We start from the raw sequence: 144,179 nt of genomic DNA on the forward strand, positions 1-144,179 counted from the left end.
CGATGCAACTCTAAAAAAGTAGCACACTTAAATAGGTAACTAACTTAGCTCTTAATATGCTTTAATATTATTAAGGAAGTTATTCCAGAATATACATTTCATATGTCTTCAGTGAGGGCCAGATTTGAACCATATCATACTATATATAACTCTAGCCAAGTACAGTAGGGAGGATTAGATTTGCTTTGGTTACTCATTTCTCTCTCAGAAACATTTTTTAGCCCTCTCTCAATAATATGATTGAATCAATGGCATTTTGCTAAAAGTCTGGGCAACTGGTCTTGTTATCACTTGTATTAGTAAAAGAAAGACTATTTCACTTTCAGCATAATTCAACAATGTTGCCCAATTCCAGTCTTTTAGAACATTATCCATTTCAGTCAAAATGAATTACCTCTTAAAAAACAACTTTGTTTTCCACATCCGTGACCAAGCTCACAGGTCTCACACCTATTTTTCTAATACTTCAAAATATACTTTGTAGGTGAACTCTTCTATAAAGGTCTACACAAAGTGTGTAACAATTAAGCCATTCTTTCTTTTTGTAATTAACCCTTAAATATCTCTTATTATAAGCCCCATAAAGGCAGACAATCTGCTATCTGTTTCTTCATCCATATGTTAATACCCAATGCTTGATAATGCTGAGTAAAAGCAAAACTATTTATTTATGATAAAATATTTCATATTTTATTTGCATAACTTATTCCTCTTTTCATTGGATCTTTTTCTCATTCTTGATTTTAAGAAATGAATGCATATTTGTTCAGTTATATTAGCCCAAATATAGGCTAATAAAGTCTAAATATAAGCACAACCTGTTCCCTGAAAGCTTTGTATTCAAAGCTAACTTTAGGTTACATGGCAAAATTAACTTTATAGATGTGGTTAGATTATAACTACAGAGATGAGAAGGATATTTTAGATTAATCAGATTGGCCCAAATCTAACTACATGGACCCTTAAACATAGAAGCATTTTCCCAGCCAGAGTCAGAGACACTTGGTGGGAAAAGAGGCAGGCTCGATTGGAAGTATGAGAAGGACTTGACCTGCCATTCCTGGCTTTGAAGATAAGGAAGGTCATGTGACAGGGAATGTACACAGCCTCTAGCAACTAAGAATGATCCCACATCTAGAACCGATAAATGAATAGACAGTGCAACTGCATGAATCTGGATTCTGCAAACAGTCTGAGTAAGCCCAATGTGAGTTATCCTTCAGAACCTCTAGACAAGGACCCAGCTGTGCTGACAACTTGATTCTAGCTTTGTGAAGCCAAGTGATCCTGCTAGAGTCTCCCCTACATAACTGTAAGATCATAAATTTCGCTTGTTTTAAGACTGAATTAGTGGTCATTTTCTTGGCAGCAATAGAAGATTAATGCTCCTAACCTAACAAACTGCTCTATCATAGCATTTGGTCTCTGACTCAGCCTAGTCCTAAATTTGTTACTCAGTGATTTAGACTACATTCCCTCTGGTTTGGTTTGGTTGGTTGGTTTGTTTGTTTTTATGGTTCCTTTTCTTGTTCCAAGTGTACCCAAGTATGATTCACATTTCTATTCCAAGCGATAATCCTGGTAGTCACTTTTTCACTCTAGGGAAGATTTGGGGAAGTATAATTTTATAACTGCATACACTGTTAATCATACCTGCAAATTTAAGTGCTGGGATACTCACTAGATTGGTCACATTTCCAAATAAAATCTCTCATTGGAGTATTCCACAGACCAAAGAGATAGACCTGGGCTGGGAGCCAATGCTGGGAGTCCAGCCAGCACTAGATATCCATAAGGAGTCTGGACTGTGGCCATAATCAAAAGAATCAGGCAGAATACCAGCATATTGCAAGTAGGCACAGTCTATTGTAAGCTTCCTTTCTGCCCTGAAACTCAAGGAAATGGAGTCAATTGTGATTTTGTCTTTTTCATTGAACACATATATTATGTCAACTAATGAGGGTTGTGTCTTCTTCATCTTCAAAAATGTCCTTTTTACTCGTTCTTTCTCCTTCTCCTCCTCTTCTCTTATCTTCTGAATATTATGCAAATAAACAGCATCCAGTAGAAGTAACACCAGCTTGAGTGTGGTTAGTAGGGTAATAATATGGGTATAATAATTTATAGTGTTAATTTGAACATTTCATCTAAAATGTTATATGGTGTACTTGAGTATAATATTGTTATGTTACAGAATTACATGCTTATGATTTGTAATAAAAGATTTTGTAATACGAAAGGTGCATTATTTGTGCTGGACCCTGTATATATATATTCAAACATCGGTGCATGCAGGATTGTTTTACATGTTCATGATTCAGACATTTTTTACCTTTATAAACATTTTGATGAGAGGAGATTATGTTCATTTTCTAAATCTGGAGGGAAAAACAGGATACAATCATGCATTACTTAACAGTGGAAATGGGTTATGAGAAATCTACCATTAGTTGATTTCCTTGTTGGACGAGCATCACGGAGTGAGTGTACCAGCCAAAACCTAAATCATTCAGCCTACTATACAGCACAGAGTTTAGCCTGTCCTAATTTATATGTTATCATTTTGGTTTTAAATTTCATTGTAATTAACAATAATCCCAACTTTAGTTTAAAGGTTTATTACTCCAATTGCTTTAAATTTTAGTAGCTATTTCTCATACTTATTTCATATGTTTTAACATTCATCACTGTTTTTAGATGTTTTTCTCCTTCACAAATAAATATTATATACTTCTGAAATTATAAACAGTTTTCAATTTACAACTATTACAAACCTTTTACCTTTAGAATGTAGGCATTTTGAAGGTAGCTTCTTTTTCAGTCTAGATCTAGAAACATAGGAAATAAAAAGGAAATTTTATTTTTATTTTTAATATAGTTTATTAATTATGTTATTACAGTTGTCCCATTTTTCTCCATTTGCTCCCCTCTGCCCTGTACCCCCATTCCCTCCACCAATCCCTATGCCTTAGTTCATGTCCTTGGGTTATGCATATAAGTTTTTAGGCTTCTCCTTTCCTATAACTATTCTTAACATTCTTCTGTTTGTTTTGTACCTACCAATTATGCTTCTGAATCCCTGAAACTTTCCTTCCTTTCTCACCCTCCCCCCTTACAGCTGATAACCTTACAAATGTTCTCCATATCTATGATTCTGTAAAAGCTGCAAGAGAAAAGTGGAGAGTTACCTACAAAGGAGTTCCCATAGACTATTAGCTGATTTCTCAAAAGAAACCTTACAGGCAAGAAAGACTGGAAAGAAGCATTCAAAGTCATGAAAGACAAGTACCTACTACACCCAAGATTGCTCTGTCCAGTGAAGCTATCATTTAGAATGGAAGGGCAGATAAAGTGCTTCCCAGATAAGATAAAGCAAAAAAAGTTCATCATCACCAAACCATTATTACATGAAATGTTAAAGGGACTTATTTAACAAAAAGAAGATCCAGACTATAAAACATTAAAATATCAACCAATTCACAACTGTCAAGAACTGAATAAAAAAAAATTCAAACTAAGCAAACAAGCAGAACACGAACAGAATTATTCCATGTTTTTGATTGCCAGATACGATTCACTTGCATTAGTTTTAGTTGTTCTAATAAAATGGGGCTTCATTTAAGAGGTATTCCACTGAAAAAATACCTCAACAATCCCACGTTCAAGTCAGCCTTTAAGTGGTTCTGAAAGTATTTTAATTTGCTATTTAATGTTTACAATTGGATTATCAGGAAAAAAATTGTAGACTACAATACATCATATAAATATAACAAGTGAACTTCAGGCCATAAATACACAGAAGGAAATAAATACTCAAGTTACATAAACTATTTAAAATAGAAAATAGAAGGTCTATCTTTCTTTTAATTCCACAATGGCCACTGTTGACTCCCTTAAAGAATTATTTTTCTTGGGCTTTTGTAGTATTTCACCCTCCTGATGAATATCATTCTTAATTTAATCATCTAATCCTCTGATCCTGCTTTCAGTTTATTCTAAATGGGGTCATTCTCTTTTTTTTTTCTTTTGTACTCATTTTTTAAAAACACCTTACACGGAAGCTAAAACTTTTTATTGACATTTTCTTCTTTCTTGGAAACTGTCAAATAGTCATTAAATCATCAATATTATTTCTTTAAAATATATGTCATACTGTCCCATAGTCCCAGTTGTCATAGTTTAGTCTTTTGGGCCGTCCTAAGTCATTCCTGAAACCTTACCTAGATTCGTGTCACCCACATGAGACAACCTGCCTGCATGGTCTTCATACTCTGGTACATCTTCAGACTCCTGAATATCAATTTTCATAAGCATTGTTTGAATTATTACAACTCTCTTCTCAATAGCCTTTGCTGGCTCTCTTTTTTTCCTACTAACAAATCAAAACTATATTGCTCTAGTTTACAAAAGTACCTACAGTCTTAAAGTCCCAGTCTTTTCTTTTAGAACATTCTCCAGTTCAGTCAAAATGAATTACCACTTACAAAACAACTTTGTTTTCTACATCCATGGCTGAGCTCACAGGTCTCACATTTGTTTTTCTATACTTCAAAATACACTTTGTATGTGAACTCTTCCATAAAGGTCTATACAAAATGTGTAACAATTATGCCATTCTTTCTTGCTATAATTAACCCTAGCACATCTCATTATAAACCCCTTAAGGGCAGACAATCTGCTACCTATATACTCTTCTTTCCTCCATAATGTTAATACTCAATGTTCAATAATGCTGGGTAAAGGCAGAATTTTTTATTTATGATAAAATATTCCATATTTTACTTGCATAGCTTGAAAAGTATAAAATTATATTGCCCAGTTTATAAACACTAACAACAGAAAAAAGAATGGTGGCATTAACCTTCCTCAACTGTTTTAGAGCTGAATTATATCTATTTTCCTGAAAGTTTCCCTCTTTGAATAATATGTGCTTGTCTCCATGTGATTGGGACAATATAATAATTAGCATTTGAAAATTCTGCACTGAGACTTGGAGTCTCAAACATGCACTGAAGTAATTTATAAGGCATTTGATAAGGTGAACTGATGATTAGATGTAGGTTAAGTCCCAGCATAAACTTTCTCAAATTGTTCCACTAAATTCAAGGTGCTGATTGAGAGAGGATTAAGTGGTGTTCAAGAACTACTTTATAATCTGTAGGGTAACACAAGAGCTATTTTATTCCTTTATCCTACTTTTAAAAGATATTTTAAGCAAGAAGTAGCTCACATATCTATTTTATATTTTTTCCCTTTGAGCTTTCACTAAATTTAGGCATCGTATGCACCCACAGTAATCTGGTTATTTAAGACTAATGGGTTTTTATCAGGAATTAAAGTAATAAGTAGCTCTCAGTGTGTATGTTACACAAAGACTACTTCTATTCTTAGAAAAAATTTGTTATAAAATTATTTTTTATTAACTGAAATATTTACCTTTAATGGATAATTGTATAAAAATGAGGCTCTTCAACATAGCTTAATTAATGTAAAAATCAAGGTACATAATCACAGGATTATGCCCTAATATTTTAGTTAAAAATGGCATAAAGCCCTTCAAAATCAGCCCGTGCTAACTTCTTCAAATGAATTTTCTGCTAGTTTTCCTTCATCTCTTAAGGATTACTAAACTACTCTCTCTCTCTGTGTAACACATTGTCTTATACCTTGTTTGCCCTTTCATAACCTCCAAAGTGTGCATGCACTATTTTCCCCTACATGCTTTGCCTAAAATGTCTTTAATTCCTTTTTCTATTCATGAGACATTTTTATAATTGTTGCCTAAATACTGTGAGAGTTCTTCACTACACTAAATTCTTGAAGAAATTATATAAGTTCTGTAAGACAATATATAGACCTTATATTATCCATCTTTGACAATCTAGAATATGATATTTGTTTTTTGACACAGAATGTTTTAGTTACCTAAGTGATTTCATGTGAATTGCCTTTTATTTTTGTTTAATTTCTAGAAACAGTAGATAGTACTCTAACTCCACAGTCTGAATGTTTATATTTAATGTTATCCCTTGTTTTGGGTGCATTTTCATATAGCTTTACTTTTCTTATGAGAGACACAATTTTTCTCTATAGGGAGTCTGGAAAATTAAGAGATGACAATTTAATGCATAAGAGGGATTTTTGTCTTTTTTCCTTTAAAAAAAAATGTATGTGTAGTATCCTTTCCTACCCTTTTCTTCAATCTACTTTAATGTGTCCTTTTAAAGGAATTTTTAAACAGATAAAATATTAATTAGTGCAAACACAAGAAACAATTTTCTTCTAGTTTCTTTTTTTTCAGCCGGATTGTGTTCCTCCTTAATTCTTTGCAATTCATTCCTGAAATTTGAGGTCCTGTGTTAAATATAATTGGTTTATACATCCATCAGCATAGTGCCTGTTACATTGCAGACATTGAATAAATTTAAACATTAAGTAAATGAATGAATGAATGAACTATTGATAAATATCAATTTAAGCTGTGAGAATTTTCTCAAATGCAGTTGAGGAAACAGAAATAAGGAATGCAAGTTTTTTGTTATACATTCACAAAGTTTGACTACTGTATCAAAGTCCTTAATAAAAAAAGAAACCACATAGTAGTTTGAATGGGAAAAAGTTTAATATAAAAGTGTTTTTACTATAGAAAGGAATAAATATAATGACCAGTAAGAAGCAAAGAGAAGTATAAAGGGCATAGGAATGGTGGGTATAAACAGCAGCCATTGATCCTAAAGCTGACACACAGCATGGAGGAGTGACACTAAATGACAGACAAGCCACTGTGGGATCGCACTGGTGGAACTTGCTGGACACTCACTCTCCAAATGCTGAGAAGAGCTGTTCATGGACAGGTGTGTCATTGAGATGAAAAGGCATTTGTGCAGGGAGGCTGTTGGAGTGGGATTTTAGGAGGAGAAACTCTGACCCCTCGGTGCTACTAGCTGCCATTACTGCAGGCGTCTGGCACTAGAGAAGCTGTGTGCACTGCCAAAGCTGGGTTCTGGGATGTCACACACCTCGCAGGAGCCTGGCACTAGGGCAACTGATGCACTATTAAAAGCCTGACTCTCAGAAGCTGTCTGTGCTGCAGAAAGAAACCTGGCTCTCAGGAACCTGCCTATGTTTCAGATGCCTCAGCACAAGAAAGTCGCCCATACGACAGAAGCTGGAGAAAACATTATTGTATTGGGTTGGCAAAAGGTCTGTTTAGTTTTTTCTATAAATTAAAAGACACATTTTTCATTTTCACCAAAAACTATATTGATTTGGATATTTTGAGTATGTCATATATCTCCCACGTGGTAGAATGTTGACTGTTCTCAGTTCCCCATGTCTCAATTTGATCACTATCAACTTTAACTGGTCTACATGACCATGGAGCATCATCCAGCAAGAAATCTCCAGCAGGAAACTTCACTTTTGACATATTTGATCGGCCGCAGCACCTTCTCCAAACACTGCACAATTTTTTTTTTGCCTTTCAGTTGATTTTTTTACCTTTCTAAAAATTATAAAGCATACTATGCCAAAAATGTTGCATATTTTCTCCCATCTTCAATATTAAATGGCTACGCAAAAATTCACCAATTTCGATAAACTTATTTTTAATGTACACTGATATGACAGCTGTCACGATACAATCTAACAAAGTTGTCTTGAATGAAGTCAACGACAACTAAGCATTACTAGAGCTATCTTACAGAAAAAAAATGAACTTTTTGACCAATCCAATAGTAATACACGTGAACAAAAATGAAAAACCCCCCCTCCTTGCCATGCTTCTGTAGTGCTTTTTAATGCTAAACACCGATATCATGCTACTTGGCAAAGGACAAATATTAATAGAACCAAGCTCCATTTTCGTAAAGTAGGCAATGAAGGGTAAATTTGGAGCTGAGAGGCAATCATTTGATAACGGGAACCCTTATGAAAGAGAAAGTACATGAAAGGAAGAAATAAAGCAGGGAGAAAGTTAGAGACCAATAATTAGAAACATGATGTTTACTGTATAGGAAGCACAGAGCTTAAGAACAAAGAAACAAATAACATAAGAAATGAAGGTAATTGACATGAGATGGAAAACAAATGACAAATCATGAATGTAAGAGCAAGTGAAAATACCATGAATGAAATTTTAAAAGTTATATACATTTATATTGCATTTGTATTGTTATAATAAGTGATTTTCTACTAAGAGAATTGTTTTTTCATTGTTCTGTACTTATAGTCTTCTGAAAATAATGTTATTGAACTATGTTTTAAATTTTAAGAATAATTTTGAGATGGTACCTCATGACACCAATATAAACTATCTCTATAATCATTTAAACATTTTAAATATATTTATTATATGCCTGTTTAGCAGATAAAGATTACAGCCAACAGCTTTAGGAATATTCAATAGTAATTTGGTTTTATTACACCTAGACAGTATTGACAATGCATTAATATAATTAGTTAAGTGGCTAAATAATCAGGAGTATTAGATCTTAAATATTAGGTCTCATTTCTCTGAAATATGTGAAGAACTACCTACTGGTAAAAATATTTTTCTTTATTATAGACAAATACCACAAGTATTTTAATAGGAATCAGGTATTATTGAATTTTGAATTCAATAAGCATTTATTCATAAAGCAAAATTACAGGCCCCATAACTTGGAAGGATAATATTCTCTAAGAATTTAACAGGCAGGGTTGTAAAATTTATTAAGATTTCCCTTCAACCATGTTTAAGATATGCCTTAAATAAGTAACTAATCCTGACAATGCTCTTTAACACAGTTTATACCATCTACAAAATTGATGTACTTCCTATTATTTAAGTGAGAAAGGCTAGCACATCTAATTTTAATCTCGATGATTTTTATTTCCATTGTGCTTTTTTCTTCTTATCACATATTATTTTCAACTGGATCTCAGTAGCAAATGAGAACACATCAAGGGCATCCACATGAAAAAAATAATTAAATAAGCATTTTAATTGTGTAACATTGGTATTTAAACGATATAAGTATTTGAAAACATAAAAATAGGTATATTTACAAATCACTAGTGGTGGTTAAAACGTGATAGAGGTAGTACAGAAATTTCACTAATAAAGTAATAATGTAATTATGTAATAAACTAATGAAAGGATTTTTTATTGTTAGCTAGTAACTGTAGAGTGTGTTGAGAACAATGTTAGATGATTAAAATAATTCACAAACAACAAATAGTTAATTAAAATGTAAAATAACATTTTGCTTTGAACATTTTATACGTGCATAAATCACAAGTAAAAGTATTTAGAATAATACAGTACAATAAATAAGAAGGTAATAGTAAAGCTAAAAAGGTTATAGTCAAGTTTCTGCATTATGTTGTTTAGATAGATTGACAAAAAATAAAATAAGGAGGGATCTCAGATGGGACAGAAACCTGATTTGCTACCAATAGTGATGGAATATTCTCTCCAGGCCATAATCTCCACTGACTACAGAAATATAATTTTGTTGAAGCAGGACACTGTTGTTTTTGTCTTTACCTGACAACAAAATGTGAGCAATGCTTTTGTCACCACTGTAAATTGGGCTGCCCCAATTACGAATCCATGGTCATTTTCTGTTTGTGGGAAAACTAATGCAGTCCATTATTGAAATGTATTACTTGAAATGTTCCAACATATGTATCCTGTGATTATTTGCCTTCTACATGTTAGTACTCAAGCAGCAGTCATTTTGCATTTTATTCTTTTAGTGCTCCTTCTGATTTTGTGCTTAGAATTATGGTAAAGTATTCATCAATCAAATTGGCATTGCTTTTAGTCACATTTTGGGGGGGGAATGGTTGAATTTAATCAGCAAATGCACACTTCAATCCTGTATATGTAACTGTAGAACCCATTGCAGTTTTAATAGCTAACTTCAGAGGTTTTCCAAAGACTATAATTATTTATACAAGTGCATTTCCGTGTTCTTGCCTATTAACACTTGAAAAGAAGGATGCACAAGGATCTTCCAGAAGTTTACTATGCCAATACTTGTCCAGCTGCTACTTAGAGCTGTCCTCAAATAGTAAACTACTTCACTACAGCTGCCAATTGGATTTCTCTTTAGCTAAAGGCACAGAATGTAGAAAATCTATATCTAAAACTTTGGCAGAAGCTTAGCTATTTATCATTTGAGTGAGGATCAAGCAGACTAGGTGTACTGTTTATTTTAATGAAGCCAATATTGAGAAAGGAGTTTAGAATAACAACATAAAGTGTTATTCACTTACTTTACCCCTTATTTGCAGTTGCAAGGAGGTTTAGACTCCCTAGCTCATGAAATAGCCTCGGCTTTAATTCATTTTCACAAATACTCAGAAGAGAGAATGAATCCATTACTATTTAAGTATTACTTACACTATATTGTACTTGTTTGCTTTTTAATATGAAGCTTTCTTTAAGAAAAAGGATTTACCATATATTGTGAGTTATACTATGCCTAGAACCTCAAGATAGAAAAAAACACATTTTATTCTGAGGGAAAAATGATTGAAGTTCATAGTCAATCTAAACAGACTTTGTATTTGAATGTGGAAACAGTATATAGCAGTGATCTGGAAGATAATTTCAAAGTCTCTTACTTTCTTTCATATATAGAATGTTTTGTAATGAATCTGGATTTTCCAAGTGTGTCTGAGCTGGGCTATTACGGATGAGGTGAAAGGTATGGTTATGCTTCAAGGTGACAAGCAATAATGACAATTAAGAGGACTAGTTTGACTCTGAAACAACACGTGGCAGGAGTAATGGCCAGAATACACATGATCAAAAGGGATGACATTTTGTTGAAGACAGATAGATGCTACTTCGCTACCCAGGACCCTGTCATGCTTCTCACTCCTAACATTTGGGAATGTCTAGCAATGACTATTCCACTGTTTTGTTTATTATGTTTTTAAATATATAAGGGAGCATGTCAACATTTTATCGAACTGGTAAAAATAGTATAAAAGATATATTTTCTCCCAGTTAACTCAAGTTCAATTATTTCTTTGGTATTTCCACAATAGTAAGGACATTTGACTCGATGTCTGAAGGTCAGCGATTCTGAAAACACATTTGACAAGGAAGAAAATTTATCCTTTATCTACCATTGAGGTTGATATTAGCACTCCGTTCTAAACACCACCAAAGCTTAATGTCTAGTGAGAAAAAAAATCAATAAATACTAAAGTTTTTTTAACTACCATATTAACATAACTTTTTCATAGTGCAGAGACACTGAAGATAGATATTCATTGCAGAAACCATTCTGTATTAAAGGAAATAGTTTCATGAGAAAAGTAGAACACATAATAAAAATCCATTGGAAGTTGTTATCAAAATATGGTAAAGGATTTTTCTAATCCAGAGCTTCTGCACTATCCATCTTTTTCCCTGATATGTTCTATCCCAAAGAAATACTTTATTTCATTTGGTTAAATATTGTATTTAGTTTACTTTTCTGTTCAAATTTACCTTCTTAAAGAAGCCTCTCCTGATTAAAATATATCGTTCCATTCAATAATCCTGTCCTGCTTGTTTCCCTCTTGGCACTTTTACCATCACTTAGATGTTCCCACCCTTTTTCAGTGACACTCACATTTAAACTCACACCTGCTCTATTCTGTCTTCCCAACGCTGGAATGAAAGCTTGATGTCCTCTACAGCTCTTCCTGCTTCACTATGTCTAGAACAGTGCCTGGCAGAGCAGTTCCACCCACTATTTGCTGAATGATTATCTATCTATGTACCAACCACCTGCTTCATGAGAAAGTGAATTACATCCTTTTAATGTATGGGATGCATGACATAACCAGTACTGAGGCTCTGCACTTGACTGCAAAGTGCTGTCTTCGCATGTTTATCAACATATACATTAATCTTCTGTTATCAGTGTTCCTAGGTTACATATTGTTTCATTATTTACTTTTTCCTTCTGGCTGTTTTTAAGATTTTTCTTTTTATCATTGATTTTGAGAAATTTAGTTATAATGTATCAGTGCAATTTTCTTTTTGTTGTAAGTACTTAGATTTTGTTGAGCTCTGAATCCATGGGAACATATTTTCTATTAATTTTTAAAATCTGGTACATGATTTAATTAAAAAATTTCCTCCATTCTCTTTTGGGGACCAATTAAATGTTCATTAGGATCTGTAACATTATCCTACATTTCAATGCGTCTCTGGTCACTGTTTTTCACTTTGTCTCATTTTTATAGTGTCTATTGGCTAACCTGTGGTTAATCCCTTTTGTGTATTTCTCATTTATACATTATAGTTTTCATCTATTAAAATTTGTTTTTTTTAACTTTCACTTATCTACTTAACTATTTGAATAGATGGAATTTGTTCATAACAATTGTTTTGATGTACCTGCTAATTCAAGACCTGATTCATTTTAGTTGGTTTGACTGATTCACTGGCATTCTCATGGTAGGTTTTGTGTTCCTATTTCTTTGTGTGCCTGGTAATTTTTAATTCATGCCACACAACACATATTTGGCTTTGTTCTGTGTTAGATAATTTTATATTCCTTCAAAATTATATTAAGCAGTAAATGTATAGGAAAACAATTTGGTCCTTTTTTATCTTGATTTTAAGATTTAAAAAAAAATTGAGGACATGGGCAGTGCTCGGTCTGGAACTAATTAAGCAAGACCCTTTTGAGTGTTCCACTTAAGCTTCATTGATTATTGTTATGGTTGGTGGGAATAAGTACCATACTTTTCACAAACTCCATGTGTGAAAGCAGGGCACTGTTCCATCTAATCTTGTTGAGTGCATATTTCTTGCCCCAAGTATTTCCCTCCTGTGCACTTACACATTTTCATCTGAAAATTCATAGCTACAGCAAATCTCTGAGATTCTACCTGTATTCTCACTCTTCACTGATAATCTTTCCTTCAAACCTCAACATCTTTTATCCCCTAGAATAACAGTTCAACCAAGGGAGGCTGAGGGGTGGTCCCTCAGTCTGCCCTTTCTAAACTATGGCCTGTAATTCCTATAAAGCACTAAACTTGGACAGTGGTAAGATAATATTTTCTTTTTTAAAAAAATGTTATTAATTATGCAATTATTGTAGTCCCAATTTTCCCCTTTTACATCCCTCTACCCCATGCCCACATTTCCTTCAGCAAACCCCCCTTAGTTCATGTCCATGAGTCATGCATGTAAGTTCTTTGACTTCTCCATTTCCTATACTATTCCTAACATCCCCTTGTCTATTTTGTACCTCCCAGCTGATAACCCTCCCAGTGATCTCTGTATGTATGATTCTGTTCCTGTTCTTGTTCACTTAATTTGCTTTTTAAGACTCAGTTGTTGATAGTTGTGAATTTGTTGCCATTTTAATATTCATAGTTTTGATCTTTTTTTTTAATAAGTCCCTTTAATATTTCATGTAATAATGGTTTGGTGACTATGAACTTTTTTTGCTTTATCTTGTCTGGGAAGCACTTTATCTGCCCTTCCATTCTAAAAAATAGCTTTGCGGGATAGAGTATTCTAGGTTGTAGGTCCTTGCTTTTCATTACTTTGAATGCTTCTTGCCAGTCCCTTCTTGCCTGCTAAGTTTACTTTAAGAAATCAGCTGACAGTCTTATGGGAACTCTTTTGTAGGTAACTCTCTGCTTTTCTCTTGTTTTAAGATTCTCTCTTTATGTTTAACTTTTGGTACTTTAATTACGGTGTCTCTTGGTGTGGTCCTCTTTGGGGCCACTTGTTTGGTACTCTCTGTGCTTCCTGAACTTGTGTGTCTATTACCTTTACCAAATTAGAGAAGTTTTCTTTCATTATTTTTTTCAAATAAACTTTCAATGTCTTCTCTGCTTCTTCTCCTTCTGGCATCCTTATGATTTGGATGTTGGTATGTTTGGAGATGTTCCAGAAGCACCTTATTCTATCTTCATTTTTTTAAATTCTGTGTTGTGTTTCTAGTTTAATGCTTATTTCTTCCTTATGTTCCAAATCATTGATTTAAATCCTGCCTTCATCCCATCCACTGTTCGTTCCTTGTAGATTTCTTTTTTTATTACAGTTAGTATAATCTTCATTTCTTTTTGTGTCTTTTTTATTTTGTTGCCTTACTTGATGAGTTCTTTGAGGACCTTGATCATTAGTGTTTTGAACTCTGCATCTGATAGATTGGTTATCTCCATTGCATTTAGCTCTTTTTTGGGATTTTGTTTTGTTCTTTCATTTGGGTCATATTTCTTTGTCTCCTCAATTCAGCAGCTTCTTTGTGTTTGTTTCTCTGAATTATGTAGAGTACTTTGACTCCCTGTGTGGCCTATTGTAGAAAAGGCACCTGTAAATTGTGTGGGGTGGAAGCTTAGGTGACTGCAAGGTGAGTTTTGAGGCTCTGTGTAGGGGGAGGGCTTGGAGAGAGGACAGTGTCACTGCCTGGCTTCTGGAGGTTTGCCTGGCACTCACCCTGTGCAACAGCACCCTTCCAGCTGTTGCCCTGGTGCTGAATCCCAAAGGGGGTGGGTCTGCATAAGTTTTAAGTCCATGTGTGCAGGCCCTTTAAGCAGAATCTCCTGAAAATCCATCAGTTTCTTTTGCTTCCCTAAACCCCCCTGGTTTTTACAGCCAGAAGTTAATGGGGATTTATATTCCTGATGATGGAACACTGGGCTGTGTTGTTTGGCCTGGGGCTGGGATCACTTGCTCCCAAGGTGTCCCATATAGGAATGTTGGACTATTTGTTCCTCTGCCACTTTTCTGTACCACACCACATCTCTGTGTCTCTCCACACATCTCTTCATCTCCATCCCTCCTACCAGGCTGTGTGAATGCGGCTTCTTTAAATCCTTGGTGGTTGGACTTCCATACAGCTTGATTTTCTGATGGCCTGGGTGTTATTTGTTTGGAGGCCTAGTTGTAATTCTTTCCGTGGTTGCATGAGGAAGTGAAGTGTGTTTACCTAAACCTCCATCTTGACCAGAAGTCTCAGCTTTTCTTTATATCTTGTGATTATTACCTTTTGTTTAATAAGGTATTTTGAAATTTGTTATTTCAATTATTTCATCTGTCTGTTGATCATTTTAAGTGTGAGGGCAAATCTGGTCCTCACTATTATTACTCCATCTTGCCCTGAGAACTTTAGCTGACTTGACTTTCCTGGATGCTTTTCTGAATTAAGGAAGGCTACTAGGTTTTGATTCCTCCTGCAATGAACTTGTAAACTTTTTTCATGTAGTTTTCTGGAGCAATATGAGTGTAATTGTCAGGGATCTTCAGAGAGAAGTTTACTTTAAGGGATTGGCTCATGAATTTTGGAGGCTTGGTAAATCCAAAATCTTCAGAGTAGTTTGGCAGACTGGAGAACCAGGGAAGAGTTGTAGCTTGTGTCTAAGAGGGCTAATTGGGAGAATTTCTTCATGCTCAAGGAAGGTCAACGTGTGTTATATTAAGGCATTTTACTCATTGTTATTAGTCCTTCACATGTTATGGAGAGTAATCTGTTCTATTCACGCCTGCCAATTTAAATGTCAATCTCAACCAAAAATAAACAAACAAACAAAAAAAGAAAACCTTAATGGAAACAACCAGAATAATGTTTGGCTAAATATCTGGGAAACGTGGTTGAGCCAAGTTGACACTTAAAATGAATAATATGATTTTCTTTCCATCTCTCAGAGATCATTGTATTTTGCTGTCTATTGTCCAAGTGCATTAGATTTTTGAGAGCCATTGTAAAATATATTTTGTGTGACATTTTTAATGGAAAAAAATCTGGTCTTTATAACTTCATCTATGTGGAAATGGAAAATTCTGACTGTGCGTGTTTTACCAACTCAATTTCCTGTTTCACAAAATTGAAGACTTAATTTGATGAATACGTATAAAGGAATCCATGTGTAAATTCAGGGTTTTTTTTTTAATTTAGAAGTTTTTTATTAGACTACTCAGTCACGACTGCATTTTTACAGGATACGTTATTCAAATTTTAAAATGTCTATGTGTTGATTTATGTGGAAGGGAACAATTTATAAACTACATATTATTTTTTTTACATGTTACCTGTATGTTAATTAAGTTATTATGCAAATTTGCAAGTAAATATTATATAAAGTCAATCATAATTTTTTGTGTCAATGTATAATTTTGTACTTTGTAGTAATGCATAAAATGTTTCATTTTATTAGAGAAAAACCTAACTAAGTACATATACAATTAGCTATATTTAGAGAACTGGTATCAAATCTACAAATGTAGCTTTTGGTTAGATTGGAACCTCCTTGCCCCACCTCCCTATTAGAAATATGTAATTTTAAAAGTCATAGCTATAAAAGAAACAGACAAATTACCAGTAAAGCTAAAATTATCTGCAGCCTCATTTGAGGAAAAGAGGAGTGAATCGGATAATATTACATCAAAACAAATCACTGATCCAAATATAGAAGTTGTAATGAATGTAATTTCCCTTTCTTTAAGTAAATCTCCATCAATAGTCTCTTCCCTTTATTTTTCAGCTAAGTATTGCTTCCAAAATTAATGTATCTTTCAGAGAAAATCATTCCATTTTTTAATATAAAAGAGCAGTATTGTAAGTCTACCATATGGTTTTATAACAAGACTGCATTTCAATACTTTATCTTTGCTCATAAAACCATATATGTGACAGAGCGTAAATAATGCAGATTAATTTTAATGCATACTTACATGTATAATGGCTCTTTGAATAAAAGTTAAGGACAAATTAGTGCATTCAAACATAAAAATATTAACATACCACAATACCATTACTAATTTTAGCTTCGTCCATGTTATTTTTTTAAGATTATTATATGTATGAAGTTTCCATTTTGTTTTTCATTCTTAATCCACTTAAAAATAAAATAGTTATTTAAAATCTCTGGAGAATAACATCTATTTTGGATAGAACAAATTCAAACTTCATTACCAATACTTATCATGATGGCTATGAGGGTCTCATCACAGATTACATCACTATCATCGATTTCATCAGGCAGAGAAATTGTTATCACAGGGGATGATGCGAAGAACAAAACAAGATGATCTGAAATAGAGAATTTTTTTTCTGGGGTAAAGTTAGTGAGACATTTTAAAAGAATATCCATTATTTCACAGCTTCTCATATGCATCATTTAATTTCATCACCATAGAACCTCATCAAGTTGTCATTTTTCTCATAATAATACTCTAATTTGAAATCAGACATTTGACTCTGAAATCTATGCTTCTGTCACTGCTACATAGAGCCAAGTTGACTGATATTTCCATGCACCCTGTGGTTGTGAACTATTTTAATTATTTGAAAGAAGATTTTTATTCTACTCTGGATCCTAGTTTTTCGTTAAAGGGTTTGGACATGACATGCAATTAAAGAAGTTTTAGTTCTTGTTTTTTGAAAAATTTTATTTATTTATATTTAGAGAGAGGGGAAGAAGGAGAAAGAGAGGGAAGGAAAGATCAATGTGTGGTTGCCTCTCGCGCATCCCCTACTGGGGACCTGGCCTGCAACCCAGGCATGTGCCCTGACTGAGAATCAAACCAGTAACCCTTTGATTCACAGGCCAGCTCTCAATTCGCTGAGCCACACCAGCCAGGTGATTAAAGAAGGGTTATAATACAACACTGACTCAACTTCATCTTGACTAATTTTTATAATACTTTCCTAAAAACACTGTCAAAGTGCCACATATGATGAAACAATAGCAGTAGTTGCAATAAAAATTTACATATTTTTATTTGAATTAATTTCTATCTGAATTAATTAATTAATACATTATTTTGAAATAAAGAGTCTTAAAAGCTTGCTCCAGTCTCTCTTTGTCTCAGAATATTGACTTTCTTTGGTCTTTGGTTCTCCCTTTGTCAAGTTCTTTTTCTTTTTCTTTTAATTATCCGTAGAATGAAAATAACATTTAAAAATTTTATTATTATTTTATGTATTTACTCATATTTTTAATTCTTAGTTTTAATTATGACAGCAAATCAGATGAATGCTTTGTTTTTCACGCACTAAAATATTCTTAAATTCATCCATAAGTTGCAGGTACATCAAACATGTTTCTTATTCATTCATCCTGTTATTAATTATGTAAGAAAGAGGTAAAAGACAACTGTGATGGGACATTCTGAGCTGAAGGTAATTAGACTACAAAGGATGATTATTGACCTGAAAGGCTGGGTCTTCTTTCTCCGCCTGGCAAAGGCTAAAGGTGCAATTAAAAACAGGTCATTGTAGCTCTAAACTGACAGTGGCGGAGAAATTAACAGTGTTGGGGATAAGGAGTGGGTATTAGAAAGAGAGACAAGCTCCTAATTTCAGAGGCTTCCCCTTGACTTCTAGGCATCAATTAAATTGTATACCTCTTCCTCTTTGGCAAAACTGGTCAGCCAAACCATTCATATTTTAGGCTTTTTAAGAATTTTATTATATCATTAATGGTGTTCTCTTTACAGGAAGTAAGGCTTACAAATCGTGCAATGTTGTACACATTTCTCTAACTTTCTAGACTTAAAGACAAAGACTTATTATAAAGTTATAGTAATTAGGGCAATGTGGTATTGGTGAATTTACAAATAGAGCAATGAAACAGAATATATAGAACAGAAATTGGCCCACGTAAATATAGTTCACTGATCTTTGACAAAAGAGCAAAGACAACACCATAATAATCTCTCCAACAAATGGTGCTGAAATAACTGTACATCTTCATGAATAAAAAAAATCTGGACTCAGACATTATACCCTTCACAAGATTTAAATCAAAATGGATATCACTGACCTACATGTAAATGCAAAACTGTAAAGTGACTAAATGATAACACAGACACTGGGTATGGTGATATTATTTTAGATGCAACATCGAAGACAAAATCCATTAAAGAAATAATTGATAAACTAGATTTTAAAGAGATTATAAATTTTTCTGATTCAAAGAAAGAGAAGACAATCCACAGACTGGGAGAAAATATTTGTATTTGCAAAAGACATAACATTAGCTAAAGGCCTTTTTGTCAAAATATACAACAAATTCTTGAAACTCAATCATTAGAAATCAAAAATCATGATTAAAAAGTGAAACAAACACTTTAACAGACATCTCACTAAATTAAAAATAAGCATGTGAAAATATGATCCACATCATATGTCATCAAGCAAATGCAAATTAAAATAACAATAAGATGCCACTGCACATTTATTATGATGGCCAAAATCTAGAAATTGACAATACCAAATGCTGCAAGGATGTGGAGCAACAAGAACTCTCATACATTGCTGCTGAGAATGCAAAATGATATAGACACTTTAGGTGGTTTCCAGCAAAACTAAACATAATTTTACCATGTAATCGAGCATATGTGCTTCTTGGTATTTACCCAAAGGAACTGAAATCTTATGCGTGTGCAAAAACCTGCACATGTGTGTATATATACATATATATATATCTTTATAGCATCTTTATTCATAATTGTCAAAACTTTGTAGATATCAGATGATCTTTAGTAAGTCAATGAGTAAAGTATGTTACGTCCAGAGAATGGAATATTATTTAGAAATAAATATAAAAAAAGCTACAGGACTTGAATAAACACTTATCCAGAGAAGACACAGAGATGATGATTAGACGTTAGAAAAGATATTCAACATCACTTATTATCAGAGAAATGCAAATTAAAACCACAATGAGGTATCACCTCATAACTGTCAGAATAGCTTCCATCAATAAATCAATAAACAAGTGCTGACAAGGATGTGGAGAAAGGAGAACCCATTTGCACTTCTGGTGGGGATGTAGATTGATACAACCACTGTGGAAAGCAGTATGGAGTTTCCTCAAAAAATTAAAAATGGAAGTCTTTTTTAACCCAGTGATTCCACTTCTAGGAATTTATCAAAAAAACAAAACAAAACTGTGACACTAATTCAAAAGAAATATGCACCTCTTTTTTCATTGCAGCATTATTTACAATTGCCAATATTTGGAAGCAGCCCAAGCATCCATTGATAGATAAGTAAATAAAACAGCTATGGTACATTTACACAATTGCAATACTACTCAGCCATAAAAAAAAAAAAAAAAAGAAAGAAATGGCATGGCTGGACCTGGAGAATATTATGCTAAGTGAAATAAGCCAATTAGAAAAAGATAAATGCTATGGGTTTTCACTCATGTTTGGAATCTAATGAAGAAACTGAACTAACAAGCAAACTAACAAACAGAATAAAGACAGGCTCAAGAGAGCAGGCTGACAGCTCTATCAAGGGGTGGTTGGCAGGTGGAGGGATTGAGCCAAAAATAAAAGAACTCTTGGACACAAACAACAGTATGGTGATTGACAGAGGAAGGGGGAGAGTGGAGGTGGAAGAGGGCATAAAGAGAGAAATGGTAATGGAGAAAATACAATAAAAATAAACTGTTAAACAAAAAAATAAAACAGCTATCAAGGCATGAACAAACATTAAAAATGCATATAACTAAGTGAAAGAAGCCATTCTAAGAAAGCTACATAGTGTACAATTCCAACCATATGACATTGTGGAGAAGCCAAAACTGTAGAGATAATACAAGAACTCAGGGGTTGTCGGTGTGGGACTTGGAGGAAATGAACAAGCAGAGTACAGATAATTTTTAGGGCAGTGAAATACTTTGTACAATACTATATGATGGGTACCTGTCATTATATATTTGTCCAAACCCATAGATTGTACGACACTGAGAATGAGCCCTAAGCTAAAATATAAATTTTGGATGATTATGAGGTATCAGTGTGGTTTATCCTTGGGGGGAAAAGGGCCATTCTGGTGCGTAATGTTGATGATGGAAAAGGCCATACATGTGTGGGAGCAGGAAGTCTCTATACTTCATTTTTATTCTTATTCTAAATATAAAACTATTCCGAAAACATAATTTTTTCAAACATGCCATTTTAATAATTACTTCTTTTAAAAAGGTGTATCGATTACTTCTCTAAGTCCACATTATTCATCTTTGTCTTATGAAAATGATGAAAATTTCATGAGGTTGCATCATTAATATGAGTGTACAATTCTTTGGGTACAAATCTGTTTTAATCTGCTTCACATTTTAACTGAGTAGAAGCTAAAAAGTCAGATGAGATGAAAAAAACATTTTTGACTATATAATTTAAGATCTGTGAATTCCTAACAAAAATGACCAGATTATATATGAATTAATTGACATACATAATCAAATTTGAGAATGTATTCTTTAAAATATTTGATAAATTACATTTAATTATTATTTGTCATGACCCTAGAAGTTAATATCTCTCTCACACAATTAGGATTTTTTCTTCTTTATTTAATATGGATATCTTTTGAGCCCTGAACTAGAATTTGAAGATTGTGATTTGTGGAAAAATGAATAACAAATTATTAAATTTATGTTGATCTGCAACCATGGAAATGCCATATTGTGGGAACATGAATTGCAGGCAGCCAAAACACAGCAAAGGCCACAAAGCAATTTTTGGGAAAGAGTGGTCAGGTGTATGGACCCTGACTATAAACTAAAACAAATGTCAGAGGACTTATACTTATAACTGCAAACATTTCAATGTCCTGAATGATGGTAAGGCCAGCAGTGATTCAGAGGAACTGGTAATGATAGATTAAGGAAGAAATATCTCGTTTGGATATCTGCATTAGAATGAATAGAGAGATTTCCAAAACCCTTCTTCAAATGTTGCTTTGGAGAAGTATAGAGCAATTATATTTTTATGGCATGATGAGAGCAGTTATGGAAAGGCAACTTGTTTTGTTGGCCAACTTTTATACAATCAATCAGATCGATTGTGTGACAGTCCAAATCAGTCATTACAATGGGTAAAAACAGTGAATCGACTCAGCTCTACAATCCAATGTTTGGGTCATGCAGGCATGAACTATGTTTATACGCCTGAAGCAAATGGATGAAGGAGCAGTAGTGAGGTCGATAAGTGTTGTTGGCCCAGTCATTGATCTATTTAAAATCCCTATAACATCCAAACTGAGACCCTGTGGATCAGTCATTGGGACAGCCAATCACAAACTGTTCCAGTAATTAAACCATAATGCTGTGGCATCTATGAGAGCATAATGGTGAGTAGATTTTGAAAGAGCTTTCAGTTTTTTCCCATATTAACTAATTATTAACAATTATTTAGTGGTGTCAATACCCCTTCTTTCAAATCTGGTAAATATTTATCTGTAACCCTAATTGATATTAAAACCTAATAATCTATGAGTAAAACACTATACTATTATACCTAAAAATAGAAGGCATGCCCTATATTGGAAAAGTTGGTACATCTAATTATAGTCTCCTAACCTGCTATGCTATTTCTTTGCTAAACAAAACATGTTTGGACACCTATAAAAATCATATATTTAGTTTATTTTTATTTACTTTGTTTGTTTTTTAAATATATTTCCTACTCATTTTCTAGGTTGTTTCCAAAACTCTATATTTTTAATTTTTTTGTCCACTGTTTTCTTATGTGTTCTACTGTATCTCTTTTTCCTAAAATTTTAAAACATCTATCAGATTCACAAACATGTTCTCTCTTTATGGTATATTATAATGAATATTAGAGGAGTTGAAGAAGACTATCCTCTTTCAGGTCATATGTTATTGTTTCCTAACAAAATTATTTTTTATGTTTAATGCAGCAGGTGATTTTATATGTACAGATATATCTGTCTTTACTAGAATTTCAAAGTTATTCTTTAATAGCAAATAAACTCTTCTCTTGTATGATTGCAAATTAGTTATGCTTCAAACTTCACATGTTTTGAAGAAAATAAATAAAAATTATATAGATAGTTATATATGTATATACGTGTGTGTGTATATAACAACACTGAAGGTCACCGGTAAGCCTAATGAATTTAATTTATCTATTTATTCAATAGGTGCCACTCAACAGCCACAATATTTCTAGGCTCTATTTTACGGCCCAGAGGTAGAGAAGAAAATAAAACAAAGGAAACCCTTGCCTTCATGGTATTAAAGTTTGTGGGAGAGACAATGAATAAACAAATAAACAATAAAATACATGATATCATATCAGATCTTCTCTCTGATGCTGTGAGATGTGTTCGGATGCACAAATGAGGTGAGAAAGAACCATAAAAAACAACGCACGCAGAGTTAATTAGGGCTTTAGGTCAGAAAAGTACTTGTCGTGTCCACAGGCAGGAGACAAAAATGATCACATTTGATGATCTTGGAAAGATAACCAAGAATAAATTACATAAGGCTTTGTGAGACATGGAAGAATTTTATATGTTGATCCAAATGTTATATGTATTGATCAGGTATTGCTAGAATAATTGTGGGTAACGAATCACCACATAATCAGATGCATGCAAAAACTAGCATGTAAGTTTCACTTCTATATCTGAAGGTTGGCTAGAGTTCACCTGGGCTGCTTGGCTGTGGTCCCACATTGGGGGCTGGGTCCAGTATACCCAGTGTAATCTCTGCCTCATATTATTACATTTATATTTCCTACTCTAGACCTTCCTTTGTGTAAATGTAAATTATTTAAGTGCTTATTTTCCTCTGTATACCCCTGGATGAATGCTATCTTGAAACAAAGGTAGTACTTGAATTTTTCACTATAACATTTGTGACTAAGACAAGGTGTGAAGCTAAGGAGGTACTTAATATGTATATACAGATTGGCTTTATTTTGCAGAGGATAATGGAGAGGTTCTGGAATTAAAGCCATTATGAGGTGGATAGATAATCCTGATATATTTGTGTACAATTTTCCACTCTTCAAATATGTTGATCAACTTTATTAAAAATAGAAACATTTCTTGTGCTTGTCTTGTGTAAACCTATCACACACACAGAGCGAGTCAATACGTAAGGTCCCCGAGCTCTTTGCAGGTGTCACCCTTTACACTAGGAATTGGCAAACTTCTCTATAAAATGCCAGATAGTAAATATTTTATTCTTTGTTGTTAGGACTAAGAAACTCTGTGGTGTAGCATGAAAGCATCCACAGAAAATACATAAGCAAATGAGTGTGACTATATTTCAATAAAACTTGATTTACAAAAACAGGCCAGATGTGTTCCATGGATGTGAGATTGTGACCTGTGATCTGGGGACACAGGCATCACTTGTTTCCATGTTACCCCTATTTACCTCTGCAGCCTCTTCTCCATCTCAAAAGGGTATCGCATCATGCAGATGTTAAATGAGCTCACAGATGTCTGTTTCATAGGTTTTCTTGCAGCCTCGTGGTGTTATTTCTTCTCTGGTTGCTGCTTTATGTCTGCCACGATACCTCTCCTGTTGTGGCCAGAGCCCATGTTAAGGGCATCAGCGCCTTGGCCGAGAGTGACATATCACAACACTCACCTGGCTTGAATCCTCACACCATCAATGCAGTGCTGTTCTTAGAACCCTTAATGTATTAATCTATACTGTATTCTACACACAAATGGGGAAAGTGTCCCTTTTTTGACAGCATTATGTGATTCTTAGGGCAGTATTGTTTATGCTACAGTGTCTCAAAGTTTTCAGCCAGCAAAGGGACTTCTCAGTTTCTTCTTTCAGCACCTGGTGTAGTAACTAGGCTTGGGCAGAGGTAAGAGTGTAAGCCAATGCAAAATCATAAATAAACAAACAAACACATGTCCTTTTATTCCTCTTCAGCCAGTTTGTTAGATGTGCTCAGAGACTGGGTGATATACCTGGGAGAAAGTACAAGGTAGATGGTGTTGGTGTTTGCTATTGAAAGATCAACTCATGAATTATAAAAATTATTACAAATTTCAAATCCCTTACCCTAAGATCAGCCACATCGAGTTGATCAGAAATTTATTTTTTTAATCTTAAGAATGATGAGAGAGGAAAGCAGGAAATGTTGGTGGTGAAAGGTTTTACACTCCAGGAGCTGCTTATCTCAGTGGTGAACTAATCCCTTGCTCTACTCTTCTGTTGAATCAGTCTCTCTACAGACAATGCTAGTAGCATCAGGTTATATTCATGGAAAAGGAAAGATCCAGTTTTGTGAGGTAAGCTCAGATTAGGAGGGATGTATTGGGAGCCTAAAAGTGGCCAAAGATCAAGCCACATTCTTTAAACTAAACTTGCAGATACTTAAGGTGACGTTTCTTAACCATCTGCTTGATTCATCACTTATGTATTGTAAGGGGTTCTGAACTTGGGAAGGCAAATATGTAATTTATTAGCTTCCTTTTTTTAAAAATTGAATTATAATGCCTGATGTAGTTCAAACATGTATTTTAAAGAAAAGGGAAAAAAGTCACTATTATTACCTTATAAAACAAATTTGGTGGTCTGGTAACTTAAAACATCACAAAACAGTCGATTGTTTAAAATGGTGCTATTTGTACCAAATTAGAAGATAGTTTTGTTAATAATGTGCTTCATTATTTTCTTTTACATTATTTATATTGTTTATTAAAAATGGGTCCAAGAAGCTTCTGTATTCATTATACAGTAACATAAGTAAATGCAAAAGATATGCTGAGTAATTTTTATTGCATTTACAAAAGGAATTTTTTTGTCCCAATTGATTTAATAGATTGCACTGCCTTAGGCTTAATCCATCTAGAAACCCCCTAACTGGTGAGCATTTTAATGTGTTTTCATTTTCTTAAATATAACACGGAAAAACAAATAAGATTTAAAGTAATGAGGCATGGATTTCTTTTTTATTTTTATTTTTATTTTTGTTAGTGGAAGCCATTACATTACGAGGGTAACAAACTATTTTAGGGATTAAGACACCTGTCAGTGTGGGTGAAAAAAAGAGAGAAGAAGAGTGACTGCTTGTACTAGTAATATTTCATTTTTAGTATTATGTTAGTTTATATTTTTGTTTCTTTTCATGTAGTCTTTGAATATTTTTACCATTTTATTTTCTTTCCCTCATTCACAGTTTTTTTTTCCCCCTCCGCCCTTCAGGAAACCTTGGATGGTAGAACTAGTGCCATAATTGCACGCCAAGGTCAAACTCCTAAAGCCCACACAAAGCTCAGTGTGTGGAAGCAGCTGTGTTGTAGCTAGATTTCAGGTGACACTTACTGCTAGGTTTGCATTATTAATGATGCTTTTCAAATTAAATTTTGCAGTTAAGTATTCTGTTTCATGAAGGATTCCTCCTGGCAAAGAATTTCTGTATTTGATTTTAATATAATATTCATCTCATAAAATCAATTTCTATTTATTAATCTGGTTGGGAAAAATATGGATTCCTGACAATGATCTATATTAGTAGTTAATATATTGTTAATTTTTATTAGAATTCCTTAGTTTACGATAAAATATTATCAGCAGAAAATACATTTATATTTTATCCAGATATTACCAAACTTTGAAAGTCAAAAAAAAAAATTGGAGGACTTACAGTACTTCAAAACTATTATTCTGAAATTTAACATTGTAGACATTTGAAAGTGTATGAAATTGGTCTGTGTTGGGTACTCATGCTGGCACACTTCATTCAAGTAGTTCTTTTGTGAAATCCTGTGACATAAACTTATTCACTTGTCATTTCATTTGATTTCCTGTTGCAGCATTGAGTGTATGAGATAATTAAGACAATGTTATTGGAATATTTTTTACAAATTTTTATTATATCCATTTGTACATATTTATTGAAAATTTAGCATTTTATGTTTTGTAGTGAGGATGGAATAATTCCTAGACTAAGTCTTTTGTGAAGGATAGTAGAGATCCAACGTAAAATTGGATATATTTTTGGAATGAGTGCACTTCCTTTCAGTTATAAAAGCAGGGAGTTAGCGTACAATTGCAGCTTCCATGCCGTTTCAGACTGATGTCTGTCATTAAACTAGCTACATGTAACTATGGGTTTGAAAATGAATCCTTGCGGACACACCATATCATTAACAAGGCAAGAAAGGGAACAGAAGTTATGTCATTATTACATAAGTAGCCATTCAAATGAGGTTCTCTGCTGGCTTTTTTCAGAGATGAGATTCATTTTATTTTCTCTAGTAAGATAGTTTTTGTCATCAAGGTGTTGTGCTGGGAAAGCAGTCAATATGAATACAAATTTAGTAAGATGGTAAAATTTAAGTAAAAATATTGATCTCCAAATCCAGTTTTTCCAATTATAGATCATATGACTCTTAATGAACTAGAGCAAGTTAGAAAATACTGAGTTTGGAGACAAATTCCAGATTTTTCTACTTGTAAGCTGCATAGTAACATAACAAGTGAAACTAATATAACACCTGTCTCACATAATTGTTCTGAATATTACTAAGTGTATACATATCATTTAATAAAGTGTGCCATACTTGTACCAGATACTTTCTTAACTTTTAATAAATGATATTTCCAAAATTAAGTGATATATGCATATATTAATTTTATAGTTAATAATTGTTTATGGGTCACCTATTTTTTTATTTTTATTCCTTTATTCAACATTTAGTAACATGATTATAAATTTATTTGCGTAGTGTTTCATCAGAATGTAGAATGGGAATAGAAAACACTAAGAAACAGCGCGGCAGCGGTTGCCGAACCGAGCTGCTATTCCCAGTCACAGAGGAAGTGTTTTGAGAATAGACGCAAATTGCCGAGCCCAGACGCCCTTCACAGGGCAATCTCCTGTCTCCATATTATGAGGCTCAGAGAGGCAGCTACCAGGTCAACGATGGTCACGTTTGATAAATGTATCATAGAAGCGCGCGCGCACACACACACACACACACACACACACACACACACACACACACACACACACACACACAGCCCTCCCTCCCTCCCTGCAAAACGAAACAAAAACACAGAGCATCATCAACCTTTGTCATTTTACATATATTTCTGTTGTTAACTCATCTTTGTTAGCTTCTGTCAGTTTCTTTCCCAGAACATATTGGCAAATTTACTGTACCAAAATTTTCCAACATAGTCATTTGACTAGTAAAAAATTATATCAGTTAAAGAAGATAAAATTTGATTTTAAGTTTAGTGTGTACTTTTATTTTGAATATATAGAGTCTCTGGCTTCTTTTCATTAACATATTTTGCAATTCTTTCAACTTTATAATATGTATAAACATTGTCAATAAAACGTAAACAAAACAAAGCAAATTGCATTGATTTTTCAGTGTAGGTCTCATAAAGTTTGCTGGTAGATTAAGGTTTGTGGCTGAGTGGTATGCATATCTATGCTACTGCATGGTGAATTTTTAAAAATATATTTTTACATTTTAATGTTTATATGTAATATTATATATATTATTTTTAGAAATCTATCCCCCTTTCTTCACCACCTATTTAAATGTAACCTTTATTCTGTTAATGTTTAGTATTTTTACTCCCTCATTTTTTTCCTGCTATAAATTCAATCGTATGTATTCTAATTAATAAATTTATATTTTTAAGTTAAATTGTTCTCCATTTAATAGTAAAAGATTGCCAGAGGTAAGACAATGACAGCATATAGCCTAGCAGAGAATACTAGTAAAATTAGGACTAAATTCACCAAATGTTTAAGATCTTTTTATTAATTTGAATTTCCAAATTTGCTCTACTCTGAATTGTTGCAGAGTATATAACTTAAGTAGTGAATTCTGAGCAGAAAGAAGACTTTCATTTCCTTTAGTTTTAGATTACTTTTTTATTTCAAGGTAAGAGAAAGATCTCAGGGAATTCCCTAACTGTGGATTAGGAGTGAGGTTTTTGGAAGAATCGAGATGGTGTTTCAATGGAGAAGAACCCATCCAGGCATTGAATAAGAAGAAATTCAAATAAAAGTGAGAACGCAGTGAGTTTCAGGGAGGGATTTAGTGTTTTGCTTCATCTGGTTGTTAAAGCCTGATTCAGTGAAAGAGACTCCTCAGAGACTCCGGGGAGTCTTAACACGTCTCAGGGTTTCCAGGATTATGTAACCAAAATTTCATCTGCAATATAATATGTGACCAGGACTGCTTACATGCCCTGTGGCTCTGTTCTCCCATCAAATTGTGTTCTGGGGACTCCAGAAGGTTTAATATCTCCTACAAAGATTCCAGAGAGGACCCAGGGTGCCCCTGGCTAGAAATATATTTGGCAAAATGTTTACAATTCATCCTGACATCTGCTATGAGTTACCAGAATATCAGGCTAAATTCCCTGCCAGATAGAAATAGTCATTTCTCTAGATATGTGTAGATCCCTAGAGATCTGCTGATAATGATTGCAAACCTGGAGATTTTGACAGTTCTCTACCTGCAGCTCTGAATGCTCCAGCTGTGTCTGGGCATATCTGTGAGAGACCACCATGCTGAGAAAAGTGGGAAGAAGGACGGGTAGTGGTATGTTCACACTGGTAATGCTCTTTCATTAATAGACAAACAAATTCTTTACTTTGGTATTATGTAACATCTTGGGAAAGATGTTTTCTGGATTACAGACTGATGCTTTATTATAGAGCCTTTTATTATGAACAAACATAAAAAAATTTGGAATGTGTTTTATAGAACATATTCTAGGTGATGAGTCACTCAGCTGATAACAAAGAACATACCATCTCATTATTTTGGCATTGTTTTATGACCAACCAATATTTTAATATTGACAAGAGCATATGTAGAGTGTTTATTGCACATATATTTGTAAATATACATATATTAAGATATACCACAACATGCTTAAGCATATTTTAGGTATAGTCATAAAGTAAATTTTAAGTAAAAGAGAACATTCAATATTATGAACTTATCTAATAATGGTCTTTTCGGTTAGAGCATTATTGGACAATTATGAGAGTATTTAAGTCAGCACTAGATTTTATATATTACTTGGTAAATGGTATCATAACTATAAGATAAATTTCATAGTAAAAGATAGATGTATTGTAAATATAACATGCTTAAATAATTTTTTCAGCAGATTTAATACATTTATGCTTTGAACTCTTTTCAGACATAAGAAAAACTTATAAACATTCATGGTCTAATTTCTGTCAGCTGTTTCTGAATTAATTATAGTAAGGTGAATTCTTAGTAGAGTCAACTATGAGTTGGCATCATGCAAATAGTTAGTTTTTATAAGTTTACTAATAAGGTCAGCAAATGAACCAGACATGACACCTTTTAACGTGTTCAACCTATGCCATGTGTCTTTGACTTACCCCATGCATATACTGTAGAATCAAGCTCTCTAGGTCTGTCATTAAGAATAGAGTCCAGGATTTATCCATGACTTATTTCCCCACCTCTTTCCAGCCAGCAGAAAAATTTCTAACAGGCAATTTTGTATCTCCGAATAAACAATTGCCTTGTTTTATGTAGATGTATTTGTTTTCTAGGGCTGCCGTAACAAAACGTCACAAACTGGGTGACTTAAATTTACTTTCTCAGAGTTCTGGAGGTGGGATGTCTCATGTCCACATGTTGATAGGGTTAATTTCTCATGATGCCTCTCGACTTAACTTGGGGACTGCTGTCTTCCCATAGTGATCTCACATGGCCTATCCTCTGTATATGTATATACATATACATATGTCATTCCCTTTTCTTAAAGGGACACCAGTACATTGATTTAGAGTCCCACACTTATAAACTCATTAAATTATTTATCTCTTAAAAAGCCCTACCTCCAAATATAGTCATATGGGTTTGGGGGCTTTAACATGTGAATGGGAAGGAAACAATTTCTTCCATAGTACAGTAGATTATGACACTGTCAATATATTCAAGACCAAGAACATTTCCTCAACATATTGTTTTACTAACCCATCACTGGAATATGAGTTTCTGTTTTCCATGTAATTTTGTAAGCATATTCAGTAGGCAGGTATTTGTTACAACATTTCACAGAAGCTTCCAAGTTGTTATATATAATATAAAATGCCTGAAAAGTGATGAAAGCTTTGTATAGATTTCCAAAGCTGAAAAATAAACATAAGGCTAAATAACTTGGATTTTGGAACTAAATATGCACCTATTTTCCAACTGAAATTTCTCCCTACTACTCACCTGCTTGGAAATCAAGTGGCTAGGATGGGTCTGATTTAATCTATATAAACCTCAGGAAAGTGTGTGGACAAAGGAAAGTTAAAATATTCAGAGTCAATGTGATTAATATGTTAAAATGTTTTCATTAGAAAGCCCAGTCCTCAGATAGTCTTCTGTTTCATGACTCACTTTCTATATATACAATAAGATTTCATGAGCCAATTATCGGTGGGTTTTAGCTATTCCTCTCAGGTGTGCCCACAGTGTTTATTGCCTTGTTTGTAATGAAACACAGTAGACCTGAATATGATACTGCTGCAGAAATTGCCCTGTTATTTAGTTTAAGTACAGTATTTAGGTGTAGATCTACATTATAGCTAAAAGACGAGTGTGCAATCTAATACATCAAACAGTTGGCAAAGCACCATTTGAAGAGGACAGGAATAAAGTTTGAGTGAGTCGGAAGATGCAGAGCCCTGCTAGCCGTCTTCTCTCCTACTTCATTCCCTGTATCAGCTACAAAAACCTGATGACTCAGACTTATCACCCATTTGAGTACTAAATTGTGAAAACCACAGGTCTTATTGAATATCACATAAAGTATCTGTTTCCAATCTCAATATGCCTTGGCTGTATTTATATAAAAGCTAGTAGATTTGGTTTTTTTTTTTTTTCCAGTAAAAGAACTCATTACCATTCAAAAGGGTATAGTCTCTTATTTTGTTATTTGATTGGTTAGAAAATGCATGGGAGCAAGTCTCAACTTGTACCCATGTAATTTTTTAAAGTCATAGTTACTCCATCTTCTAAAGCAATTATAGAATTAATATAATGATGATCCCTTTGACACTGTTTTAAATATTTGAAAATACTATTTTCTCTCTTTGAAAACATATTTTTCTCTTTCATTAGCTTCATTAAAATGTTTTTAGTTCCCTTTCTGAATAGACTTGGAATATAGTCATTTTGGCCTTACGTTCTCTGTTTCTGCACCTATTTCACTAAAGATCTCACTTTGGGTGTTATTAGTCATGATTGGCAAACTGACCCTGGGCCTTGTTACACTTTTGATTAATTGAACATATTGTTTTCCATCAGCTAAAAAATCATGGGGCACATATATACTCCTTATCTTTCTCATCTATGAACTAAGCATCATAACACAACTTAATTGTAAGGCACTAATGAAGTTGAAGAATATTTCTTAATCTAGTATGCATTTATGTCAATCAAACTGGCTTATTCCCAACACTTTCCTCAAAAAGTTATCACTTTTTCATTAAGATTTACAACATTTCTTTAGTCACTCGTGTGCATTTCTTTTCAAGAATATACTTTTATTCTGTACCATGTCTTCTGTCTCTTTAAGCTAAAAAGTTGAAATAATTCCATTTGTGATTCAGCAGAATAAATGAGAACTTTATATATGCCATATACAAACACTCTGTCCTTTCTTCTCTTTGTAAAATCAAGGATGTAATTTATGTGCTAAACAACATGATTGATCCTTTCTAACTGTGGTCTTGTCTGAGTTAATAAATCAAAACACAGCTACCACCTCCAAATGTTCAATTCTGACCCTACAATTAGCTTTCCACTGACTCTGGCTCCTGATTATCAGCACAAACCTCTACTTTGAGCTATCCTATAATCAGTCAGAAAATACAGTGTCATGTGCTAAAGTGTCCTGGCTGATAGGACATTTGCTAACCACTGATCTGTCACATCCCCTGATGGATCTCATGCTCTTGTTTAGATAAGAGGCTCATCAGCTCTACTTCCCATGACATTGACACTCTTGTGGTATCTGATATTTGAATGTAGAAAATTAAAAGTTTTTAAAGCTTTTTTTCAATGGCACCAGGCCAAATACTACATGCAAAATGTTTGATGGTCTTTCTTAATTATTAATAAACACTTTCAAATGTTAAACAATTCTGAAGGTGATTCAGCAACAGACCATATGCATAAAATTTGTTTTTATTATGGAAGAACAAAAAACAGAACTCAAAGCTCTCCAGTTGAAGCAGAGAAAAATATTATTTCTTATTTATTTGTATTTTTGTGTGACTATTTTCTTCAATTATCTGCATTTTTATACAAATATTTTTCCAACTATCTCAATATTTTCATCATTTCTCAATTGCATTTTACCTATATACATGTATAAAAATTTGAAACAATTATAATCTCCATATTTGGATTTTGGCAATATATATGAATCAGATGCAATAATTGGATGTATAAGAATTCAAAACAAGGAACTTCAGTTAAGATGCTTGCATAGGTAAACACGCCTCATCTTCTGGCACAATCTTATCAAAATTACAACTAAACTATATAACAACCATCATTCAGAACCATCAGAAACTGAGGTAAATGGAATTCCTACAACTACAGAATTAAAGAAGAAACCACATCAAGCCTGGTAGGTGGAGCAGAGACATGGAACAAGCTGGTCTGACACCCATGTGGGGTAGATAAAAATCTGGAGGGATATCTCAGGAGTGAGGAGCTCCAGCCCCACACCACATCCCCCAGTCCAGCGTTCCAGTAACAGGAAAATAATTCTCCATAACTTAAGGTTGTAAAAACCAGTGAAGACTGAGTCTGTGAAAGAAGGAAACTTTTGGAATCCTAAGCAGTTCCTCATAAAGGGCCCAAGAACAGACTTACTCAGTCTCACTTTCTCTGAGCTCAGCTTTAGGGCAACTGATTGAAAGGCATCAAAAGCATACGGGGAGGAACTGGGGACTGAATTGTCTGGAAACAGGGTGAGAGCTGGGGGCAGCTTTCTCATATAGAGAAGTGCTGGCAGAAGCCATTCTTTTGTGAGCCCTTCCTCCACAGAACCGCAGAGCCAGGAAGTGGGCACCATATCTGAGACTCTATCAACACTGTTGCGCCACCCTGGTGATTCCCTGAGGCTCTGCCCCACCCAACTTTCAGACCCACCCACACTGTTTCCAGTTGCTTTTCCATATGAATTACTTTATCTTGGCCTATGTTTCAGATTTTCCTAAATTCTCTCATACAAGCAGCATCAGGCTTCAGTGAGCTTCACACCTCTCTCTAAGTTGCCCCAGGCTCAGCACTAGCAGCAGCCAGACTTGATTCACAGTTTGGCCTCTGTGGGGCACCTCCAAGCCCAGCACAAGTAGCAGCCACTTCAGATCACTTTAGAGCTTATGTTGTGTGACCCTGCACACAATACAGGTGGTGGCTGACCTTGAATGTATCAAGTACAATCAAGCCTCAACTATAAGAGAAGGGTGTATATAGCCTATACAGTGGGTGTACCTTGAGTTCCCAACTTGGATAATAGAAGAGGGTGGGTCAGTGGATCCAACAGGACTCCAACTATATTAAGCCACTCTATCAATCTTGGGAGACATGATAGCTCTACCTAATACACAAAAACAAACACAGAGAGGCTGCCAAAATGAGGGGAAAAAGCAACATGGCCCAAGTGAAAGAAGAGAAAAAACTCCAGAACAAGAAAGAAACAAAATGGAGAAAAGCAATCCATCAGACACAGAGTTCAAGACACTGGTTATTAAGATGCTCAGGGAACTTAGTGAGGACCTCAACAGCATAAAAAGGATCCAGTCAGAAACAAAGGATATACTGATTGAAATAAAGAACAATTTACAGGGAATCAACAGGAGAGTGGATAAAGCTGAGAATAAAATCAGTGATTTGGAACATAAGTAAGCAAACAACAGCCAATCAGAACAGTACAAAGAAAAAAGAAACCAAACAAAACCAAACAAAATAAAACAAAAACAATGAGGATAGTGTAAGGAACCTCTGGGAAAACTTCAAGTGTATCAACATTTGCATCATAGGGTGCAGAAAGAAGAGAAAGAGCAAGAAACTGGAAATCTATTGAAAAAAATAATGAAAGAAGACTTTTCTAATTTGGTAAAGGCAACAGACATACAAGTCCCAGAAACAGAGAGAGTACCAAACAAAGTGGACCGAAGAGGGTCACTCCAAGACGAATCATAATTAAAATGCAAAAGGTTAAAGACAAAGAAAGAACCTTAAAGGTAGCAAGAGAAAAAACAGTTAGTTACCTACAAGGGAGCTCCATAAGACTTTTAGCTGATTTCTCAAAAGAAACTTTGCAGGCTAGAAGGGATTGACAAGAAATATTCAAAGTGATGACAAACAAGGGCATACAGCCAAGATTATTCTACTCAGCAAAGCTATCATTTAGACTCAAAAGACATTTAAAGAGCTTCTCAGACAGTATAAAGCTAAAGGATTTCATCATCACCAAACCAGTATTATGTGAAATGTTAAAGGATCTTCTTTAAGAAGAACGAACATGTGAAAAATAAAGTGGCGATAAATACCTCTCTATCAACAATAAAATCTAAAAAAAACCAAAATAAACAAACAAGCAGAAAAGAAACAGAATAATAGATACAGAGAATGTTTTGATGGTTGCCAGATGGGAGTGGGGTCCAAGGGATAGGTGAAAAAATGAAGGGGTTAAGAAGTACAAATTGGTAGTTATATAATAGTCATGGGGATATAAAGTACAGCACAAGGAATCAAATAACCAAAGACAATATATGCAGGACCCATGGGCATGGACAACTGTGTGGACATTGCTTGAGGGAGTGAGTATGTTTAGTGGAAGGGGACTTAGGGGAGGGCTTTGGGGCAACTGTAATAGCATAAACAATAAAATATAATTTTTTAAAACAGGTAAAAAATATTTATAACATTAGTATACATTTATAAACAGAGTAAGGGATATCAGGCATATTTTATGAACTAACATAATGCCACAATAAAAAAACTTTGAGACTAAAGTGTCTCAAGTTTAAAGATTATAAAGTCATATGACAGGTTGTTAAAATAGTATTAAATGCAATTTAACCTGAGTCCTTGTCTGAATATTTTTGTGATTTTTAAATTTACTTTTATGTTCTAAGATAATGTTCAATATCTTCTTTTCTTTTCTTTTTTTTTTCCACCAACAGCTCTTTGACTAAGAAATCAAAGGCTTTCAATGGGGAAAGGAAATTCACTTAACTGATATGGGAACAAGTGTGTGTGTGTGTGTGTGCGCGTGTGTGTGTGTATGGGACAACAGCAACAAATAAACTTTGACTACTATCTATATATCACATGCAAAAGTTAATTGAAGATTGATCAAAGACCTAAGTATTATGACTAAAATCACAATACTTCTTTGGAAAATAGAACTATATCTTTGTGACTTTTGGATTAGGCAGTTATGTTCCAGACTGGACAAAATACTAAGCATATGAAAAAAAATATATTCAAATGTCATCAATCAAATACTTTGACTTCAAAGGTTGCCATTTAAAAAATATATAATTATAGTGCTGTATTGTATAATTGAAATTTGCTAAGAGAACACATCTTAAACATTCTCACCAAAACAAATAAAAAGCAACTCTATGAGATGATGGATGTGTTAATAAAGTGGAGAAATCCTTTCACAATGTGTACATATATCAAATCATCATGTGCTACACCTTAAATATATTACATTTTAATTTATCAATTACATCTCAGAAAAAGCTGGAAAAAATGAAATTCCAAATTACATATTTAGAGAAAATACAATGTATTTAACTAACAAAGAACTTGTATCCAGAATATCTAAATATTTCTGAAAAGTCAATGATAAGAAACCGTTTATAAAAAATAAGCAAAAGTGTTTGAAAGGAGGCTCACAATTGAAGGATGTTCAAAATGCCCATTAATTACATTAAATATGTAAATCATTGTTAGTTATAAGTAAAGGGCAACTTAAAACCACAATCTGACACCACTTAAACACTAAGCTGTCTAATATCCCCGTGTCAGTGAGGATATGGGCCAACTGAAATGACATTTTTCTCATGAGGGTATTAAATTATGGGTCGTCAAGGAACATGTATAAAGAACCCGCGGACAAAGACAATGGGAGTAGGGGGAAGGATTGAATGTGGGAGGCGGGAGTGGTTAAGGCAGGGGAGAGTAATGGGGGAAAAAGGGAACAACTGTAATTGAACAACAATAAATAATAAATAAATTATATAACAACTTTAGAAGACACTGTTAGATTCCTTATAAACATATTATAATATCAAAACTGTGAAATAATATTCCTTATGAATGTAGGTGCAAATATCCTCAATAAAATAATAGCAAACTCAATTCACCAGCACATTAAAAGGTCATTCAATACCATGACCCCATGAGATGACCATGTGACATGCAAAGAAGGTTCAACATACACAAATTAATGTGGTGGAACACAGTAACAAAATGAAAGATGAAAACTTTTTAAATTATTAACTTTTTATCAGGTAGTGTTCTGTTTAGCTCTTTGTGGGGAAAAATACAAGAGCAGTTTAATTGAGGCAAACATTTATTTTTGTCTATGTAAACATAATGAGTTCATGCCTGCCGTGATCATTCCATACCTTGCAGGAATTCAAGATCCTTTCATCTTCTCGATGTAGCATTTTCAGAGTATCTTAGACTTTGTGGTTCAATAACAGTGCTGTTTTTTGCTCCATCCATCATCCATCATATTTATTTTCTGGTCCCTTTCACAGGGACAAGGAGAAGCCAGAGTACAAAATTTCCCTACAAAGACAATTCCAGAAATATACACACATCTTTTCTCCTCACATATATTTGGCTTGAATTAAATGGGCTGAAAGGGGTCCTTAAGGAGATTCCCTTCAACAAAGATTAAAACCCTCTAAGAAGACGGTTGCTATTAAGAGGTATTCCAAGAGGATCCTCAATAACATTTAAGCAAAATAGCAATAATAAAAGACTGATTGAACCCATCTAGAGTAGGGCAAAAATAGGATCTTGTACTCTTTCTGGGTAGAGGAAACTGTTCTAGATTCTGTAGTTGTTGTAATGAACACAAAGGGTCTGTACTCACAGTTTTCATTCTGTTCTGTCATGTTGTCTGAATTAGGCTTGATATAGAGGTCATTCTTGCTAGCCATTATCTGAAGCACAAGCTTGTACCACATAGCTTATGTCTGATCATCCATGTTCTGAGTATTTTCAGTGATGCAGAACTCCAAAGCTTTTAGGTATTTTAAGGGAGTTAATTACCTATCTTTTAAAATTATCAGTTTCATTTGGTGCTAGTCAAAATCTAAGAAAGGTCTCTTTATTGTCAAGCCATCGGGGGCCACATATTCTAATCAATCTATCCTGATGCATTTTATCACATATTTGAAGATATCTATATCATCAGCAGTTACTGGGCCTGTAAAAATTTTGAAAGTCATACCCTGTAGTCAACCATCTAATATGTTAACATTCCTACAGAATGGGCAATGCAGTAACTGTTTACTGAATAAAAAAGGAAAGGAATGCTTCAGAGTCTTCATGGGCAAAGAAAAGCTGATATCAAAAGCATATATTTTAGTGGCCAGCTCTAATCAATAGAATGTCCTTCATCATTTCCATTTCACATCTATCTATAGCTTCCTTCTGGTGTTTACTTCTGCCCTCTGGGATAATACAGAACAAGTCTATTTCATCTCCCATGATGGCAGCCTTTCAAATATTGACAGTCAATTCTCATGACCTCTGAGTCTTCACTCTCTACGTTATATATTCTCAGTTCTATGAAACATTCCTTAATGCCACAGTGGGAGTCTCTTCAGCATCTTCTGTGTTCTTTACTGAAAAACACATTGATGAAAACACATTGTGTCCTGAACTAAATACAGTATATCCAGTATAGTTTAATAAGCGCAGAGTGACAGAGAATAAATAATTCATTGTGTCGTACTTTAAAGGAATTTATACATTTTTTCCTTCACTGGCATGTATTAGTGTGTTTACAATCAAAAGGCTAAACATGCACACATACTAATGCCATATTTGCCTCTCCTACTCTGTTTTAGGGGAATTCCTTGGTTTTAAAATGCCATATGCTTTTATTATTTGACATTACTTTTCTATATATTATTGCCTTTACAATAAAAATAAGCTAGAGACTTTTAAAAATACCCAATGCTAGTATGATTTCAAGTAGCGTTTTCACATATTGTTGGTATTAGTAAAAACTTGAGAGGCATATTAAAGTTGAACTGCAATAGTGGGCATAAAATTAATAATGCTATTTGACCGTGTAATAAATATTTTTGGATTTTATACTAAGGAAATGCTTCATAGTGTAAGAAAATCTATAAATTGAAATTTTTGAAGCATCCTAAAAACCTGATTATATATATTTTGAATTAGGCTATTATTTTCTTTAAATGGTTGTTTATGAAAGTTAATTATACGCTGGACAATTATTTAAAGTGGGGCAAAGATGGAGTCACAATGCTGAGTCTAGAAATTCAGACATTTGGAGTGGAAAGTAGTGAACATATTCAGTCTATTTTTTTTTTGAGGTGGGAAGTCTATGCATTCATTGCAGAGATCCTCCAATGATGCCTTTCCTGTGGAAGCATACTGTATAGTTCAGGAAAACTATAATTTTTTCACCTGATCTTTGGAAAGCTTCGTAATTGATTATGATGGTCAGTGTTACCTTAGTCAGCAGTGGTATTGTTTTTTACTTGTCCAGCTTTAATGAGGTACAACTGACAAAACTGTAAGATAGTAATGTGTACATTATGATGATTTTATATATGTATAAATTGTGAAAGGATAAGTTTAAGTTAATGAATATATTATTCCCCTCACATATTTAACATATTTTTAGAGAGAACATTAACAGTCTACTCTCTTAGAAAATTTCAGTTATACAATAAAGTGTTATGAACTCTAATCACCATCTTATGCATTAGTTAGACCCTCAGACCTTATTTATTTTATAGCTGAAAACTTGCACCCTTTTATTGACCTATGTTTGTTTATCCCAACCTCAGCCCTTGGTAACCACTTTTCTACTCTATGTTTCTGTGACAGACATTTTTTAAAAAATTCTTCATATAAGTGAGACTATGCAATATGAGTCTTTCTCTGGCTTATTGAATTTAGGACAATGCTGTCGAGTCCCAATTTTGTTGTTGCAAATGGCAAGATGCCTTTCTTTCTCATGGTTAAATAATATTGTTATATATGTACCTATACATATAGAAAATATTAATTATAAATGTGAAACATAATATACAAAGATTTTTTATTTATATATTATACATAATTTTATTATATATGGATGTGATTGATATATATATATTCATACATATATATATATATATATTATGTTCATTATCCATTCATCCATGACAGACACTGAGGTTGTATCTACATCCTGTCTATTGTGGATAATGGTGTAATAAACATGGAAATGGACATATTTCTTTAATAATTTGTTTTTATTTCCTTTAGACATATACCCAGAAATGGAGTTGATGGATCGTATGGTAGATTTATTTTTAATTTTTTGAGGAAACCTCATACAGTTTTCCATAGTGGCTATATCAGATTACATTTCCATTAGCAGTGTACCGGGTTCCCTATTCGCCACATCCTCCCTAGTACCTGTCTTGTGTCTTTTGGATCACAGCTATTCCAACAAATGAAAGGTTATATTTCATTGTGGGGTTGATCTACATTTGGCTTTGATTCATGAGTGATGTTCAGTAACTTTTCATTTGTTTGACTCTGAAAATATCTATTCAGATTTTTGCTGAGTTGTGTGATTTTATATACATACATATATGTGTGTGTGTGTGTGTGTGTATATATATATATATATATATATATATATAATTAACCTTTTAATGTGGCAATTCATGCTTTTCCTTTTTGTGGAGGATACTCTGTATTTCATAAGCTTACCCCAATGTATTACACTAAAGCATGTATCTAGATAATAAAGCAAGGAAAGATGTACTAAAAAAGTTTATCTTTGTATTGGATATATATTTTAATTGAAATAAAGCATATACTTCATGAATATTGTATTTGCTTTCATAAACTTATAAATTCCATATCCTTACTAACATAGTCCATTATCCAAACCACTGTTTTATAATCCATAACTTTCAGAGACAATTTTTATGGTGTTATGCAAATAAATCATTCTAACAAATATATTTTGTTACAAATTGGTTGTCTTTTTCATTTGAATATATTAATGCCTGCTCCTTTTTTTACTAACTTGTTTTTGACGAGCAAATTTTTACGCTAGTGGAAATAATCTCAGAAGACATGAAGACTAGGAGAGGTCTTTGAAGAAAATATCAGATTTTGAAAACTGACACTTCTGTAACTATAATAACAAAGGCACTTTATTTTTTCCTTCATTAAAAAAGGAATAATCTTTTACTTTAGCTCTAAAGGACTATTCATAATTATTATTTATCCCAATACAGTAAATATCCTGCGTCTCAGCCCCTGAGATGTGGCTGAATTAAATTATGTCCTTATTTTGTGTGATAAAGAGAAAACAACATCATAAAATAACTCCTAATTCTAGCATGAATTTCTCAAATGTATTTCCGATCTTAAAGAAGTATGTAAAATGCACAGTTGGTCTACTCAATGAGCAAATAATTGGCCACCACACACAGTACATACATGTTCACAATCTCCTGCCTGTTTCTTCCTAATCCAAATACATTATGAAGAAGGCAGAAATTTATTGTTTTTATTTTTGGAAAAGTCATTCTTCGTGGTAGTTTAGCCCAAATGACCATATATACTTTCTATGTTCAAGTTTTATTGTGTTCCGAGGGTTTTTTTGTTTTTGTTTTTTTTATCCTACCTTAAATTGTGAAACCATTCTGTAATGAAAAACAATGGTATACAATTGATTTGTTCAATAAGCATTGTAAGTATAAACAGTAGATCACAGTAGCAAATGTTAGTATGTATAACAGTCTCGTTATTCTATAATGGTTGATATCTGGAGTTTATTTCTGTGTCCAGAAATTTGGGAGGAAGTATATATAGTGTAAAATGAGTATATATTGGACAATGAATGATTAAGTAAAACATATTCTTTGCTAACTTTGGCTTCTCAAAAGATGATGAATTTACAATAACCAATCCTAATATTGAGTGATTTTTTAAAATACCATTATTGCCAGAGATACGCATGAGTGGGAAGTATCTACGCTATTATAATTGATGGAACTTGTTCAGGAATAGCTCCAAACACAAAGAGAAATTGTATGGTTTTACTGTAATCGGGAACTAAGAGTAATTAAATGACATAATGGCAATGAGTCTACCTAATTCTCTTCGATTGTCTCAGCAAGTCAAGGTAGTTCTTTTATGGATAGTGTTGATTCCACATTACACATTCTATCTCAAGTTTTTATTCATTCTAATACTGTTGCTCTCCTGACTTCCTCTAATGCCAGTCTCCCAAGCCAAATCATGTAACTCTGTTAAACAATTAACAGAAACTTTCTTTTTAACAAAATGTTCTCTAACTTGTGAAAGATGTTCCTAATGACAATTGGAGTCTTTCTGGATATACTGGTAGCGTCTTTCTTCCAGACTGTTTATTCCCATATCTGTCCTTTTACTTTAGCACTAAAAGAAAATAAAACAAAAAATTGTGCCTTGATGCCTTCTCCACCTTTCATGTATTGTTCAATTGAACTACCATCTGTGGCTAATCACCTTGCTTTATTAATACTTCATTCCAGCATCTGAACTGCTCACCATCTTACTCTATTTCCATGACTTGCTTTGATTATTCTCTAATGGACTTTTTTTTTCAGACCTGGCCATTTCAAAGGGTACAAGAGTACAAGAAAGAAAATTCATAACTGTGAATACTGTCAATGCTAGAGAGAACTAGATTGAAAAGAATTAGATGGTTCTGGCTGTCACATTGTCAGTACAGAAGTACTATTTATAATTTCTTAATTTTCTATTGAAGAATTTGATAAATGGTAAGTTTGCATGCTCAGTTGTGTTTATATTAAATATATTCATCAGTTCCCTCTTGGTAAAATATTTTTATTTTTAAAGATTCTATTTATTTTTATTTATTTATTTTTAGACAGATGGGAAGGGAAGTAGAAACAGAGGGAGAGAAACATCAATGTGTGGTTGCTTCTCATACGTCCCCTACTGGGTACCAGGCCCTGCAACCCAGGCATGTGTCCTGACTGGAAATCAAACTGGCGACCCTTTGGTTCACAGGCTGGCACTCAATCCACTGAGCCATACCAGCCAGGGCTGGTAAAATGTTTTAAAATTTAATAATAAGAGATAATAGTCAGAATATGAGCAATTTAATTATATGCATATTTTACCTGATACCACATCTAAAATAAAATTGCAGTATCAGAATAAATTGTTAAAATAATAAAAGCATTGCACCCTTCAAACTCATGAGGAAGTCAAGAAATACATTACCAGAAACTATGAGCTGTATGTGTTCACAATAACATATTTGAAAAATACAATATTGTCTATTTTAAAATAATCATTTTACTCCTCTATTGATTATGAAAAGAGAATGTCTAAACTTAAGCTAATTTTAGAGGGAAATCAATAAATCCATTTATATCTAATTTCACAAATAAAAAGAATTGGTAAAAGTAGGTGGAAGCTCATCTCTATGACCTCACTACATGACAACAGTTTTATCTAGAAATGAATGTCTTATTCCTTTCAACTCATATGCTTCCCAGAAGTCTCTATATTTCCTAGAATGTACATTAAAGCTCTCAAGTATACCGACAATGACCTTTAAGCATTGCAAATTTTTATCCAGTTTTACTTTTGCAAGTCTGAGAAAAAAATTTGTCAAAAATAATTATTTCATCTGATACAATTTTGTTCTGAAATAAAAGGAGAAAATCTAAATTAAAATGAAAAGAGAAGTAAACGATTATCGGATTTTCTAATGTCTTTTGCCAACCTTCGACTAGTAGAAAATGAGACTTTATATGTATTGGAAAGGGATCCAAGAAGACGCATGAACACCAGACAAAGAAAAATATTGTTAGAGAGGAGGTGGTTGGGGAGCTGGATAAAAAAGGGGACGGGATTATGAAGTACACGTGGGCAGTTACAGAAAAGTCACAGAGATGTAAATTACTGCATAAAGAATGTAGTTGATAGATCAAAATAACCATGTATGAGGGCTGGGAAGTACTTGAAGCAGCAGGGAGGCCACTGTTTAAAGTACATGGTGTTCTAACCCTTTGCTGTACATCTAAAACTAATACAGATTAACACTGAATATAAACAGTAATTGAAAAATTAAAAAAAAATTCTCTGGTTTAGACTGAATGTTTGTGTGCCTCTCAAAATCTGTAGGTTGAAGCTTAATCCTCAGTGTGATAGTGTTCTAGTCGGGGCCTCTGGGAAGTAATTGGGTTTAGGTGAGTTCATGATAGTGAAGGCCCCATGATAGTGCCAGTACAAGGAGATGAATAGACTAAAGTGTGCCCTCTCTCTCTCTCTCCCTCCCTCTCTCTCTCTCTCTCTTTCTCCCCTCTACCCTCACTATGTGATAACACAACAAGCAGACATCCCTTTGCAAATTGGGATGAGTGTTCACACAATACACGAAATCTGCCAGCACATTGCTCTTGGACTTCGTCATGTCCAGAACTATGAGAAATAAGTATCTATCTATGGTATAGCAACACCAGTCTATGGTATAGCACCAACTGACTAACATAATTCCCCTTCTGTTAAATAAAAACATACTACAATGATTATTTGCTCACATTATTTTTATACATATCATACATATTCTGTAATTATTGAACTAACAATTTACTTTGTTCCCTATCCTTTGTATCCAAACACTCAAATGAAATTTAGAATCTTGACCTTCCTTACCATTTTATACTATAATACACATTCAAGGCCTCAAGAGACACAGAACAAGTTAAATTTTTCTATCTATTCTTCCTTTTTCCCTTCATAGTCAAAAAAAAATCTCTTATTTCCCTCTCTTTTCAGGTTAGATAACGCAATTTTCTACTCTTCCCTCCTTAGGTCTTACAGGCTACTCTTCATTAATCAAATAAGTGAACATCTTTTCAGGTCTAAAAATAATAATTTATTATTTTAAACAAATGAACAAAATCTACCATTCTTGCCATTTTCTGATAAGCATGAAAGTGGAACGTCTGTCACCCCTTTCTTTTGCAAATTGGAAGTTATTTCGTCCACTGTTCTCATGTATAAAATGGTTCTTACCTTTTACTTTTCCACTTCCTTACCTCTGAGAAGATTTTTTTCAACTCAATATCACTTAACTCTTATTTACTGATCAATAATAATGAACTAGACATTCTTCTGGAAGGCAGGAAATCAACAGGGATCAAAACAAAAGTGGGCTTGCTTTTGTGAGGTATACATTTGGGGTTGGTAAAGAGAGGCTCACAAAAAAACAGCTTCCATACAAACATAAAGACGATGTTAAAAAATAGTCAAAAAACAATCAAGAATAATTGAAGTGGGGTGTCCAACCTACAATAATGAAAGAGACTTACTTTTTAGTTAAAGATTTTCAACATGGTGGCACTAAATCAGATATTTTTTTCACTCTATTTTTTTAAAAGTTCATTTCTATTGTATTTTTTCCATTGTAATTTATTTCCCTATACCCTCCTTAATCTCCATTGCCCTCTCCCAAAAATCACCACATTGTTGTCTGAGTCCATGAGCCTTTCAATTTTTGCTTGATACCTTTCCGAATATTTTGTACATGATGGTAATAAACAAGCTATTCTCTTTTTTTTTTAAAGCAGAACGGGGGTTGATTGAGTGAGTGATTGACTATCACTGCACAAAGTCTGATTGAGACTTTCAATGCATCAATGAATTAAAAGGTAATACAGAAATAAAATTCAAAATTGCAGTTATAATTAATACATTGAAATGCAAACATAGGAAATTTTGGGAGTGCAGTAACCATTCCAGGTGAATCTAATCTGTTGCTAGTATGAATATGTGAAAGCAATGTTTAAAAAAAAAACCTTCCTTGGGAAAATTATGTTTAAGATAAAACTTAAAATTGCTAGGTTGTATAAGATTGGTGAATAAAGATGAAGTGGAATTAGTAAACCTGTGATTCTATAGTTACTAAAGTCAACAAAGTGAGGGTAAGAGTAGAGCAAGAAATATTCCAAATTGTGTTGGGTAATATTGTGTTAACTTTAAGCATTTTAAAGTTATACATAAAGTACTAGAATTACTATAAATATTTTAAATAAAGAAGTGTCAGAAACAGTATTACAATTTTAGAGATATATCTGGCAATAGAGAATAAATGAAGAAAGACAACTCTGGAGATTATATATAAGTTAATTGTTCTACTCTATCTGAAAAGTAATGGTCAAAGATGATGAAAACTCTAGGTAAAGGATTAATATGAATGCCTAGCAAATACAGGAAATTTGGATTTGGGAAGTGAGAACTGCCCAGGTGATCAATAGACTCATGGGTGTTTTAGGGTGCTAAGTTTTAGAATGGTATGTTATACATAAGTAGTTAACTGATACAGTGATATTGAAATAGGGAAAAATAGATGAAGGTATTTTTTTTATGAGAAGATGAAGATAATTCTTTAAATACCTGGATCCTAAGTTTGACATTTTATGAGGCATTGAAATAAACATGTCTTGTGAAATGGTTGGGTATAAGTTCTGTAGGTTGGTAGAAAGATCTATGGCTAATATATACATTTGAGAGATAACTGGAAGTAGAAACTAATTGAAACCCTGGGAGGAAAATGTGATTTCCTAGGGAGAAAATTTAGCATGAGAGGAGAGGCATGAAAATAAAAGTCCTGAGCAACTTAGTAGAAACTATGCTGTATTTCTATCCTGGGAAACTATCCTGGGAGGTCAGTACACTTTAGAAAGTAGGCTTCCCTGAAGAAACTGTGTTTCCATGGAAATATTCATATACCTATATTTATTCAGATGAGGAAAGAAGTCTGAACATACAAGAAATAAAAAGAGGGACCCAACTGAATATTCTTCAGAAAAATTCTTATCAATGTCAAATTTACAGTGTACTATTCAATGAATGTTAATGTTGCTAATTTCTGATCTTAAAAATGATTTAAAATTGTGACAAAAATATAACTTCTAACTTCAATTTTTCAAGGGAAAGAAACCAACAGCTTTTAGTTTAGCTTTGAATATTTAATTTCCCTCTGATTCTTTTGACCTTTTTTAGCAACCAAAAATTCACTCGCTGATGATTAATTTAACCAAAAGAAAACGATGATCTCTGCTTTAATATTTGTTAATAACACTTTCACACTGCTTCTGTGTGAGCTGGAAACCTTAAAGGTGAAACTTGCTGAAATTTACCTAGAAAAAATTAAAAAGAAAACTATTAAATGTGATGTTGCATAGTAAAAGACAATGAAGTGTTATTCGCTAAAGTCTTAAATATTCTTAATAAATGGAAGTCTCAAAATATGTATTATGGAAAGGTGAAATATAAATCCAATGTATGTATTTATTTAGTCATGTAGAAATTTAAAATTTATAGGCAATAGGCTACATATGTGAATACATTTTTATCTTTATATAACTTCAGTAGGTCTACAGTAACATGAAAACGACTTTAAATACAAAAGAGAGTAACTATAAAGCGGACAATTTTGTATCAATTACGTAAAACAAAAAGTTCCAAACCAGGATACTATGAAATTATTTTTAGAATAAAGTATTGCGTAAATTAAAAAATAATAAATAAGTCAATCAATTCAAAATGCTAGTTCTATTGAGTTCTTGGTGCCAGACACACAGCAAATGCTAAGAACTTAAAATGATCATTTATTTTGTCTATAACTCCTCTCTGAGACACATAGTTTTCTTTAGTATATTATCTCTATATCTAAATTTCCAACTCAGTCTAAACTGCTCTGCCAAGATTATGAAAAACACCAGAGTCTTCACCTAAATTTCAACCAATTGCGCTCTCTTCACACCTGACAATGCTTCCGGCATTGTTGTCTGGGGCCCCATTTTCCCAGGCCTACCTATAAGAATCCCACTCGTTCTTCAGTATTCAATTCCAGTTATCTTATCTTTGCAAAATTTATATAAATTGTGTCTTCCTTTCTATTCCATAGTATATTTTATTAAGTATTAAATTTTCAAATATAGTGAACTCTGTTTATTCACCAAATACTGATAAAAAAAAAAACTATGCTGAATTAGTGATTGGGCACATTTCTTGATCTAAAGTTGAATTCAACTCTGTAGAAATAACACTGTAGGATGATATCAAGGTACTGCTATAATAAAATTACACATAATAATTATGTGAGTCACAGAGGAGAGAACAACTAACTTCTAGGTCTTGAGTCAGTTGTTATGATGGTGCTCAAAAAAGGGATGACAAGCTAATTAAATTTTTAAATATATATGAGGTTTTTTTTTTTTTTAAATAATGAAGTTACATTACAAATGGTGAAAATCCTTAAGGGTGTTTAAGTTTAGTAAACATGATGTCCCAAAACATTGTTTGTTAACATATCTCAGAACTAATTTTGACTTATTCTACATTCTCTCCTATGTTTCAAGGGCTGAAAGTGTTGAAAGCTTAGTCTAAAAGGAGATACACAGGCAAATTCAACAGATCTGAATAGGTTTCTCGTTCTTTAGACATAAAGGCATTCCAGGGTTAGTGGGAAGCCTATGCCAAATTTCAAACGGCCTCCAGACACTTTCAGAACAATCATTTAGATGAGTGCTTTTAATGGTTGAGGTAATTGATGGTAGTTTTATGTAATTCTATTACTTTCTAATTTTAATTAATTTCTAGTTAATTTTGTTAATTAATTCCTAACACAACTTATGGAGGTTGCTATTGTCTCAACACGATTTATTTATATATTTTTACTCTCTGTATTAAATAGCTTCTAACTTAAAGTATGTTGAATGCTTTTTGGTTTTATCAATCTTTTTTACTGAAACTGAATTGTTTAAGGATGGAAAAAAACTTATTTGCATACAGATCAAGATATAGGAATTCCTTGTTTTATTGCAATTCACTTTATTGTGTTTTGCAAACACTGTGTTTTGCAGATACTGTGTGTTTTACTGTTTGAAGGTTTGTGGCAACTCTGCATCAAGAAAGCCTATTAGTGCCATTTCTCCAACATGTTCAGATTATGGTTAGAATTTTTCAGTAATAGAATACATTTTAATTAAGGTATATAGATTTTTAGACAGAATTCCATTGCTCACTTAGAACAATCAAGCTAAAGTATGAGCATGAGCAATGTGTATATGTACATATGAAATGTATATATAGTATACATGTGCTTACTGTCATGCATGTGAAATTTATGAAAATGTGTAATACTGATGATTTGTTTTTCCACTAGAGAATAGAGGTTCAGGGAATAAAAGTTCATAACTAAAATCCTGGTTGTATAGGTGGTTTCATTTGTTACATTCCTTTACATCAGAATTAAAAATGTAGAGGAGAATTTTTTTAAATAAGTAATTTTTAAAGCATTGAAATTTTAAATAATTTAGTGAATGTTTTGAACGAGCCAGGGATCAATTTTGGCACATATACATGGCCCAGAAAATTCTACTAAATAAAGAAGCAGAGGTGGGGGGAAGGCAGAGACAAATGTATTTTTTTTTTTCCCCCATTTATTTTTTTTTATCTCCCCTATTTCCTTTTAAATAAATATTATTTTTTTTTTTTTTTTTTTTTTTTTTTTTTTTTTTTTTTTTTTTAAAAATATTTAAAAAAGTAAATAAATTAATTAAAAAAATTAAAAAAAAAAGAAGCAGAAAACAAAATAACAATTTGTACAGACTGCTAATTAAATATGGGTACTGAGTACCTGAACAATTCATTTTAAGAAGAGACACACCCTGAAAACAGGGTAAACTATTATCAAACCAGACTAGTTTTACTTTATTTTATTTGAATAAAAAGCATGAAGATATTTCTTTCTGGACAACAGAAAAAATGAGCGTGGATTGCTGACTTCCAACTGCACACCATCTGAGAACTGCCTCAGAAGCAAAAGACAAGTTGATGTGTCACAAAACTTAAAAAAAATGAGGGCCTGAAAGAGACAAAAATATTTCATAAAAAAAGCTGACTTTTTTTTAAGGTGCTGAGAATATTGGCTTGTTGAATGGAAAAACAAAAAACAAAACAAAACAAAAAAACAAGTATATTGTAGCTTAAACCACATGCATATGACTGTCAAATATTTTGTTAAAAATATATTAAGAATAAATCGATTCAAACAAAAGAAAAACAAGTAGAATATATTTCTGATATTAAGTAAGAGGCGTATATTTATTAAACAAAGCTCCCAAATTGAAAAACATTTATAAAGGAAAAGTTGACATATTTTACTTAAATCAACAATATAAGTCATATTAAAAGATGATAACAAAATATATTAACAATATTTGAATGCAGATACATGTTCTGTATATGAAATATACAAAGTGAACTTTGAATTCCATTAAAATGTCTAGATTCAATAAATCTATAGTCAAAGTACATAAACAGGCCAAATTCCAAAAGGGACACAATATATGCTGAGGTATAAAGAATCATTCAGTCTCATATAGAAAACAATACAAATTAAAACCACTTAACATAGAGATACGAGATATATTATTGCATGATTTTTTATTTTGACATTCAGTTACTTGATCATGATACTTTTTTTTTAAATAATGCTGAACTTAATTTAATAGAAATTGTGTTTTTATGTGATTCATTTTAAGAAATATTGATATATACTTTTATTGGGGTGGGAGATAGAATTTTACAAGATGTCGGTGTTGGTGTCAAGGTAAAGTTTTAGTACACAAGAATATAAATATTCACAGGTCTCTGACTATAAGCAAAATTCAAGAACAATTTCTACTCTAATGAGTAGCTTCATTGTAAAGAATTTGTAAAAATAATTTTTAACTAAAAAAGTAACTAAAGTCTTATGGATGGGAATTAGTCTGATCATGCAATTTTTCCAAATCAATTATAATTTGTGATAAATTTATTTGATGTCTGCAGTCCAAATGAAAATGGAGTGGTACAAGCAATATTTGCAGTTAAGCATACTCTGTCGAAAAATCCAATGAGCTCACTTTCTCTAGTCTAACTCATTTCCTAACTCAGTTATCAATTCCACACCTGCAGTGTCCACTCTTTGCTTTTACTTTGTTTGCCCACCACTTCCCCTTTACTTCATCAAGGTTGAATCTCATAATATACCCTACAGTCTGCATCTCCCTATCTTATTTTCTCTCTCATGTCATTTTTTCCCCCAAATTGGCCTCTACTTCAGTATTTTGAATTATGCCATAAATCTTCTCCTAACTGTGCATAAATCACTTTTAAACTTTTGAAGCATGTAGCATTAAAGCATTTTGGTTTATTTATGAATTATAAGTTTTTGAAAAGTATTCATTTACAAATTTTTTTTCTATATGAAGAATAATAAATGCGGTACCCCAATTTTTTCCTCTGATTTTGAATTCTTTCATAAAATCGCTGGTACTTGAAGTAGAATGGTTTCATCATACCAGTGTTAACCAGTTCTTTCAGATCCTAGTCAGTTCTTCAAACTACTAGAAGGAGTATTTATTTTCCCAAGAAACACTTCTCAAGAGAAAGAGAATTTCAAGACCTCAATAAAATGACAGAAATGAAGCAGATGATTGTAATCCCTGTATGGAGATCTTAAACATGCCACAGAATGAAGAGAGGGTGCTACTCATGCTCATAGAGTTATATAAGGAGAAGCTACCTCTGACAAATAGGTGATTTAGATCAAACTGAACATAATAGGTAAGAGATCTAATGTTGTCCCATATATTATAGATCATAAGTTTTGACACACAGAGTGTATTGGGGATATCAGCACTTTCATTGTATAAGACTGAGCTTCTTTTACCACATTATCTATACTAATTATTGCAATACAGACTTGCTACAACAGATAAATCATAAAGTTGGAGTCACTTAATACAATATCTTGTTTCTACAGGCAGAGCATGGTCAGTGATTGGGTGGCTCTCCTGTAAGCTATGATTAATTGCATCAGAGGACTTCTATTTGGTGGTCCCCCTGTCTTCACAGTGTGGCTTCCATGTTCATCAAGCTGCTTTGCTCAAGACCCAGGAAGAGAAAGAACAGAATGCCAGGTTTTGGATATAAGCCCACATTATTTTGTTAGCTCTCAGGGACGAGTGGCTAAAGTTAACCTCAAAAGCTACTGGGCAGTTTAGTGCAGCTAAGTACCCCAAAAGAAAGGAAAGTAGGCATGGTGAGCAACTAGTTATTCTGAGTCACAATAATTTTAACTGAATAAAAATGTTGAAAATGGAAAAAGAGAACTTATTGAACCCAAGCTCTTGGAAATGTTATTTTTTTCATAAAATATTTGGAAATAATTACTTATATAAATTATATGAATTAATGACATTGGATACGTTTCATAAAATTAAGTAAAGAGGGCCATTATAATTGAGTAGTGAGAATTGTAGGCAGGCAGCCAGCTAGCCAATCAGTTAATTCAACTTTTAAACATTGTGTTTAGAAAGAAGTGTTTAATGCTGATGAGTAGTGCCTGAAAAAAATGTTTCTTTGAAGCATTAGCACTTTACATAAAACCCAGAGGGAGTGGATGTTGGGTTGGAATAGGGTGTGTGTGGCTGTGGGGGATTGGGCCAGATAGAAAGAAATAAGAGAACATTCTAAGTCAAAATATTGATCTGAATTTATTTTTGAATGTCTACAAATATTTTTTAATATTAAATTTTATAATTGTTTTATTTAATGCTTATGTTATGGCTAGAAAATTCTATTGATTCTCTAAAGATAGAGAGGAACCATGGATTTGGGATTTGAGGGTCAATATTGTTTCATTTGAAAAAAAATGTGAGAGTAGTGCTTGCTTCTGCAGAATATATACTAAAATTAGAACCATACAGAGAACATTAGCATGCTCCCTGTGCAAGGATGACAAGCAAAAAAAATGAGAATAAATATTAAAGCTTGATAAATGCATGAATATGATATTGTAGGCAGAATGCTTCCTCCCTGTCCATTCCCCACACATGAAGATATCCCTGGAACCTGTGAAGATTTTACATGTCATGGCAGAAAGAGCTTTGCAGATACAATTAAGGTTATATGCCTTAAAATAGGGAAATTATCCTGGATTTTCTGGTTAGGAACAATTTATGCACATGAGCCCTTAAAAGCCAATGATTGTCTCCACTTAGAGTTTAGAAAAATTGTGGCAGAAGGGAGTCAGAAAAATTTATAGACTGAAAAATATTCCACCCACCTTTGCCATATGGAAAACACTAGAAGGAATGGGGACAATCTTTTTTAATGAAGATAGTCCTCTTATTAGCCAGCAAGAAAATGGGAACCATACAAAAGAAATTCAAGGAACTGAATTCAGCACACAGATAAAATGAGTTTGATAACAAACTCATTCTTAGAACCTCCAGAAGCTAATGCTGCCCTGCCTGCACCTTGGTTTCTGCCTCGTGAGACTTTGCATAGATATCAAGGTGAGCCGTGGTGTACCAGGGCTTCGGACTTGCAGAACTGTGATACAATACATTTGCATTGTTTTCATACACATAATTTGTGATAATTTGTTATGGCAGCAAGAAAACTAAGGCAATTATAAAATTTAAAAAAGTAAAACATAGTGAGGAAGATGAATTCTGTGCTCAATTGTCTGAAAAGATTACAAATATAGAAGTCAGCATACAAAAGCCAGAAACACTGCTTATATGATTCAGTGAAAAGTTAGGTGGATATATCATAAGCATAGTAATATAACTTCAAACAAACTTATTTAGAGATAAGAATACTGTGTTTAATTTTCATATGGTTTGGTTTTTTAATTGTAGAATAGATGTGTTAGCAAACATGAAAACAACATTAATCTCATTGTGGATCTCTATCAGAGCTCTTGGGTAACCATGTGCATTGTCAATGAGAAGTAATTTTCTGAAAGGAATTATTTTTTTTTCCTGAGCTATAGGTCTCAACATTGTGCTTAAAATATTCAGTAAACCATGTTGTAAACAGACATGCTGTCATCAAGGCTTTCCTGTTACATTGCTAGAGCACAGGAAGAGTAGATATAGCATAATTCTAAGGGGCCTAGGATTTTCTAAATGGTAAGCGATCATTAGAAAATAATCATTTTCTAAATGGTAAATAATTCATCTTAAAGTCACCAGCTGCATTAACCCCTAACAAGAGAGTCAGCCTGTCCTTTGAATCTTTGAAACCAGGCCCCGACTTCTTCTCTCTAGTTATGAAAGTCCTCAATAACATCTTCTTCTAGTGTAAGACTCTTTTATTTACACTGAAAATCTTAGTGTAGCCATGTTCACTAATTATTTTATCTAGATTTTATGGATAACTTGCTGCAGCCTCTACATCAGCACTTGCTGCTTCACTTTGCACTCTAAGTTAGAAAGATGGCTTCTTTCTTTAAACAACATAAACTTCTGATAGCTTCAAACTTTTCTTCTGCAGCTTCTTCACCTTTCTCAGCCTTCATGAAATTAAAGAGAGCTAGAACCTTGCTCTGGATTATGGTTCAGTTTAAGGGAATGTTGCAGCTGGTTTGATCTTCTCTCCAGACCACTAAAACTTTCTCCATATCAGCAGTATGGCTGTTTTACTTCTTTATCATCTGTGTGTTTGCTGGAGTAGCATCTTTAATTTACTTTAAGAACTTTTGCTTTGTGGTCAGATCTTGCTTAACTGTTTGGTGCAAGAGGCTAATCTGTCAGCCTAGCTCCACTTTCAGCATATCTTGCTCTCTAAACTTAATCTAGTTTTTTATTTAAAGTGAGCATCATGTGACCCTTTCTTTCAAATGAACACTTAGAGGTCTCGGTAGGGTTATTAACTGGCCTTTTAAATGAGTTTCAATATTTTTGTTTCTAAGGAAATACGGAGGCCCAAGGAGAGAGAGAGATGAAGGAATGGCCAGTTGGTAGAGCAGCCAGGAATATGCATTTATTAAGTTAACCCTCTTATATGGGCACAGTTCATGATGTCCCCAAACAATTGTATAGTCACATCACAAGTCATGGATCACAGACCATTATAATAAGTATAATAATAATGAAAATTTTGCAACATTGTGAAAATTACCAAGGTGTGGCACAGAGACACAGAGTGACCAAATACTGTTGGAAAAATGACATCCATAGATATGCTTGACACAGTGTGCCATAACCTTCAATTTGTAAGAAATACAATACCTGAGAAACCCCATAAAGTGAAGAGCAGTCTAACGAGCTATGCTTGTAAAGTATCCTTTCTTATTTGAGAATTTTGGTATAAAGATGACACTTTACCTTTTTCTGCAAATCATATAGTAATAAAGAAAAACAAAAAAAATAAGAAGAAAGTAGAGGTGACTTTAAATTCCACATGCCATACTGAAGAAGAAAAAAAGAATGAACAAGTTAAAAACAACACACAGAGCTTTATGTGAGATGAAGCCCAGAAGGTGTCAGCGCTTGTCCTTAGAGATATCTTAAAATAAATACTCCTTGATGGCCACAAGCACAACCTGAGGTGGAGGATTCAAATGCCCCATGTGGAACAGTAAGATGACAACAAGCATTGATCACAGAAGCTTCCTGGTCTCCTTGTTTCTGAACACCAAGTGGGCAGAGCTTAGAGAAGACTGACACAAGCAAGTCATATCTCCCAGAAGCCACCTGCCTCTGTGGCGATGAGGCCAAATGAGATTTCACATTGCAAATGTTCTCAGTTGCATATTTCTCTCAGGTGGAGAAAAGTGATGTGCAATTGACATTACATATAATTCCTTATATGAAAAATTCATGTTTCTGAGATAAAAATGGAAATATTGTGCATGTATAAATGTATCATAAGTATATAAAAGAAAAATTGAAATATGAAATAAGTTAAATGTTGAGCAGTACTGAATGAATAAATGGTACATCCATCATTGAATATATGGTGGTAAATTCATAGAGTAGAATACTATTCAGTTATTAAGATAATGCTGTTAACAAATGTTTATTAACATCAGAACAGGTTCATGCTATGCAAAGTGAAAAAAATCAGGTTGTAAAATCTATATACTACATCATATTTTTTAAATCAAATTTTTTTGTTATTTTTTAAAAGATTTTATTTATTTACTTTTAGAGAGAAGGGAAGGGAGGAAAAAAGAGAGGGAGAGAAACATCAATGTGTGGTTGCTTCTCACGTGCCCCCCATTGGGGACCTGGCCCGCAACCCAGGCATGCGCCCTGACTGGGAATCAAACCAGTGACCCCCGGCTTCACAGTCCAGCTCTCAATTCACTGAATCATACCTGCCAGGGCAACATTTATATGTATGTATGTATGTATTCATCAATCCCTACTACAGAAGAAGTTTTGAATGAAAATATCTGTGAGCTAAAATGACAACAGTAGAATGGATCAACTGTATATCCATAATTTTACACAGATACAAGTGGTAACAATGTGGAAGCAGGTTGATACTTCCATGATAAATCCCCTCTCAGTAAATAGATTTCATTTCAATTCTATGTTATCTATATTTCTGGCTTTATTATTTAAAGATACTCTTTAATTCTGACATGTGATTTGAGAAAATATATCTATTTTCATTATGTTTCTGCTTTGAATAAAATGAGATATATAAATTCCTCTAATGTCAGCAGAGAGCTTTAAACAAATGCTTGATCTCAAATCTACAGAAATTTGCTTACCTCACCTATATTCTTTCATCATTGATTTATTTAACATCCTGACATATGGGGGATTCAGAAATACAAACGATACAACTATAAATCTGAGATACTCTATTGCTGCTATGAAGTGTTGTGACAAACTCTGCCTCCCCCCACCCCTGAGAAAAAGCATAAAGTGTATTAAAACTAAAATAACTCTGGCTAATACCCATTAGTTTCAACCTAGTTTCACATAGTATTTAGAAGTTGTCCCAGTTAAATCCATCAAAACACAAACCCTGCTAAGACAGGGGACTTTTGTCCCTAAGGGCTCTTTCCTATAATTGCAGACCCATCAGATTTTCAAGTCATATGGGAAGTCAATAGGGAATCTCCAGGGAAGCTAGTTCTTTCCTAACTTCGCTATTTCTCTATTACTAGGTTCACCTCATTTCAACTCTCATTCAAATTTTAACAACTGCAAGAGTAAGCTTATTTCAGAGCCTCCTGACATACATTTTTACCTGGCAGAAGATTCCAATACCCTTAGGGACCATATCAAAAATGCCCCACTTAAAAAGAATTTGCTGAAGTGCATTTATGAACTCAATCCCAGTGCATTCAGCGGTACAAGTCTATAATTTTCCTCAAATAAAGCTTGGCCTTTGAGCATAGTTATACTTTGTATCAAAGTCATATGCAATTATAAAAACGAATGAAAAAAAGTCAGCACCCTTTGGGCAGCTCTTCTGATCATAGAGGTCAAAGAAACGCCAACAGACTATTTCTTCCACGCCTTGCCTGCAGTCAGAGTTGTATTACAACCACCCAGAAAGATTATTTTCCCTTTTAAAAAATTCTTCAATTATTCTCTATGGATAGATATAGAAGCACTTAATACCCTAACATAATTTTCTCAGGATGTTAAAAGAAAAAAGGATGTTTGAGTAAGAAAATGTATGGTTGCTGATTATACACTGGGATCAGGAAAATCTTTTTACAATGAATAACAAGAGACCATAACTGCTAAAGAAAGGGCACATTAGTTTTACTACCTGCAAAAGCAGGTAACTAGTATGCAGCAAATTATAATGCATTAATATTCCTTTCCTCTTAGGTATGTCTCTCTGATAACATGGCAGAGGAATACCAAGAAATGACTCTTCTAAAATGCAAATTCTTCTTCTGAATGCTTAACTCCTTTGTTAATGTGATGAGCACTTCCTTTATTAGTCTTTAGCTACTATTAAAATAGAAATCTTACCAAAAGAAACCAAGCATTCAATCACAATAATTTTTAGAAATCAAAATGTCTAGAGATGTTTGATCATATTTTAAAATAAAACTGAAAAATAATTACTTCAGTCGAAAAACTATTTGGATTTCAGATTACCTATAGAAATAAAAATTATAATATTTTACATAATGTTATATTATTTTATGGTAAATTTATAGAACTACATATTTTGCCCTTCGACTTTAAAATTAGCTATGGTAAATATAATTATACTTTATTATGCTATTTTTATAAATTTTTAAATGAAATCTTACTATGTATAGATATGGTACCTGAATTAGAGTCATATATAGAGATTTATATATAAATTTCTTTATGGATGTAATATAGAACAAGATTGTTTTTTTAAAAAAAAGACTGATCAGAATGATGTTATTTTACTCTTTTAAAAAGATCTCCTCTACATAGACAACAAAACCAAAATGCTTCCCTGAAATTAAATGGCTAAAGCCAGGACTAACCAATGGGAATAATGCACAGTGTCTAGCACAAATAATGCCCCTTTTACAAAGGACCTGGGCAGACGCTTTTCCAAGGAAGAGATATAGAGGGCCCAGAGATATTTGAAAGGATGCTCAGCATCACTAGCCGTCAGAGAAATGCAAAGTAAAACCACAATGAGATACCACCTCACATGGTCAGAATGGCCATCATAAACAGATCAACAAATAACAGGTGCTGGCAAGGCTGTGGAGAAAAGGGAACCCTAGTCCACTGTTGGTGGGAATGCAGACTGGTACAGCCATTGTGGAAAGCAGTGTGGAATTTCCTCAAAAAGCTGAAAATGAAACTGCCTTTTGATCCAGTGATTCCCCTACTGAGACTATACCCTAAGAATCCCAAAACACCAATTCAAAAGAACCTATGCACCCCAATGTTCATAGCAGCACAATTTACAATAGCCAAGTGCTGGAAGCAACCTAAATGCCCATCAGCAGATGATTGGATCAAAAAACCATGGTGCATTTACACAATGGAATACTACGCAGCAGAAAGAGAAAAAGAACTACTAAACTTCGCGACAGCATGGATGGAAGTCAAGAGCATTACGCTAAGCGAAATAAGCCAGGGCGCGAAAGACAAATACCATATGATCTCACCTATAAGCAGAACATAACCAACAATACAGAGATGCAAGGAAAATAAGATCAGCAACACTGAAAGGAAAAGAAACCAACAGAGACAAGAGGGAATGATGGAGGGGTGGGCGAGGGAAAAGGAAGGGAAGGGGAAAGTCAAGGAACATATAGCAAGGACTCATGGACAAAACCAAAGGGGAAGAATTGAGGAAGGGAGAGAGGGGACGGGCAAGGGAAAGTGGTGGGGGAAAACAGAGACAAATGTATTTGGAAACAAACTAAATTAATTAATTAAATTTAAAAAAAACAAAACAAACAAATAATGCCCCGTTTTATTACAAAATATTTTATTACAAAATCATATGCATGTAAATTCTGTAACATAACAGTATCACACTCAGGCACAGCATATGACATTCTAGGTGAAATGTTCAAATTAAACTCCAAATTATAGCACCCATATTATTATACAACCAACCACAATCAAGAAGGCGTTACTTCTGCCAAGCACTGTCTATAGTAGCCTTAACCACATTTTCTCCCAGGGAATTCAGAACAAAGTGCTATATTTTGTATGCAATCTAACCCATTTATTAATGCATTCAAATTAACCTAACAAATGTCTTCATTGTGTAACAAAATGTGATAGACTTCATTCAGGAGGATCTTTTTGAGAATGAGAACTACAGTTCAAGTGTTTAGTACAATGCTTGAAGCACATGGATGTGAAATAAAAATATTTAAAAAACTAAATTGATATGCCTATTAATAGTTTATCTTCTCTAAAATGCCAGCTTACTATGTATTTTTTTCTACTTCAAAAATGGGTCATATTGTCATTTTGCCAGTTCCAGTTACGTAAGAAAAATTACCAATTTATTCTATTTGTTTGTATTTTATACTGTTGTACTTATCTTTAACAAATATTAATTCTTCCTCCATTTGTAAATGCCTGTTAAGAACCTGAATTTCTTAGTGTTTCTTCTAGGTACAAACTGCCTGAAAATGCCTCCTTCTTGCTTTGCCCAAATTCTTATGAATATGTATAAATAAATCTGTATTTCTACAATATTTCAAATGTACTGTGCATGATGGCTTTATAAAGTAATTTGATATACTATAAAGTATAAAAATAGCAATAAATATTCTATCTCTTAATGATTCCAACAACAATCTGATATACTAACTATTGCAAATATGCAGCAATTGGCCGGAAAATGGATTTTGAACAATAAAAAAATAAAATAAAGGCAAATATGCAGCAATTAACTGATAATAATATAATTTTCATGTTTTCAGAGTTTTGAAGAATCATATGAAATTTTTTGATCACTTGAATCACTCTAAAAAATCATTATAAGGAAGTTTGATTTTTCTTTTGAAAATTTCTGTGAAGCAAGCATATAAGTAGAGATACTTTATAAACTATATACCATAGTTCTGTTAAAAGAACTATATAGTCAATAAGAGATCCTGAGAAGAAAATATGTCAGACTAGTCATTCTTTCTTTTTTCTTTTCTTTTCTTTTTCCATATATTTAATTAACAACACCAAATTCAAAGAAGTAAGTATGCTATTAGGGTATACAAATTTCCAAATAATAAACTGGTATTGAAGAAACAAGTATTCAACATAAGATAAAATAAAGGTAACTAAGAAACGACTGCTTTTAAAACATATTTTTGAGGCTTTGTTGAGAATACACATCCTGTATTAATTAATTAATATAAACCAAATTCATTGAAAACCTACCAGATATTGTATGCCAACTGGAGAGATGATACTTTTGACATTAAGATTATTGAAAAAACAAGAAAATATCTGTCATTATCATAGCTTTTGAAAGCAATTTCAAAAGCAATTCATATCACATTGCTAAAAGTAATCATGTGAGTATCTTATGAAGGTATTAACTCTAGCCTTATTTTAACCAAAACAGAAATGCACAGAAGTGAGTTAAGAGGGTAAGACTTTATTTTTAAAGTTGTTAGATCGCTTGACAATCTAATCATTCATTCACACATTTTTCATTTCCTATTACCCCAGCATAGAGTTGGATTAACCAATTGAAGAAACATGGCAGTTTTTCCTTTCCATAATTCGCATTGTAGAGTGAAATTGGCTGGCATTAGGCAATAATTCCAGGGGTAGAGATTCAACCAATATGAAAAAAATTTTTTCTATGTTCTAGAAGGGTTGATGTATAAGCAATTACCAGGCTTCTCCAAGAAGGGTCAGCTTCCCTTTTTTCCCTTTTTTTCCCACATTCTTTTCTTTGACTGTTCTCTACCATGTGGCAGGTTCAGTTGCTCTCATAGTTGGGAGAGCCCCTCCATGGTTATCTGTCATCCTCACCTTACCTCTCAACTCCAAAAGTCTGAGATGCCCCCGTGCAAAGAAATGTGACATTTCATTCTCTACCTCAGGTTGGATAGTTATAGATTGGCAATAATTACTAAAGAGTAGTGAGATCCAAGATACATGTGCTTATTTAACATAAAGAATTGAAAATTAGAAATTTTACTTTGCTTTGTTTCTAAATCTTAACATTCATTTAGACATTCATTTTCTCATCCATGACAAAAGGTTGATTAGTGCTTAAGGTGAATTCAAAATTGATTACATTAAGATTTGGGACTGAGTGTCATCCATTAGAATATGATTTTCACCTATGTCAGTCTTTTATTACACTCCAACTGCTATAACTAAGTTAAATGATAGTGTATGCTCATCATATATATGAAAGGAAGTAAGACAAAACATCACTGAACAGGGGCCAAGTACTGAACCAGGATTTGTTTGCTATATTTCTGTTTCCCTAGTATGACTGTGGGCAGACAGTATAACTCTGGGCAGTGAGATCGTTATAAGATTAATACTAGACAGGGCCCCGAAGGTGCCTGGTAAAAGGAAATGCTATGTTATTAGTCAGAAAGCATAAGATCCCAGAAATAATAAGAGAGCTAGAAAAAGAGAGAAAATATCCAAAAGAAAACATCAAAAAATTTAGCCCGAAGAAGAAAATCCAATAAATTTTAAACCTGAAAATTGGATTTAACAATCTCAGATTTAATACAATGAAATAATCTAAAAAACTGAATGTAAGTGTAATAACATACAACAAAAAGTCAAATGGCAGAATACCTCCATAAAATACAGTAGTTCAAGAATATTACAATAAATAAAGGACATCCAGAGATGATTGGTAACCCACGCTCTAATTTAGAAAGACCAGATATTTTAAAAAATAACTAATTAGAAATACACCCCTGGCTGGCTGAGAACCCGAAGCATAGACTCAAAGTATATTGAATATTTGGCTTGGCAGTGTGAGTGAGTGAGTGAGTGAGTGAGTGAGTGAGTGTGTGTGTGTGTGTGTGTGTGTGTGTGGTGGGGATGCAGTGAGAGGGTCTATAGGATAAGGAGCGGGTAGAATTCCTGGAGAAAAAACAACAGTAAATAGTTCACTATTAAGTGCTTTTTTTAAATCAGATATTTCAAAAATCTTTTAACAAAATAATCAGTATTGAAAAGGTTTTAAGAAAGTGAAGGCAGGAAAAAAACAAATGTTGCAGAGAAATTTTAGATATAAAAAACATAAATGCGTGGCACAGTAGTAACATCAATGCATCCTCAAATTACTGTGACAAATAAAATTTAAAAGAAAAGAAACTGTTGGGCTATATGGTCTATTTGATAAGATGAAGATTTAATAAAGATTTCAAAACCACCAGAAGTGTTTGTCTTATATGAAAGATGTGCTTCCATTATACATTTGAATTGAAAAACAAATGAAGAAAAGAGAGGCATTTTGAAACCAATGGGGTGGATAAATTTATAAATGATAGAAAATGATGTCTCAAAATGAGCACAATATGAAGTATGAGAGGGGAAAGATGAAAAGGGAAATGAGAATTGCAGGGAATGATGAAAATATTCTGCCTTGAACCATTGTTCAGTATAGTAACAATTAGCTTAGCAATAAAATATTTTGTAAATGTGCTAGTGTGCAGTTAGAAATAGGGAAACATATCATTTCTAATTGATTTTTTTCTTGTCATTTAACAGAGAGCAAATAGTGCCCCTTTTAACTAGGAGCTCATTCATTTCAATGATGGCTTTAATGATAGTTAATCATGATAATGGCAGTGGCTGATGTAACCACTCATGATTAGTTCAGCCTTGTTTTTGTGTATATTTAAAGCTAAAGACAGCTTTTTCCAGAGACTTCAATTCTTTCTGCTCTATTTCCTCTCCTAAGCTAAAATGCAACATTTAACACAGACACATGCATTCGACATTTCTACCTATCAAAGTAAACAGACTTGTGAGGTGTTAAGTTCATTTTTTGAATCAAAAGACATGGTTATTAGTGAATTCTAAGGTTTTACAAAGAGTCTACTTGTTCTACCAACAAATTTTTAGATGCTTCTAATTCCTAACCACAATCAGAAAGACAGATGAGATAGGACAGAGGGAGACTGAGGGAGAGGGGGAGAGTGGAGGGTGTTAACTTTGGTTGATATGAAAAAGCACCGTTTCTAATTATATATGTGCTGTATGGTGATTGCCTTTCCTAAATTATTTTTTCTTCATCAAAAAAAAGAAGAGTGTATAAACTGATTAGCTAGTTTAAGTAGAAAATATAAAGATACAGAAATGGTCACAGAGTTAAAAAATAAACAAACAAATAGCCCGTAGTTGTGACTTAATGATCCAGTAAAGCTACTTCCATGTGTACTAGTAGGGAGTGGTAGTGACTTTTAAAAATTTGACTTAATTATAATTCCAGCACAAAAAATTTAAACTGCAAAGTATTTGCTTATTACTTTCCCAAATGTGTTCTCATGAAAGCCAACAGAGATATCATATATCCTATAATTAATAAAATAACTTTAAATGCTTTAGTCATTAATTTATAATTTGGAATATGATGGAAAAAAACTAAGATTATTCTTCTATTCAAACACACAGATTCTGTAAACACTTTATCTCTATGGATTTAATTCTCACTATCAAAAAAATTCACTTCTATATTTAATTTTTTTCCACAGACTTCCCAACCCCATTCTCAATGAGAAATTTAGATAAACAGGTTTGCAATTTGGAAAGTCCTCTTCTAAGTCAAGTGAGAGTGACTGTGTACAAACTGACCCCACCATTCCTTTGACATTGTTTTCATAAATGCTGACTGACTAATATGTCGCTTGTGAATAAACAGCATATTTGTATAAGAACTGTAAGAACTAACTTCGAAAGTTGCAGACTCCACCCTTCAAGTATTTCAGCTCTGGGAGATTTGCTTACACCTTCAACTGTAAAGCCAGGATCATGCGCACCAGACCATGGCTTGACCAGTTTCTATGTCCTTAACAAAATAGACTCTCCTGATCTGCACACAGAGAATTTTCTAACCCTCTTCCCTTGATCTCTTTGTTCTGTTTTTCTACTCCCCCCTTATAAAAACCTCTGTCTTCACTGATGTTCAGATGGTCTTTGTCAGGTTGAGTCTGCCATCTTCTCAAGCTGCTGGTTCTTGAATAAACTTACTTTCCTTCCACCAGCACCTGTCCCTCTCCCTCACTCCCCGACCCCTTTCTCTCTTTGATTTAATCTTTAGTGTATTTTTTCTCCATTACCATTTAGTCCCCTTATACTCCCTTCCCCCAGGAATCACCGCATCTTTGCCCATGTCCACGAGTCCTTTATTCTTTTGACTTTTGAGTAGCTAGCAGCCAAACTTCAGTTTGGTATCAAATGAGTCTAGAGTAATAAAGACTTTACTGCTATAATAAACATTAGAAATGTACCACATTATAAGTTACAATGTTTGACAAGTGAAAATATAAGTATACAAATTGAGTGTATCTAGAAATAAGTCTTAATTTATGTTTTTATTTTTTATTCATTTTAACCATTCTCTTTAAATTAACTACTGTTTTCATGCTATTCTTTATTTCCCTTTGAATATTAAATGTATTTAATTTTTCATATTTTATTTGTATTGTATTTTTTCTATTACTTTTTATCCCCCTTCCCATACCTTAATTCTATCTTTAAAACCTCTGAGAGTGCCAGAACCATAGAACAACTAGAATGTCCTTCTAATATACTGCACGTATGGTTAGAGTTAAAATAATTTAAAGATTCTTTAAGAGAAAAAGGAGCTTACATTCTAGACTACCACTTTTACTCCTTATAGAGTAGTGTAGACATATCCTTAAAAATCTTGTCTTTATTTCCACTCTCTTCCTTGCCAATTATTAGTAAATATTCAGAAAACTGAATATTCTTTTGGTTAAATAGTAGTCAAAGCATTTCTGTATTATGAGTTCTAAAATATAAAACCTGATATACTGCATTGTATAAATGTCCAAATGATTTTGACAGCAATAACAATATTCAATATATTCATAAATAGAGGTAATCTGGAGATAATCTCTATATATTTTAAAACATTTAAAGTATGTGTTCTATTTTGTAATTACCAATGTATTTAAAATTTTTCTCATGAAGTATAATTTGACATAATTATGCTTTCAATTATTTATTTCTTATTTGTTACAGATATCATGTTCTTGATTCCCATGACTTTGTGCTATAGTGCAAATATTTTATCAATATCTGATATATATATATATATATATATATTTCACCACATAGATAACATTTGCAATTAGAAGGCTTAAAATAAGCTTGAATAATATGTAATAGGCATTCACATATATAATCAAGAGTAAATAAAAATATAGAGAAAATTGGTAATCAGTTGACAATACCTGGAAAATTGTGTGAATAATATGTGAAATATTTTAGAAAAACAAAAACCAAGTGATATAAAGAAAACAAAGTATGAAATTTGACATTGAGTAGCAAAGTTGTTTCATAAACATGAAGAAAGAGTTGAGGTAAAACTCACACATGAAGGGGAAAGATTTAGAACAAAAGAAGAGTTAAGCTTAAAGGTAAACTTAAAGAGAGGGGCGTGTTTGAGTGAAAGCGAAGGCTGCCAGGCGGCACCCAGCGGTGGCCAGAGGCAATGGGCTTTGAAGGCCATAGCCTGACTTGCGCATTTGATCCAGGGAGCACTGGGAAAGCGCTAAAAAGCCGGAGTAAAAGGATGCATGGTTAGAGCCATCGTAATTGAAAGGGGCTTAGATGTAGAACAGAGAACACTATGGATGGGTCATGTGTGCATTGATCAGGAGCAGGAGGCAGGATTTGGCAGTGGAAATAAAATGGGAAAATTAGAGCAAAAAAGGAAATAAGATAAAATACGGTTAAAATAAATCCCGGATAACACACCCTAGTATTTAGAAAAGAAGATAGAATATATAAATTTAAGTTACATTCTTTTCAATACAGGTAGTACTCTTAGCACCTATACCAGTTCTCCAAGGCAGAGTGCTATTGGACAGAAACAGGTGAGAGTTTCCATGTCATGCCAAATTTTGATCCCCAAATCATTCTGTTAATAGCTATTTTAACTTAGACAAAATAATTAATTTGTCTCAATCTGAGTTTCTTTATCTGTTTAGTGTGATATAGTTGATGTTATATAACAATATATTTTATAAGATACAATTGAGAAGTTGAATTTAATATCTTTTGCCAACTGAAAGATGATATTATAAATATTAGCAATTGTTATAAAGGAGCTTAAATCCTTTTTATAGAGAAAGTCAGAAATTTGTATGTACCCATTTCTACTTATGTTTTGATTAATTTACATATATTTTATAGTTTCTTATGTATAAAATTTAGGTTTTGTGTATAATGTTTTATATACATATAATATGCATTCGATTTATATTACAATATATTAGTATAATATTTATATATACTATACTATATTTATATATAAAATATGAAATAAAAGAGTCACAATTCCATTGAGGAGTGTCTAATGGAGACTTCTAGTCAGAAAAAAGTCACCAATCCAAATTCAACCCATAAGAAGTGCCATGGTAAGTTAAAGGGCTGATTTTGAAGTGGCTTATGAGCTTTTAAAAATTTTTATTAAGTTTCATTTATTTCCTTAGAAAAATCCTTAGAGAAAGCGTCAACACATGAAGCTCTCTAGTCACAGAGGGAGTGAAAGGCCAGCGTCCTATCTATTTCTGTGTCCCCAGGTCCCACCTCACTAGGGCTGAGCCCTTAGGACCCTTTTCCAATACCATGAAGAGTTTTTCATTGTATTAGAAGAACATCTCACCAATGTTTAAGGTGATATTAATCTGAACATTATATATACTTCTTTATTTTTCCCTAGTAACGTGGGGGTTGTTTCATTTTTTAAAAAAAATATTTTATTTATCTATTTTTAGAGATGGGAAAAGAGGTAGAAAGGGAGGGAGAGAAACATCAATGTATGGTTGCATTTTACATGCCCCTTGCTGGGGACATGGCCTGCGACCCAGGCGACCCTTAGGTTCACAGGCTAGTGCTCAATCCACAGAGACACACCAGCTAGGGCGGATCATTGTTTTAATGGGCCTACTTTCATTGCATTATAACCATCAACTAAATTTATAATAAACCAGACTGAGAGAGCAAACACAGAGTTTGAATGGGTGCATTCATTTTAATCATGAAATTGTGTCCTGGCCTGTGTGGATTAGTGGATTGAGTACTGGGCTTGTGAACCAAAGAGTCCCCAGTTCGATTCCCAGTCAGGACACATGCCTGGGTTGTGGGCCAGGTCCCCAGGTAGGGGGCTCTAGAGAGACGACCACATGTTAGTGTTTTTATCCTTCTCTTCCTCCCTTCTCCTCTGTCTAAAAATAAATAAAATCTTAAAAAAAAACTAAATTGCTCTAACTAGATCATTTAACATGGATACATTTTCTGCCTCTGTCTTAAGTGAGCAAAAATGGTTCTGGAGAATTTGATTATGTAATACGTACTTGTGTGTAATGGGAGGATTGGGATGGGAATCATTTTCTACTGTACAAGCTCTCCCCAAAGCTCGTAACACCATGAGTCTGTTGGAGACCCCAAAATTCTCATTTTTTCCACCCCCAGTCACTATCAGAACTCAATCTCAGGATGGAAATATAAGTTTGTATTATATAAAATAATTGATTGGTAATCCTGAAATCATGCAACTGACTGAAAAAATATTTTTTGTGGCATGTATCTAAAATATAAAGAAACAGACACCATAATAGAAGGAGATCAGTAAGACAACCAAATAGAGATTATTAGAGTAAATGTATAGAAGATATATTACTGGTGTTAAAATTGAAAAGAGCATGGTTGTCCATATGTATCAGAAAATGCAAAGGGCATCAATTGAAGCATTAATAAAAAACTTTACACTTATACACACAAATATACACACACTTACATTGCTAATGATTTTATAGATGTTTGGTACCAAACATAGAAGGAGCAGGTCATTTCAACTTATATGAACACTCTAGACAGAATAATAATTGAAAAGCTTATTATTTAAATTTCATTTAAGTTAATTAATTAAACTTTAGTAATTGGAAAACTAGATGATGTCAGTATTGTCTTGATATCAAACCCGGAAGATGTTTTGAGAAATATAGCTCTATTTACTACATATATACACATCTGAACAGCATAGCTAACTTTTTACTCACAGATAATCTATAAGAACATGTTCTATAAACAAAAATTGCTTCTAAATGTATATTTAATGTAGTTATAATGTAGCTATAATTATAAAAATAATGTTATTTTAAATTTTTATATTATTTTCTTATGCTTATACTAAACAGAAGGCTAATTAAAATTCATAGCTGATATAGTGCATAAGTACACTCTGAATACAAAGAAAAGGTAATAAAAGTCATATTGTAGTTAAAATTGAAGATAGAGAATAGAATCTCATGGCATGCAAAATTTTCCTGGGAAAATTCTGTTTCCAAAGAAGTGTAAAATAGAGTCTAAGACAATGACGATTAGAATCCACCGTACTTGTATTTGGATTATATCGTCTTCTGAGTTTTACATATACTTAGGCATGCTAGGCAACAACTTGACACTCCCCTTCTACTTTCGTTCAATGACAGTAATACTGGAGCTGTTGTTAGGCTGAAAAGACATAATATGGCAAAATATCCAATATCATCTCATATTTGAGGATAATCAATTAATGACAGTTACCATTACTGGTGCTATCAGTGTTACTAATACCTTTCTAAAAAAATTTCGTGAATACATAGAGAACAGGATCACACCAATGTTCACATTAGGTACAAGATTTCCAAAGCCATAGATTTTGAACACTAAATATATTCTTTTGACAATTGTTGGAACTACCATAAAAGTTAGGATCATTATTTCAGGAGAAATTGCTGGTTGTTACACTATCCTGTTAAACAAAGGGTCAATTTTTCTTTTTAAGTTGTTCATAAAAATAACAGGACAATTTAGGATTTGCTGGCATCTTAGATTCAATGAAATACAGCTGGAGCTAGATTGGAATTGCAGATGTCACAGCAAAGATACAGGGTTGCATTCGAAAGGCAGAATATGTTTTCTATAATCCAGATGTGTGTCTAAAAAATGATATGGGATTTGGGTCATTTTGATGTACCTGTGCTTCAGACAACCTTGAAGGCTGAAGTGACTCCAACAAAGGGTTTGATCACTAGAATAGGTGGGCTGGACCTGGCAGGCCTCAGAGGTCAGTTAGAAGACACATTGACAACATCAAAATAATTCCAGATGGGAGAGCCTGGGTGGTTTCTAGCTAGTGAGGCTCTTTTTATGTTTATTTAATATTTTCTCAATTTAGAAATTTGCATATTCCCCAGTTGGGTAGAGTCCCTTGTAGACAAGGTTGGACACCATATGGTCCCTCTTGGAAAAAAATAAAATCATAAGGTGTATAGCTTGGCATGCAAAATAAAGGCTGAACTTGGATCTATTTTCTTCCCTTGTGGGTGCCTGTGGGCACTGCTGGGACACTCCCAGCAATGGGGAGTCATTGAAGAATTAACAGAAGTGTCACATGGTAGAAATGTCACATCTTGATACCTGCTACTCCCATGAGGCAGGCTATAACTGCTAAAATAGAAAGTCTTTTATTTTGTACTTTCTGTTCCTCTCTCTCATGTCACCCTTGGTGAGACTGCAAAAAGCAACTGCTGAGGGAAGGATTAGTTGGAATTTAAGACAGAAAGGAAATCAACCACACATATTCTTCCCATTTGCCAATGCAACCTTGGGTCTAAAGTACATTGAATGGACTAGGCATTTCCATAATAGTTTGGATTTGTTCTTTAATTCAAAAATTAGTATTTAAACCCCTGATCTTTCCAAAATTTTATCCAGGGAAGAGAATGGATGTGCAATATTGTTGTTGGCTATGGTGTGATAAAATAAAAATATATTGTGTGCCATTATAAAAAGTCTGACATAATACACATCCAGGGGAAGAGAATTTCAGTGTAGGTAACAGAAAGTATAAAACTTTAGAGGCGGAAATCAGCAGGACATTTCCGGAAATAGCAAGTGCATTTTAAATATAATATGATACAGTTAAATATAAAATTATCCAACATACACACAAACATGGACTGTAAGAAGCCTATGCATAGGGATACACATTAAAAGAGATTTCTCTGAGATTGTGTCATTTGAACTAGGTCATGTGGGAAGAGCACATTGAGTGCATTTTGGATGGAAAGGCATTTCAGGTAGAAAGAGAGAAGGAGAATGCAGCATGACTGTTTGAAAAATTGGAGCAGAAGAATTAATTAAGATAATAAAAAAAGATAAATAGATTGGGACCATACCAAAAACCATTTTGTATACTTTAACAGAAGTATTGTGATTCAGGTATGTATTAGAAGTTTTAGTAAAGGAATAGTGACAATAAGATTTGAGTACTTGACACTTTGGTCACAGGAGCAAAGAACAACAACAAAAACACAGAGTGTATTGTTTTAGTTTCTTATTGTTCTTGCAACAAATTACCACAGACTTAGTGACTTAATGCAAAACTGTGTTATCATAGACTTGTGGATGTCAGAATCCAAAATGAGTCTCATGGGGACAAAAACAGTGTTTCAGTAAGGTTTCTCAAAGCTCTAGGCAAGATTTTGTTTTCTTGTCTTTTTCATTTTCTGGAATTGCCCACATATCTTGGTTTATGGTCTTCCTTATGTATCAGTAATTTTAAATCCCGTAATATCAACTCTCTCATGTTGACTTTTATGCATTCCTCTTCTTCCCTGTTAGAAAGAGTCTTGTTACTACATTGCACCCACCAGGATAATCTCTTTAGGTCAAGTGTTTAACAACCTCAAATTCATGAGTAACTGTAATTCTCCCTTGCCATTGTCCTTACTATAACATAATCTTAGTTTATGGTAATTAAGCTTTGGGGGGACATTATTCTGCTTACTACAATTATTATTAAAAATAATTAAGGAAGTTCTGATACTTGAAAGCAGTGGAATAAATAATAATATTGTAAATAACAACAATGATGGTAACAACAATAATAAAACTATTGCTGTGTTTGGGCTAACATGTAAATTTCCCCAAGGCATATTTTGAATGAATAATTTCTGAAAAATTACAAAAATTAATCAAAACCATTTGGGAGACAATTGGAAGTTTGTTGTGGTTGCAGTTCAGTTTTTATAATAATCTCCTTAAAGGCACTGTATTTATTTAATTTTTAGGAGATTTTCTTAAAATATGTGTTAATTAGCTAAGTAGTGAAAACAAAGAAATTATTTAGTGTCATTTTAGTATACATAATTTGTGGTAACTTCCTGGATACATGATCTTTAGCAGCTGAGACTGTGGTCTCCCTCCACATATTCTTATGATAAAAGACTCTTCTGCCCTGTTGGTCAATAGATTCGTCATGTTATTCATCCTGAGCATCAGTACTCAGAATATTTCGCCCTTTTAGACATATGATTGGTCAGTGGACCTGTGATAGACAAATGTTTAACCTGTAAACAAAATGAGAAGCTGTTTTTAATTTCTAAACATGGGACTGTTGAAATAAGTCGCAACACCATCAAAGTCCTAGAGGTGAACATTGGCAGGAAACTCTCAGATATCCCACGCAGCAATTTTTTCACTGATATGTCTCCTAAAGCAAGGGACATAACGGAAAGAATAAACAAGTGGGACCTCATCAAAATAAGAAGCTTCTGCACGGCTAAAGAAAACATCAGCAAAATGAAAAGGGAGCCAACCGTTTGGGAAAATATATTTGCTAATGATACATCAGATAGAGGTTTGATCTCCAAGATATACAAAGAACTCACTCGACTTTACTCCAAGAAGACAAACGATCCAATCAAAAAATAGGCAAAGGACCTGGGCAGATGCTTTTCTAAGGAGGAGATACAGAGGGCCCAGAGGCATTTGAAAGGATGCTCTGCATCACTAGCCATCAGAGAAATGCAGATCAAAACCACCATGAGGTACCACCTCACACCGGTCAGAATGGCCATCATAAACAGATCCACAAACAACAGGTGCTGGCGAGGCTGTGGAGAAAAGGGAACCCTAGTCCACTGTTGGTGGGAATGCAGACTGGTGCAGCCACTATGGAAAGCAGTGTGGAATTTCCTCAGAAAGCTGAAAATGGAACTGCCTTTTGACCCAGCGATTCCCCTGCTGGGACTATACCCTGAGAACACCAAAACGCCAATACAAAAGAACCTATGCACCCCAATGTTCATAGCAGCACGATTTACAATAGCCAAGTGTTGGAAGCAACCTAAATGCCCATCAGTAGATGACTGGATCAAAAAATTATGGTACATATACACAATGGAATACTACGCAGCAGAAAGAAAAAAAGAAGTACTAAACTTTACGACAGCATGGATGGAACTGGAGAGCATCATGCTAAGCGAAATAAGCCAGGGGGCGAAAGACAAATACCATATGATCTCACCTCTAAGCGGAACCTAACCAACAATGCAAAGAAGCAAGGAAAATATGACCAGCAACACTGAAAGGAAAAGAAATCAACAGAGACAAGAGGAAAGGGGGGGGCAGGGAAAGGGAAGGGAAGGGGAAAGTCAAGGAACATATAGCAAGGACTCATGGACAAAACCAAAGGGGAAGAGCTGAGGGAGGGAAGGTGGGAGGGGGCAAGGGAAAGAGGTGGGGGGAAGGCAGAGACAAATGTATTTAAAAAGTAAATAAATTAATTAAAAAAAATAAAAATAAAAAGGTGGCAACCACATTCGCTGTATATTTCCAGCCATTACTGGAAAGGAAAATCAAATACAAAAATAGTAAAGAACCTTGATAGAAAATTTTAAATCTACTTTAGTCCTCTATTCCAGTGGTTTATAAAACCAGGGATACCATTGACCTTGTGGTTGGTATGAGCCAATAGGTTATCCTTAAATTATTTAACTACATCAGCTTTTAATTCTGTCCATTACAATGAAGAGAACTTAAAGATATAAATAAGTAAATTATTAATTTTTTTCTGCAAGAGTTATGAATCATTATTATTGGACAATAGTAATATTTTTCTGAATAGATGAATTTTTGACTAATTTTAAAGAAGGATAATACAGTTTATGAATGTGGTTGTTCCTTACCTGCCCTGTTGGCTTCAGATGACCAGAGACAAAACCAACTGAGAATCAGGATATCTCCCTAAACTCTTCCGATCATCCTTCTTCCCCAGCTTTTCAGAAAAACACATTTTTAAAATTAGCTAAGTATTTTTTAGACTATCACAAAGCCAGCATAAGCAATGATCCAATTTCACAATGCAAGCAAGCATTGTATTATTCATTTATGTCTTACTGCAGTTGTTCAGGTGTGAAAGAATCAAGTAAAGAGATAGCAGGTGATTACACATAACTCCTACACATAACAAACAACAAATATGTTTGTTTCTGTTGGGATATTCATCGATGATAAAAAAAACTGTGTTACAATGGGGAAGGAATGGTTAAATTTGAAATAGTCAAACATTTTCTTCAATTATAACTACTCAAGAGTCATATAAAAAGTCTGAATCAAATATGCTGCCAGAGCAAAAACATAAATGGATGCCAACAAATTCAAAATCAAATGCTTTCTCCATGTGGATAAGCAAAAAAAATAGCTTTTTAAAAAAGAGTATAAAGTGATCTTTTATGCTACTAAATGCCATCATCACATCACCCTATAAATCTTATTAAACAACCAATTGCACTTAAGAGCAACATTAACTTGATTTATAATTCAGAGAACAATTTTTGGAATAAATTTACTTTAAAAATTTATACCCAAATGATTAGAGATGATAAATTTATGAATCTATGAATAATCAACAACTAGCTTCTATTTTTTCTTTTTTTTGCCATTAATTAGACTGTGTTTAAATAGACTTAGAATATCACAGCAGATCTCTGGTCAATGCTTTTCTTCTCAAAGACATAGATAATTCTATATTTGACAACAAATATTAAAGCTGTATTTTTAAAATAGAATTCACAGAATTTCAGTTTCAGTCACTCATGACAGGATGTTAATGCAGGTCTTGGGCTACACAAGGACTGTATAACTTCTTTATTCTACATTTCTATGAAATTTTGTACTCAGTCTTGAAGGCAACATTTCAAGGCCCAAAAAGGGTTAGAAATGAACTTGTACTATGTTTTCTTTTTCTACATCATTAACCTATTATAATTCTTTATCTACTATTTATTCTTTTCCATTTCTGAAAGTTTTATTAAATGAGAAAATCTCTTATTTCAGATTTCTCAGTGTGTGATGTTCTTAAAACCTCATGATGTTTTGAGGATTTAATTACAGTAAGTAGCGAAATTTTAGCTAAAGATACTCTTCAAGTGACTACTAGATATAAAACACTATAAAATAGTATTTTGCATTTACATAGGTACCCCCCACAGCCTTTGCCAATGTTTCATGTTTATTAGTTTATCCATCTTTAAATATGGTAAATCGCATCACTGACATTGGAAAGATAAGGTATCATAGAAGTAGTCACTTTTCCAAAACACTAAATATGCAATAACCCAATCAGGGTGAGACCTCTGATCTCCAGCTTAGGTCCCAGTCTAGCAGCATTAATTCTGTTCCTAACACCAAAACACAAGAAAGAAGCCGCAAAGGCAACCCTTCCCCTCCCTCTCCTTCCCAGGAGTCCACCGGACATTTCTGCCTGACAGCTTTTCTCACCTCACGGGCTCCTCCCACCTTTTTTCTCCTCACAGGTATTTCCCCACTAAAGGTCTAATCCATCTAAGCCTGTTTTGGAGGCTGCTTCTCAGAGGATTCAAAGCAACATTACCTCTTTCCTATAACTCCTTCAAAGAATTTAATAATTAAATATGTGACATAATGCGCATAAATCATCCATATCAATCACCAACAAAATGCACACACAAGCACAGGTTCATAGTGTTATAAATTTACTTTACCCTTTAGCCTCAAGCTCCCATGACTATTAACAGTAATGTAATTCATACAAATGCTTTATTTTGCATATGAAATATAGCAAACTATTACTCCAATTCTGGTATTTATCCTGTAATTCAACTTTCCTAAATTAATTTTAATAATAAAATTACTATAGAAGCAAAGATAGAATTACAAGAATGGCCACATTTTTTAATGAGAAAAAACTATGTTCTTGAAGTACATTTAAAAGAATGGGGAAATGCTAATCAAATATTGCTAAAGCAAAAAAAAAAAAAAAGCAAGGTACATATTATATTTTCTGCAAAAAAATTATAAGCACATTTATGTCCAAAATGAATAAAAATTATGTAAAGCAAAAGCTAATACAGATTTTTTTGGATTTGTTTTTGTTGGTAGATGTATGGTTAGATTTAATCCTTTACTTCTGCATTTCTGTATTTTCTATAACAAATATGCATTAATATTATAGCCAAAGAACATGCATATGGTATAAAAATTAATCACAAAAGCACACAAATTTTCTGACTATAAAAGGCAAACTGAAAAATAAATAACAAGAGATATTTTTCATCACTTACATTTCTATTTTTTAAAAAATTAAATATATTTTAAGAACTTTTTTTCAAAATGTGTTGAAAATTACTTGTGACTACACAGAGCCTGCCATTCTGGAAAACTAAAAACTTAATTTACTATCCATGAAGTAATTGAATTCAAAATTCTGAAATTTCAGTAATCACATAATAGTTCAACATCCAGAAATTGACAAAGATTAATATCTAAACTGACATAGAATATACATTTTGTTTTTGACAAAGTCTTCAGATGAACTGTGTAATCTCTGAAAAACCTAAACTTTAATTAACATGTATTTTTTTATATACAAATCTGATTTTTTCTTTTTCAAAGTTTTTTAATGACTCATTTACCATATAGAAGAATGATGTTCTGAATTTTTTTTTTGCAAATTAATTTATGCATTTATTCACTTAACTAATATGCATTACCTATATTCATTTTGCTGATCACTAAGCTAGTTACAAAGTTGGAATAAAGATTAGTCATTATCATCTTCTCCACAGTTTAGAGTATGTAGTCATTCAATAATAAATATTTATTCTAGGTGCTAGGAATAATATAGCAAATAAAAGAGAAACCAACAACATTCTTATGGAGCTCACAATAAAATATGTAAATAAATGACTAAGATAACCATGATAGTTTCAAATTAATATGATAAGAGCTTAGGAGGGAGAAAGACTGTCTCATAGCATAAAAACCACTTCAGCTGACCGCAGATACAATTTTCTCTCCCCTCCCAGAGCATCATATTCATCTTCTATAAGAGCATTCAACATCTTATGATGAAACAATCTTATATTTTCCTAAATAGAGGTTTCTCTAATCATAAGTAATTCCTCTCATTTCTACACTTGTACTGATTAGTTCCTCATTTTTTACTCCATCATAGACTTTTCATTGTTCTTCCTGTACTAATCTAGATATTGATAACAAACTCCTGTGAATTATTTGGTTTCCTCTGAATACTATTTATACTTTTTCACATAACTGAAACTTCGATGTTCCCTGTTGTATTTTTTTCCCCTACTGATACTGGTGATTTGTATTTTTCCTCTTTTATTCCTAGATTACCTTTGTTTAGTTTTTATAATTTTATGAATCTTTATAGAGAGCTAACATTTAGTTTTGATCATTTTCTTTCTTTCACAATCAATTTATATTAATTGCATTTCAAATTTCTACTCAATTTTTTCTTCATAATTCCTTTTCTTTCACTTTATGAAGTTTAACTCTTTCTTTTCTGGTTTCTTCAAGTGAAAATTCAGATAATTGATTTCTAGCCCTTCTTTTCTAGCTGATTCATTTAAAACTACATTTCCTTTGTTGTGTTGTAGCTCCATCCCACAAATTTGGTATGTCGTAACTTCAGTATTACTCACTTCAAAATGTTTCTATGGATATTTCACATACAATTTTGATATTTTCAATGTAATGTATTTGTGGCCTTTGGTTTCCTAAGTATAATACTGTTTTCCAAGTAAAGACAGGTTGTCATTTTGTGAGTTCTACTTTTATTGCCATTTGCTTATTTTTGTTGCATTGAGTGCTTAAGTCCATCCTAGCTATTGAATGCTTTCTAAGTCATGGCCATCTTTGATAACAGAAAAGTATTCTTTTAATGCCAACTTGAGTCAATTTGGGTATATACTCTGTGTGAATTTGAAAAGATTTTGTATTTTTTTGTTTGGAGATGATTCTTTTTACCATATATTTAGAAAAATGCAAAAACTTTTTAAAGTTGGCAAAGAATTGTCAGTTTCTGTTCTGAGTTGTTTGTCTAACTTTTTCTTTATACTTTAAAGGAATACTATAAAGTACCTATATAGCTAGAGTGTATATTTATGTATATCACAAGGAGATAAATATATCTCACAAGGATATATACGTGTGCGTGAATATACATATCATTATGAAATATCATGTTTTGATTCTCAGAATGCTCCTTGTCATAAATATCATCTGTCTTTGTTAATAGCTAACTCAGCTTTAATTTGGGTAAGGTTTGCTTATTTATTGCTATTATCATTATTAGTTTTTATTTATTTCTATCTTGCAATTTATTTATTTCTATAAAATATCTCATATAATTGAAAACAATTTGGGTTTTCTTTAATCTGCTGACTTTAGTCTTTTACATTTATTATAAAATGCAAATATGATTGTAATATTAATGACCATTTTCTTTTTTATTTTCAATTTAATTCACCTTTATAACACTTAGTTTCTTTGTTTCACTTTTTGGTGATAATAATTATTGGATCTTTTTGTCTTATCTTCTATTATCTTGTTAGTTTTACCTTTATTTGTTGGTTGTCATGTATAATTTGTATTACTGAATCATGATAGTTTAATACAGAAGTTAGCAATTCAAAGTATGTCATCCTTTTACAATCTTTTCATGTGTCTTCTACATCTGAAGATTATTTTATGTATTTTCTCTAATTTGTTTACATACTTTCTAATGACTTGCTTTCTTTGTTTATTAACTATCTAGACTTTATGCACTCTATTGCCAGAACCCATGAAACCAACAAAAATGGTCTATAACAAGTAGTTTGAAGATAAAATTGGCTTACTCTTCTGATTCATAGAATGTGTAGTTAGAAAGAAAGAATCACTTGTTCTTGGTTCTGAATATCTGATAGTGTTTCTGCCACTGAGCTAGTTTTCTTTGACTAAGCAAGACTTCTCAGTGGGAGATGCTTGAAAAAGAGTGGTACAAAACCAGTGTTTCTTCACTGGTATCCCAAGTAGTTTATATAGTGAGGTTTCATGAGCAAGAATGTGTCATTGGAGAATAAGGTGTGTTTAGGTTTACGTTTTGTCCAAGGTTGCCTGTCTTCCTCTCTTGTATCCAATGTTGCTGAATTTAACAAACAGTCAACATCAATGAGCATTATGACTTTTTCAACTATTTTCTTAAGAACTACATGCTCAGTGGGGCACTTTCTAAATAACATCTAACAAGAGAAGTTTTAAGTGTTAAACCTGAGATTAAAAAACTCCACTCTCAGTTCTAACTTTATTTACTACTCAAGATACAAACTATACTTTTATAGGACAAGATACCCAAAAGTATGAGGGCTAAATCTTAAGTTTTCCCTGACATAACATTCTAGTATAATGTTGTCAACTAGAGTATCTCTCCTCACAAAATCATCCATGACACACTTTCCTTCTCTATTACTGCATTTGTCAACTTGGTAAAATATGACTCAAAATGTTCTTCATTTTGGCTACTTCTAAGTTGAAAAACAGAAAATTATTTTTAACTAATACCTTTTAAAGAAATATATAAAATCTGCATATATCACATCTACTCATAATTTATTAATAAGAACTTTGTTCCATCACTGTACCTAACTCATGCAATGAAGAAAATTGTGATCTCTATGTAATTGGTCAGGTGTACTGTTAAAATTCAAGTTTTTTTTTTGTTTTGTCTTATCTTGTTTTTTTTAATGAAATGGACAAGATAAAATAGATGATGTAGAAATTATGAAGTTTCTGCTTGGCTAAAAATCTCATCACTTAATTTGAAGGTTAGAAGGCAGAGTTAAAAATAAGGGTTAAAAATTTAGAGTTAAAAAACTAAAAATAAAACCAAGGGCATATGCAATAATGGAGAAGAAACCTATACAATGAGAATGAAAGAGAAGGGATGTCAGATGTTGGAAAGAGATCTCTGTGAGGTAGAACACATACTGCAAGTTATTAATACTGTTAGCCAGGAACTGAAAATTGTGGGGAATACCAAAGAGTACTGTTAAATTAACCATGAGTGCATTAAGGTATGTAATTATAAGGCAGTAGAAAAACGACTGTTAAATATCATTTGGTAATACTGACATATAAATCCATTTAAAATGTATATTTTTTGATGATGTGAGATATATTTCTTATTAGATTGATATATGAATAATATGAAATTCCTTTTTATAGGATTGATAATAAAATTAATTAATATAATTAAAAATATACACAATAATTGCCCTGGCTGGTGTGGTTCAGTGGATTGAACATTGGACTGCAAAGCAAAGGGTCCCTGGTTCAATTCCCAGTCAGGATACATGTTTGGGTTATAGGCCAGGTCCTCAGTAAGGGGTGTGTGAAAGGCAGCCACTCATTGGTGTTTCTCTCCCTCTCTTTTTCCCTCACTTCCCTTCTCTTTAAAAAGAAATAAATAAAATCTTTTTTAAAAAAGTTAAAAAAATAAAAACATATCCAGCAATGAGAGTTAATACATACAATTGTTAAAATTATACTTTTTATCTCTGGATAAAATTTACCCTCACAGAAGAGTTTTAATAAGTTATAATACTTCCAAAAAATTATTTCACTCTAGTGAAATATTTGGTCAATTTTTAATAATTCCTATAACAGTGGCAAGTTTGCATCATGAAACTTATGAATAGTTGATAATTTTACAAGTTAAGGTGACCTAAAACAGTTACTTTGTTTTTAATTAGAATTTGAGAAATGTTTTTTAAAATGCACTCTTACACTGAAAACTTTTCATGCTAGTTATTAAATTCAGAGCAAATAAATCTTTCCTTTCCAAAAATATTCAAAAATAGAGATTTTTTTTCCTTGAGGGGCACATGCTATCATATTAGATCTTTAGCAACATTTATATTTTTAAATATAGAAAAAACATAGCTAGTTTTTGCTGTGAAACAAAACATCTCAAGTTTCAGGAGCTAAAAAAACCCAACCATTTATATGGTTCTGCGGGTCATGAATTGGGGCTGAATTTAACCTATTTAGTTTAGAAAAGGCTTAGCTGAGCTCAACTGGGGTTCACTGGGAAGTCTGTGGTCAGCTGCTGGGACTTTTGGGACTATCGGCTATATGACCGTGCTCTCTTCTGGATGGCGGGCTGTTCATTCCCCAGCAGGTGGCTAGGACTTTATACATCGTCTGAGGAATTTAAATTTAGCAAAATATGGCATGCCACAGTGAGAAGGGTGTTCCACATTTCCACTTTGTCAGATTTATTAATGTCTCACTAGACAATGCATGTTACATGACCAATCCATATCCAAAGGATGAAGGAATAAACTGTAACTATTTATAAGAAGTTCAACAAAATCGCTTTCCAAGAATGTGGGTGAAGGAGAAGTATTTTTTATTACCTTTAACATTTATTGTGTGCAGCAATTATTTTCTATTGAACAAAATTATTTCAAAATCTATTTTCTTAAGTAATCTTCATTTTAAGATATTGAAAATAATCACTAATTATTTTGTATATACATAAATCATATGTGGAATAAAAATAATATTACCATAATGGTGCTTTTCTAATACAATAATAGTTTTTTTTAACTTTTTAGAAATCATTAAAGATATATTAACCAGTCTCAATGACTTGCTAATTTTAGAATTATTTGTATTATATGTAAATTATATTTTATACATTTCAAAGTATTCATCTGGAATTTATCTAAATTATATACAATTTTTCTCATTAAATGATGAAAGTTTACTATATTTCTATTCTTACTTTTTAAATAGAATCCTGCATATGTATTGATATTTCTTTATGTTCTTCAAAATTCCATTACATCAAATAAAAAGAGTCAAGTATATAAAAATTATTATGAATGCTTTTATTTCATTAACTTCAGGGATACTTGGAGATGTTAAATAATTAACTTTTAATTTAAGCATTTATCTCTTAAATTTAAATTATCTTAGTAAAGGTTCTATTTTAATTTCTGCATTTTCCTTAAAACACTTGCCAAAATTTTACAACTAAGATGTTCATTTCCTAAAGAAATTGAACATGTTGATGTTGGGGAAGACTCTTGGTTTGGTTTGCTATCTGGTTACCTTGGAAACCAAACTCTTGGAAATTAACTGTATTGCTGAGTTTGAACATGTACCATGGAAACCAGGAAAGAAAACTCACCTGAATAAGAGCAGATTACTGGAAATGTAGGAAGGAGGCTTGAAGACAGCCAGATATATACAAATGTTCATTTATAATTTCTACTTCTTAGTTTTAAAAATGTTAGCTAATTAATATACTATAATAGTTAGAATTGAAGAAAAACCTTTAGCTTCTGTCATATCTGACCCAGTCCCAGCATCAGAAGAGTAATTGTATATTTACTACAATGATTAAAATCTTCTAGCAACGGAGGACTTGGTCTTCAGCAAGCTATAATCAATAATTTACATTATTTTTTACATTATCTCAAAATATAATTACATTTTAGGAAATACATATATAAATGTATAGACAAAATGTGAATTTCATAAAGGAATTCAGTTGCCTGTTTGATTTTTTGAATTTATGATTTAGATATGTAATAAAAATTCTATTTAACTCTACTGATTAATCACAAATTGTATATTTAAAAAGACCAATGTGGTCAGCAGAATCCTAAAGATCTACATGTCCTCAGGCTATACAATAAAACTGTAATATAGGTAGGTCTTTGAAGGAATTTGCTGATAGATTTAATACTGCTAGATAGCTGAATGTATAATAGGGATATTATCCTGGATTATCCAGATAGGACCAATGCAATCACATGAACCATTTAAAGCAGAAGAGAAATGCAAAGGAGTGAGTCTGAGATATGTGGCAAGAAGAGAGAAGCAACCAAAGACATGAGGCAGAAAGGTAGTTCAGGGAAGTTTAAAGCCTAAGAAGTACTTGACCCTGGCTTTGAATAAGAACAAATACGGAGACAAGCCAAGGAATGCTTAAGGCCCTGTTGAAGCTGAGAATGTCTCCCAACCAACAGCCAGCAAGGAACCGGTAAAAGCTCAATTCTATGCGGTATGGCACTGAATTCAGCCACAGACCTGGATGAGCAAAGAAACAGATTATCCCTGCACCTTAAATTATCACAGTTGTAATAAATTATTGTGTCCTGATTAATTTTATTTTATATTTGTGTCATCTGATAGACAGAATGTTCTACAATGAGAGAAGAATTGTTCACTTCTGTTTATCAAACACCAAGCCAAGATCTGGAATTTGAGGAAATGTTTGTTAATTCAGTTAATGGGTTAATAAATAAATGGTAGAAATATACATTATAAAATCATACAAAATATAATCTCTGAATTCAAGAAATTTACAACTGTTTTAAATTGTAAGATATGTTCCTGAATAAATATGAGGGGGAAAAACAAGATATGAACTCTAAGTTCCATGAAGATAGAGACAACAATGAAGACCGCAGAATTTTAGAGAAGGTGTTAACTATATTGGATTAATATGATTAGAAAAGACTTTTTTAGCAATTGTAAACATGCCCCTAATCAAAGAATATAGATGTTAATTAGAGTCAATATGGACAGTATCCAAAACAAGGAAAAATTCTGAATGAAGACAATATTTTTTTAGAGTAATGTTTATAATTGTCATTGGGAACCTCAATGGGTTTACATTCTAAGGTTTGGTGATCAGGTTACATGGACTTTTAAACAAAGGTCCATCCAAATAATTTTTAATGTCTGGAGCTAAGTAAGTGTCATCATAGATATTTAATGTCATCTAAATCAAACAATATTTCCTATCAGCCGAAGAACAGAACCATGTTCTAAAGTAATCTCCGTAGGAGAAACGTATCCTAGTAGACTCCACAGGAATCATGAGAAGTTTAGGCCATAAGTTGGTGGTTCTTGAAACTGAAACTCCTATTTGATCATTGGCTAAGAAGTCTTTCTGTATTATATGTTTTTCTTAATTTAACTCTCTGATCAGTAAACATTTTAAAAATTATGTTTCAGCATGGTAATATTTACTCATATTTTTTCATTGGTCATATAAAGCACACCATGGAGCCAATGACGTGAAATATGTAGCCAATTGATCATTATTAGCCTTTCTGTTTTTCTTGATAATGCAAATACTTCTTAACATAGTTTCCTTTCATACTCATTTTGTTCAAATATCTCTTTGATTCAGGCTTTGTTTCAGGAGAGAATTGTTATACAAAAGACAAATTTCAATAATTTCAAGAAGTATTTTATAATTTTCTCTATAAATATTTTTGTAAAATAATTAAAATGTAGTTTTATAGTTGCTACAGCTGCTATGATACATGGCCACATATTTGGAATTTTGCACAATGATAACTTCTTAATTAATCTATTCTTCTAATTATATTTCACTGAAGAGATTGCAAACTCCTTGAAACTATAACAGATGCTTTACTTTTCTGTGTATGTAGAAACAGGAACATGTTGACTGTTTCTAATCAGGTGTTGTTCATAAATGTCACTTGTCACTGCCTATGGATGCCTCGATCTCCTACTCACTCCACTGGTGATAGAGGAGTTCTTGTCCTACAGCTGTGCCCAAGGTGGAGCCTGATATCTAATACTGGACAGATGAGGTCAATAGCAGTTTATTAGTCACTTATACTCACAGGCTAGTGGAGGAGGACACTGCATGCCACAGAGGACCACACTAGAGTGTGCAACAGAGGGCAGGCATTATAACATTAAGAGTACGAGGGATGTCTAGTTCCTGGGGGAGAATATGATCATCTTGTTGAAAAACTCCATGGGTAGGCAGGGAACTGACGCTCACTTCTCAGAGAAAAGCATGCACTGAGTCTGATCCTCATGGAAATGAAGGTGGTTTGGCTAGGGAGCCTTAGCTGTAGGAGCAGCGCTGGAAGGGGAACTTGTAGTTATTTTATTCCAGGTCTCTCTGGTTTTTCCTAAATATCAAAATGCATATTATATTGTAACTCACCCTACCATTCTTTTAACACTATTTCTCTAAACAATGACCTGTTAACTAATAAAGAGAAGGAACTAACTTCAAAAGCAGAAGACTCCAACCAGCAGATACTTCAGCTCCTGGTTATTTGCTGACCTTCAACCAGTTACCTGAGCAGACTGTGTCGGGCTTGCATGGCAGTCCTCGCAACCAAGAACTCTCAGTCCCCTCCTTTCAGCTCATTGTTCTGTTTTTGTTTTGTTTTCTTTTCTTTTCTCTTTGTCCTTCCACTGTACAAAAACCCCAGCCAATGTCCAAGTATTAAAATGGTCTTTGGGACACATCCTCCGTTTTCTCAAGCTGCTGGCACTGAATAAACTCTTTCCTTACATCAGCACCAGTCCCTAACATTGACTTTTACAGCTACAGGTAGCCAAACCTGGGCCTGGTATCACTATTGGGGCTTAATTTTAGGATTTATATTCCAGGGCATCAGTAGTTTCCAGGTTATGGAAACTACTCATTGTTACGCACCTTTGATTTCTGTTGTATTAATCATTTCAAAGCAAGTTCCTCCTTGATACACCAGACAAGTGAGAGAGCATGAAGGGAAGAATCGGCTGTATTTCACCACATATTATTTTGGGATGCACAGAGGTTACTCCTCCAATTTAAGTCCCTGGGGACTGTCCATACACAGAGGTATCAAATATGATTTTGGGGGAAGAGAGCTTCTACATCAAATACTATTACATTATCCATATAACTTGTTATTTAATGAAGTTCACAGTTTGGCTGAAACTAGGTATTTTAACCTTGTTTTCTACCTTCATGGAAGCTCTACAATCTATTCAAATTTCTTTCCTTGTTATCTCCCCCAAAATATATGTATCTTCCCTTAGTTCAAATATGGTTGTGCTTCCATCTTAATTAAAAATCCTTGGTACATGTATGATCTATCTAGTCCTTATTTTTCTTGTCTTTAAAATAGAAAGACAATATTATGCATTTCATTTTTATTGTGAGGATTAAACAAAATAATGGACTTGAAGTGCTTATTAGAATGTCATACACATTATAAATGGTTGATAAAGATTATAGATAATCATTTCTATCAATACAGCCTTGATTTATTGAAAAAAAATTGAGGGAAACTTCATTATGATATTGTCATTATTTACTTAGGATAAGATTTTATCACTAAAACATAACTGTCTCATATATCTCCGTAATAGAAAATTAAACAGCCATTAGAAATTACATAAAATTTAAATGCACAAAATTTATCTTGATGATATTAGCACTAATATAAATGTCTATTTATATTACACATTTTTTTAAAAGTTTACCAAACAGATTAAGATGAAAACTTCAGTTCTGAGGATTAACTACATAAAAACAAGAAAAAAAATGAATGATACTAAATAAGGTGTTTTATTTATGTGACTAGATTATGCTAATTTTGCTTTTTTTATTGTTCCATTTTCTAATTTGACAAACTTTCTACTTTTATAAAGTACATCATTGTATTATTCTAATATACTCCCCAAACCCTACCAGATCAACTTATTTTGTATAGGTGGGACTTTCTTTAAATTTTTAAAACTTTTTATTGACTTTTCAGCAACATTATCCATTTATCCTTCTATTTTGCCTTTTTGTTGTAGAAATTTCCTGATCATCCATGGCAATATAATATACTACATTAAAACTTAGCAGCTTAAAAATAATTATTACATTATATGATTTTCTGTGTTCAGAATCCAGACATAGTTTTAATGGAAATCCCGGATGTCTCTGGAGTCTTATCTTGGACTTCAGCGGGCAGCTGATCTAAACTGAAGGGTCAAACATAGCCCAGTATCACAGGTGGCTGGACGCCTGGGCTCAGCTATCCATCCCAACCAGTAGTCTCAGAGGCTCTCCACATCATCTATTAGCAGAATATTCATATTTCTAACCTGCTTGATTAGAGATACCTAAGACCAAATGCGAAGCTGCCAGTCCCATTAAAAGTCTGACCTACAACTGCCATAACATTATTTGCATCATCCGTTATTGACTGAGCAACAACTAAGTCTGAATTCAAGAAGAGGGGAAACTTAATGTCATTTACAATGCAAAGAGAATATATTATTTTAGTCCTTTTCTAATTTTTCATAGGAAGGTATCTCATACCAGTAAACTAAAAGCTTATTATAACTCTTGTAATCTTGGTACTTTTTAGTGGCTTATTTTAGATATGTGTTTTCATTGTGCATTAATTCATTATATCAGTAGATCACTAGATATTTATAATAATCTCAAAAAGTAACTAGTACTATATTTGTCACCAGTTAATGGTGTTATAGATGTTCTGATAAATAACACCTCTTCCCTTTCCAAGATCTATACTGGTTGAGAGACACAGAGGACCAGCAGATAAAAACCAGAAAACAAGTTTATAATGGAAAAAATACGATGTTGAAGAAAAAGGCTTATAGCTGTGCACCATGAGGTTTCATAAAACTGAACCGTGGAATCAAACTTTCCCAAACATTCATTCCCTACATTGCAGAAAGCAGAACATAGAATATCTTCTCTGCTTTCAATGCAGCTCTCCTGAGAAATGAAGAATTGGGGATGGGTTTTACATGCCAAGTTTCTCATTTTCCTTCCTAAGGAAAAATTGTATATATTGATGAAGATGTGCCAGAGAAAGAAAAGGAGGGAGCATAAGGTGACCACATACATGCCACACAAACACACACACAGAAATTTGCCAATAAGAATACCAAGAAACAAAGAGGATAAGAGATTTTTATAAGACTTGAAAGGTAATGAGTTATAAATTAAGACCTAAAATCTGCTAGACCTTCTGAGTCAAGTATTGCAAGCTATTTGCAATATGATGTATTGAGGCACTAATCTTTTTTTGAAAGATCTATGTACCAAAGCACCTACCAGAAGGACTTTGCTATAGGTTGAATATTTGTGTCCCCCTCAAAATCCATATGCTTAAAACCTAATCCCCAAAGTGACGGTGTTTGGCAGTGGGGCCTTCGGGGAGGTTGATTAGGTCATGAGGGTGGAACCTTCATAAATGAGATTAATGTTCATATAACAAAGACACCAGAATCCTCCCTGGCTGTTTTTATCATGAGAAGACACAGCAAGAAGATAGCTGTCTATAAACTAAAAGTTGGGACCACACTAGATACACAGAATAGGCCCATACCTTGATCTTGGACTTCTCAGCCTCTGAAACTGTTGTACAGAAGCCTCTCCCTCTGTTATTTTTTTATACCACCCGAGTAGACTTAGGTGTTTTTCCATAATGCAATCATTTAATTTATTGTGGTGGCACCTGATATCCACAACGTAATGGCAAAACTTTGTAGGCTGTTGTTCTTTCTATATTGGAACACTTAGGGCCATGTTTTCTTAGTGTGTTTTGTGACAACATTTGCTCAGAAGAATGCCAGGGAAAGACTTTATTTGGAAAATTCTAAGCTATTTCTAAATTTTCCTCACCATTTTAACAGATGTCTTCATGAGCAAACTTTCTTCAACAGAATTTTCACAATGGTATCTGGGTAAATTTTTAAATTGAACTCAGAATATGACTTGGAAATTAAATGTGTTTTAAATGCCATGGTCATTAACAACTCCATTCATATGTTTAGCTGAATAAGGATTCTTGACAATACTGGGGAAAAAAAAGTTGTCCACAAATTTTTTTTTTAAGCAGTCATGTGTCATTAATGTTATTTTTCCACATTCCTTGCTTTGTGAAGATTATGTATCTATACACACACATACACACACAGAAGAAAGTGGAGATATAGTAGAGGAGGAAAATTTGTTTTGAAGCCAATGATTTAAAATATTTGTTTGGATCATAGGACATTAAAACTATTGAACAAAGTCAATGATTTGAAGTTAGCCAGCATTCTGACAGGCATTGTTTTGCAGTCATGTAGTTCATACATAAAATACTTATCTCCTGGATCAAAGTTTTCTGTAAAACTTTCCCATCATTTTTTTAATAAAAACGATACCCAAGTAGGTCATATACAACCATCACCAGGTATCAGCGAGAAAATAGTTGAGCTCCAAGGGACACGAGAGATCAGTCAATGGGCTATTTATAATGCATGTTTTAGGTCAGATTTGTACAGATGTATGGCATCTTTGACAATTTTACTTCAGTTTTCTAAATTCAGTTAACTTTCTTTTTTGATATATGTATGTTTGTGTTTTAAGATGAAAGCAAGCAAAATGCTGCTTAGAGAGCATAGTTGGAAGTAGAGACTCTACATCAGATTATTTCTTTATGTGTCTTGGTGTCTTTTAACTGCTGTTGGAGCAGAGTCCAACATTGTGAAGGCATTGTGTAAACCATGGGATCATTGTCTGAATTTTCTCTCAGCGATTCAGTTTCCAATTTAGGAGGCCAGGAATAGGAGCAAAGAGCAACTGGAAACAACCATAAGCAGGAAAAGTTCACATTGTGAGTACGTGCATTGAGAATCAAAACTGTAGAACTCTAGTTCGAAGTAAAGGAGCCTCACCTGGGTATATATTAGAATGAAACAGGGAATCATAGCAAGGGCGGGAGTAAATTAAAATAGTCTAATTTACTATTTTAATTTCCCCAGCCTCATGTATATTGACCAGCAAATGGGTGATACTCAAGTGAATACGACTGGATAAGAACAAGGTCATAGACTGCCAGCACTATCAAAGTCAAACTTGAAAGCATGTATTTTATGATTAACAGTTTATATTTCTGCTCTCTGCCAATGCAAGATTCCACAAAGCTCTCCTACCTGGGAACAATGCTCTTGTTTCCCATCATGTAAGTAGATCAGATCTATAATTTCACACATAGGCTTAAAAGAGCAAAAGCTTCCTAGCATTTCACACCCTTCCTGGTGTTTTTTTTTTTTTTGTCTCATTTTAATTTTTAAAAAAATTATTAAAACAAATAATATTGTGTTCAGGTAACAGTTTGAGGGAAAGATATTTTGGAGGCAAGAGAATGGGAGGTTTTCTTGAGTAGAAAGAGGAAGGACCCTGGAACCTGAATTTTATTTTGTTGGTTATTTTGTGAAATTGGGAAAGTTATGTAATTTTTAGGATCCGCAGACTATATATAAAAACTAATAAAGCTCCACTGGCTTTTTTTTTAGTACAATTCAAGGAGGAAGTGGAATTAGTAAATGTCAGTTTACTCTACTATCTGCTTTATTTTGCTTTCTGACCCTCAGGTTTGTTCCAGTAAGTCCAGCTCTTCAAGGTAGTATGCAAGACTGTAGATTTCTACATGTTGTCTTTGCATACTTTACAAGTAACTGGACAGAAGCAGGCACCACAACCTGATGGGTTCCTGCAATATTATAGAATTGGGAATGTAAGTGGTCCAATACAACCTATCAAATGCAATGTGAAAGGAAAGGTTCTATTTTCTTGTTAAATTACCTCTGTATGCATGCATATAGATAGATTTATTATGCTTTACTGGCTGACTTTATTTTTTGAATAAAATGAAATTCAATTATTTCAATGAAAGTCTCATGTTTTCACTTACCATTAAAAACCTGTTAAATATAAATCTTGCCCTTCACTCATTCACTCAAATAGAGAGAGTGAGCAGAATAATGACAGAAAAATATTTTTAGACAGTATTCCAAATCTTCAGTGTAAGATTAACATTTTTATAATGGACCATGGAAATTGGTAATTTAGATAGTATTTAAATTAAGAAGTGTGCAATAATATAAATAGTAGCAACATATATGTTTCTCTTTGCATTAATGATTATACCTACCATTTATGGAAAGCTTATGGCATAACACAATAGAAATCATTTTATGCTTTCACACAATCCTCCCCAAACCTCCATTAACAAGACACACTAATATTTCTAGCACTCAAGCAGGAAACATAAATCTCAGAACTGATAAAGAACTAGCCTAAGGTCACACAGCTCTCAATACTGGATACGGATGTGTTATCTGAACGACCTGGAAACCATTACTTACGATAAAGACTTTGTTTTCCTTAATGGCTTTGTGATGTGAGAGGAGATGTTTGATAAGAGAATGCTGAGTTGTGTGGCGACCCTTGCCGTTTGTGTACTGTATGTGGTCAAGGCCCGTGCCCGTCATCTCCTTTGCAGCTTGTTGTGGCAAAAATCAACTGTTTGCCACGTCCTTTTTCCAGGCCAGATTTTGAAAAGGCCACTTCCTATTCCAATATCCCATGCAAAATTCTTACTTATAATTTTAAAATTATCTCCTAAGACTGACCTTTCATAAAATCTTCCCCTGAGATATTGAGAGGGTTAGTATATATGTTTTCAGGCACTCACAACATTTAAAATCTACTGCTATGGCATCACATCTCAGCTTTCATCATGACTTTATGTACTTATTTCCTTAACTCTTCTAAAGTTTTGTTTCCAGAAGAGCTGGCGCTGCACTAATTACTTCTTGTAATGTTACAGCTCTCACCGCCACCTCACACACAGTAAACCATTTTGTGAGGAAAGGCTCCATGGTGGTAGTTTTTAGCATTGTTTACCAAAGCGTTCAGACCTCCATTTTCAGGTACATGGTTAGATTGCAAACATGCCCTTTTAAGTTAGGTGTAACTTGCCAAATTGTTCTGACTGATGAACATGAGGCGAAGACATATGTCACTTCCTAGGTTAAAGACAGTTTACGGTCTGCTTGCCCACTTTCACCTACGAAGACATTAGGCTTTGGATCCTTGTTAAGATTAAAAGAAGATACCTGCTCTAATATACTACACTGCTACCTTTTCAAATATTAATTTGAGTGGGATCTGATGTTGCTCTATCTCTTTTGTAGTTGGACAAGAAAACACTTGTTCGCCTTCTCTAAATGTGCTGTGACAAGAAACATTTTAAGGCATATGAACTTTCCTTCTTCACTTGGAAAATAAATTACAGGGTGTTTTGGTGTCAAATATTTAGGGGATATATACATTTTCTTTCTTATACATAATTTAATCTATCTGTGGTCTTCAGGTTCAATCTTTTTCTTGGCTTGATGTGCAATTTTTAATATACTGTGTGCAGCTAGGATTTGTTATGACAAAGTGGTATATTTAAATATGCAATTGTTTTCAGTAGCTCACTTATATCTTTGTAGCTCAGTTTGATCTTGTCAGGCATAATGTAGATAATTATAGCAGCAACAATACAAATTAATTACATGTGCTTCAATTTCTTATATTTTGCTAGCTTACGAATCCTTAACGAATAATCCTCAAGTCCCTTTACACAAAGCTAAAGAAATAAAGTAAGTTTTATTATTTGTCAAATGTTTCAGAATTTAAAGGAATTTAAAAATAAATATTCACTTAATTGTAATAAAAATTTTACAGACTTGGAGTACAAACAAAATATTGGCAACACATAAAACAGCTTAGTATGCATGGGTCTAGTTTATATAACACATAGTTTTATATATAAAAAAGGATAAGTGCTCTAATATGTCATATTGCTACCTTTTTAAATATTAACTTGCATGGGATCAGATGTAGCTGGTCAGGTATAAACCTACTATCTTAGCACTTTGGAATATGCTATTATCTAAAATAATTTTAATTGACATTAACATTGAAAATAACTATGGCATAGTGTTAGGTAAATGAACTGATAAGTTTAATTGGGTTCTCTGATGATTTAGTTTAATCAATTTTTTTAATATAATATAGAATAGAATACATGTGGCACAATGATTTATAAGAAGCGTTGGCAAACTGTGGCCCTCAGGCCAAACTGATTGCATCGTTTTAACAAATAAAGTTATACTGGAACACAGCCATGGCCATTGATCATACTGTCCATATCTGCACTCATAATTGACTTAGTTAATCCTAAATCTAACCAAGGGTTACAATTGAATGGAGCAAACTGAGTAGTTTATTACAAAGATCATATAGGCCACGATATCTAAAATTTTTATTATTTGGTCCTTTACAAAAAGAATTTGTTGACCTCACTCACATGAGAACATGGGCATTTAGACAGAAAGTATGGTACTGCCATTTTATATCTTATAATCTTGGCCTAATTATAAACCTTTTCATTTTTTCATTTAAAAATTTTTGTTTGTAGTATGAAGATTATAGTCATACTTATATCAGTCTGATCTGATATTTAAATAAAATAAGGTATATACACTGCTTAATATAGTATTTGCTATAGAGAAATTGCTTAATAAAATCATATTGTTGTTATCGTTGCTTTTGTTCTTGTTATTTACGATTTTTTTCTCATAATCACTCCTGAGCAGAAACCATATATATGTAAATGTTTAGATTGTCAATATTTACATAATAAAAATTATGATTATTAATGTAGTTCCCATGTAGGCAAAGAGACCCACTTAGTGTGTTATTATACATACTAGAATGTTATAAAAGTGCACCATTAAAAAACATGTATATTTCTAGGTTTTAATATATTTACAAGATATTTTCTGGGCATATCTGGAATTATGTTTAGTTTGAAAATATAAAGGTAAATTTGGAGAATTCTAGTAATTTAAGACAATTCTGGCAATCACATTATAGTCCAATAATGTACATTTATTTTACATAAAATGTATTTTTTATTAAATTCTCAGTGAAAGGACTAAGTAAACCAATGAGTTTCTTAATTAGCGTTAGGTTTCCCTCTTCCTCCCTATAGAGCACAACCCTAGCCATAAACTGCAGCTATACTAACGAGTCCAATAATAGTCAGTCTCTAATGCCATTTTTAAACTATTTTAAGGCCTGACAAAAGAGTCTTATGTATTCACTCACTCTTTTAAAAACAAGAATCAAGTTCACTCTGCATATCACTCTTTTACTGATGTCCTCCCTTCTGGTGCTGGGTTTGCTACACTGCAGCGTTCGGGGGTTTACAACTGCTTTCCACCATCAGTGAGCACTACACACACAAGGCAGCTGTAGGGATGGGATGCCGAAGCACTAAGCTCACAGCCGACACAAGGGCTGGCCATGGGCAATACCAGTGCAGATATTACATGGATGCAAGGAAATGCAATGTTAAGGACTTAACCACATACTTTTTGAAACCCATAGCTAAACCTAAACAATTTCTAGACAATGGTAGTTGAAGTTTTTTTTAAAATCTAGAATACTATAACCTTTTGATTTTTATATGTTTAGGCTATTGTTTGTAAGGAATATAATCACTGCATGAAGTTGCCCAATTTTTCTTCTAGGAAAAAAAAATCGCTACAGATTTTTTTAAAAGGATATATTTTTTTATTTCTCTGTTAATACTGTTCTTAAATTATTTCTCTCTCTAACCTTCATTGAGAATGCAATGACATAGAATCATTCCTGTTATGAAATTTGTCTCTGTGTTTTTTTAAGACTCATAGCTAAACAACTTAGAATTATGTTAAAATGTGAGAACATAGAATCTAGAAGCATTTATAGGTGGGGAGTTTGATTGTAATATTTTACAAGGTGACTTCTTTCTGTACGCTAAGCATATTTTCATAGGTCTGCCTTAAACTCAAGAGAACTTACTATTCAGCTTACCTCTTCAACCATTATTAAGCATCACATGAGAAAGTCATGTATTCCCAAAGACCCTTTTTTCTAATTCAGATAGTGCTCCACATTTATTTAAGTTTCTATAAATCAATAAGCACCTTACATAATTATTAATATATCTGGATGCTGACTCTAGAAACAGCATTACTTAGTATTCATATTTGGTGTTCATATATAGCGCAGAGTATTTTGAAGCAATTTACAAGCTGTCAGGGATCTGTGAGCCACTGATCAAAATTTATTGAAAACTGAAGAACAGGAGAGGGTAAAGCACAAGATCTCTAAATGGAGAAATGTGGTTTGTAGCCAAGAAATAAACTCTTGCACAGTATTTGCTGCCTGTGCCCTAAAATATTAGGTAGAATGTAGATTCCTGAATAAATTTCCCGAGAACTACAGGAAAACAAAGAGGACAGAAATTTTCAGGGAGGCTGAGAGGGTATTAACAGTCACCTGGCTGGGTGTTTGTTGCCTTTTACCTGACTCTCTAAGTTTAAACATTCTCTTTAAAAGACTTGGAGAGGAAAGATTAAAGAGCAAGAAAATCAGAATAGTATTGCTGATGCCAGGGCAGCAGAGATGACAGAGGTAGAAATGGCATGAATGAGCATTAAACACACACACACACAGTACCTCCATGCACACATTAGGCCATACAACTGAGAAGTTCTGAAATGAAAGAGGGGCTGATTAATGATTAGGTCAGAACATCAGGTAAAAACTGGGGCTGGCCCTAAGCATCTAAAAGGAATGATCAACCTATTAAGAGCAAAAAACACTAATATAATTCAGCCAAATCACTTACAGCTTTTACATACTCAGATGACCTTATAGACACATTTATTTAGATGTAAATATTCAAAGCTTTTTTTAAATAAGTCAAATTTTGTTTCCAATCAAATGTGAGGACTTGGACCCATCTCTCGCTGTGCACATGGCGTTCACAGAGAGCTTTCTCTCTGCCCCCTAAGTGTTCTTGTCCTTATCTTTGCCTTTGCTCATGTGTAGTTTAATTTGTACTATGAGTAAGACATGTTCTGATTTGCAATTACATTAATAACCTATCTGTAGGCAAATTTAAAAAGGGAAATACCTGCAGACACCTGTCAGGGGGTGCATTGACCGTGAGGCACGGTGGCATTCATTTGACATTACGGATTCACAGCCTGTATTTCCAGGTTCTGTGCTCAGGTCTTTTTTTTCTTCAGGTCTATCCGTCTGTACTTTTCAAAAATGAGTAACATTTTCTTGTTTTTGAACCAGTTGTCTCACTCCTTTAGGTCCATACCTATTTGTTTTAATTTTATCACAATTTACTTTCCTTTTACATGTATCTACTATAAATATTTCCCCTCTCTCACTCTCTTCTGCTGTTCCTTCTCCTTCCTGTAATATGAGTTTTCAATTAAACAACAGACAATAGTCCCAACTGAATATCCCTCATACCTCTTTTCATTTATAGTTCTGTTTCTATTATCATGTGCTAAACTCTATTTAACCTAACACATAAAATAGCCTTTAAATCAAGTAACAAATTTACATTGTAAGTAATCACCTTGATTTGGATAAAAATTCTATAACACATTGGTACCTACTTCTGCTTTTAATCCTAGTGTGGTTAAATTAACTGACAAAGAGACAGGTCCACCGGCCTAAGCATGCACAGCTTTTGTGGTCCATCAGGGACGTCCCTACCCTTACAGACACTATCGATTAACTGGGGTTCTTAAATTCATTGTGTAGACAAAAGACTATCATTTAAGAACAATTCAAACGTCAAATACTGTTCCCCGTCCCCTGAGTACGCCATGCTATTTAACACTGCCTTGCGACTCTCTCTGACTGAGTGGACACGCACCACTTCTCGACTTTATAACATTCTGCCATCCTCACAACTCAATGATGGGCACTTGCAAGGTGCACTAGATGTCACTTGTTATAAAGAGTTTCCTCAAACTTATTTGGTTCTTTTTCTCTTTTTGGGTGAAAGAATCTTTTTCCTTTCTTTATTTTTTAAACCCCTCATGAAACACTGCTTTCAGGGTAAGGAAGTTCAGGCCTTAGGGCAATGACCTTAGCCCTTAACCCCAGGAAATAAAACGAAGTTTTCTCCCCTGTGCTTACTCCTTCATCTCTTCTGAACATTTTTTGACCCCAATAAAATGGTCTGTCCTTAGTGCTGCCTCTGAGATTTCCTTTTAGCTCTTTGTGTATGCAGTGATCAAGACGGTATGAACTTTTATAACATATTGATTTATTTCTGAACTCCTATTAAATGATGCGCTAATATGCATATTTCAGTACCTCATAATTCTTAACCATGTTCCTGTAGTTGAGTATCTGGCCAATCTTCTTGCACATTATTGTACAAATACAGTGTTTGCTTATTAACTCTTAAAAAACCAATATGACTTCCTCTACAATTATCAAACAATCTGGCCTCCCAGTGACAGGCGTATACCCCTCAAGTTGAAGCATCCTCTCCTTTTGGCCCCTTTATCTACTGGTGAGATGCTCAATGGTATTAGGAACGGACACATTCCATTTTAACAAACTTTAAAAACTAGTGAAAATGTCATCTGAGAATTAAATAAGTTAACCAATGACTGAGGTTTGCTACTGTTTTGTTTATAAGGTTTGTCTCATGACAATAATGGAATGGTAACAATGTGATAATGCTCTCTTAATGAATACTAGGGAGAGACTAGGTGAGTGAAACCAACTTGCTTTATAAACACTCAACCAACTTGGGCAATTATTTAATCCAAATACCCATTAAAGCCATAGAAAGAATAATCTACCTTGTGGCACCTGGTAGTCAGCATGAAAGATTTTCTCTCACGTATATATGTTAGTCCCAGTCTATTTCTGTCAAACCAAATGAGGGGGTGCCCAAAAATCATTTAGCTAATTTAAGCTCATCCTGGCCATGTTACCTGGAAATCAACATGTAGGCTTTAGTCCGTTTATTTTTTATTTAATAATTAAACACAAAAATGACATCAGTTTCAGCACATCTAAACAGTACTAATCTAAACAAGTAGCGTTCTGGAAGAATTCTGTCAATTCTACACTTTTCATGTTCTAACAAGATGACAAAAACTGTGTTATTTAGTGCATCCCTTACAAAAACAGGGCAAGTTCAGCCCCCTAGACCACAAAATCATGCTGACTGTGCATTAAAAGTTTTGACAGGAAAAATAATGAAGAACATAGCAATAATTAGCTATGATCTAAAGCTACAGATAGTTACGTATTGTATTTTACAACAACCCTAAGGGGTAGGCATTGTTAGTATTTCTCTTTAATAGTACAGGAAGCTAAAGCACAGAGCATGCATGCAATTTGCCAAGGGAGTCACTGGCAGAGGTAGGATTTGTGCCACAGCTACTATATCCTCAGAGAATATGCTCTTAAGACAGACTATAGCTCCCCTTTCTGTTCCTGTGTCCCCATTTGCTCCTGATCCAGATTTGCACATCTCAGACAGACTCCATCAAGAAGAAAAATGACTTTTGTTTTTGACAGGGCAAAAAAAACCCCAAAACAAAACAGAATTTACTACAAGCATGCTGTCTTGTTTCAGTAGTTTGCTTTGACAGAAGAAAGAGTAGTTCTTATCATATCCTTCTCAAGCATCACTAATTTCTCTACTTATAACTGAGTATCATCATCAGAACTGAGAAAGCTCAGGCTACCTTAAAACTTACTAATCTTACAGTAAATCTAATGTCCCAATCTTCATGGTTTAGAAGAAAGAAGTACTAACTCACTATCTAAAAATCCCTTTCAAAAAAAAAAAAAGAGGAGTGAATGAAATCTAAAATACTAATATGATTTATGATGTTAGAAATTAATGAAACTTTCTAAGGAAAAAGTATACAAGGATTTTTTTATAATGTTTTTGCCTTATAATTCCTGGATTAGAAAGAAAATATAATGTATGCAAAAGAAAGGTATATATGTATTGAGTGATTAATATTGAGATCTATTCAGAAATAAGGCACTTAAAATATTCAAATGTAAAATCTAATTTAAGTAAGTTGGTCTATTTTATTTTAAATTGAGCTAATGTTTTGCTCAAAATTAAGCAAATGGTCTCTGAAATTAGTTTCTCCACTTTTACAGTACTTGTTTCCATGTAATAAAAAATGATAAACTTTTGGGCAAAATCACACAATTTTTAAATAAGTATTCCTTAGATAGTGATTTAAAAGCTGTTTGACTCACATATGTATTATGGGATGATAGCGAATCATGCCTAGGGCAGCAGTAATAGCGCCACGGCATTTAGAAACACTTCCAAGATTCTGTTAATCTGCAACTCCACATTCTTTCCTGAATCATTATTAAACCACATTAGTTCTTTCTTTCCCCAATCTTTTCCCATTAGACTAATTTAAGCAAATCAGTTTCTTGATGCTTACCTTTCTGTCCAGAGTTATGATTAAATTTTCAAAGGATGTGGTTTATTTCAGTTGATAGTAGGTATATTACCTTAGGTTTTATGGAGAAAAGACACAGTCTATATCTGTGTGTATTATTTCTAATTGGGACTTCCACTGAGTCAAAAGATTCAAGGTTGAATCCTCATTGAACTCTTTTCCTATGCTGCTCCCTATGATTCACTGTACCTGTGCAGCCAGAAATAAAACCTATCAGGCTCCCAATAAAACTTGATGAGTTTTAGAACACATTCTACGACTGCTCATTTAAGATATACATTACATTGGGGTTATTACAACACTCACTAAAAGCTGACTAAATCCATTTTGACAAAACTCAAGCTTTCAAAAGACTTGTCCATGTTAGAACAGATGCTCTGGTTAGCACCATCTATTGGTTGACTTTGCAAGTGTCACTTTTTTCTGCCTGTTAAGGTAGAAATTTATTTTCAGCATTTATGAAAGAAAAAATGGAAACAAATGTCCAATCTAAATAATAGTAAAGTTATATGATGATTAAAGGAATAATGGGGTACACATATTACTCTTAAAATGTTCTCATCTTCTATTTTGTTTGAAATTTTAAACATTAGACTAAAATTAAAAATTTTTTTTCCTATTCATTGAGGTTTTTAAAAAATTAACAAATAACTTGTCTTTAATTTTATTATTTTTATCAAATAATTATAAATATTTATATTGAGATCTTCTCTTAGTGTTTGCTTTTCTCATATATAAAGATATTTGCTAAGAAAGAATGACTAGAAATTCTTGTCTTAACATAATTCCAGAGGTAAAAAATTTAGTAAAAATTATCAATTCTGAAACAGTAAAACCATCTGTTATGTAATAATGTTCTTCGTGGTAAAATATTTCATAATAGTCACACAGTCTGTGTTTATTTATTCAGCAAATGTTTATTTAGCTCCTTGTTAATAAGGAAATAAAACATATGTAGTTATTACCCACAAGGAAGAGAGAGAGAGAGAGAGAGAGGTTGGGAAAAGCACTGTGACAGAAATAATGATAAGTAAGACAATGCACCTGATGTACTTGGCTGTAGAGAGTCCTCTCCATTTTTGACATTATGTGACAAGAATCTCTGACTGTATTCCAATTGTTGGAAGTCAATCCTGATTTCCAGAGATGAATTTCATAATAATGATAACGTTAAACCTTTTTTTTTAGTTTTCTTACACCAGTGGATGACTGCAGTGAATTTTAATTTTTTTGCCATTGAGTAGTTCCTGATTCACTTCATGTTCTGAATTACTACTAGAAAGCTTCTACAAGAGGTTTTAAGAAACAAGTCATTACTACAAGTATACTGACTTTTTGAAAAAATTATATTAGAATCATTTATGTTCTATATGTTTTATACAAAAGCTTCATATTATGGAAAAGAACAACTAACTTTATAATTTATTCAATTGCTGTAGAAAATATTACTTTACAACTTGTCTTAATAATGATTTAAGTTTTATACCCTATATAAAATCAGGGTATAAAAGAGAAGTGGAAAAGTGTATATATATGCACACACATATGTGATATATACACATTTATACATGTATTACACACATACATATATATTCATGTGTGTGTGTGTGTGTGTATAGTGAGAGAGAGAAAAATATAATTATAAGTAGGAGTAGCTCCAATAAATTGAGTAAAGCAGTATCCAATTGAAAGATTTCAAAATCCCTAAGTATAAATTCTCCCTTTTGTCTTACTAGCTATATAATATCAAACATTAAGACAGTTTCCTTATACTAAGTGCTCAATTAAAAAAATAAAGACGAAGCAATTCCACTGCTGGGAATATACCCTAAGAATCTGGAATTACCAATTCAAAAGAACTTAAGCACCCCTATGTTCATAGCAGTATTATTTAATAGCCTAGTGCTTGAAACAGCCTAGTATCCATCAGTAAATGAGTGGATCAAAAAACTCTGGTACATTTACACAATGGAATACTATGCAGCAGAAAGAAAAAAGAATCTCTTACCCTTGTGACAGCGCAGGCAGGACTGGAGAGTATTATGTAAGTGAAATAAGCCAGTTGGTGAAAGAAAAATGACATAGGATCTCACCTATAAGGGGAATCTAATGAACAAAATAAACTAACAAACAAAATAGAATCACAGGCATGGAAACATGGAACAGACTGAAAGTGACCAGACGGGAGGGAGGAGGGAAATAATGGTAGAAAGAAGGGGAAGGGGCTAAACAAAGCACATGTGTGAATCACCCACATATGTGGACAACAGTGTGGAAATCGACAATAAGATATCTAGGGGAAAAACAAATAATTAGAAATTAACATACTTCTACATAACACATGGGTCAAAGAAAAAAAACACAGGAGAAAGAAGAAAATATTTTGAACTGAGTGAAAATGAAAACACAACATATCAAAATTTGTGGTATGCAAATGAAAATATCACATATAGTTATACAAATGTAAATATACATAGGTCAAACTGTATATTTTAGCAGAAGAGGGAATCATTCTACAAATTAAATATTCTTCAACTTTGAAGATTTGTTTTAAAAATCAATAAGATAAGTTGGTATAGATATAACAAAAGTTCAGTAAGTTGAATAAAAATCATCTGGAAAGTTACTATTATAAAAAATGATAAATTTGACCTACCACTGCATAATATAGACTTATTAAATAGTATAATAAACAGAGTTTTTAATAATTACATTTCATTAGGATTATAGAGATGTAATATTATCTATAACTGAATTTAAACTCAGGAGTTTTAAAATAATTTGTTAATCATACCAATAACAAATAATCAGATTAGACCAGATACATTCAACCAGTGCACCTCAAGAATTTTTAAAATATACAATGCTTGACTATTTAGTCAGAGACACTGACCTATTTTCCCTTGGATTGTCAAATAAAATAACGCGAACAGCCAAAACAACAATAGCATGTAGTGTGAATGAATCAAATTATACATTTTTTCTCAGACTGGCAAAAACATGTATTTTTGGTGTGCCTCAGAATTTTAGTACTAAGTTTTACGGGTTCCATGAGGTGGAAAAGATTGAAAATCACTGGATTTGACAAAACCAACAATTTCTTGTCTCTGTGTTTTGCTGAAATCATAAATATGCAGTGCTGTCTTTTAAAAGCACACATACATAAATAAATTAACACCATATAGGCTAAGTCTTGATGGTTCTCTGCTGCTCTGGCCTTGAAATACTTCATTTTTCTTCCTAACTGGTGACTTCAAAGTTCTTAACACTGTATGTAGTGTAATGGCTACATTGGCCTTTTTTCTAGTTGTATTTGGTGTATTGTGTAGCACAATTATATTTATTTATATTTATATGATATTTATCCTGAAAAATAAGAAACAAAATAGAAATGTTCATGGTTGTTGAAATCCTATAAAACAGATAACAAGTGAGGAGCAAAACAAAGATTTTCTTTCTCACACAAACACCCTTGGAAATAGTACATTTATAGCAATTAACATTCCTCAAGGGTCCTAACATGAGAATTTGTGGTGGGGATAAAAATTTTGAATTATTTTCTAGGCAGGATATAGCTGATCGAGGCAGGATACAGCTTTTAGTTTATAAAATTTTTCATATAAAAGGGTAAAAAACTATTATTATATTTTTAATATAATATTAGACAAGCTTGAGTCCCATGGAGACACTCTCTCTTTGGCATTAATCAATATGGTAAGCTTTAAAAATAAATATAAGTTCATATACTTTCATTGAAAGCAAACTCAATATATATAAATTATATAATTAGGTCTATTAATGTCAGAGTTAACAGAACGTGCATGTCACTATCTAATATTCATATCTGATTACTTTTGAGATGAATGCCACCATGGAGATTACATATCAGGACTAAAATCATTGCTAATTATTTCAAGTATGACTCCTATTTGCTTAGTATAATTAATGATTATATAATCAAGAAATTAAACTGATAGAAAATATCTATCATATTTTACTTTTTATATGTATATATGGCATTGAACAAAATACTTGATAAGTATTTTTTCATTTAATACTTGAAAGTTTAGTTTTTTTATGACCTCCTCTAGATAATTCCAAACTCAAAATAATATTGGAGTGATATATCTATAAAACAATATTTGCCAAAAATGCTAGGGTCTCTAGAATTGTTGTTTTTTTCTCAACTCACCTTTCAGTCTGTCCTCACTTTAATAATTCAACCAATTCGTTACCAGATGAGAAGCTTTTGTTCGAATATATTGTTATCTAACTATATGAGTAGATTATTCCTTTATATTCCCAGGCATAAAATATTATGTTAAAATAATTACTCAAACTATATTTTTTTGATTTATTTAATAAACATACCTCTATTTTATAATATTATATACAAACAAGCATTTTACTTTTATAGGATGAAGTTTTTCTGATTTGTTTTCTTAGCTATTGTGCTTTCTCATAGATTATTGCATTGGCTCTTAAAAAAACTTAAGAAATACATAAAGTTGTGATTCTCTGTGTTGTATGTCTCTTTTTTCTTTTTACTTGAATTCTCATAAATATAAGGTATACATCAAATATTCAAAACTGACAATTTTATTTTGTGTGTGTGTGATTTTAATAAAGGTTTTCCTTAACATATATCACATTTTGGGTAATAAATGAATGTAGGGATTGTAAGATATTTTCTAGATCTGCATTCTAGAAAAGTCTTATCCCATCTTTATATGGCTTTATAGAGGTCTTTTAACCTCCATGACTCTCAGATTTATTTATGGACTGTGCTAGTTGATAGAAAGATAAGTGGAGCCAAACAGCGGTAGTTACTGGGAAGTACAAGGATCTTGTCACCTGCACCCACTGAGCTTTTCAAAACATTAGCTGTGGCTGATTTTAATTCTATGAGCATTTACCTTTTGCCAGGCATTCTGTTAATTTATGTGTTTTTTTCTCTCCAAGTTCTCACAATCAATCTATGATTTACAAACTATTGTCATTTACAGATGAGGAATCAGGGGCTTATTAAAATTAAGTTCATATCATTCAGTTAGAATTTCAGAATGGGTTTTGAGCACGAATTTCAGATATAAAGTAACATGATACTTCTGATGAAATATCCTAGCTTTATTAATTTTTTGGAAATGGAACACCTTGAGAAAGACCCCGTCCTGTGTATACATATTAAGAATGCCTTTTTTTTTTTTTTTTTCCATTTTCTTACCCAGAGAAAAAGCCTGATACCATGGAAAGAGCATGCACATTTGCTGCTTGGGCAGGTAAGAGTAAAAAATTCTACCTCCGTAATTATTAACTTTGAGGTCTTAAAAATGTTTACTAGACTCCCTGAACATGCGCCTTGCCTCTATGAAATGGGACAAGAAATGCCAACTTCGTGTTCTTTATCGCGGGCTGAAAAATCATCCATGAGATTGTTACGGTGCCCTGTCCGTGGAACAGTAGCCCTTCTGCGCAAAGTCCTCATGCCCAAACGGTCCGGAATAAATTCCAGCTCCACTGGAATGCCTTATGCATCTTCCAGCTCACGATGGAAGAATCAGGGGAGGAAAGAAAGAGTATCCTCAAAGAAGAAATCTGGTGGAAAAAATTATGCACCAGAGTTATGCAAATTATGCGTTATGGCATGTGGGATGAAAAATCCTAAAAAGGCAACTGCTATTGGATTTCTTGAGGAAATAATTACGAGTCTTTATCTGACTCCTGTTTGATTGGACTGAGGCAAAACACCATCCTGTGAACCAGAGAGGGTTGCAGATATCACAGTTTTGTTTTACTTTGTGCTTTCCTGTTTGTCTGCTTTTTTCATTAGTTGAGTAACAACTGTTTATTTAGTGTTCAAATACCTCATTCTGCTGTGTATAATGTGCACCCACATTTTTGGCTCAAACTTTCAGGAAAAAAATATTTTCTTTTAATTTTTTAATTCAATTATTTGTTTATATTTAGAAACAACATCGATTATCATATTCCAGGGTATTATTTTGCATATGGATATCATTATTGCTTTCTAGAGTTACACTTTTAAGGCATAAACATAAATAAAATAATTAAAAACCTTTATATAGATACAGAATCAGTACTACCCATGTAGAATGCGCATCCTTAATTTCCCCTCAAAAATTTGGACAAGAAAGTGCACGTTATAATTTTTAAAGTTTTGCTACCACAAAGTAGTTCAATTGTTAAATTCAGGACAGAAAATCATGTGTATACATTTCATGACAGGGCACTTATGCATTTACAGATGGATAAGGGGTGTTTTCTTTTTTGTGCTTCTCTGAAAGAGCAATCAGTAGAGAGGTTTCTCCTCTTCCTGGACTTGCAGACTGTGTGCATACACTCTTTGAGGCCAGAGAGGGTCGAACTCAGTACTCGGAATAGCCATCGTATATGAATTAGTAGTTAGTTGTAGAGGTTATTGATAGGCTGTATAACACTACAACATGCTTGAAAATCACAAGTGAGACTGTAATGATATCAGAGCCAATGATTTCTAACCTGTTAGACCACTATGACCCTGATCCTTTTTGCATGTCAGTTAATACTTCAATGGCCTTCTTTGGATTTTTCAATGTTCCAAAGATAACAAAAATAAAATCAGCATCAGGCTTTATTTTACATCTTTTTATTTTTAAGGGTGACTTTTTTTTTTTCTTCCAAGGATGATCGTAGTGGGAAGCTGTGTTGGAATGCCTGGACTGGGGCCTTAAGAGCATGCAGATTATGACTGGGTGAATAAGGAAATTAGAAGGAATAAGCCGCGCTCACATGGGGGTGGGTGGTGAGCAGGGTCTGCAGCTAGCAGCCCTCTTGAACTGGAAAAAAGCTCTCACTTTCAAGAAGTACAAATCTTAGGGCCATTTTAATTGACGAAGTTTCCATATACTCCCGCCAAGGAAGAAAAGAATAGGGGAAGCTCTCGGAACAGAGGATGCAGTACGCCAGTGACAGGCAGACCTTAGTTCCAGGTCACCACTGAGCAGGCCAGCATACTCTTAACTACTTATAAGATGGGTGGAGCAAGGGTTACTAGATTTTCCCCAGCTCAAATCTGAGTGGTCATTTTAAAAGGTGCTCCGAGATATGCAAGTCAGGAACTCACTGTGGGATTCTGGACTGGGGTCCAGACCCTGGGTGTGAGCATGTTGTCCTACTAAATTGCCTGGACAGCAGCTCATGAAGTGGCTGCTTTTATATCACAGAATGTTTTATGCCGACAAGTCTAGCAAGAAGTGGCTATTTGTGATTCTCCATCTCTCACATTTTCTATCTCCCTTTTTAAAGAATTACTTCTAGGAGGAATGTCCTGTATTCTCATTCCATGTCTTAATGAAAGGTATTTCACTGTTACAATTCTAGTTCTAAAATCTAAATGTGGGAACTGTTGGGAATGGGTCTAAAAGCACAGTCAGTGATGCTGAATTTCAACAAATAGAGTTTTATTCATTTATTAATTTATTGTTACTAAACATATTTGTGGTTATTACTGGAGAATTGATTGTAGTATCTATTTATAGGATATTCCAAAAAATGTTACAGGCAATTCTTTATGATTTTCCTAAGATTCAGCTTCATGCTGAATGAATAGCCTATTAACCAGAATTTTACAAAATTTTCTACTTGTAAAAATGAGAATGATTATTCCCAATATATCTCACAAAAATGATACAAGAATTAATCTTTTAATGATTATGTATCAAATTAATCTGAGTAGGAGGTCATAGCCGATTTTCTTCTTTTTTGATCTTTAACTTGAAAATCGAGACCTGTCATGTGGATTCTTACTGATGAAGGGAGTCAATTACTAAATTTCTATCTTTTTTTCCTTTCATTGTTTATGAAACCTCAAATACCAGTCCTGCACTTCAGAGGGAAGATGCTCTGGCATTTTCTCAATATTTTTTCCCGGTGAATTAAAATAATGAATTGAGAGTCTATGAGGTTAAAAAGGAAATACATAGGCTGTTATAAGTCTTAGGTCAAATATCTTATGTGCATCATTAATACTTTTTAAGTTATATTTGCAGTTTAGTTTAAGTGTATGGGCCAGTATTTATCTGCATAGGAGGTATATTTAATGTGCTTGGTAGGTATGGTTTCTCTGTAAGAATACTGTATATGAGTATATGGATGGCTGTCTGGACAATGCCAAGAAAAAGCAACCTTGCATGTGACTTCATGTGTGAAACACTAACATGTGAAACATATGATATGTAAAGTAATTTGCGCCACAGAGTAGCTAAGAGAATGGCAAGCCATACTGCAGGCTGAAAACCCTTTAATGAATGTTATTTTTTCTCTAGAGTTATGGTAGATATGTGGATACATTGATTTATAGCAACACAATGAACATAAAGAGAACAAACAAGATTCTTATGTCAAAGCACAACTTGAAGTTATAGTCCCCAATCATTGCCCTGCTATATGTTTTAACTGAGCTTTTATATGAAACTTCTAAAAGTGGGGCGGGGGGAGTCTTAACATTTAATATGGGTATGTTCTCGACAGAGCACGTGAGACCTTTTTCATTTCTGAGTGCTTCATTATCACCTCTGACAGTGTTACAGCTCTGTTGGAAAATGAAGTATAACATCAGGTTATGAAGCGACTCTGCATGTGTTTCGAAGTCTGTCTTGGAACTCACTTGTTTCTCCTAATTGATTCCATCCACGAGCATTCTGAACATAAATGGGACATCATGTTTCAAAACATGCCGGATTGCTACTTTCAGCTAACATGTCTTAAACCTCTGCATATCTAAATCAAGAACTGACATATAAATGTCATATTCAAAGCAAATTTTTACCTTTCTCTAGAGTTATATTGAATATATATACATATATATGTACACACACATGCACAAACTAGTGGCTGAAGTTCTCTCTACACTGTCAGAAAGTAACAAAGTCTGAAAAGTGATTCCTTGCTTTTTTGCTTTTGTACAGAATAAAGTTTTAATTAGCTATTCTTACTTACTCTTCAATACGTCCCCACAATATCACGCATCCCAATTAATAGCAACTCTGTCTCATCGCGCTGCAGCCATGTTGACATTTCTGCAGTCGCTAAACCTTTGAGCAAGATAATAGCTCATCTTGTCTTGAAATATTACTGATAAATGCATCCACAGATCACATTTTATGAGGGGTAAATTAGGTCGTAGTCATCTTTGACTCTTCTTTCCATTATATCAGAGGGGAAGAGTGAAAAATAAAATGTTACAAACATTTTATATTCATTTTGTTTTCTCAAAAACCCATTCACTCCACATGTTAGAATAACACATAACTTAGTTACCAACTCTGTACCTTAAATATTTTGTAACTTGATGCGGGTCAAAGATGTAGGAGAGATTGACAGACTGTAAAATATCAGGATATTTTTACTTAGTGTATACTTTGGAATTGTTGAATTATTTTCTTCTTACTTAAAGTATGACCATTACTATATCCTTCACGAGAGTTGCTTTACAAGCAGTTAGTTTAGTAGGACTGCTGATATTAAAAAATGTTTAATTATTTAATTGATTTGAAGAATTACAATAATATATTGTATGTAGTAATATATAAATGACATTCTTAAAAATAACTGCAGAGCAGACTGTATTTACTGAGTCAGAATACTGTGGCGGTTATTAATATCACATGGCCTCAGTAGTCACATTGATATGAATAAGCAAAACAAAGCATGGAATTAATGAAAGGATCAACACAAACAAGCTATTTATCTACTAGTCCTGCCACAGTCCATGTGCAATAAGTGAATTGCAGTTATGGTTTTCTCTTCAGAGGAAAACTCACACAACCACAGATGTATAAAGGGCAAAAAAATAATGATACTCCAAGAATCAAGTAATATATGGAAAACCATGTGTGGTAACAAAAACAATATACTCAGCTGATAAAGTATCTTAGACATTCTTTCTTATTAGAAACCAACCTCACCTTTGCAAGACCTAATCCCTTCTGATGCTAGTTATAAAAAATTGAACACAAAACAATGCTGATAGCTGACATTTTGAAAGAAAGCTGATGAAAATTGAAGTTAAAAGAAATCACTGCCAAAAACTACAAAAAAAAAGCATAAATGACTACTTTTTACCACTTCCGTCAATAGATGACATCCATTAGCAGATTTTATGATGATTGCTTTGAGCGAAGAAAAGGAAACAAAAATCACTAGTTAAAACTGCTTTTTACCCTCTGAACTAAGACTTCTCTTCCCCAGTATGATTTCTCTCACAACATTCGGCAGCCTACAGTTTTTTAGTAGCTTCAGGCAAGATAAATCAATAACGAAAGTCCCTTACAACTGCAACAAATTGCAGCTATAGACTGAAGTGGCCTGAGGTGAATTCTAATTCAACATTAGTACATTGAAGAAAATTTCCTATTCACTATGAAAGCAGAAAGCTTTGGGTTCACAAGTGTTTTCTCCATGTTAAAAATTATTTTTCTTCAATATATGTTTACTGAAGAACACAATTCAAAATTGGTACCTGATGGGGCATAGACCTGAAGACCAAAACTTGGGGCATCAGTAAAAATACAATATTAATCTGCTATCTTGGGAATTAAAAGTTAATGGTCAACATGTATACATGGTCTCAAAAATTACATCTCAATGAAATTATTTCTGAATTCTTTCATTTTGACATCTCAGATATTTGATAATGAAGGTTGCTCTTTTCTATTTTCTTATTATAAAAGCAATTAATGTTTACTCAAAAAAATTAATAATGCCAACAGCCAAAAGAGGAAAATGAATAGAAAACAGACAAATAACCCTCAGTCAGGTTGCCAATGATGACATTTTACTGCATATAATTCTCACCTTTTTTAAAAGTTATTCACATTTATATATATATTTTTAGGAAAAAAACACAACACATTATATTGTCGTTGTCACTGAGTTTTTTTACTTAATAGTGGAATAAAATTTTTCTAACCTATTATTTTTCCGAAGCATTATATTTAATGACTGAATTACAAGGATATTATTATAATTTTTTTTATCCTCACTTGAGAACATTTTTTCATTACTTTGTGAGAGAGAGGAAGGGAGAGAGGGGAAAGGAGAGAAAGAGAGGAAAAGAAACATCAGTGTGAGAGGGGAACATCGACCGGTTGTCTTTTGTAGGCACCGTGACTGAGACCACACCTGGAACACAGGTCTCTGCTCTGAGAGGGAATTTAACCCGCTAACTTTCTGCTTGTAGAATTATGTCCAGCCAACTGAGCCACACCTGCCAGGGCTCAGTTGTATGGATTTTAATTAAATTATTCTTATTTCATTGTATATTCAGTAATTTCAAGTTTTTGATAGAGTAAATGAAATATTTTGTTGCAATATATTTTTTAAAACCATAGATCTTTTTAAAACATTACAATTTTTTAGGTTGCCTGCGTTTATTCTCTCCCAAGCATATGGATGAGAATGTACAGAATCACTAATCAGTAGACAGATGTTGAAAGCACAAGAGCATGATTACAGAGGCAGGTGAGAAAGTTCTCCATTGCTAATAAATGTATCATTGTTAATTTGTGTAAAATTACATTTTCCTCCAGTGTTACTAATTGAAGTCTCAAGGTCATTTTCTACGATGTTCTAAATGAAGCACTGACACAACACATTTAATCGTCAACTGTGAGGTGAAAAATAGTTGACATTTCTTGTCATATATTAATATAAGTACTGGAGTTAACAAATAGTTGGTATATTAAAATTTGTCACCTGCCTGGTGAACTACCTTTGCAGTCGCTCTTTTATCAGTGAACAATAATTGCAAATAAGGGCCAACCTCAGGCCCAGAAATGAAGAACCCTAAAAGCCTGAAGTTCTTGATATTCTTTCTGGAGTAACCTCTGGAAACTAGGGTCTATCATTCACAAGAAGTGATGACTGATGTGTATCATCTAAAGCCATAAAGTCGTATATCATTTGTAATCAAGTCTAGGTTACTTATTCACAGCTATGCCACGGATTTTTAAGTAATAATGTGGAGCTGAGCTGGCTTCCATGTGAAAAGCTGTGTGTGAAAGAGTAACTTCCTTCAGCCTTCCTGTAACACCAGAAAATATAAGTCAGTTTGGAATGAGTTAAGCTGGAAGTTTCAGAAAACACAATGCGAGCTCCATATTTTTTTCACATGTATTCAAAGTAAAAAGTTCCAATATTGGCTCAGCAGCCCATCAGTGTCATTAAGAACTCGTGTTCTCCCATCCTTACGTTCTGTCATTCTTAACAAGTTGACTTTTGTCCTCATGGTTAGAAGATGCCTGCTGCACTTTTTGTCAGTCATTAGGGACAAAAAAAGTCAAGGGCTTTCTCTTTTTGAAAAGGTTGTCTGTGTACCTGTGATTGTTTTGTCCTCATGGTTAGAAGATGCCTGCTGCACTTTTTGTCAGTCATTAGGGACAAAAAAAGTCAAGGGCTTTCTCTTTTTGAAAAGGTTGTCTGTGTACCTGTGATTGTGTGTGTGTGACTGGGTCAAAACACCCTCCTGTGTATTGCACTGGTCAGAACTTGATGTTGCATCCAAAGAAAAGAAATTACCATGATTAGAAAAGATTAACTGTGAAATAACCCTTGTGCCTGGCGTGGGGCCATGCCCTCCCTCAGTGAAGGGCTCTCCCCTTGCTACCTAGGTCATTATGTCACATAGGCATTTACTCTCAACGCAATGGCAACACTGAATTGTTTCTCACTATAGGGTCACACAGTCTAATTCTCCTTTGTATTAGTCATTCTAAGTGCCCCTTGGAAAATGAATTGAATCTAAGAAGGCAGCAGTTAGAAAAAGTCCAACGAGCTCTGGGAAGCGTAGGAATGCCCAGGATCTGCAGGTTACAGTCACAATGCAAGAAGGTATAAATGAAGATTGTTTATGACAATGTTGATTTGTCATCATTGAACTTGGATTTTGTCTTAGTCTAATCAAGTCAGAGAGGCTCTGCTGCACATTGAAAGACGTATTCCCTTCAGCATACGTTTCTCCCAGCTTCTGAATATCACAACTTCACAGGGGTTTTTGTAATCTTCACGATCACAAGTCCTGTGAAGTGAATTGTTAATAGCATCTCTGAGTGACTGATGGAGGTTTTTTGAAGAGGGTTCTATCTCAAGGCACACCTCCCTTTGAAGAATTTGTCCCCCATTTCTCTAGCATCAGAGCCCTTGTATACACTTTAGTGCTGGGAGCAGAAGTTTTGTGAATGAAAACTCTGCAGTAATCTTTACCTGCTGTCATCTCTGATTTGCTAACCCCATTGGGGGAAAAAAATCTCTTTGCCCACACGGTATGAACAGCATTTCCATTGGAAACAAATACCTTTTCTGTAATGAAAGGTAGAAGTTATCCCATCAAAGGGCTCCATTTGGACTGAACCCATGTTGCTGTAACATTTGCTTTGCTTAAGAGACACCATTTGCAGGGTACAATACAAGAAAACACTATAGTGTACTTGTAAAACTTCCCAAAATGTCATGTGCTATGTTAAGATTTTAAAATTTCTTATAATTTTCTTACTTGTTTACTTTTTTTCTTTCATCTTAATATCTTCCAAAGGCTGTGCAATTTTCCATCCACACTCCATTAAGTTTGACCTTCAGTCTTAGGTTGTTAACATATGTAATCAAATATTCTGTAACTTGATGTCAAGTTACTCTTGATGCAGCTAACATGAATCTGATTATATTGCAAAATTATAAAAATGCACTTTTTCTCATTTTTGTTACTGACAAAGATTCTCTTCATTTCCCCAGATACTTAGGCCCTGTTGCCAAATTATAGTCAGGTAATGGGACCCATAATCCCTGTTGGCAGGTTTACATGATTCATATCATCTATTCATATGATTGAATCTTTAAGACTGTGTTTTGATTTGTAATTGTCAATCTGCTCTTCTCTGTTAAAATATGTTTGCTCTTCTCGCTTAAAATATCATATTTTCTAATAACACATTTTATATCCACTAGGTACTGCTCTTTTTGACCTGGACCTTTTCCTTGTCCATCATGTGAGGTGTGTCCTTCCCTAGATTCCCTTTAAAGTCTCAAATATTCAGTCTATATCTTAAAAACTCACAGTAAATATGTCTTCTTTGCCCCAAATCAGAACTCCCTCTGACAGTTGGTATAAATCATCATCACCCTACCCCGGAAAATGTAACATGACTATCACAGTCAATGAGGTTATTCCCTTTCCTACTCAAGACCCAAGATAGATGAAGAAACTTTATAGTATAAGCCCTCTTTCTCTCACCAGGAAAATGATGCTAGTTATGAAACTTAAAAAGGAAAAAAACAATTCTTGTTTTCACCAATATTTTACCAATGTTATAATGGAAAGTTTTATATCTCATAATTGACTAGCAATATATCATAATTCTGTTCAAGGTCCTTTATTGTATGAAGTTAAAGAAACAATGAACGCAATCCATTTTGGTTCCACAAAATAAACTTAACCAATATCCTTATGTGTGTATGATGTCAAAATGCAGTCAATTTAGCAAATATTCTACCGTATTGCTCAGCAGCAACATGTAAAAATGGACTTTCATTGTCTGCTAATAATAACTCAATTGCACTGATGGAAAATTTATTTTGAAATGGGGATACCTTTTTGTTTCCATTGTTGGTTTTTACTTTAAGTTTGAGAGAAAGTTTTTAGACCACCAAAGAAACTCCATGGCTACAACCTCAGAATAGTTAATTTTCAGAAAGAGAAGGGGAACAAAATAATAAAATCAGATGCCTTTGTCATCTGGAGTGCGTAGCAGGCACAGGGTGAATCTGCATGAACAGCCGTTCTAGACAGATCTTGCCTCCCAGGTTTCTCTTCATGTTTTTTTGTTGTTTGAGTTTCATGACTCCTATAATCTGAGAAAAAACCTGAAATCTCAGAATAAACTACCTAGCAATAAAAGAACTATCTTGAACGTCAAATGCTACTCCCTGTACTAAGGTTATTTTTTTCCCCACCTAGGAGGAAAAACAAAGAAAATAAAAGAAATGGATTAGAAAGATAATTTTGCCTTCTGAAAAGATATTCAATAATTTTAATGCCAGCTTAGAAAATATTACACTTGTTATGAACTAAATTGTGCCTGCCCCAAATTCATAGGTTGAAGCCAAAACCTCTATAGATTAGAACCTTATACAACATCTCTAGTAGGAGATAGGGTCACCAAAGAGGTGATATGGTTAAATAAGGTAATAAGATTGGGACCCTCCCCAATAGGACCTGAGTCCTTATAAGATAATTTATAGCAGCTTATTCATTATTTTTAAAATTAGAAGCAAATAAGACACCTTTTAGAAGGTGAATGGTTAAACAAGTGCTTCTACTTTCACATAATGGAATATTATTCTGCAACCAAATGGAATGAGCTCTAAAGCTATACATTATGTATGAAACTTAAATACCATTCTATAAAAGTCACAAAGTATATGATTCCATATATATGACATTCTGCTAAGAAAAAAATACTATAAAGACAGTAAAAAGATCAGTGATTTCTGGGGATTTGGGGGAAAGTGGCTTGAGAAGATGAATAATCAAGGGCTTTTAAGGTCAGTATGTTCTGTATAATGCTTTAGATGGTGGATATATGACACTATGCATTTGCCAAAATCTGTAGACTTAAAAGCACAAAGAGTAAAACGATATATGCAAAATTAAAAAGAAGGTGGGCAATCCCAGGATGAAATGCAGACTATGATAACAGTATTGAACTCTATTACAAGTGTATGCAACAATCTCATTGAATGGAATGGAGGAAAAAGTGCTGACCTAAAAACCCTTGGAAAGCAGTGGAATTTCTGAAACTGAAGGTAAAGGGAATTATGCCCAATGACTGTAATTGTTGATAAGGTTATTTTCCTTATCATATAAGAAGATTTTCAGAATTGAACAATTAAATATATGAATGAATAACAGTGAGAACCAAGCTTTGTGTGGTGAAGTTGGAATCTAGAAATAAGCAGATCAGGAGACTGTGATGTGTTATGTGGTAATAGAGTTGAAGATATTAGTATGAACAAATATTTAGTTTAATATGCATACAGATGATTACATAGGGAAATATTTATAGAATGTGTATATTAACAAGATGGTGTACAAACCTTTCTCCCTTGCTCGTTCAGCAGAGGGAGACACGTAGCAATGCCATCTAAGTAAACAATTAATTTCCTCAGTGCCCAGATCTTGTTTTCTATTCCATTCAGTAATAAAAGGAACTGAGAATTCTTAAAGAAATGACTAAATCTAATACTAAGAAAGAAACTATATGTGATAAGTTTTGAACCTTTCTAAAATAATAAGAAACTCATCATCGAGTATATGATAACTCTATATTATGTCCACAATTATTCTGCAAATCTAAGACTATTCTAAAAATATTCATTAAACTTAAAATAATATGCATTATAATACCATAAAAATAGTCTGGATTATTCTGACAAAAGATGAAAGAATTGTACACTAAAATCTAAAAGCCATTCTTGAAGAATTTAAAGAAGATCTAAATAAATGGAGAGGTGTACTGTGTTCATAGATCAAACAACATTCTAATCAAAATTCCAGCAGATTTTTTGTAGTACTCTGTAAATTATTTCTAAAAATAATATGGAAATGGCCTAGGACATTGAAAAGTTTAAGCAACTGTGAAAAAAATATTGAGGACTAATACTGCCTGACATCATGACTTACTATTGTACAGGGCTACAAGAATCAATACAATGTCTTATTAGCATCAAGATAAGCAAATAGGGCAATAAATAAAGTATCAGAAATAGAACCATGGCTATGAACAGAATATTTTCAATAATGAAAATTTGGAGGAGAAAACATATCATTTCTACCTAAATGGTGGATTTTGCCTTTTACGTCAAGAAGTCTAAATAAGGCAAGTTTAGGTTGGTCTAAATAAGGTAATTTGTTGGTCTAAATGAGAGACAAAAATTTGCAATTAACATAAGCATATGAGCCCATACATTCAGTAATTCACCATAATATTTAATCTTAAAATTGAATCTTAAAAAAATAATTTGGTTATTAAGATTCTGTTTTTATAAATAAATAAATAAAAGCTTTCAAGTGTTCATATCCTTCATGAAAACAAGCATGCTATATATAGTATTAGTCATCAAGCTGACCAAATCGGAAACCTATAAGGCAGCCCATATTATTTCTTTCTCATTCACTGCACCATTGGATCATCACATCACACCCAATATGTCTTCCAGCATCTCTCATATAGTCTTTATATCTACTGCTCTGGCCTTCAACATCTACTGCTTAGATCAATATACTCGTTACTCAGCTCATTCGGCTACTTCTACTGTCAGATGGCATCATTCCCATAGTGATTTTTGTCACTAAAACCTGACATCCCTTCAAAGAGTTTACCAAATACCAAGAAAACAGGTCACACTAGGGATCTATGGTGAGACAATGGTGGCTACAGAGGAGAATAAAGAGGAGCTCAGAAGGCAAGAGCACCCATAAGGAACTTTTATTATATTCCATAAATCTAGGTCAGACAGCATATCTCTACCTGACCCCCTTAGCAGAGTTTGGTGCCGCTTCATCTTTAGCATTTTACTATCATAACATGTGACACATTGTAATTTAAATGTCATCTTTTAAACTCTTGTCAATCATATTATATTTGGTGATTTCAGAAAAAGTATTTTGTACTTACAAAAATTTTGACTAAATCTTACAAATTTTCTAATTATAGTTTTTCACCCTTGTTGGATGTGCATAGTCATAACTTACAAAGATCCATATTTGGCGTACTTTGTGTGTTTTTACTATAAGTGACCTTCATTTACATGATGGAAATTAGTATTATTACAAGTGGAGGAATTGAGGTTGTAAATTATGTTAATTTCTTAGAAAAAAAGTGTTTTTTGGAAAATTAAGAGTAAATATAAGTTGTAAATTTTTGAAATATATTAGTAAAGATGATCTATTTATTATTTTAGCTCATTAATTAAAAAAAACAACTGGTATTGTTCAGAGCATGCCAAGACTTTTAGGAAGTAAAATAAATCAGGATCATTTTGGAGAGATGGTCAAGAAAATAACTGGTTAAGCATCTACTTCTTCCCTCCAAAAAAAAAAAAGTTACCAGACTAAAATAATATGTTCAAAGTACAGTGCTCATACAGGGTTTACCAGCTCATGAGTAAGGTGAGAGTGTTCTGGTGGAGAAAATATTCTAAATGAGAAAACATCACCACATCAAACAAGGATTCATTTTTGTTTCTGTTGCCTTTTTTAACTGATAAATAACATGCTGTAAGTTTACAATGAGTTGATTCATTTATATATTGCAAACTGATTATCACAGTAACTTTAGCTAACATCATCACATTATGATCGTTTCTATTTTGGTGGTGAGAATATTGTGTTCTCTATTTCACAGTTTCTAAGAGACATCTACAACAGTGTGGGAATTGACTGTGGGAGCAGGGCATGGGATGGGCCGAGGAAGACAAGGGAAAAACTGAGACATCTGTAAGAGAATAACAATAAAAAATGATTTAAAAAATAGGCAAGGAATCTTGAAGCAGGACTCTCTCCAGGGTGAATGGAAGCCAGAAGATAATAGGGTGAAAATTAGAGACTAATTTGAATGGCAATTTGAGCAGGGATAGGGTAAGAAGGAGTTTTTAACTCATGTGGGAACTCATGGTCCTGTTCACAGCTAGACTTACCAGATTTTTACGAACAAATTATTTCAAGTTTTAATTGTCTGCCTGATGTGACTTTTACTAGACTGGAGTCCCAGAAAAAAGCTTTACATAGAAAGATTTCAAATCATACCTGTATAAACTTATGGTAGGCCAAAGGGTACTGTCCCTGCTCTTACAAACTGTCCAGTCTAATTTAAGGAGATAAGGTTGTACATAGACAATGCCATGTGTTATGTTTTATAGCACAGTGTTTAAAATACTTTGGCAGTATGGAGAATAGACCAATGTATTCATTTTTACCAATTTTAAAAATTTGTTCAAAGTTTTATTAATCCTGTGGACCATCTGAACCCTCATCCTGATAGTCCCAAAGTGACTATTCAGATCATTCATTATACATGCCTTCTCTCTAAGGAAAATCTTCCCTTTTTATATACTGAATTACTATAATTAAATAGCACTTCCCCATAATGAACTCCATTATGTTCTGTTAAGTGTCTTCCCACCATAAAAATGAATTTATGAGAGGAAGTACTAGTTTGAAATATAATTGTCTTTTTTGATATCTAATTAGGAATTTATCCTTTTAGTATATGATGACAGTAGTTTCTTTAATATAATATTGGTTTCTTTGAAGAAAATGGATAAATCAGTAAGACACAGTCTTCTAGTATAAATGCTGCCTTGATTATTTATAATAAATTAACACTGATTAAATATGATGTAGTTGATTCAGCACCCTAACTTAGAAGCTTCTAATTTCCTTCCCTAAAGGCCTATTTCTTGAATATTATCATACCTCTGTAATGATTTTTAATTTTTTTATTAACATGACAAGTGGCTATTGTGCAAGACAGCATTTACACCATTCAGAACTTCCTTGCCATGTTAAAAAGGAAGGACCTATCTCCAGGGTTCCTTCTCCCCTAGTATCAGATCCCCTCCATTCACTCCACTCCACCCACCCAGGGGCCACCCAAGGTAATGCCATACTTTCAGGCAATTGCCTGGAAACATATCAGTGGGGAGGGTCTGGAGCCGTTCGTTAGAGTAGTACAGGGTGGACAAAGTGGGTCAAGACTGAGTGGTGTGCAAATGGCGCTGGTTAGGGATCACCCAGAAGAGGCTGCTCTGGATCAAGTCACAAGATGTTTGGATATCATGAGGCCAACAGGATATGAAATAATGCCTTAAAAAAGAAACCTCCTTCAACATGTAGAGCTCATGGTCTCCAGGACGGACATACAATACACAGCAAATGTAATAAGCGAATGCATTCTACAATGTGCTAATACTGGTATATGTGGATGGAATTAAATGAATTTCTATTTGACCATGAGTTCTGTGCAGATTTCTAAGTGTTCAAACAGCAAACTGTTTCATGAATTTTACCTATTTGCAGGTTGTTTGCACTGTAAAGTTTAGGTAAAACCTTTGCTGTCCGTAAATTTAAATGTAACTCTTATCTTCCCGGTATGTCTTTTCAAGCCTTTTGCTCCAGGTTTGCTAAGCTAAACACATAGAGCTCTATATTTGCACTCTACCTTTTCTAATACTTCACATCTAGTAATTTGATGCAATCTTCCCTTACTGTAAACTATTTGTTTTTTTTAAATCTTTTTGATAAAAATAAATTGAATAAAATACCTAGTTGTTTGACAGAACACATTCTTTTTTTAAACAATAGTTATTGTGAAACTGATGATTCTTGTGTATTTGTGTAATAAAAATTAGTATGACTTTTGGTGTATAATGTACTGGGATTGTGCTTACACTTTGTTGACAATCACCTTGCATTTATGAAGGTGAAAACATATCACATACCTAAGCTAAAGTGTTTCAAAATGATGCAAGGCAACATTAAGATATTTCTAATGGTTGTGAAAATATAACCTAAAATGACATCCATGATGGGTTATCTTCATACCAAGTTAGCTTTTTACAGATAGCACAATGTATTTTAGGTGGGGGGGTTGAGTATTTTTTCTTATTTCGTTATTAATCCTGAGTGAAAGCTTTTTATAATATCAAGAGAATATAAATATTATATGAAAGATTTAATTTTCTCTACTTTTAGTGAGCAAATAAGATTTTTTTGTAATAAAAAATGCTTCTTTCCATTTTTTAAAAGATTTTTCTTTTTAAGTAATGTATTGGGGTGACATTGTTTAATAAAAAGTATATAGGTTTCAGCTGTACAATTCTATATCATCTTATACTGTACTGTGTGTTTTCCACTCGAAGCCAAGTCTCCTTCCATCACCATTTTTCCTCCCGTACTCCTGCTTCCCTCCAGCCCTCTTCTCTCTAGTCACCACCTCAAGGATGAGCATTAAATATTAGGTCCCTCCCAGTCTACTACCAAGGGAGTGTTACAGCAATTTTAAACTATTCTTTATTCTTTAAATGCTAACATTTTATTTTGCATAAAGAAGTGCATCATGCATGTTTTTCTTTTTTATTTTTTTTTATTTTTTTTTATTAATTTATTTACTTTTTAAATACATATGTCTCTGCCTTCCCCCCACCTCTTTCCCTTGCCCCCTCCCACCTTCCCTCCCTCAGCTCTTCCCCTTTGGTTTTGTCCATGAGTCCTTGCTATATGTTCCTTGACTTTCCCCTTCCCTTCCCTTTCCCTGCCCCCGCCTTCCCTCTTGTTTCTGTTGATTTCTTTTCCTATCAGTGTTGCTGGTCATATTTTCCTTGCTTCTTTGCATTGTTGGTTAGGTTCCGCTTACAGGTGAGATCATATGGTATTTGTCTTTCGCCCCCTGGCTTATTTCGCTTAGCATGATGCTCTCCAGTTCCATCCATGCTGTCGTAAAGTTTAGTACTTCTTTTTTTCTTTCTGCTGCGTAGTACTCCATTGTGTATATGTACCATAATTTTTTGATCCAATCATCTACTAATGGGCATGTTTTTCAATAAAAGTGGCCACTATTAGTATATCAGCTTTTCAAAATTGAGCAATATTTCTAATTTTGAAATTTACCCAAGCTCAAGTTTTCTTAAATAAAATTAAAATACCACTATAATAATGAATACATGTCATTATAAATTTGTCCAAATAAGTAAAATGTACCACACTAAGAGTGAATTCTAATGTAAACTACTGACTCTAGGTGATTATGATGTAATAATGTTAAGTTCAGCAACTGGAACAGATGCACAACACTTGTGGGAGACATTGCTAATGGACGAGGCTATGCATGTGTGAGGGTAGGGAGCTCGTGGGAAACCCCTGGACCTTGCCCTCGATTTGGCTGTGAACGTAAACTACCCTAAAAACACAATGTATTAACAAATAAAAATTAAGTGGTAATCTTTCCATTCTGTCTTTGAAAGAAATCTAGCATTTTCCACAGGGAACAAAGTATCTATAATTTGAGAGGAAAAATAAATGAAGCCAAAGAAATTATAAAAAAATAGAAGATTTAACAAAAAGTATACAGAAATTAAAGTAATGAAAAAGATAATTTCTCAACTATTTTAACTGCCTACAATTTCCTAAACAGCTATGTTACGACATTTTCTTTATGATGTTAGAGTCTTTCTTCAAATTTAGTTTATTTACTATGAGTCTTTATAGTTGCAAACTCCATTTCTGTCTTTGTTGGAACACCTTGCCATGATTTCATAAATATATGTTTAGCAACAGTTCTTACATCCTTCAACTTACAGGAGGAAGTGGCAGATATTGCTTTAAAGCCAAGTCTCAACTCCACCACAATTTCTTTACTGGCAAATTATGACCATCTTCTGCAAATTTTTTGGATTTCTATTTCTGATCTACTGATCTTCTTTGGTTCCATTATATTTCAGATAAAATTCTAAATGAAATATTATGAATGTACATACAGCTGTAAGACCATTTAAAACTAATCCTCCCTATACGCTGGCAGTCATATATTTTTAAATATCTACCTCAATAACTCTAATTATTACTGTAATCAGACTATATCTAGATTTAAGGCCTTTAATATCTCCTAATTTGCTCTTCCTAGCACTCCCTCCTTTCTCCCTTAATAATTTTAGATTCTTTTGTTCATTAAGTCTAAAGTTCAGTTTCCAACATAATTGAGTCCCTAGTCCTGCCGGTCCCTGTCCCGGCCACAACCCTAGCACAAGGAGACTGTCTGCGTGCTTTGCATTGATATCCAGGGGTGTGAACGCTGCTGTAGAAAATCTCCACTCACCCAGGCTTGGCAGCCTAAATCTCGCCCCCTTCTTACCTATACCCTCAGTACAGCTTGGACATTCTTCTATGTTTCCTATTCACTATTTTAAGACAATTACACTTCCATCCAAATGTGTGAACTGACATTGCCCACTCAACCTGAGCCAAAGGCCCTTTTACTTCCCAGAGAAACTAAAAAAGTATTTGGAAATAATCTCTCAGTTTCTTTTCACCCTATGAAACATAGAAAAAATATATGCACTCATCTCTTTTCTTCCCCTCCTGTTTGAAGGAAAGATATCGCCTTCCCACTATCTAATATACATCACTTTAATGGGCTCAGGATGCTCTCCTTCCACAAATTAATTATCAAACCCATTTGCTCTGTCTTCTGTTTCTCACCATTTCTCTCTTTATCTCATCATTTAAATAAGTTTAATCCTCTCTTCTCATACAAGATAAAAATAAATACAAACAAAAATCTCCTTCCTGACCTGTATCTCATTCCACTTAACACTCTCCCTTGCCTGTTGTAATAACCAAGCTGCTGCAGAGGTTTACTTACCACTCTTTGTTTCCATTTTTTCACCTCCCTTTCACTCTTCAACCAAGTTCATCAGGGCTTCCAAGAGCGCCACTGTATTGCAAGAGCTCTGGTGAAGCACATTTATTACTTCGTTGTTGCTAATTCCAGTCTATTTTGTCTTACATTGTTTCACTGCTAGAAACATCTGACTCTGTTGACCTACCCTGCTTTTCTGAAACACTCTCTTCCTTTAGTTCTGTACAATCTTATTTTTCTCTTACTGCTAGGCCTGCTCTTCAGCCCTTTTGTGAGTGCCTTTTTATTCTAGCTGTCATGTAAATATGGGTGATTTTCTTTGTCTGTCATTGGCTTATTATCTCATCCTATACAATTTCCTTGACAGATTCAATAACTGTTACACTTTAATTATCACAGTTAAACTGATTACATATATTTCTAACCCAGTTGTCTCCTTTGAGATGTAGACTTCATATCTAAGTGTCTACTAAATATTTCTTCTTGAATGGCTAACATTACACATCGATAACCTTTTCCCTACTTCCGCCTACCTGGACGGCTCCCATGTTTCTTATATTAATTTTCTCTATGAAGTTTCAGCGGTAACTCCTGTTACTCAGCAATAAATTTAGTTATTGCATTTGATTACATCCTCTTTGCCCCTGTATCCAACCAATTACCTCAGTTCATTTACTTTTTCACCTTAGACAGCTCTGCAGCTCTGCAAACAGCCATTGGTTTGGTTCACTGCTCCATCTCTTGCTTGTTTACTTAACATCCTTGTAAATTTATTATTGTTTTTCTGTATTTTTTTCTTTGCCCTCTTCTTACCCCACTTTCAATCAGGAGAAAGTATGTTATAATATAGTAACAAACAACATTAATGTCTGACCGATATAATTTAATGAAGACTTCCTTCCCAACTGTGCTTTCAATCTATCTTGAATTTGTGTTATACTTGATCTTTGTAATTCTTCAGAACGTGAGATTGTAGAGGCTCCAGTTTGTGACATAGCACCAACTGGCAGAAGGAAGAAGTGAACAGAGATGATTGTACACTGACTCTCACAGGCTTCTTTCAAGCAGCAGCTCATACTTTTTTGGACCAGGTAACTCACTTGGTCAGAAGTAATGTCTAGCGAGTGATGATGTGCAAACCTCCAATGGGCACCTTGTTGTTCTATAATTAAATAGACGTGACCTCTTTAATTTTCACCGAACACAGGAACAATCACCCAAATGCCCACTCATTCACAGGACCAAGTTTAAAGACTTACAGAGGACAAGTAAAAACACCTGTGAAATGTGAACATACTTGCACATACAAACGACAGTAGTGAAGCAGCGTATAGAAAAATTAAAACAACTCTCAAACTTTTCCTGATCTATACATAAGAAGAATGGGTGGTTCAGAACAGGCTGGGATGAGAAATATGTCTTTTTATGCTACCTACAACTGGTTTGCTTAGTCAATACCTTCAACTTGAATCTTCCCTGAAGGTTGCTTAAATTATTTCCAACTACAAAACTTTATTTTTCATCAACAGGGTAAAGAATTGGTTAATCTTTAAATCTAACAAGTCTCTAAATTCACAGAATCTGCTCATGTAAAATGCTTACCACTCAAAGTTGTAGTGATGTAATTTCAAACTAGATAATTCAAATAATCCAGGTTGTAAGAACTATTCTAATTTATTCCAGACATAGTTGTATAAATTCAATGAATGGTATTAACTAGTAAAAGAGAAACAGCGTGTAATCTACAGAATCTAGGCTCAGACAATATATTGTTTATATAAGGTCAAAAATCACTTGACATTGTGGTTTAATAGTGCTCTCCTATGTTTCACTGTTAAAATATTCCTCTGAGATTTTCACTTATAGGTTCTGATGCCAACATTAAGATAATGCATTTTTCTTCCCAATAATTCATTTTCTAAACTATTAGTTCTACAATAAAAATGACCTTACTGTAACTGGGTTTCATTGCGCTTCATGTTGTGTTGAGTAAAGTCTACTTGATTTCTACAAAATAAATTACTTTTATCCATTCCAATACCTGAACCACTTTGTGAAAGAAATATTTGATTTCATCAATTTTAGAGAGACATTGAATCATCCTTCAAGCAATATATGATGACATTTTGAGCACAAATATCAAGATTATTATTTTTAAAATTAAATATTACCTGAGTGTTTAAAGTGGTTGAAGAGTGCATTAATATTAAATATTATTTCTGACATTTTAAAAAGGTCAAATATGCTGCTGTTATACAAAAACTATTAGCAGAAACATCAAATTATTATAATCATTCTAAACACTAATTTGGTTCAAAAGTTAACATTTAGAGAGTTTGGACTCAATATTTCTTCTCAATGAAGGTCAACACAATTTCACTGCTCAAGTTTTAACCAAAAAATTTCACTCAACTTGAAAACACTAATTTAATATCAACATTGGTTTTTCCTCTAATTCTAAGCGAACATTTTAATTTTTTCTGGCTGACTATAGTTGCCAGGGAAAAATGTAACTTCTTCCACAACTTTTTCAACTTCAGCTATCTCTTCCATAAAGCATAATCATTGAGGACCAAATATAACTGAAAAACAAAACAAAACAAAACACTGAGGTTGAGAAGGAAGCTTGTTTCTTTGTAACTGAAAGTACAATTCCGTCTCTACTGTTCACCAGTGACTGAATAGAGGACTAGACCTTGAGCAAAAAATTCAGCTTTAGCTTCTGAGAATCATCTGCCTATCTAATATTTCAAACTCATTCTTCTTCTGTACTTTAATAGAAGAAAACATCTTTCAAATTAAAGCAATAAGTATAATAACAAGGAGACTTTGGGTGAACTCTTTGTATCTCTTTTTTCTTTTTGTATAGGTATTGAGTCAATATTTACCTTACCATGTACTCATTTCTTACTTCATTCCCTTTTTTTGTAAATTCCTATTTTCTTTATTTATTCAGCTTTGTTCTCTAGAAGGAACTTTTCAATTGTGGTGTAGCATATCCTCAAGAGGCCTTGATAGTAGTGAGATCTTTAAAAACTTACTGTTATCAACTGCATTTCAGTGCAGGTAAAGCAGATGACTAAGACATTTTATGCATAGACTCTTTAGCTACATAAGACTATTCAATAGATCTTTTTCTTGTAAGTCTTCTTTTTCCATTTTATTTTACTCCTTTAAATGATAACATTGTGTTTTAGAAGTTTCCGTATTTTTTTTGAAGCCTAGGTAATAAAATCACTCAAGATTTTCAATATGATAACTATTGTACATCTATACTTTAAAACATAAAAGGGTCTTTGACTTGCTTCATATTGCTTAATTCTAACAATATCCCTTTAAATTAAGGATAATCCCCTTTTTCCATACACTAATAAAGGAAGTGAGCCTTCAATAGGTTACATTGAAACCATATTTGATACACAAATCATAAAATGTAACTTTTAAATGTTCTCCAGAAATGAGTTTTTAAAAATGTTCATAACACTTTCTATTCATCTTCTTGGATTCAAACATCAGTAAATTCAAGTAGGCTGCATAAGAAGTACTTGGAATCATTTCATACTGAATAAAAAGAAGTTTAGAATGTCTGCAGATGTTGGCGCCATTCTACTCTTCGAATGAATAAGCCAAAATGTTTTGTCATTGCCCATGAACATAAAAAGGGCAGGTGTTCCGATTCCTGCATGTCAATGTAATTGTATACTTTTAAGAAATTCAAATAAATAAGAGTGTCTTATCCATGATTCATCTTATATAAATATATTATCTTCAAATGGTGAGGTGAACAAAGTGATTCTAGTTGAGGTGGGGGGGAGAAAACTGTATTACTGGCCATCACTTTTTTTTTTTCCTACTGTTTACTGTTTGTCTAGGAGCAAATTAGCAAAGAGCCTTCTAAATTCTTATCTTTTGTTTCCAGAATTGCTGCAGTCTCATCTCACCTTTCTTACCCTTTGATTATATAAAGGGCTTATAAATATTATCTATTCTTGGTTTCGGAACATTTTTCTCTCTCTGATATGGTTTATTCTTAGCCCTTCTAATCATTACATACTCCATTTAGGTATGACCTAAAAATTTAAGCCTCTATTTCCTCACCTATGAAATGGGCAGAGTAATGATACCTAAAGTAATAGGCACCTCTAATAGTTGTAAAATAGTTAATGTTGTTGTTATGGAGTTTCAGACTTGTTACTTTGAAATTCCCCATATAGCTTTGGTTTCTGATATTGGATTTTATGAACTAAAATTCTTTATCATGGCCCAGAAGATTTACATAATAGTCACACTTTTCCCAGGCTCAATCTGAAAACTGTAAACTGGGGAGGGAAAAGACAATGAGATCAGAGGTAGCCAACACAATCACTTTTGGGTTTTGCAATGATCTGGGAACAAATACTCCCTAAAATTCCTCAAACCAGTAAGAGAATCTATTGCCCTGAAAGTTTTAAACATTATGAAAATAGACACTTTCAGATATTCTACCTGTAGTTCACCCGCATGTATCGCTCTGTGTTTTTTTCTGTAACTGACATTGAACCTACAGAAAACAAGTGTCATTTGTTTTTCTGGGTGTGCCTGCAGGAGTGGTCTTTTCAGCGTGGATCACATATTCAAGTTCCCTGCTGTTTTCAATCCATCCAGGATTCATCAGAATTTACCTGTTTACAATAAATGGAATGGATATTAGATATTTGATCAAGGACAATCCTCAGGCCTTGCAGTTTCTTCTATTTGTTGAAATTTAATGTCATTTAACCTCTGTGAGTGATGCACGAGCTTTCTTCTTGACCAGATTTCTCTGATTTATAGAGGAAGCTTTTGAATGAAATGAAGCTGCAAGGCTATTTTTCACTTATTTTGGCTCAGAATGTTTGAGTCTTTATATCACTTGCTTGCCCCGGGGGCTCTCCAGAGTGGGTGATTTTTATAGATCTGAAAAATAAATCAATTGATATAAGAATTTGTTGGTCTACATTTGCTATTACTATTACAATCTTTTTCCTCCTGGGACATCTTCCACCAACTTAGTTAATAAAAAGGAAACAATTGTGGTGTTTTAGCCATGCTTACACTACAGATAAATAAATACACACAACAACCTTACATCAGTCTTATTTTAATAAAACATGGGAGTGAACAGAGTTTGGAGAGTAACCAGCTAATAGTAAAGCCTACATAGTCTTGTGTGTCTGTATGTGTGTGTGTGTGTGATTGTCATTCATATTTTTAAGTTTATCATGGTTAAAAGGTTTTCTCAATCTGGCATGCCTTTACATTAATGAGGGAATCTGGGAGGATATATTATATTTTGGGAGATATAACTAAATATGAAAAAAGATAATGAAGGAAGAGGTATTATATATGATAAAAAGGGAAAGATACTTTCCCAGTAAGGAGTAGATGACTTTATGAAAGTTCATTATACAATACAGTTTTCCCACAATAAAAATATAAAGAAAAATTTGATTGAAAATAATGGAGGTCAAAGATTAAAATATTTAATATTAATAATCAAATACTTTTTATAATTAAAAAGCATATAGCATCTAGTAAAGTTAAAAGGTTTTTTGATTTATAAATAAATAATATTTAAAGGTAAACATTATTATAATTTTATGAGATTAAGTTAAATAATAAAGTGAATATACATAGCACTGGGACTGGCATACAGCAAGTACATATGACTGTAATGTAAATGTAGCAGAAATATAAACTAAACATAGCATAAAGAAAAAAACAATTTTCAATATGAATCAGAAAATAAATTGAAGGCGATTCTGTTTTAGCATTTGTAACCCATATAATTTAATACAAATCATGTTCTTTTTCTGGGTCTCAAATTCTTAATTGAAAAGAAGTTGGCATATTAGTATTAACCTTAGTAACCTTGCAAAGTTATTGTGAGAATCAAATTAAATATTAATTTATGAATAAATGCATACCTTTCACAAATTTGCATTGAGCTTTTACAAACTTTGTTCTAGCTGTGCACTGACTAGTTACTACGAACATAATAAAATCCTAAATCTCAAAGATATGGGTGATGTTTACGGAGAGACCAAATTAACAAATGGACAATAACCGGAATAGAGACTTTTTTAAAAAATGGAACTGTGACCAGCAACCTTGTAGCGACCAGGTCAGGATGCCAAGCCAGAATGTCCACAGCAATTGTCCCCACATGGGGAGGCCTTGGTCAATAGCTTCCAGTTTTCTTCATATCAGCCACATCCCACTCCCAATACAGGACTACCAGAGAAAGATGGATATGCTCCCCAAACCCATGGCTTCATTAGCCCACCTCCAGCTTCTTGTGCAATGACCACCCATCCAGACGAAACCTCCCTTTTTCACCATGAAGGTTTGGTACTCCCCTGCCTGCTTCTGAGTCTGTGCCAAATGGAAGAAACACAGACTGAGTCCTCTGCATGCTCTGAATAAATAGCCCCTGCTTGTCCTCATTTGGGTGATCCCTAGTTATTTCCACATTACATAAAAGACACCTCTTATATCAATATCTGAGAAGTGTAATGCACTCTTTCCAGGAGGAATTTGTTGGTATGAATAGTAAGGGAGGCCATAGTGGATAGTGAAGTTTACCAGGGAACTGAGGGAGGTTAAAAGGCAAGCATGGATTTTCAGTTTCAAATCTAACATAAAGAACTTAGTTGTCATCAGTCTCATCTTTACAAAAAAAATGGACAGGTTTAAAATTAATAACTTGTATTGGACCCATCAGTGAACTGATGTTGCAGGAAAACTACCATATGGAGAGTCTGGTGCGTGCAGATACAGCACCCAAGATTTGCTTACTAGGAACAGAACTTGCTGGATATAAGAAGTGACAGCATCACTTTTGACTAATAATTTTGTCAAATTGCTGGAGACTGTGTATGGACTAACTTGAGAGGTAGACACTCTTGGGGACCCATAGTCATAGAATTCCACTAAGCTGAGATTTAAGAAAGATCTTCTGCTCCTAGAAGGAAGAGAGATAAAATGACCTCTATAAAACATGCCAGGGTCTTCTTCACAGCAGCTGCTTACTCTCCAGTGGGAAACATTTTGCCAGAACACAAAAGAACAAGACAGCTTTCTCCCACATGGTGGAGGGGGTATGTGTTTTCACACCAGCTCCTTCCAATCTTCTCATCTTACCTAAGAGAAAGAGAAAAAAAAGCAGTTGATCAAGAACATGACCTCTAAAAAATAGAAATGATGCAGCCAGGAAAGAGTGTAGAAAGAGGGAAGAAAAGAGCTATCCCACAGGAAGAGGGGCAGAAACACTTGTAAAGGCCACAGCCTCAAGACAAAGATTCATTAAAGTACTGAGAGTCAGAATACTGTAGAATCTTCCTTACCACCCACCTTACTGCACACCAACACTTCTCCAGTATAATAACAGTGGAATACAGAACAATAAGAGATGTGAGACATAGGTTCTCTCTGGATACTGGTGTGTAGAGAAGCCCCAAAGCCATGAGGACAGGCGAAAATGACACTGTAGGGTTTCAAGCCCGTGGTTCTTCTACTTAAATATTATATAGCCTGGCACCTGGGCAGATTAAAATAAATTATTGTACTAAAAGCCCACTTATTTCAGTTCCTATTACCTGATACAACATATGCAGCTTTCAACAACAACAACAATGACAAAAAATTAACAAGGCATCACAAATGGTGAGACCAAAACAATCAGAAGAGACAAAGCAATTGTCAAAACCATCCTCAGATTTGACAAAGATGTGGAGATTATTAGACAAGGAATGTAAAATAACTATGGTTACCACATTAGGGTCTCAAATGGATGATGTACACAACATGCAAAGGAGCTGGGTAAGATAAGTAGAGAAATAGAAGTCCTAAGACAAAACCAAAATGATATGCTAGAGATCAAAACCACAATCAAAGAAGGGAGAATACCTCTGATGGACTCATCAGCAGATGCAACAAGACCAAGGGTAAGAACAAGTGAACTTGAAGATAGGTTAGTAGTAATTTTCAAAACTTACACTAAAAAATAAAAATATAAAAAATTTAAAAAAGAAACAGAACAGAACATGCAATGACTGTGGAAATACATAAATAAATAAATAATACGTGAAATGCAATCTTTGAGTTTTATCTTAAAAAATTACTAAACTTATCTGGAAAAAAGTAGTCAGTACTCAGCATATATGCTGAAAACATGGCATTAGGAGAAGAAATGGTACCTATGGGGAAGATTTTAAAGTTTAATACTGGTATATCACAGAATATGTGAAAAAGCAGAAAATAATGCAAAGAATCAGGTAACAAATAGTTTTGCATATCATGTTTAGACTTAAATTTGGTGCATTATTAAACTAGTAAATGTTGTTGTGAAGAGGAACAACATGACATGAGTTTTTTAAAAAATAAACTTAGGAGGCAGCTCAATTGTGATAAAAAACAAAATAATATGAGTCTTTCTTTTTCTTTTTTAATTTGTTTGGTTCCATAGGGAGAAGAATTAATCATGATGCATGAAAATCAAGAGAACCTTACTGTTTTCTGTCTCATCTACTGCCTTCCCACAACTCCTTTGAAAGCAAAGGGCTTCAGAACTTTGCATAGTGTTCAGAATGGACATTAGTCTGTCCATAAAACACTTAAATATTAGTACACAACTTTGAATCTATGCATGCTTGTGGAATTTTGGGCGGAAAGGGGATTCTTAGCTTTTTTAAAATTACCCAAAGATTTTGTGGCCACAAAAATTAGTGAAAAACATCATATAATATTACTTTCATTCTGAATTATAACAAACCATAAAATCTGTTCTATTACTGTTATTATAGTTTTAACTATACGTGGAATTATTGTTCATTCACTGAAATTTATTCTAATGTCTTTGGCATGATCTCTCCAAATAGAGTTAATCACTCTTTTTGGCCAAATCTTTATACAGATTTTCTTCTATTCTACTTATCACACTGCATTCAATATAAACTTATCTTCCCCATTAAAATATGAGTAATGTGAGCACATTCTCAATCTATCATGGCACATTTAAAAAAAAACCAAAGAACTTGATCCTTAAATTGTTGGATGAAAATTATTTTATAAATATTTGTTATAGAGTATATTTATATTATCTATGCTTTATAATTATAAATATTTCAATAAAATCATATTGAAGATATACTAGGTCTTTTGATTGTTATTATAGTTTTGTTTGATTACAAGTTACCTGACATTTAATCTAATTATATATATTGAAACTTATTAAAAATTGATAAAAGGACCAGGTAGGTGATAGACACATAAATAACAGACAAGCAAGACTGAAGTATTTATGCATATTCTCTATAAGTATGACATCTAAAAGAAGGAGGTAAGACAGATGTTTATATATTTTTATGCTTTTATATTGTCCATCAGCATACATTTGACAAAATAATTCCTCTAATGTGGTATATCAACATATCCAATTTCCAACATTCTAGCTGTTACTCCATTATTGTTCTTCTATTAAAAAGAACATATCAGGATGCAAATAAATAAGTTTGAGGTTATTACACGGATAAAGCCATTCCTCATCCAGTTTATACAGTTAACATAAAACCACTAGAGAAATGTATAATTTAGTTATTACTGGTTAACAAATTAAATACAACACTGTAAAACTAATAGTGACAGACAGAATGCCATTCTTTAAAATTTTCATATTAGAGTGCTTTCTGTTTGATACTGGAAGAGCTATATTATTATAAATACTAATTTTAATCAAGGAAAATTTCATTAACTCTAAAAAGGATGATACAATTATAATTAATTACTCTTATGAACAAAGTATACACTTTATGAAGTGCTTTCACATGCACTATTTCAACTAAGTAGGATAGGTAGGGAGTTTTATTTTTAATTTTTGTTTCCCTTATGAGGAAATGAAAAGTTAGAAGAATGATTTGTTGAAATTCTTTATTCAGTGTAGGGACAGCTTAGCGTCGTGATGAATTACAGACTCATTCTAAATGTGTGCTGTCTCTGTATCCCAGCTTTGCCACTTTGTGCCCTTGGCTATGGTGCTTAATCTCTTTATTACCTGTGTTCCTTATTAAATGAGTTAAAATTAATAAAGTAGTTGCAAGAGTTCCTAATGATAATGTCATTTAGATGTATATTTTTTAAATAAATAAAATAAAAACATTGGTAATTTGGGCACTAGTATTGAGCAAATTCACTTTTTGACTATCCTATTACTGAATCTACTTTCTCCAAATTGTCATAAAAACCGCTGCCTTATTTCAATAACTAAGGATCTATCCTTTTTTACCCCAAATTACAAAGAACACTTTTTGATCAAACCTCTGAGGAGTAGTTCCAAAGTAGCACCAGTCAAGAGCAGCCTCAGGCTTCCAAGAGAACCAGTACGAGAGCCACACGGAGTCCCAGCCCGTCTGGTCTCTGAGTCTCCCTAGGCATCAAGGGGCTCCATAATACATCCTGTCTTTCCAAGAAATGCATAGTCATCCCTTACCCGCTATAGAATCAGCTGATTCCACCTATAAATTTCCTTATAATCTGGGATCCTCATCTGAATTTTGAGGTTTTATTAGTTTTTTTCTGTTTTTATAATTTTTTTTAAATTTATAAGTTACAGTTGACATACAATATTATATCTTTCGGGTGTACCACCCTGTGATTAGGTATTTATATAACTTATAACGGATCTCCCAATAAATCTGGTACTCATTTAACACCATACACGGTTATTATAATGTTATTGGTTATTTTCCCCATGCCATAATTTACATCCTACTTAGCAGGGAAACTTTTTTTACCAACAAATGTTCTGACAAATTTAAACATTCAGAATATAGTTGAGCCAGAAAAGAAGGACTTTGTAAATATCTGTTTTTTGCTTGTTTGTTTCAGTTATTTTTTATTTTATTTTGTGGGGGTGGGGTTTGGTGGTAAGAGCAAAGAGAAATGATGCATAAGGAAGCAGGGTGCTGAGAACATAAGCACCGTGGGTCATGGGATTTGATCATTCTGTTCAGGGCCTTCACTATCAGTAGTGTTGACTAAGTTTAAGATGACGCCGAATTGTTATGTAATTTTTATAGTTTGTTTCAACAAAATCATATCTTAAGTACCCAAGAGAATACTATTACTCGTAAATATTTACATTGTCATATTAAAAATGATACTAGTTAAGGTCTATTTTTAATAAAAAAAACATACCAAATAAATGTGGGTTACTTACTTTAAATGTGATTCTAATACACTATTTCTAAGTTTTCAATTTAAATAATTAAATAAGGAATTTTGTTTGCCCTATGTAACTAAATAATTCTTATGTTATGATGATGCTATGAAATAAATTCAGTTTATTTCGTCACTGAAGAATTCCTGAAAAGATCCCAAGGACTTCTCAAGTGTTATAAAATAGTTATTTTATTCTAGAAGAAAGTGTTAATTTACTTGCATTTTCTTAAATGTAACAAAGTTATTCAGAACCATTAAGTAAAGTAAGGAATGCAGATAAATGCACTATTAAGGCTCTAAAGGATGTGCTAATGTTGATATCTGTCCTTCACCAAAATTGAATTGCATGATTTTGAAAATATAGTGACAATTTTTATTGGGATTAGTGAAGCTAAACGCACTTTCCTGGATAGGATCCAGATTAGATCATTATACTTTTTCTCCTTGTGTCCTTAGAGTAATTTTATTTGAATAGTATTATATCTCATCTACTTGTCTGACTGAGTTCTATTTTCTATTCATCCAGCTACCAAATTTAAGTAGACTCTACTACCCTTTACTTCATCTTGGTTTTCTTTCATGTAGTCAGAGATTTATCTGGTCAAATGCGGGGGTGGCATTTATTAATAGTATTATACATTTTTCTCTTTTAGCGTCAGATATTATGCAATAAAAAAGCAATTAAAGGGGCAAAGAAGTATTTTTGATGACCAAGGTAGTAACAAAAACTTCTCTCTGAGAAATATTATATCTAGCATGTAAATTAATTTTTAACTATAGTGGACACAGGAAGAAATTTTATTAAATAAGAACTGAGATTATAACTCAAGATAACGAATTCAAACTGTATAATTGGATGTCAGTCATGTCATGCATTGCACTGGAACTCCAAATAAGTCAATCGATTTCTTTTTTTTTTTTTTATTGTTTGCATAATAATAGCAAGAATGTACTCTAAACAGCCAATCTGGAGTCATTATTGCAACTCTGGCAGTAAATAGTAACCTTTTCTTGGGACTTCTGCCTTGCAACTTCACCGGAGTCATGCCGTAATCACCCCAGCCCGCATCGCTACTGAGTCTTATTGCTGCATAATGTAATAGGAAGAAACAACCAAACAATCTGTGAGCTAATTAGAGTTCTGAGGAGCTCAGCTAATACTTATAATCCCTTTTGTCACTTCGAATTGCACTTGCCTCTAGGCCTAAGGTTGAATATTCACATCTTACAACCTTAACTTGATTCATATTTTGTTTTCTGCCACAGCAACAGAGCTTAACGCAGCCTTCTTCATTGGAAAATTATTTTGCTTTGCATAAGAAATGTTTATAAAAATTCGAACACAACCAGAAGATAAAGTATACCAAAGCCAATGTTCCCTTTTTTGCTTAATTATTTATAATACTCAATAGGAGAATTAAAAATCACTGAAAGAGCCAGCTGCTAGAACATGCTTAGCACTTAAATCCTACTACTATTTCATTTAAAATTTATTCTGTTTTTCTGTCTTAATACAGATAACTTTTAGCTTATCACTAACATTTTGATAAAATGTGTATACCAAGTTCTGACGCTTTTAATAAGCAATGGGCAGCACCAGGGATCAAAAAATGATTAGAGATGAGTCAGTTCTTCATTCTTGTGGGTTTCGTTACCTATATTATATTATTATCTTTATTGTATTTTTTTACATTACCTTTTAGTCCCCTTATACCCTCCTCCCCCCCAGCAATCACCACACTGTTGTCCATGTCCATGAATCCTTTTTCCTTTTGGCTCAATACTTCACCCCCTAACCTGCCCAGCTCCACTAGCTGTCATCTGCTCTCTATCTATGAGCCTGTCCCCATTTTCCTTGTTAGTTCAGTGTGTTCATTAGATTCCAAATATGAGTGAAATCGTACGGTATTTGTCTTTCTCTGACTGGCTTATTTCACTTAGCATAATATTCTCCAGGTCTATCAATACTGTCACAAAGAGTAAAAATTTCTTCTTTTTTACAGCCGAGTAGTATTCCATTGTGTAAATGTCCCATAGTTGTTTTATCCACTCAAACTAGATCACCTTCTTATACCATGAACAAGAATAAATTCAAAATGGATCCAATACTGAAATGTTAGACCCGAAACCATTAAAATCCTAGAAGAAAACATAGATGGCAAAATCTCAGACATTGCTTATAGCAATTTTTTATTGGATATATCTCTCTAGGTAAGGGAAACAAAAGAAAAAAAAACAATGGGACTACCTCAAACTAAAATGTTTTTGTACAGCAAAAGACATCATTGACATAATAAAAATACAACACACAGAATGGGAGAACATATTTGCTTATACATCTGATACGGGGTTAGTACCCAAAATTTACAAAGTACTTACAAAACTCAACACCAAAAAAACCAAACGACCCAATTAGAAAATGAACAAAGAACCTGAATAGACATTTTTCCAAAAAGGATGTGCAGATGGTCAATAAACGTATGAAAAGATGCTCAGTGTAACTAGTCATCAGAGAGATGCAAATTAAAACCACAATGAGATACCATCTCACACCTGTCACAACGGCTCTTGTCAACAAATCAGTAAGTGCTGGTGAGAATGTGCCTGGGACACTTTTGCACTGTTGGTGGGAATGCAGATTGGTGCAACCTATGTGGAAAACAGTATCTGCCTTTTGACCCAGAGATCCCACTTCTGGAAGTGTATCTGAAGGAGCCCAAAACCCTCATTTAAAAGAACATAAGCACCCCTATGTTCATTGCTGCATTATTTGCAGTCGCCAAAATATAGAAGCAGCCCAAGAGTACCTTCTCTCTCTCTCTCTTTTTTTTTAATTTGTTTCCTCCTTTAAGTATTAGTGTCATCATGGACTGTGAAAATAACCACCTGGAAAAAAAAAGCTAGAGAATAGGGCCACACTATTTATTAACCTTCATCACAACCTGAAATATACCTTCTCTTTTAGTATGCATTTCTTCAAGTTTTGGTGGAATATTAAAGATGTTGATGACACAAGGACCTGAACTGAAAAAATTATTGCCTGGAAGCTCTGTCCTTTCTTACCTCCATGTACCACTTCCTATTTATCCTTTACTTTCCTATCAACTTGAAATTAGATCTCAAGAAAATTTTTTTTAGAAATATTCTCTGTTATTTATCCAGCTTGAAAAAAAAATCATGACCAATGCATACTTCATCACCTACCCTTGATTTTTAATTTTAATATTCTCTATGTATGCTTATAGTATTAAGTATATTTTACTCTCTATCTGTCCTCTTGTTTATACAATTAGTGTAGTTCTCAGCTAAAGGATACAGCCTCTTGATTCAGACATATATTGGTGCAGTTTTGATTTCTTACCATTGACGTATTTGAAAGCTTCAGTTTCCCTTAAAGCAATCATTGTAATAGTATTTATCTCACCAGCATACTCTGATGAGTAAATAATTTAGTGCATTTTTAGCACAGCTTGACCTCCTCCTCAGATAAGTATTGTAGAATGATTATGTACATAGTTTATAGGTATGACTGATAGTAGTTATGTGTTGATATTGAGTTCTTCATGAAGATCATTAATATCCCAATGAATGTAATTTTTGTTAAAATTTCATGGTGAAATTAATTTTTAAAAGTATTGCTTATTTTCTGACTTCATTATTACAAATCCGCATGTAAAAATTATAGAATTGATACCACTAAAATAGGGGTCAAATGGCTAAAAATAAATATTTGATATTGCCTTTAAGTAAGTTAAAATTTAGTGACAAGTGGATTTTGTACATAAAACACACACAACCAAATGGCATTAGAAATGAATGCAAGTATGAAAATGACAAAAAAGACACTAACAAGAAATCTTTTGAGGAGGAGACTGCTTGAAGTGAATCTCAATACTGCTCTCAACTAGAGACACTAGACACTAGGCTCACTGCAAGGTTCTAGTCATAGGAACAGAAGCACTTAGAAACTGATACAAAATATATTTTCAACAGGAAGTTGGTTTAGTGGTTTTTTTTTTATTGGGCACAAGGTTAAAGATTCTGAGGTTTCTATATTTGTGTGGGGCTTAGATGAAATGCTGTTTTATTAGTTTTGATCCATTTTATTGAAGGGTCACAAAGGACAGTGTTGAGCAGGTCTTTGCAGTTTTTAATCACACTTGAAAGTAAGCCTAGATCTAATGTCTTGTTCTCTCTCTTAAAGGCATTCACAGTAAATGTCTGTGAGATAATTTGAAATTCATTTTCCTGATAATTGTTCTGATGTAAGAGTATATATTGTGCATCGCAGTGATTCCAATTTAGCAGTGTTAAATCATGTACCTTTTATTTAGTGTGGGTGTTGAACATAAAGACCAATTTTTTGAGTAGGCCCATCAAAGTTACAACACAAATGTAGATTAAGTCCCTAGTTTGTTCTGAACTCTTTCATAGATTACTAAGAGCAAAAAGATAAACAAGACCCCTGGCTTTGTTATAAGTGAAGAGTTCATCACAGATTCTTAAATTTAACCAGTTCCATGGGCAGTGAAAAATGAGCAACCATAGTCCTTGTAGACAGTCACCATGGTATAAAAATAAAGGATCCAAAAATTAATATCTTTTATGATATACTATAGTAATTTTCCATTTCAAACAATGGAGCAGTAATTAATATCAGTAGAGTTTACCATTAGCATCTAAAATACCAAACAGGTGTTAGAATGTATAACTCATTTACATAAAATTGTTTGGGGTTCAGATTAAAGAATTACAGCAATTTCATGTTTGAAGGGACCTTAAGCATTAAGAGGACCGGCCTGCTACCACCACGAGTGTAAAGTAGTGCAAAAGAGCTTTGGCTTTGGAACCAAGCTGCCCAGGTGGAAATCCCTGCTCAAACTCTTAACATTGAACCTTAAGACAATACCTCATGTGTCACCTTCTCATGTGTCAGATGGAGAAACTGCCTTCCTCATTAATTTTTTATTGCTTAATAATATTCGCAAAGAGTAAATGACACTGACTGATCTGTACTAAACACTCAATAAAACCTGGATATTAAGAAAGTTATAAGGATTATTTCCTTTATTGACAGATATGGCAAATTTTTTTGTGTGAAGGACTGGATTATCAATATTTGAGGCTTTGCGGGGCATCTGATTTCTGTCTGAAACATTTGACTCTGACACTGCCACACGAGGGCAGCGGTAGAAAACATACAAAGAAGAATGTGGACGTTGTATATTAAGCTTTCTTTATGGACAGGAATTGAATTTTACATAATTTCATGTGTCACAGACTATTATCCTTTGAGTGATATGTTTCAGCCATTTGAAAATAGAAAAATTATATGTATACTGTGAGCTGTACAGAAGTAGTCAGTAGGTTGGATTGGTCTCATGGACCACCGTTTTCTGACTCTTGTTATAGTGCCTCAGATAGGCCTCTTCCGGCACATGGGCTTGCTGACCATGTCTGTATAAAGCAAATTGTGGGATCTCCTTCCCTGATGCAAAGGTGTGATGTTTCAATGGGGAAATGTTGGAAAACCGGTTAAAAACAAATATAGATGTTTATTTGATTCAATTGTAAAATTGTAATATATCACCAGAAAGCGTTACATTAATATATATATATATATATTATTTTTTTCTCATTTTGAATAATGTTCACACTTGTAATTAGTGGAATAAACTCCTAAAAGAAGAAATTCTGCCTATTCTATTTACCTCAATTTCAGTATCTATCTGAGTGAATGGTTCTTGATATGTTGTCAATAATATTAACTAAATGAGTGAATGTATGAATGGATGGATAGAAATCAAAGGATGTGTATTTATTGTTTAGTTCTATCTTTTCCTCTTCCCAGGAATTCAAACTTAACTAAATTGAAATAAATAGAAGATAATTTCGATTGCAAACTAGCAGATCATTGTTGAAATACTCACTGTTGTCCCCTTCTAGATCATGCGTTAATGTTTCAACTGACCATGACCTCAGGTATGGAACTCTGCGATAACTTGCTTAGAAACCCACTAACCAGTTTTTTTTCCCCCTACTTTCCATTTTCAGACACTCCTTTGTTTTATGATCATTTTACTTGATCTAAGCTTATTGTTAAATAACAGCAAATGCTGTTGAATATTGACATTTTTTCAATCTATATTTTAAAATAAAAGTGACCTTGTGAATACAGTTTTGCAATCTGACAGGGTATAATTAAATTCAGTAGATAATATGCAGGTTTCTTTTTCTGAAATCTTTTAGGAAGAAATTTAACAGGCCCTATAGCTACTTTTTAAAAAGTTTTCCCCCTCTTTTCCCTTTTTCTCCCATGTTCTAATTCCCTAACTGATAACTTGACTTATTTGTTCTACATTTTTTTCAGCAACTGTTTTTTTTACAGATTAAGTTTATATACTTTTCTTCTTCTAACATTTTTCAATTTCTATCTTCTAACAGACCCTCTTTACTGCCTACCTGCCCGAGATTCTGGTGACAGCTTCTCCCTCTCATTAAACCGCTCCTGTTCCTGAAAGCCTCAGTAACCACAACAATGGTCAGCTCCAAAAAAAAAATGGAAAATGAGATCTCAAACTTTTTCTAAAATGTTCCAAGGCAAGAAAAGTTTCTTTTCACTTGTAGTTCTCAGAATCATCTGGCATTTCCCCAAAGATTTACAACAGAGAAGTGATTTGGAGCTTCCACCAGCAAATTCCCCGGAGCACCTCATAGAAGCAGCAAAGAGCTTTGAGGCTGTGAGATCACTTCCCGCACACTTTTAACTACCCCCTTTTTCCCACTAGATTCATCATTCTTATCTAAGAAAAAAGGGAAGATTCTTATTTTCCAAGCTTTTACTCTACCACAGTATCCCCAAGGGAGTAATTTGTGGCAATATGGGCTCCAGAGTGCCTTTAAATTTTCTAGCAAGTGCAATCAGCACACCCACTGGAAGGCACACCATATCCTACTGTGCCAGAGGTTAGGCAGTTGGCATTTTGCCATTTGATTAACATGCGAGGCAGTGGAGAGTCATTTATTTTATGTCATTTGTTATTCTTAGGTAATGCGTTTCCACCATTTTACCTTCAGTTGAAAGGCATTATTATATTTAAATCTTGGATTCTGTACATTTGAACTTCATGAACTTTAGATTAAGTTTCTCTTTAATCTAGAAACCAATCTCTAGACTTGTGGTTTAATAACAGCATTACACCTATTAGCATTGCGTCACTACAAAGATACTCTCATATATACACTTGTATGTAACATCCTGTGTTTAAACCAGTATCTTAATTCAGGGGGTGCACTAAGAAGAAAATATGATTACATAATATCAGCAAAAGGTTAAAACTAATGTGACAACAGTCTCTATAACATAGAATTGCAAAGAAAGTAAAAGGGATGTGATTTATAATTCATTAGCATAGTAAATGGAGAGGAAGTGACACTTTTTTTATTTCAAAGGGTCCAAATTCAATGAATCTCTTTAAACAAGATATGCTTCAGCTTTAGCAATTAATCTATATTCCACATTGAAAATGAGTGACTTTATTAATCAATTATACTAATATTTCAGTTCTATGGTTTGGTTAAAATTAACTAAATCCTTAAGTTGTTTTGAGAAAACTTACATTCCCATCACAGGGCACCGATTTATTTGCATATTTTGCCATTTAGTGCCAGTAGTTTGTCTTTATATTCTTTTCACATGGGATCATAGAATATTCATATTCTCTAATGTGTCCTTATCATGTGATACTCCCTCTGGCATCCTTTCTTGATTCTAACTGATCTCTCTCTCTCCCCTACACGCACACAAATGCTTAAACACACAATTTACTGCTGTCAACTCTTCTTTGTCCTTTGTTTCTATCTTGCATGTTTTACAATTTATCTGACATGACATAGCTCTATTGTTGAAAAACACTAGTGGAAGCCGATGTTATTGCCTCTTAACTTGATTAATATAGTAAAGAATTTATTTGATTTCAAGCACTAAAAAAATAAGGTTATATCTGTAAGATTCATATTTTTTCATGGACAAAATATTTAGTAAAAATAGGTCTGGGAAGATGAAAATATTTCCCCAGTTGTAAGGAACAGGTTGATGGCAGTTTTTAGACTCGAAGCTTGGTTTAACTCTGTTGCTAAAATTGCATCTGGTTCAGTGTTTGTTGAAGAGCTCAAAGAAAGATTTATTTCGGTTTCTAAGAATGTAAGTCTATGCAATGTGTATGACTAAAGGGCGAATGGGGAGATGGCATAAACTTATAGAACTATTGTCATGGTACTTAACACCATTTTATTTCTACTTGTCCATCTAATGCATGGCTTTCAATATTTTCCTACGTGAACTAATATTAAGTCTGTAATAATTCTAAAATTGATTTATGTTTTTAACTAAATGCAAACTAACTCTATCTGCTTTTAGTAGAGGTAGCTGAATTTATTTTAATGCAGTCAGCAGCTAGTCAGTGCTTTCTCCTTCCAACACAGAAATGTTACATGGTTAGTAATGTGTTTCTTTCCAAAGAATATTATGCATACAGGCACAAAGGCACAGTGATGGAGAAGGTCCCAGAATATACTCATTCATTTTTCTCTTATTTTCTTTCCCACCCTTCCTTCCATCCCTCTTTCCTTCCCTTCCTCCCTCCCTCCTTTCCTTTCTCTTCCTTCTCCTTCCTCTCTCTCTGCCTCCCCCTCCCCTTCTCTCTGTCTTACACAGCAAGTAGGGACTAGAAATGGAGCAGGGTTTAAGAAAATGAAGTCTTTACCTCATAATGGGACTTTCCTAGAGGTTTCAGTGAAAACCTAGAGAGACATCATAACCACAAAGAGGAAGCCAAGATTTAAAAGGAAAAAAAGATGTGCAAAGTTAAAAACTTTTCCCATGGAAAGAGTTTGCCCAAAAGGCAGCATTTAAACACTGCTCTGTATCATTTGAAATCAGATACTTGCACTGTAATTGACTCCAGGTTTACTTACTCTTTTTGCTCAACTCACGTTTTGGGCAGGACTTCAGCAAAGGAATCAAGGGAACTTCCAAACCATCAAAGGACTGACTGTCTTTCTGAAAGAGAAGACAAATCAGAAGGCAACTCACTGAAAGACTCTATGTACTTGGATATTTCACATTTATATCCACTGTCTTATGACCTTCACTTCTTACAGCTGTCTTTTGAAAAGAGGAGAACCAGACTATATTATTTGACTGATATCTTTATTTTTTATTTTTTGGATCAAATATCAATGTGATTTATTAATGTGAAAGGGAGTTAGAGGGAAATTTCAGATATTTGAAGTCATCACACACCGTCTTTTTATGTTAGTTATTTTTACATTATAGTTGACATACAATATTATATTATTTTCAGATATACAACATAGTGATTGCACTTTTATATACATTACAAAGTTATCACTATACATAGTTATTACTACATTATTGACTGTATTCTTTATGTTTGTATTTTATATCCCCGTAATTAATTTTATAACTGGCAGTCTGTACTTAATAACCCCCTTTACCTTTTTTTTTATAATTATATAATTACCTTTATTCTTGTGTTCTTGGTTTTTTCTTTTTCTTTTTTAATTAATTTATTTACTTTTTAAATACATTTGTCTCTGCCTTCCCCCCACCTCTTTCCCTTGCCCCCTCCCACCTTCCCTCCCTCAGCTCTTCCCCTTTGGTTTTGTCCATGAGTCCTTGCTGTATGTTCCTTGACTTTCCCCTTCCCTTCCCTTTCCCTGCCCCCGCTCTTCCCTCTTGTCTCTGTTGATTTCTTTTCCTTTCAGTGTTGCTGGTCATATTTTCCTTGCTTCTTTGCATTGTTGCTTCTGCATGGCTAAAGAAAACATCAGCAAAATGAAAAGGGAGCCAACCATATGGGAAAATATATTTGCTAATGATACATCAGATAGAGGTTTGATCTCCAAGATATACAAAGAACTCACTCGACTTTACTCCAAGAAGACAAACGATCCAATCAAAAAATGGGCAAAGGACCTGGGCAGATGCTTTTCTAAGGAGGAGATACAGAGGGCCCAGAGGCATTTGAAAGGATGCTCAGCATCACTAGCCATCAGAGAAATGCAGATCAAAACCACCATGAGGTACCACCTCACACCGGTCAGAATGGCCATCATAAACAGATCCACAAACAACAGGTGCTGGCGAGGCTGTGGAGAAAAGGGAACCCTAGTCCACTGTTGGTGGGAATGCAGACTGGTGCAGCCACTATGGAAAGCAGTGTGGAATTTCCTCAGAAAGCTGAAAATGGAACTGCCTTTTGATCCAGCAATTCCCCTGCTGGAACTATACCCTGAGAACACCAAAACGCCAATACAAAAGAACCTATGCACCCCAATGTTCATAGCAGCACAATTTACAATAGCCAAGTATTGGAAGCAACCTAAATGCCCATCAGTAGATGACTGGATCAAAAAATTATGGTACATATACACAATGGAATACTACGCAGCAGAAAAAAAAAGAAGTACTAAACTTTGCGACAGCATGGATGGAACTGGAGAGCATCATGCTAAGCGAAATAAGCCAGGGGGCGAAAGACAAATACCATATGATCTCACCTATAAGCGGAACCTAACCAACAATGACTGATATCTTTAAATAAATGTAAGCCTTGTGAATGATTGATCTTACAGCAATAGTCCATTTAAAGTAACCCCGCATATGTTAGCATTATAAGTTGGCAATAAGAGTGCTGCTAATACTCACAAGAAACAATGGGATCTCATTTTGTTTCATTGTGCATGCT

The 144,179-nt window shown here is 33.5% G+C and overlaps 1 non-coding gene across 1 annotated transcript; it reads left to right on the forward strand.

The window, feature by feature from the left end:
- Positions 1-52,808: 52,808 nt before the first annotated feature.
- Positions 52,809-52,912, forward strand: LOC129077741 (U6 spliceosomal RNA). The gene has a single exon (XR_008529896.1). It is a non-coding gene; the product is annotated as a U6 spliceosomal RNA (small nuclear RNA).
- Positions 52,913-144,179: the final 91,267 nt, after the last annotated feature.

This window comes from Pteronotus mesoamericanus, unplaced genomic scaffold, assembly GCF_021234165.1.
Source record: "Pteronotus mesoamericanus isolate MK-2021 breed Mesoamerican mustached bat unplaced genomic scaffold, CSHL_Meso_final contig_68, whole genome shotgun sequence".
NCBI lineage: Eukaryota > Metazoa > Chordata > Mammalia > Chiroptera > Mormoopidae > Pteronotus > Pteronotus mesoamericanus.